This window comes from Mirounga leonina, unplaced genomic scaffold, assembly GCF_011800145.1.
Source record: "Mirounga leonina isolate KUSES-001 unplaced genomic scaffold, KU_Mleo_1.0 Mir_128, whole genome shotgun sequence".
Taxonomy (NCBI): Eukaryota; Metazoa; Chordata; class Mammalia; order Carnivora; family Phocidae; genus Mirounga; species Mirounga leonina.
The window spans coordinates 10,480,957-10,625,135 of NW_023270320.1; positions in this window are offsets into that span (position 1 = coordinate 10,480,957).

Below are 144,179 nucleotides of genomic sequence, written 5' to 3' on the forward strand. Positions count from 1 at the left end.
TATAGATATACCACATCTTCTTTATCCATTCATCTGTCAATGGACATCTGGGCTCTTTCCTTATGTTGGCTATTGTGGATGTTGCTGCTATAAACATTGGGATGCAGATGCCCCTTCAAATCATTGTTCTTGTATCCTTTGGATAAATACCTTTTAGTGTAATTTCTGGGTCATAAGGTAGTTCCATTTTTAACTTTTTGAGGAACTTCCATAAGGTTCCTCCAGAGTGGAAGGTTTTCCAGAGTGGCTGCAGCAGTTTGCATTCCCACCAACTGTATAAGAGGGTTCCATTTCTCCACATCCTCACCAACATCTGTTGTTTCCTGAGTTGTTAATTTTAGCCATTCTGACTGGTATGAGGTTTTATCTCATTGTGGTTTTGATTTGTATTTCCTTGATGCTGAGTGATGCTGAGCATTTTTTTCACATCTCTGTAGGTCATTTGTATGTCTTCTTTGCAGAAATGTCTGTTCATGTCTTCTGCCCATTTCTTGACTGGATTATTTGTTTTTTGGGGAATTGAGTTTGACAAGTTCTAAAAATTGTATCATCTAAAATGATACAGAAATTCAGCAAAGTCACAGGATATAAAATCAATGCACAAAAGTCAGTTGCATTTCTATACTCTAACAATGAAGCAACAGAAAGAAATCAAGGAATCAATCCTATTTACAATTGCACCAAAAACCATAAGATACCTAGGAATAAACCTAACCAAAAGATCTGTACTCTGAAAACTATAGAACACTTATGAAAGAAACTGAGGAAGACACCAAGAAATGGGAAAACATTCCATGCTCATTGGAAGAACAAATCTTGTTAAAATGTGGGCACTTCCCTATCCACAAACAATGAATCATGGAACACTACATCAAAAACTAATGATGTAATGTATGATGATTAACATAACATAATAAAAAATAAAAATAAAAAAATTTTTTAAAATGTCTATGCTTCCCAAAGCAATCTACACATTCAGTGTAATCCCTATCAAAATACCACTAGCATTTTTCACAGAGCTGGAACAAGCAATCCTAAAATTTGTATGGAGCCAGAAAATACCCCAAGTAGCCAAAGTAATATTGAAAAAGAAAAACAAAGCTGGAGGCATCACAATTTTGGACTTCAAGCTGTATTACAAAGCTGTAATCATGAAGACAGTAGGGTACTGGTACAAAAACAGACACATAGATCAATGGAATAGAATAGAGAGCCCAGAAATGGACCCTCAACTCTATGGTCAACTAATCTTCAACAAAGCAGGAAAGAATATCCAATAGAGAAAAGACAATCTCTTCAACAAATGGTGTTGGGAAAATCAGACAGCCACATGCAAAGAATGAAACTGGACCATTTTCTTATACCACACACAAAAATAAAATCAAAATGGATGAAAGACCTAAATGTGAGACAGGAGTCCATCAAAATCCTAAAGGAGAACAAAGGCAGCAAGCTCTTCGACCTCAGCCTCAGCAATTTCTTCCTAGAAACATCACCAAAGGCAAGGGAAGCAAGGGCATAAATGAACTATTGGGAATTCATCAAGATAAAAAGCTTTTGCACAGGGGTGCCTGGGTGGCTCTGTTGGTTAAGCAGCCGCCTTTGGCTTGGGTCATGATCCCGGGGTCCTAGGATCGAGCCCCACATCCAGCTCCCTGCTCAGAGGAGAGCCTGCTTCTCCCTCTCCCTCTGCCTGTTGCTCTGTCTATTTGTGTTTTCTCTCTCTCTGTCAAATAAATAAATAAAATCTTTAAAAAAAAGTTTTTGCACAGCAAAAGAAAACAACCAACAAAACTAAAGGCAGCCTACAGAATGGGAGAAGATATTTGCAAAAATGTCTTATCAAATAAAGGGCTAGTTCCAAAAATTTGTGAGGTCAAAACTTTAAAGAACTAAGGAGTAGCTCCTATAGACCATGATGAATAGCATGGGAAATACAGGAACTAAGCATGGAAAAGGAAGGAAAGAAAAAAGGGAGGAAGAGAGGAGGAATGAAAAAAATGATACAATCAAAATTTTAAATTCTCAGTTCAAGGCATAGTCAAAAATCTATAGCTTCTATGGCCTAAATGTATATCATGTCTTCTGGCCACAGGCCTGGCATCAACTAAAATCAACTCACATTCTGATTTCAGAGATGCTAGACACTCCATGGGTTAAATTCCAGTATCGACACATCTCTTATGTGAAAAACTTAGAAAGAGTAGAACACTGAGAATTTGAATGAAGATATTTGACAGGATTTAATAAGTTCATTTTCCCTAAATTCCAAGGGTTGATGAGACTTGTTACCAGTAAAAGCACTGATTTCTCCCTGTCTGATGAGGTTGATCATGCCTTGTTCAAATCCCCTAACACACATTACATATAGAAGTCACCTGAAAAATAGGTGAAAATGTTGCTTATTGTCCACTCCTGTCATACATATGTTTCAGTTGATTGAAATATAGACTTAGTGTAGGCTATGTGAAATAATGTTGACCTACTAGAAATTCCTGGATATGATAAGGAGGAAGGAGATAAAAGTATGGGAATGAATTTATTACAGGAAATGTGATGGTAAATTTTGTGTTTCAATTTAACTGGGCCATGGGATGCTCAGATTAGACATTATTTCTGGATGTGTCTGGAAGGGTGTTTCCAAATGAGATTACAATTTGAATCAGTGGACTCAGTAAAGTAGATCACCCTCTTCAATGTGGGCTGGCATCTTTCAACCCGTTGAGGGCCTGAATTGAACAAAAATCAGAGAAAGAAAGGATTCGTTCTTTTCTGCCTGCCTCGCTGAGCTGGGACATCAGTCTTTTCCTGCCCTTGGGCTGGGATTTACACCACCAGTTCCCTTGGTTCTCAGGCCTTTGGATTCAGCCTGGAATTATACCACCACTTTCCCTAGGTTTCTAGGTTTCAAGCAGCAGGTTGTGGGACCATTCAACTTCCATGAACCAATTGCTCATAATAAAATATCACATATTTGGAGCAAGTCTTGGTGAAATCAGAGAGACTTGACAAAAGTATATTCTTGGCAGTGGATAACTGATCATAAGGTCTCTAGAGCCAAACTCAATAGCCTACACTCTAAGGTCCTCCTGATAGGAGGCATATAGAGACCAGATTTGCAGCCTCATCTAATTCCAGAGGTGATTATTTCAGAAGAGTCTATGAGTAAAGAGAAAACTCTGTACCACTGAGGAAGGTCCTCTCAATTTTGTGACATTTATGTCTTTTAAGTAATCTGTCTGATCTTCCTCAAAGGAATCTGTCATCACTTACTACAGTGACCATGTCCAAAAGAAAAAGAAACAATCAGACCTTTCAGGGATTATTGGACACTGGCTCTGAGCTCATTTTTATAATCAAAAAATATCCTAAGATCTACCAGAGATTATGTGAGCTTGATAATAAATTTTTGCCCCAGTCTATTTTATAATGGATCCTCCTCATCCTATGGTTATTTTCCCCAGAATAAACATATAGTTGGAATAGATATGCTCAGCAACTAGCAAAACCCCTACGTTGGCTCCCTGGCCTACAGTATAAAGACTAGAGTATAGGAAGCACCTAAAAGGAGGCCCATAGAGCCCCATCTCCCTAACACCATAGTAAACAGGAACCAATACCATATCCCTGGGGAAAGATTAGTGTCACTATCAAAACCTTGAAAGATTCAGGAATGATGACTCTTAGCATCCCCATTTCACTCTCTGGTTTGGTTTGTGCAAAAGGCAGATGGGTCTTGAAGAAGGACAGTAAATTATCATAAACTGAATCACAAAATTATTCTGCTGCTCCAGATGTGGTCTCTTTACTGGAGCAAATCAACACATACTGAAACACCTGGTATACAACATTGATCTGGAAGTTCTTTACTTTCTAAAGCATGAAGTAAAAATCACTAGAAGTGGTTTACTTTCACTTTTTGGTCAGGAGAATAATTTCCCTCTCTTGTTCAACTATCCAAACTTTTGCCATTATTTTGTTCACAGAGACTTTGATTATCTCACCATTTCATATAACATCACGCTGGTCCACTTTATTGATGTCATTATATGGATAAAAATTAGTAAGCAAGAAGTAACAGTTACCCTAAATGTCTTGGTAAAACGTAGTTGTGACACTGGGTGGGCAATAAGCTCCAAGATGATTCAATTCAGTGAACTTTCTGGAAGTCCAGTGTCTAGACTGGATACCCTCCAAAGTGAAAGACAGATTTCTCTACCTTACACCTCCCACCATTGCAAAAGAGAATGAGGACTTGAATGACCTTTTGAAAACAACACGTGGCACATTGGTTGTGTTGCTCTGAGTCATTTACCAAGGATGGAACTTTTTACTGGAGTGCAGAACAAGAGAAAGTCTCTAGCTGGTCTGTGCTGTAGCAGCTCTGGCCCTGGGTCCTTTTAGCCCCAAGGATCCAACAATACTTACCCTTGGCAACTTGGAATTCTGTGAGCAATATTATTTTGTGAAAAGTTCTACAGTGATTTTTAAGCAGAAATGATGTTAATATCTCTTTGGGAGTTAAAGATATTTCATTATCATGATAGACAAAAGTCCACTTCCCTCACATCAGTAGGTTCCTTTTGTAAACTTGATCACAATATGACATTGTTTAATAGTTTTAAATTATTTCTGAACCATCTGTGATAAATCTTAATGATGCAGAGGTACCCAGCCGTTGAGAATTTAGTCTAGCTCAATTCCTAGAAATCTTGAGTAGAAAAGATGGCTTATTCGATAGCATTAAGACATACAAAACTGAGTAACACCAAAGTACATTTTTAAAAAGTAATTCAAGAGCTATCAAAAAACACATCAGAAGAGCTTTTCTTTCACTTAAACAATATTATCTAATTCTCCTTCTACGATCCCAGAGTTTTTTCTCTCACACACTGGGGAATTTGGTAATACAGACAGCCCAAAGGAAAGCCAAAAAATCTTTTAAAATTTTTAGTTGGCCTTCTAAGCAAAAGACAATGAGAAGAAATGTATTGAGAGATGTAACACCCACAGTCTGCCTGCAGTCATTCTCTGACGCAGGTGGAAATAAAATTACTTGTTTTGAGACTAAGACTTAGTAACCACAGTAAGATTTTTTCTGTATTTCAGAACACTGGTCATTGTTAAGTTCATTCCTTCCAGCTCCCTAATTCATATGTAGCTCAAATTCAAGTTTCAAATGCAGCTGATATCCATAAACACAATCTGGTGTGGTTTTTTAGAGGTGGGGAGGGGCAGTGGGAGAAGGAGACAGAGAATCTTAAGCAGACTCCATGCTCAGCACAGAGCCCAACTCGGGGCCCAATCTCACAACCATGAGATCATGACCTGAGCAGAAATCAAGAGTCAGACACTTAACCGCCTGAGCCACCCAGGCGCCCCTACAATCTGTTTTATTAAAACAACCAGAAGAGAGAATTTTCTACAGTCTTAAAAAGACATGGTTTCCATGATAATCACAACAAATCATAAGAATAAAAGAAAAAATATGATCTTATACTGGTAGTGTCTTCAATGAGATTAATCTCTGCTTCTCCAAATGCGTACAGACCATAAAGAAGCAGAGTGGGAACACCAATGCAGAGTGCAAGAGCACATTGGCTGGGCCTGATGGAATTACTGGTAATGGGGAGGGTCTTGAAATCAAACAATAAGAGGTACATGCAGCACTTAAAACTGGGAAACTGAAATCTTACTGTAACCATTACTTTGCCCTTAAGGAATTTATTTCAGGGTTTAAAGCCACATTATCAAAGGAAGGAAAAGAGAAACATCTTGTTTCTTTTAACTGGTGAGTGAGATTCATGTAAATACCAGAACTGTTCCCCTTTTTAAAAGGCTATGCTTTATCTCAGGGTGGTACCATAGCAAAAGCCTGGCTGGGCTTGAGTCCTAGCTCTGCCCTTTCTTGCTATGTAACCTGGGCAGATACCTGATGTTTCTAATCCCCAGTTTTCACTGAAATACAGTTATAAAAATAATATTAATTCACAAGGCTATTTTGCAGATTAAAAGTATGCTCTCTTTCCTTCTTGTTACATCAGTTAGATTCATAGAGTCTCATCTGGCAACTTTCAACTGCTCTTATATTCAGGAAACTTTCAAAGGTATAAATGTAGGATGGGAGAAAAAAATCTGTCTTTTTAGGTCTGTCAGGATGTTTGCCCATTCCAGAAGTATTTCTGGCAATATTGCAAAGATCATAATTTGCCCTTGGTAGTTTGGCCTCTACTTCCTTTGTCATTTCACCTTCAGTGGAACATCTATATGATGATGGAGAGCAGTGGAGGACGCAGAGCCCTGAACTCAGCAGCCAAGAAACCTGGATTTGAGTCCTAGCTCTGCCACGGTCTTGAGGTGAGGCCTTGAACAAACCTCAACTTTAACCACTAACATGTTTTAAGTCGTGTTCACTCCTTGGCAGTTGTTTTCTCTGCTCTTGGCAAAGTCACACCGGGGTTTCTGAGCACTTGGTAGGCTGCAGGTAATACCAGAACTCTGGATAAAGGTATTCCTCAGTCTTGCTCTTCTTTTTTTTTTTTTTTTAAGATTTTATTTATTTATTTGAGAGAGAGAGACACAGCGAGAGAGGGAACACAAGCAGGGGGAGTGGGAGAAGCAGGTTCCCCACTGAGCAGGGAGCCCAATGCGGGGCTCGATCCCAGGACCCTGGCATCATGACCTGAGCCGAAGGCAGACGCTTAATGACTGAGCCACCCAGGCGCCCCCTCAGTCTTGCTCTTCTTACAAACCACTTCTATCTTCTTCATCTACCAGCTATGCCCAGTGCCCATCTGGGTGACTTTCCATCTTGGTTTTCCTATTTTTTTGTTGTTGTTGTTATTTTCCAGTTTTTTTTAATATGGTAGTCTGATACCAGACTTCTTACCAAGCTTCTAACACCATATTTCATGGTAATAATAACAAACATTTATTGAGTCCTTATGATGTACTAAGTAGGCATTGTGTGAAATGCTTTACAAACCACTTCATTTCATTCCAACTGAAGCTCTATGAGGGAGGCATGTTTATTATCTCCTTTACATAGATGAACAAACTGAGGCAGAGAGAAAAGGTAAGTTTATGTTTGAGAAAATAATTCCAGTTAGCAACAGCAAAGCCGGTACTTTCATTCAGCTTTTATAATCTGCGTGTTTGAATCAGGATCCAAATGAGACTCGCTCTTTCCAATCGGCTGTTATGTCACTTGGCTCTTCAGTCTCTTTTAATTTATAAATGCCCCTTCTTTTCCTTGTTAAGGAAACCAGATCATTTGTCTTCTACTATTTCCAATAATCTAGATTCCACCAATTACAGCTCCATGGTGTTGTTAACCATGTTCCTTTGTTCTCTGAGTTTCTTATACGACTGGGTAGATCTAGAGGATGGATCAGATTCAGGTTTGATTTCTTAGCAAGAAAACTTCATGTACAGCGGCGTACTCTTCCATTAGGAAGTACATAATGCCTGGTTCTTTCTTGTTTTATAATGTTTTAATTCTAATTTTATAATTTAACAGCCACTCATGTTCAATGCCTAGATCTAGTAGTTCATCACATGTTGCCAAATGGTGATATTCTAATTGCATCATTCCTTCTTCATTTATTAGCAGGAATACTTCTGTAAGTTCCCTAGCAACTATTCAATTATGCAATCATATAGTTCATGGGAATGGCAGCCTTGATTCTCTCCCTTTATATACGAGCTTCCTAAATGATAAGTGGATTCACAAGGCTCCTTCCATGATGAACAGTTACATTTGTTTTCTCAGCATCATTATACATTCATTGTAAACTCATGGGTTTAATTATATGTACCTTTAATTTCATTGTAGTTATCCTTATTGATGTTCATTTATTCCATACTTGGCCAAACTTAAGTTGTTTCCTGAAACCTCTCAACAAAACCCTAGGGGTTTTTAATAGTTGTCTTGCTATCTGCTCAAACAAGGCTTTCCAAGTTAATCTTGTGCATTTCCTTCCCCAGATATCTTTCCAAGGGTCTCCAGCTCCTTCTGATGGGAAATGGTATTGCAGGACTTCAATCTGCACATTGCTACCAAAATGATCATTTCTTTTAGGCCTTTTCCATGGAAAGAACCCAGGAAAAAAATTTTTAAGACAGAATACATCATGAGTTTATACTCATTTCAATACCACTTCAAATTCAGACCTCAAACTTTTTACTTAGTAACTTCAAATTAACATCTGTATTTCCTCTCTCCTACATGAAGAATTACAGTTCTCAATGACACCCAGAATGATAGCAGTATACACATAATCACTTCTTTTACTTACTCGACAGTATACACAAGAATAACACAAGAGTAAAGAGTAGCCAAAATTATTACCAATAATATAAGAACTATGATCAAGTTTGTTTTTGTTTTTGAGGTGGTTTTTGGTTTTTGTTTGTTTGTTTGTTTGTTTGTTTGTTTGTTTTGGTAGTTCTTTTTGTTCCTGGAGTATATGCCACTAGAAATGTAGTTAGATGACTGTGTTTTAAAGTCCCTTGAAAGAACTAGAATTCTAACTCAGGTAGTGTGACTAAAAAGTTGGCTCCTAACCATTTGCCCCAGTCTGTAACTCATTGCTCAGGACCTGCAACTCCCCACCCATTTGGGACAGGTGATCAGAACTTTTAGGCATGACAACTTCTGGCATACCTCCCACTTCTAATGTTATACAACCTTAACACCACAAATACAGCTCCCATAAACAGTGTGTGGATGGCAGATCTATGTTGCAATTACTTTACTTACAAAATCCATTCTTAGCACCAAAGATTTTTAAGATTGATGAAATTTCACGTATTTTCCTAAGAAACAAATTGATCCATGCAAAACTGCCAAGCTTCTAAAAATCCTTTGAGAGTTCTCCCAACAAAGAATGAAGTCCAGTCTTCCTCGTCAGTACAGTGCAACTTCTAAGAGCATCTAGAGATCATGCCAGGGACCCACCACCTTCTCCACCATCTCTTTATTTCTATTTATAAGGTAAAATAATATGGCATGTTTAAGTTTATTAGGTAGTGTCATTCTGTCTGGAACCAGTTTATACTCCACCAGAACTGGATAAGAGATCCTGTCCTGTTTCTCCACATTTTCACAAATGTCTGGTAGAGAACTTTTATTAACTTTTGCCAATCTGGTAAATATGAAATGAAGTCTCATTGTGATTTCAATTTGCATTTCGCTGAATACTAATGAAGTTGAGCATCTTTTCATATGTTTATAGTTTATAGGTTGCCTCTTCTCTGAAATTTATGTTCATAACTTTTGCCTATTTTAAAATTTAGTTGTTTTCCTTTTGCTTAATGATTCATAGGAGGTCTTTATGTGTTCAGGATACTAAATCTTTGTTGGTTACATTTGTTGCAAATATCTTTTCTCAGTTTATGGTTTGTCCCTTTATGGTATCTTGGGATGAACCAAGTTCTTATTTTTTTTTAAAGATTTTATTTATTTATTTGAGAGAGAGAGTGAGAGAGAGAGCACATGAGAGGGGGGAGGGTCAGAAGGAGAAGCAGACTCCCTGCCGAGCAGGGAGCCCGATGCGGGATTCGATCCCGGGACTCCAGGATCATGACCTGAGCCGAAGGCAGTCGCTTAACCAACTGAGCCACCCAGGCGCCCCCCAAGTTCTTATTTTTAATGAATTGAATTTATCAACCTTTTCTTTTATGTTTGTGCTTTTTTATTAATCTTATAAAAGAAGTCATTCACAGCCAAAGCTGATAAAGATATTCTCTTACATTTTCTTCTCAAATGTTTATTGTTTTGACTTTCTTAACTTTCATATTCATCTTTAATTCAATAGGCATGTATTATTGCATATGATTTGAAGCAAAGATCCAATTTTATTTTTGTCCATATGGATAATGGTTTGCTAGATAGTTCATTTTTCTTCCTTGTAGCCCTCAGTGCAGCTTCTGTTATATATCAAGTTCCCATATAATCATGGGTCTATTTCTGGCCTAACTATCCTTTTCCATGGGTCTACTTGTCAATCTCTGCCCAAGTGCCACACTGTCTTAATTGCTCTGGCTTAACAATAAATTTTGATATCTGTTAGCGAAAGGCTCCCATCCCTCACACACATATCTTTTTCTACTTTCTCAGGAGTATCTGGGCTATTTTCGACTCTTTGTTACTCTGTATGAATATTAGAATCATACTTTCAAGCTCCACGGAAATACTTCCTGAGATTTTTATTGAAATTTTCTGAATCTATGTCAAATTAGTTCAATCTGGGAATCAAATTTAATTCAACCTGGAAATAATTGACATCTTTATGATATTAAATCTTACATTATATACAATTTAGAAAACACTAAAAATACCGTGTTTACTACCTATCTGTAGATATGTACTAATTAAAAGTATAAAGAAAAGAAATTGAAAGTATAAAGAATAGCCAGGGAATGATTCATTCAACATTCAGTGGTCGCCTGAAGGACCAGGCGAAGGGGAAGGAGGAATATGGGGTATGTTCAAAGGGAAAGCACAAAGAAATCTCTCAGGTAGTAGTTTATTTCTTAACCTGGATGGTAGGTGTATGGCTGTTTTTTCTAGTATCATTCTTTAAGCTAAACATATACATTTTATGGACCTTTTATATATACAGCATGTTTCACGAGACAAAATTTAAGGCATGCAATAAAGGAGATATTTGCCAAGCCAATTGATTTAGGACAAAAGTGTTAAATTTTTGAATTTTTTCTTCACATTATCTAAATCTGCAGGTAATGAATTGTTAGTCCAACATTTTCTGGAAGAGCTATGCCCCTTTATGTACCACAGGGAAAAGTCTTTGTTTTTAAAAAAAAATGATTTTTGATGTTCACAACCCCAGCATTTTAGAATTTCAGTGATTTATGAATTTCAGTGATTCTTGTTCTACATACAATCTAGTATAATTTAAATTGACCTGTGTATGCATTCATTCGTGCATTTATTTGCAAAACATATGCATGATTCATTATGCTAGTGGGCTGGAAAATACATGAAGATGAACATGAACATTCCTGAATACAAAAGGATATATGAGGTAAAATGAAATAAGTGCCCAAATAACTATCATGGCTGATTGAAGAAGTAAAAGTAATAATAATAATAACACAAAATTGCAAGGAAGTTCAAAGGAGGGTCAGTTGACATCAGATTAAAGGAGACAGGGTTGAGGGATAATCACCAATCATTACTTTTTTTTTAAAAACATTCAAGAAAATGTGTATATGTTTCAGCCCTTTTACTCACATTTCAAGTTTCTTTTTTTTTTTTTTTAAAGATTTTATTTATTTATTTGACAGAGAGAGACACAGTGAGAAAGGAGCACAGGCAGGGGGAGTAGAGGGGGGAGAGGCAGGCTTCCCGCCGAGCGGGGAGCCCAATGCGGGGCTCGATCCCAGGACCCTGGGATCATGACCTGAGCCGAAGGCAGACGCTTAACCATCTGAGCCACCCAGGCGCCCCGACATTTCAAGTTTCTGCCTAGTTGAAAGAGGGTAACAGCTGGGTTCATGATCACTGGGCCATTCTCTTTGGCTCCAAATTGTGTTGGTTTGGGGTTTTCAAACTAGAAAGAATTTCATCTCCATTCCAACCTTACCATGCCAGAGAACTGCACAGCCTTAGGCATTGCAAATATAACACATTTTGAGAGGGCAAAGAGACTGCTTTCTTGCAAAGGTTTTACCTGCCCAAAAGCCTGTAGCCAACCCTGCATAATTTATATGCACCTCTGAGAACAAGCCTGAAAAGAAGCCAGTGCTAATTGACTGAACTGACCACGTCAGCTGGCTTCATAGAAACCTGCTCACACATCCAATAAATTCACTGAGGGGAATAAATTAAAAACTGATTATTTGATATTGTATTGCCTCTTCCCTGCTGTCCACTGTCTCTCCAACCCCCCCACCCCAGATTCTAAATGGTTGTTTGACTAAATTTTTCTGTTTTCAATTCGTTTCACTGGTTCTCTGTTTACATAACCTGTTAATATCCTGTAGTCAGTGGAAGGTGTGTTCAGTTGCCAAAACAGCTTAAAATATTCCTGAGATAGGGATGTGAAGACAGAAACAGCATGCATGTTACACAGAGAGACCTACAAAGCTAATGGCATTTTTCCCACTTCGTATCCCAGAGTCAAAGTGTTCCATGGGACACACTCAGCAATCATTGACATTTCCAAAATGGCAACACTAGTGATAGGAAGAGGCCTTCTCTTCTGAAGGTGCCGGTGATCTCTAAGCCTGGGTACAGACTGAAGGCTGTATTCTTGGCCCAGTACAGCTACATTCACACTTACCGATGCAAGAGTTTATAATAATTAAATTCAGGACCAGTAGCAACTGCTGCCATGGGAAACGTGTCTCCCAAATGTGTACAGAAGGAGAGTCCAATTGCCCACTGAAAGGATTAGTAAAGCCATGGACTATCTTGAATCCTGGGCACTGTTTCAACCTTGCTCAAATTTGTGAATCTATAATAAGAAACGGTCTGAGACATTGGCAGAGTAGGGATGAGTTGGGAAAGCAGAGCAGATAAAAATTTACACTGCCTCTTTGAAACAGTTCTTTCTTTAGGTTGTTTACAAGATCACAATTTGTAGGATCACATCACCCCACTGTGCACTACGTACAGCTTTAAGAAATTATTTCCCAGGGATTTTAATAGAGACTGTAGAAGAGACCCATGGAGCTAAGGCTCTGCAGTGCTCTCATGATGGTTAATGGCATGTGTCAACTTGACTGGGTCGTGGAATGTCCAGATATTCGGCTAAACAGTATTCGGAATGTGTCTGTGAGTATGTTTCTGAATGAGAGTAACATTTGAATCAGTAGACAGTAAAGCATATTGCCCTTCCTAATGTGGGTGGGCCTCATAATGTGAAAGGCCTGAACAGAACAAAAGAGCAAAGGAAGAGGAGAGAATGCTCTCTCTTTGCCTGGTGGTCTTCAAGCTGGGACAGGGGTCTTCTCTTATCCTTGGCCTTGGACTCAGCATGGAATTTCCACCTCAGCTCTGCTGGTTCTCAGGCCCTTGGACTGGGATACAACTACTCTATCAGCTCTCCTGGGTCTCCAGCTTGCCCCTACAGATCTTGGGACTTATCAGCTTACATAATTTCATGAGCTAATTCCTCATAATAAAACACTCTACATCCTTCCTATTGGTTTTATTTCTCTCAAGAGCCCAGACTCACACAGCCCCTGTTCACACAATTTCTGAATGAGGACTCCATTTTTGATTGTGTAGGCTTCCACATGTCCGTTCAGCAACTGGAGATCACAACCGCTGCACTCTAAAAAGCTCTTGATTTCTTTTTTGTTTAAAAGAAACAGTAATTTTCTTTGAAAACTGTTACCAAATAGCATATATGTCACTCAAGTACAAAGGACCTAAAATCACCTCATTCGACTGCCCTGCCTCACAGCATCATTGGCACAAACAAAATATGTAACTCTCAAACTTATTAAATCAAATCCCTCAAGTGTTTGATTCTTTTTATTTTTCATTTTAATTTTCCTATTTAATGTGCACAAGTCTTGACCTAGTCTGGTTTGACCCATGAAGCAATTGAGACTTATTGTCACCAAGAAACAGGGGCTAAGCCTCATCACTGAGCTTTCCAGAAAGGATAGTCTGAACAGTAGTAGGTCAACATCCTCATGGACAAGAATATCATGAAACTAAAAAGGGGGGGAGTCCCGCATTGGGCTCCCTGCTAGGCGGGGAGCCTGCTTCTCCCTCTGCCTCTGCCTCTCTCTCTCTCTCTCTCTCTGACTCTCATGAATAAATAAATAAAACATTAAAAAATAATAATAATAAAATAAAATAAAAATAAAAAGGGGGGGAGCTTTAAATTCTATACAGGGAATTGCTGTTTAAATCAAAGTGATTTGATAGAATATGACTTTAAATATATAAAATTGTATTGGTAATACTTTCCTCTCTCCTCAAATGAAGATATAATATGTGGAAATAAAATACTTATGTGAATTTAAAATATGTTTGGCTACAGCAGCCTTCTAGAAATAAAATCTTTCTAAACAGGTAAAAACTGACCTACTTGATGAAGTAGGTAAGCTTTGTTCTCCAAGTTAGTTGCCTTGTCCTTCTTACCACAAATACATCCCAATGCGCTCCTGCTGTACCTGAGGGGTGGGGAGGATCGGGGATCTTTATTTGTTATACTCAAATGTCATCTCTGGAGTACATCACTGAAAGCACAAGCAACAAAGAAAAATATAGATAGATTAAACTTCACCAACATTAAAAACTCTCGTGCTACAAATGATGAAAAATCAAACTTCATAATGGGAGAAAATATTTGCAGATGTCATATAGAAAGGATTTGAGTCCCAATTATATAAAGCACTCTTAAAACTCAATAATAAAAAGATAAATGACCTAATTTTAAAAGGAACAAAGAATCTAAATAGACGTATCTCAAAAGAAGATGAACACATAGCAAATGAGCACAGGAAAAGATGCTCAATATCATTAGTTATTAGAAAAATGAAAATCAAAACCACATTGAAATATTACCTCCTCCCCCTATAATGACTACAACAAAAAAGACAGACGATAACAAGCATTAGTGAGGATATGCAGAAACTGGAACTCTCATACACTGCTAGTAAGAACATATATGGTGCAGCCACTTTGGAAAATGGGCTTGGCACTTCCTCAGTCTGGTAATTGGAGAGTCACCATATGACCCAGCAATCCCACTTCTAGGTAGGTACCCTAGAGAAATGCAAAGATGTGCCCATATGAAAAGCCGTACACAACTGTTCATAGCAGCATTACTCAGAATAGTCAAAAAGTGGAAACAACTCAAATGTCCATCAACTGGTGAATGGATAAATAAAACGTGGTCTATCGGACAATGGAATATTATTTGGCAATAAAAAGAATGAAATGGTGACACATGGTACAACATGGATAAACCTTGAAGACATTATGCTAAGTGAAAGAAGTCAGTCACAAAAGACCGCGTGTTATAGGATTCCATTTGTACGAAAAATCCAGAGGCAAATTTAGAGACAGAAAGTAGATCAGCAATTGCCAGGGATTGCCACCCAGGCACCCCAAGACAAATACTGCTAATGGATATGGGGTTTCTTTTTTGAAGAGACGGAAATATTCCAAAATTGATGTGGTGATGGTTGCCCAACTCTGTGAATATATTAAAAACCATTGAATTTTGGGCGCCTGGGTGGCTCTGTCGTTAAGCGTCTGCCTTTGGCTCAGGTCGTGATCCCAGGATCCAGGGATCGAGTCCCACGTCGGGCTCCCTGCTCGGTGGGAAGCCTGCTTCTCCCTCCCCCATTCCCCCTGCTTATGTTCCCTCTCTCGCTGTGTCTCTCTCTGTCAAATAAATAAATAAAATCTTTAAAAAAAAAATTAAAAAAAATAAATAAATAAAAACCATTGAATTTTATACTTCAGTTAGGTAAATTGTATAGTGTGTGAATTATGTCTTCATAAACCTGTGTTGTTGTTGTTGCTGTTGTTGTTGTTGTTTTTAAGTCATCTCAGGATCAAAAACTTCGTTACTCTGTGGCTACTCCTTGGAATTGGGAGTTGGGGAAATGCTGCGGGAGAGATCAGAGGGTTAAAATCAACATTTGTGGAAGTTTGGAGGAGTACATTTGTGAAGTCTCCTGATATTTCTAACCTACCTTTCTTCCTTACCGTTCACACTGAAAAGTTTTGAGTCACACAAAAGCAAATAGGGGAAGCTGTCCAAAATACCTGAAAGTCCCTTTATTTAAGACACAGCCAAACCTAGGAAGGAAGACCTCTGTACCATGTGGCTGTGATTCTCTGAATACCCCATGATTTTGACAGATGCTCTCTCTCAACAGGATGCCTCCCCCCACCCACCCACCCAGTCTGACATGCTACTATTAATACTCTCTAGTCCTCACACCAGGAAGGTTCACTGGCTAAGTCTCAGAAAATATTATGAGAGGGCGCCTGGGTGGCTCAGATGGTTAAGCGTCTGCCTTCGGCTCAGGTCATGATCTCAGGGTCCTGGGATCGAGTCCCGCATCGGACTCCCTGCTCCTTGGGAGCCTGCTTCTCACTCTGCCTCTCTCTCTCATGAATAAATAAATAAAATCTTTAAAAAATATATATATATTATGAGAGTACAGTTTCCATCGATTTACTACTCCCAATTCTCACCGAAAAGTCAGGATCAAAATTTGTCCCCATTACTTTAAGCCACCCTAAGTAGCAAGGTGAATATGTGAGGAGGCACATTAACCCCGGGCCCTTTCAAATGTCAGTGCTCTTGCCCAGAGAGTCAAGAATCCTGAGTTGCTTTGCCATTGCCCCCATAGACGCGATTTAATTTTCAATAGGCATTGCCCCACCTCTCTTGTACCTTACAAGGATTCCTACTGAGAGAATAAATTGAATTATCATTTTTATTTAGTATATTGAACACTTAACGCAGAGCAAATGAAATCATTGCAAGACTAGGTCTTTTTTTGTCTCTCTCTTTTTTTTGTAATTTATTTACTTGAGAGAGAGCGGGGGCGGGGGGGTGGGCGGAGAGCAAGAAGGAGACTCCCTGTGGAGCAGAGAACCCCACACAGGGCTCAATCCCAGGACCCTGAGATCATGACCTGAGCCCAAGGCAGATGTTTAACTGACTGAGCCACCCAGGCACCCGAAGACTAAGTCCTTCTAAAAAATGTTTAAATAGGGGGAAAGGATTTAATGTTCCTGTCCGGGTAGTGACATTCGATTTTACTGAAATTCAGGAAATATTTCTGTAGTTCTTTACTTGCTGAAATATTCACAGATAAAATAGATGATGGCTAGACAAGAGGCCCTTCCTCTCTACCGCCCTTTGCCCAGATCTGGGTAATGGTTGAAGTAAACCATCCCACAAAGACTTTGCCATCTGAAGTGTGGGTGTCCCTGCCACCCTGAGAAAGAGGAAGGCACAGGGGCCTTGGCAGAAATAGACCTTGGATAAAAAAGCAGCTTTCAAAAACGAGATGGAGCAAGGGAAGAAAACCAAGCACTGCGTGTCTTGCTGATGAATCCTGGCAAACCAGAGCAGTCACGGGCAACAACAGGCTCAAATGAGAGTTAATAAAACAGAATATACATTGCCCATTTACATTTATTGCACATTAAACTTCCTCACATACAAAAGATAATGACAGATGCAAAACAAGTGCTGAATACTGCAGGTCTGTCAGTGGGGAATTGGCAAGGCGCCAGCCCCCCAGATTAAACCTAACAGGCAACTTTGCAAGGGGGGGGGGTGTGGTCCTTGGGACTGGGGAGGGAGTGGGTCCAGGGCCTCTGGGGCTGCACTGAAATGGACATCTTCCTAAACCAGGAACTTAAACCTCCTACGCCCATCTCGGACTGTCGTGGTGAGTGGGCCAGCCCCCAGGAACAGAGTGCCGGTCACTTTGGTCTCAGGTAGACTCAAGATGGTCCGCATAGTGTGAGTTGGCATTTTTGGGGAACATCTTCTGCAAAATTTTCCATCTAGACTCAGTTGCCTATTGGATGCAAAGTTCCCTGAACCGCCAGAAAGGGCAGGAACAGAGCTGGTACTCAGGGTAAGGGCAGAGGAGAGTCCACCCCCAAGGTAAGGTTTATGCTGTGAGGCAGCCCAGCGCACTCCCCAGAGAACCCACTGGGAAGAGGGTTCTCACGCAGGTCCTCTGTGACACCTCAGTCCCCGTCTAGTGCTGTTGGCTGGAGTGACTGACTTCTTGACAGTTCAGAAGCCCTTTCTCAGACTGGCTTCCTCCAGCTGTCTCACCAGCGTCCCAACACCACCTGTTCGAACGAAACATTGATTTTTCTCAAGAGAACAAATACGTTCCAGATACATTTATGATGCTGGGCTGGCGGAAGGGTAGATGCTACTGAGCTACTCTGAGTTCTTGCCTTTTTTCTGCAACTTTAAGCCTCCCCCGTGATGTGACACCACCCAAGGTGCACATTCTGAATCAGCTGCCACAGTCCAAGGAAGGGGCAAAGCTACAAAAGCCCTCAGGCAAACCTCTCAGCGCGCGCGCTCTCTCTCTCTCTCTGCATCTGCACCGGGAAAGAGCAACGATGCAGGTATTCACATGGGGGGCCCTGTTAACTCAGTCCTGCTCAGTCGGAACCAGGAGTGCCCACTTTCCTACCCAGCTGCCGTGTCCCTGGGGCAATGACTGCCGGAGTCACGTCACCATCTCCGCGACACTCTGAGATGCTTGCAAGTTTCTGCACAGCTGGGAGCAGAGCTGCAGCCTCCTTAGCACAGCTGAACAGAACAAAAGCTTCCAGGGGCTGGGAGATAATGAGCTCCCCATCCGTCCCCCCCACCCCGGACCGCACCCGTCCCACCCCCTTTCCTCTGACAAGTGCAAAATCTCCCAGAAGCTTCTCTCACCACCCAGGGCCTTTATTTATTTATTTCCTCACGGGGGTGATGGCGTTGCTTCCCTTGCTTTTCAGAAGCTAAAATGCTTTGGCAGCTAAGAATGAAAGTGTTTGTCTTAATTCTGCCCTCTCGGCAGGAGCCGGTGCAGAAAATGTCTTGCCTGTTTCCTGCGCCCACCCGCCGCTGTTGTGGTGGCAAAGATAAACAGCCCATCAGTGCGGAGCTGAAAAGAAATATAGAAAAGGGGATGGGAGTAGTTTAATTACTTTGAATGGCTTTTTGTGTTCTGTGTGATTGCTTCCTATGATACAGTAGTTTCTCATTCTCCATGCAAGCTCCGTGTTTCTATTCATAAGAATAAGATTGAAGCAGGAAATTGGCTTTCAAGAGGAGAAGAGAGAGAGAGGGCTGAGAGGTGGGCCGTTTCCATCAGGGGAAAGCCAGCCGGTGGAGTGTTCCCACAGTGGCTGAACTCAACCAGGAGCTGGGCCAGCTCAGAAACACCTGCGTCTACTTCCTGGCCCTTGCTGGCCCTTGCTGGCCCTTCCTTGCCCTGCCCTGGGGAATGCAGATGACCTGGTCCCAGGGAGAGCTACACCCCCTGGGGCAAAGCTGGGGTCTCACGGAGCTTAGGAGAGGTCAGAGCACGGTTGAAGAAGGTCTGTGAGCAAAGCCAGGATCATCCTAAGGCTGCAGGCCAGTGTGGTCTGGGGCTTCTTCCTATCTGAAAAAAAGTAGAGATAGTGTGCATGTGTGTGTGTGTGTGTGTGTATCTCCAATTCCGTTCAAGTTACCTACCCTGGGAGAGATTTTAGGCTCTGGGCTGGAACCGGGGAGGATGCTGCTCCTTCCCTCAGTGCTACCCTTGCATACTTTCCATTTCCATAAACTGAGAGCTTGTGGTTCATAATAATAACAAGCAAAGTCACCTTTCTATATGACATAACTGTATGATCAAAAGAGATACCACCAGGCTATTAGTCACTGACTAGGAATCAAGTGCTCTTATTCCACGCAATCAAGATGACTCTTCGTCAAATTCACCTGTTTTTTTTCTGTGTAAATTAAATTGCCTTGTAAGACAAAAATAACTTAAATACACCAAAGGAGTTTGCTATTAGAGGAAGTCCTGTGATAAATCCTTTTGTAATACAAATAATATATGTTGCTGTAAATTCTAGTTTTATGCATTGGATTTTCTTAAATTACAGTAAATCTGTACTGGGGACATTTGAGTTAAGGACTGAGATTTACAAGCCCATCCAGAAAATTGAGTGCCCATTGTGTGCAGGGCATTCTTCAACAAGAGGGTGAAGTTTGGAAAGCAGGAATTAATGGCATCTCTACTCCTGAGTTTAGGATCATGAGAGGGGTAAACCATCAGGTGCTGGGAACCTTTACCCAGGCAGGCAGTTTGGATAGTTGCACAAGGCGGGCCCTGCAGATACACTTACAATCTCAAAGTAATATACACATGATAACATCCACCATTGTTATTACAAGATTCTCATAAACATAGAGATGAGAAGTTTGGGGAATAAATTCTTTGAGGCTCACATGCTTCCAATGGAAAGAGCAGATACCAAGCCCTGAAATACTATGTTATGTACTCTTGAATGCAAAAGGAGTAAATGTTTGCTTCACATTCAGAATCCCAAACAGCCCAGGCAAATGTGAGGAACATCCAAAGCCAGTTACAACCAGTGGAGAATTAAAGAGAGTTCACCAGGGGAGACCTCTCTGCAACAATGTAACACAGAAACACTGCTCACAGATTCCAGAAGAAATGCGTCCAAGAGAGCATCGCAGGAAGCAGAACAGGAGAAACACCCAAAACAGGTTACAAACTATAAAACAAAACAAAATGAGGAAGAAGTGAACCAGAAACCGTGGGAGGAGAGACGTAACACAAAATGAACAACAGGCAGCAAGGAGGTACCAGGACAAGCCACCGTCCCTGGTGCTTTCCTCCTTGCTGGTCTCCCCACTCTCCTCCCTGAGTGCTCCTGCCTTTACTTCCCCTCTGCCTGCTACCCTCGTGCTAATCCCAGTGGAAGTTCTATGTCCAGTCGCATTGATGGTCATTTTCAACCCCATGCTCTCCTTCGGGAGGAAAGGACTGAAGAGGGGGATCGATATGACAGAGTTGTAGCCTCTATGCAAAAAGCGGGTTCAGAATCATATATGGACCAGCTGCAGCCCAGGCCAACACCCAAAAGCTACAGATACTAGAAAAGGCCCCTCTGCCCAAAGTCATATTCCCCTTAGGGCAGTCAGGATTTCCACAGTTCCACAATATTCGCTTTTTCTATAACTGTCATAAGAGGAAGAGAGAGGAAAAAACACAGACTGGGGGCCCTGGGTATCTCAGCCGGAAATCGGGTTTCCGATTAGTGTTACCTTCAGGGTCCCAAGACCACAATATGGTACCAGAATGGGAAGTGTTGATGCAGGAGCCATGTAGCAAGTTGATGAACTGAGGGAAGGAGCAAGCAGCAGAAATGGGTTACAAAAGGTATAGCCCAGGGGCGCCTGGGTGGCTCAGTCGGTTTAGCGTCTGCCTTCGGCTCAGGTCATGGTCCCAGGGTCCTGGGATCGAGCCCCGCGTCGGGCTCCCTGCTCAGCAAGGAGTCTGCTTCTCCCTCTGCCTGCTGCTCCCCCTGCTTGTGCTCTCTCTCTCGCTCGCTCTCTCGCTCTCACTCTCTCTCAAATAAATAAATAAAATCTTAAAAAAAAAAAAAGTAAAGCCCATCAGAGTTACACAGATGCATCTGGCGGCCTGAGGCAGACAGGAAGTAGCACCAAGCCCCTGCCTGGGTGTTTGGCAAGCACACCCAGGAACACCTTCATCAGAATGGGAGACGTGATGGGGAATGGAAAAGTACTGAAGGAAAGAATAGCCTACTTTACAATTTTACTCTTGATATTTTTTGACCGTGAACTTTTGACCACATGTGGATAACATGAAAAAACAAGAGTTGTCCATTTGACCTTAGGCAAGACTTTGGAAAGAATGTTGGTCTGAGCATCCGGTTCTAATACAGACCTGTTACACACGTTTAAATGGTCTTTGCTCTTACTATCTTTTTTTTTTTAAGATTTTATTTATTTATTTGAGAGAGAGAATGAGATAGAGAGAGCATGAGAGGGGGGAGGGTCAGAGGGAGAAGCAGGCTCCTCGCTGAGCAGGGAGCCCAATGCGGGACTCGATCCAGGGACTCCAGGATCATGACCTGAGCCAAAGGCAGTCGCTTAACCAACTGAGCCACCCAGGCGCCCTGCTCTTACTATCTTAACTGATAGATTTTGCCAGGCATCTCTGTTAGAGCTGTATGACTTATAATGATTACATTTACCTTTGCTCCTTATAGAACCTAATGAGACCAAATTGGTGGCATGTAATCCAGGTCTCTTTAATAATGTGACCTGACTTCTTTAAGCCTGACTTTCTTCAGCCTACAGTAAGGGTGGCCTCTAATGTTCTCTGATTCCATAATTGCTTTTGCCCTTTACTATATGTTATTCTAGACCAGTTTAGTCTAATCTAGGTGAAGGAAACAAACATACAAAGACCTGAATGAATAAATAAATACCCCAAATATTGCTCTCCTAGTGGGATAGCTTGAATAGAAAATTTCATAAGCCAACTGGAGGTCCCAGGTTTTGGGGTATCAGTCGCCTGGAAATGCAAAGACTAGAGAGGGCACACTGTCTCAAACTATAAAATCTTCCATAATACAAGTAAGGTGAAAACAGATTTATTTGCCAAATCTCAAAATACTAGTATGAGGGGACACCCTTTGAAATTCTGTAGGGGAAGTTGTTCACCCAAAGGGTAATAAACTTACCAAATGCATTATACCAGCAGGTGGTACAGGAAGGAAATAAATGTATAAACCGTTTCCCACATGGTTTGGGAAGGTCTTATGAATGGCCAAGTCATTACAGAGTAGAGCATTACAAAGGACTGGGAACATGTAAGGTTGACATCTGGGAAAACAATAAAGCTGTCCCTCCTCCCTAAGGTCCTTCTGAGTCATATTAGAAAAAAATCAGAGGCGCCTGGGTGGCTCAGTTGTTAAGCATCTGCCTGCAGCTCAGGTCATGATTCCAAGGTCCTGGGATCGAGCCCCACATCGGGCTCCCTCCTCAGTGGGGAGACTGCTTCTCCCTCTCCCCCTCCCCCTGCTTGTGTTCCTTCTATTGCTGTCTCTCTCTCTGTTAAATAAATAAATAAAATCTTTTTAAAAAAATCAGTTCAGTGTTCTACTTCTAGAAGGGCAGCAAATGTTTGTCTTAATAAAATGGAAGGAACATCCTAACAAGGAAAGGAAGAAAATGATCTGGATTAAGGGCATCCCAAGAGGGTATAGACTCTCAAGACAGCACTGATGTTAGCCACTCTGGCCAGGGATGTCGTCATGTGCTTATCTGTCTTGGGGGAGGCGGGGGTATTGACACATACTAAACTCTAATTGGGTAATATTAATCCAGGTTGTATTTTGTGCTGGCTCTAAGGGGAAAATAACGATGTGAGTCCCAATTATTTATTTCAGCTGTTGAAGTGAACGAACTCATAGTTTCTCTTCATGAATGGGGGGGAGTCATCTAATCTTCGGTGCCACAGCAGTCCCCTCAGGGCGGGGGGGGGGGGGCAACCTACACTGTTGGAAAACAAAGCAAAGAACTCAGCCCTCATTCTCTGAGATGTGGGTTTCATCCCAGCTCTCTGTACGAGCTGATGCTCTTAGTTTGAAAAGATGTTAATGGGTGCTCTGCCTAGGTAAGGATCTTCGAAATGGGCCCTGAGTGCATTTACTTTTCTCCTTGCATTTGTAATCAGCCTGTCATTTCATTATCTGCATTCTGTGTTGGCTGTTTGGGATCATTAGGCAAAACCTAGCTATTGCTGCATATTACTCAGTACGTTTGCTCTAATAAGCTTTCGTAAATAAAACCCGAAGAGATGAAAAAGGCCAGTGTCTGACTACATGCAACCAATTTGGTCTCATTAGGTTCTTATAAGGAGAAAAAGTAAATACAATCGTTATAAATCATACAGCTATAACAGAGATGCTTGGCAAAATTCATTAGTTAAGATAATAAGAGTGAAGACCATTTAAACATGCGTAACAGTTTGGTTTATGAAGCTGTTAAGTACTATTTCATCCATTATAAACTTTTACAAAGCTCAAAGATGTAATCAGACAAAAGAAATCATATATTCTTACATGATTCCCTAAGGTTTGGGCTTAATAAATTGCTATTAAAACAATGATAAAAACTAATGCTTGTCTTGAATCTTTCAATTCAAAGACCCTTGTAGACTCATAAAACATTCATTTATTTTCCCTACATGTTCAAACAAAGTTTGTTCAACCTATTTTACAGAGGATACCATTGAGGCACAAACCAATTAAATGATAAGCAAAAAAACAAACACACAGCAAAACTGAAAGTGACCAGAGAATAGGTCATTGCTTCTCAAGTCAATGTAAAGTCAGAATTGTCATTTTAAAACAAACAAACAAAGGCGAGGGCTGCCTTTACTGGTTTGCCCCCCACGGGTAGTATTTTGATTTGATTCTTGGGTAGCAAGTAAGGCAAGTGTTGATCAGTTAGACTTGAATATTATTGCTTCCCAACTGAGGAATTTGTTCAGGAAAATAATAAATAAAACAACCCCTAGTTAGGAAAGACCTTGGAGTTAGACAACCGCCCTACTTTGTGACCTTGAGCAAAGTCACAGAGTGGACCCCGTATTGTCTTAGTTGAATTAGGGAAAACAACACTGTGAGGAAGAAATGAGATTATTAACATCAGGGAAGAAAAAGTCCTTACAAACTTTTTCATGCTGCACATGTTACCTATTTTCCCTATCTCTCTTCCTCCTATTCATTACACGCTATGATGTTTTAAGAATTAGCTCTTAAAAAAAAAAAAAAGAATTAGCTCTTATCTTCAGAAACTATTATTATTATTATTTTATTATTTTACAAATACTCTTAATACTGCCCTCAAGGCTTTGCCTATTGGGTCGGTAGGATGTCCCATCTCAGCACTGGGGAAACTGAGGCAATCCTAATGAGTGAGCTCTAACTAGATGTCAGAATATAATCCTCACATTTAGCCCAAACCCATCAGCCGGGGAGGAAACAGGTTTTCTAGACTGCCAGAAAGAATGGAATGGGAGAAGCAGGAACTGGCTTCCCTTCCACTCCCTTTCGAATTTCAGCCAGTTTGCCATCTTCCTGGTCCTTACAGGTCTGCCAAGCTGCTCCTTTCAGCCCCGACTCCACTCCTCACCAGTGCCTCCCAGGGTCCCAGGAACCACCGTGACCTGGCACAGTGTGAACGTCAGCAGCAGTATGGAAAGGAAAACGGGAGGATTGGGGCAGGGGTAGCAAAACGGGGAAAGGCAGGTACTATCCTGGGCAGCTAAGGTCTCAAATGAATGCTATCTGAACTTGATACGTGCCTATATAGCAAAGGAAATAAGAGAAACACTGATTTTAAGTAAATCATTTGAGGTTAAACAACGTATAGTGTCCTTGGGCAGGACGGAGGGGGTGTGCCTAGGTAAAGCAGGTTGTGATGTTAGGAGATGGGGGGGCTGGCGGAGGGGGGCGGGTATTTTATTATTTTTTTCTTTTCTTTTTTCTCCTCCATCTTAAATAGCAGGGATGTGGCCAAGTGCAGCGCCTCTTACAATAGATACAACAGTGCCACCTAGAGGCCAAGCAGCAATTGTCCTCCCAACCCGCGAGAGGCCGGGACTGAAACCCACGATCCCAGTCGCCCAGCACCGGCGAAATGAAGCTTTCCCGTCACAACACGACCGGGCTTGATGGCTGCTTCGCCCACAGACGGCACGCAAAGACTTGGAGGAACTGCTTGCAAAGCCAAGTATCCAAGGACTGTCTCTGCTGACATCAGACAGCACACGGCCGCTCCTCTTGAGTGTAGTTCCAAAACCTAAAAGGAGAAAGGACCTTCTGGATTGTAGCCTCGGAGCCTCCCCTACCCCCCAACCAAAATGCAAATTTCCTTGAGTTTTTCCTTCCTGTGTCCTATTCTTTGCATGTTAAGATAATTCATGCAAATTTTATGCATTTCGCTCAGAGGCATCTAATTAGACAGATTAGCCCGTTGACTCAGTAACCTTCTATTGTATGCTTTTGAAAGGAAGGTTATGGCAGTTAGGAACCTCTCACTCTTAATAGGCATCAGGCACAGAGTGTGTTTCTGTATGAGCTCACAGGACTCTGTGGGTGTGGAGAACATAAACACCTGCATTTTGTGTGTGTATCACCTTGTGCTTGCATTTGGGGGCTTAGTATGGCTTCACATCCCAAGTCCAGCATAGGTACATGGGCACACAAGTGCAATCAAAGTGCACCTCTCCGTGAGAAAAAGGGAAATGAAAAGTTAACTCACAGAGGTCCAAGAAGTCTGACCATCTGATTGGCATAACAGCTGAACAAAGGAAATGAAAGAGAGAAAAAAACATATATACATTTCCTCCTTTGTTCTGAAAATAGATTTCAATTCTTGTTGGCATACCACCAGTCTACATTCCAGAAGAAAAGAAAACTCACTTATCAGGGAAAGATAAACCAGAGAGGCTAACAAGCTCTCAAATTGACAAAAGCATTGTGGGTTGCCATGGAAAGCGATCTTTTAAACTGTGAGGGTCATTATCCCCTGCCTCTAAAAATCTACCAGGTGTACCAGCCTAGGATCTAATTAGATGAACCAGATTCCTCACAGCAGCTTCTGAGATGACTTCCTGACACTCTTCCTTCCGTGCAGAGTCAGCCAACTCCCAAGAGCCATCCAGATGTGTGTTTAAGTCAACCGCTGTGTAAAGCTCCCTGAAACAGACAACAGTTCTCCTAGCACGTAGCCATCAGTAAAGCTTTTGGGTCAAAGTGGGGCCACTCAAATACCTGCCTGTACCATTTGATTGGGGCCAGTTAGCCGGGGACAGTGGCAAGGCGAAGAACTCTGCTTGTCTAAAAAGAACATCCATTATTCAATTCTAGCCTTTCCTTGAGGAAAGGCAGGCACAGTCTTGCTAGGTTGTTTTCAAGAAAAGCCTGACATCTGAATGTGTATGTGAAATCTCCCAATTTTTAAATGTTGGCAGCAACTCAAAAAAATTTAAAAACCTTGTGCGAGGCCCAACAAAATGTGGCCAAAGGCCTGATTCTACCCGGAGAATAATAGTGCAACGCCTGCCACACCCAACTATTACGCCTCCGCTGCATATTTAGCCCAGAAACTTTCACACTTCTGTGTCTTTGTTTATCCTGTTTTCACTTGTCTGAGTTGGTCTTTTCCTCCAGTGTCTGCTTGTCAAAATCCAGTATCAGGGGCCAACTCAAATGTCAATTTGTTTGTGAAGTCGACCAGAATCACTGCAGTCAAAATTAATCATTACAATAACACTTGGTTTTTATCTCTGTTCTCACACTTAGTAGAGTCAGCCTCCCAGTAGGAGTCAGCGGTGTTGGTACAAGTCCCAGGTGTGGGTCCCTGAAACCTAGTAAGGTAGCCAATACATGCTCTCTCTCTGCCCAGTGCCCAGCACAGAGCCTGTGTTGACGGTTGCTTCGAATTTACATGGAGTAAGTTACTAAGTGGGAAGTAATAAGGCATGAAATTCGTTGGCTAAAATACTCCCACACTTAACTTCAGTCCCAGCCTTGTAGTAAACACGTCAGGGGATCAGATGACAATGCACAACTACTGAAATTGGGTCTACATAATGATAATTTAAACACCTATTTGAATAAGGTGCATCTCTCTGCCAGACCCCAGGGGTATGTTATAACTATCAGGCTACAGTTTGACTTCCTAGAGGGCAGGGTGCTTTTTTTTCACCCATGTTTTCATTCTATGTACCTACCACACTCTCTGCCACAGAGAAAGGATTCGATAAAATACTCGTGGAGTTTAATCATCATCAAAACAAGTCTGTAATGAACACCTATCTCATGCAAAGAACAGCATGTTCCGTGGTAGCAATGTGGTAAAATGCCCTGGGGTAGCTACAATCTGGGTTGGAAAGCAAAACATATTTAAATGGAAAAAAAAAATTAGTTGCATCATCAACACATGATAAATGCTGAGAAGTGTTTTTTGAGCTCCAGCTCTGTGGTATGTCTCCTGTTAAGTGCTGGGCATCCAAAGAGAACAAGAAGCTGCCCCCCACCCCATCTCATGGAGACCAGGTAACATATAGGGGAGTTTGAAATGGAAAGAGCACTGTGCTCTGAGCAAGTCAGAAAAAGTGCCAGGAAGCAGGAACCTACAGAAGTTCCAGATGGAAATTGATGTCCTATTGTTGTAACATTAGGATGTTAATGGGGGGGGGGGGGTTGAATAAATTGAAATGTTGCAAAAGGAAAATATTCTAAAGTGATGCTATCCCTAGATCCTGGTGGGCTTTCTGGGACCTAGGTATGTAAAATCCCCTCACTGTCAACCTTGGGATCACACCCAGTGAAGAACTACATTGAAGTTCCAAGGAAGTAGTGGGTCCTGAGCTCTGAGGGGCAGGAGAACTCTGCCCAGGGGCCACGGTGACCCCCGACTCTGACTGCCTCTGGGAACACCTGTGCTGATGGGAAGAGATACAGTGAGACAAATGGGCCACAATGATGGCCATCACAGGGCGAAAGGGACAAGCTAGCTCTCTGGGGCCTCTTCTTATCAGGCCATAAGGGGTCTGCCCTTGTGACTGAACACCTCCCAAAGGCCCCACCTCCTAACACCATCACCTTGGGGGTGACAATTTCAACATAATAATGTGGAAGGGACTCAAGCGTCAGATCCCAGCAGTGTAGAAACTCCCCACGCTATCATGGATCACCTTCGTCTTTTCGCACCCTTCACAGTCCACAGCTTCCCTGCAGTGTGTGGTGAGAGGAGAATAACCATGGCATTGTTGACCCTTTCTTTTGGCCAACTTGAATCTGGTCAGTTGGTCTGAGAAAGCAGTGACAAAAGGAGAAAGGGCACTGGTTTCAGTGTAAGCTTTCTCTTCCAAGTGGGGAACTTAATGTCACGAACTCTAGCTGTGACCCCCTAGCCCACCATGCAGAACAATCCATCCATGACACGTGAGAGTGTATACTTATGACCACCCTGTAAAATGGAGAAAGCCTGGGGAAGGAAATAAGAAAAACATGGGGAGGAGGGAGGTAGGGGAGGAGAAGAAGGAGGGGTAGGGAGGAGATCAGTATGGCAGGTGAAAATTAAAATGAGGATTTATTAAGAGAATCTGAGGTGGATCTGGAGCTTAAGATCAAGAATTGCTGGAGATAAATGTAGAAAAATGGGGAAAAGAAAAAAAACAGAATCAAATCTCTGCTTTGCAAGCTCATGCTCTGCCAATAATTTATCCTTAAAAAAAAAAAAGGCAGAAGGAGATCAGAAGATGGGAGAAAAATAATCAACACGAAAGTGGAGGTGTCAACCTGAACAGATTTCAAACTGAAACAAAGAATTTATATGATTAGCAACAATTACATGGAGATATATAAACATCTTGGGCCAAATGGTACCGAGCAACACGCTAGCGCTTCATGGTGCCTTATGTATAGTTTAGTCTTTTGATATTTATTTTGCATTCTGCCAGCAAAATTTTTGTCATATCTGATGTGTTTTGCCAAGTGTTTTATTTGGGATGCTTCCTGATTTAAATATTTTTAGCTGCAGTGGTTTTTTAATCACGAGGGTATTGTTTCAAAAAGCAATTATTTTATGTGCATCTAAAAGCAAAATTGAAGCCCAATCCAAATTCATCTGAGATCATCTTATACATGAGGGGGCACCGTGGAAAAGAGCAGAAAACTGCCCTTGAGAACTATTCTATGAAGGGATCTCAGATTTCTCTTATAAAATATGGTTAATGGGGTGACCTTTGATGTCTCCCGATGCTGTTGATTGAAAATGGCAAATTGCAATGTCATCTGTGTTCATCAGAAAATAAGGTCCATTCGCTCGTCCCACCCCCAAATCGAGCTTCTTTGCAATCAGTCAGCCTTCCCAGTGGCCTATAATTTGGATAAGAGGACCATGAATGGGTGACTTTCTAGAAAGAAACATAATGTCTTGCCATGTAATTGCTTTTCTAAGGAAGGAAGTGGCGTCGCCCTGGTTTGGAGTTCAGAGGCTTACCACGAAGCACCTGGAAGGAAAAAGAACTAAATGTCCAGGTTGATCTACTCTTGAGCCATCTCCTGGGTGGGAATCTTCCTCCAGAGCCCACTCTGCAGGGTTAGGAACAAATCCATCTGTTCCATGAGGTAGCTGCTGCTGGTTTCCCAGTGCCCCTCAGCCCCGCAGTCCTCTGCCATACAAAAATTACAGAAAAGACAGGGTCAAGCATGTCTGCTTTATGGCAAAGCAGACATATACACAACTGTCAGGGAACAGAGAAACACCCCTTAAAGCCTTGGCTACAGCGACATCTGATTTTTCAAGCCCACACATAGGCATTGGGTTGCTTCTTTCAGAAAGTGCTTTCTTCCTCGTCTATTTGAGTTGATCCAATAAAAGCACGGTTCAGAGAGGAGATGTGTAGTCCAGCCAACGCGGTCATTTTTACAGCAAATGAACTATGGGCCCGAGGAACAATGAGAAGTCTCTTTTCCAATTGTTCGTGGGAGTGTGTTCATTCCAAGCCATTACCACGTGTGTGTGTCAGGGGGAATCTCTGCATCAGGCTATAATGAGGCACATTAACTTTCTTTCCACAGCAAAGCGTTCTGTGCCCCGGCTCTATGACGGGTCCAAGATTGTGGTTCAGGGAGCCGCTTTAGACCCAGCTCTTCCTGAAAAGTCCACAGCCAGCCAGGCGACAGTTATGAGAACAGCTCTTAAAACCACAGGCAAGGAAGGAGAGAGAGAGTCAACCTAGAAAGTTCCCTCTGGGAAGGGCCCTGCTGGAAGGTGTAGACTGGGAGAGAATTTCCTGACAGTGGCAGCTGGTGCCTCGAGAAAGCACGGAACAGCGCAGAAACGGGATGGGGTGGGGAAGCCTGCGGTCTAACCCAGCACTTCTGCTAGCATCTGCTCTTTCTGCCTTACGGTCTACCTCTGACTCCAGTGCTGGTTTGCTCTCTCATTATGTCACCCTCGAGCTCAGAAGCCCTCCTGGTTCCCACTGCCTTCGGAACCAAATGCAATTCCTACACGGAGTTCTCAAGAACTGCACTGGGTACGAGCAAGCCCTTTCCTGCATCCACACCATGGTGTTTCCACTCTGAGCCAGATATCCTGTCTGCCCCTCCAGATCCACACCGCACCTTTCTCCACCAGCTCTCATCTGGGAGCATGACCTGGGGATCCCAACCAGTTCCCAAGGACCCAAGGACCCAGCTGTGGGTTGGGCTTGGCCAATAGGGAGAGGGGGGCGGGGCCAGGCAGGGGGTCCAAGGGATGGAGCGGAGAGAAGGCGTTCGCAGTGCGGGCTCCTTCGTGCTGGGGTTCCTTCTAGCTGTGCCCCTCACCTGACGGGCACTGGTCCCTGAGGCGCGGCTTCCTCTACACTGTGCCTGCTGGTTCTGTGACCGTACTTTCCCCTCAATCCCAGAGGTCTGAGGATGATATCCCTTTCCCTCCCTTAACCACCACTGCTCAGGGTTACTGCACTATTATTTGCAAAAAAAAAAAAAAAAAAAAAAAAAAATCCCCCTCCTCCTATCTATTTAGACTACTCCATCCGTTTCCTGTTGGGATCCCGACTGAACCTCTCTTTCCCTCTTTCTACCTCCTTATAGATGAGAGATTGTTAAAGCTAAAAGTAATGGGACCAGGATTTGAACCCAAGCAGTCTAGCTCCAGAAACTTCTCTCGTAGCCCCTGAGCTGTATACAGGCTCACTAACACACTGGGCTAGTACTGCATTGTCGCTTCCCTGCTCCCATCAAAATCCACCTGATCCCAGCAGGTGGGGGTCAAGCCACTCTTCGTCTATGATATTTCCCTTGTCCCTCCAGCTCCATCAGACACTCAGTTTCCAGTAGGCAGAGTGTCTGTGTCATCCCCCTGTACACATACACAATCCTTTCAGGATTCATGTGCATATTCTTGTTTCCCTGGGGGATGGAAAACTTCCAGGAAGACAGAAATTGTGGTTCCATATAATCTCCATGGTCCTTAGCCCACAGTAAATACAATGACCTCATCACTCAGTTGAATAAATGAATGGGAAGGAAGTTCTATGGCTACTTACATTGTCAAGACGAATAATTGCCCCTGTAATTTATGAGTTCTTATTAAATTTCAACTTAAAAAAAAATGAGCAGTGGAATCGAAAGGTGACAAACTCTAAATAAGTAAAAGTCATCCAGAAGCAATTCTAGCATTTCCTTTACCAGAAAGGCTTGCTTAGGACTCCTAAGTCTCATCATATACTAACTGATGCTGGAGAGTCCTCATAGCTTGGTGGCTATGAAGAAATTTCTGGAGCACTCCTGCCAAGGTTCACATCCAGGTTCTGCTGCCTGTTAGCTGTCAATTTTAGGAAACGGCAATTTAATCTCTCGGCTGCTCAGTTTTCTCATCTATAAGATGGGGCTAATAGTAGGACTGACACACTTCATGCTGTGAGGATAAAATGAATTCATACACATAAGCACCAACACTGAACCTGGATGCATTGTGTGCAGTATGTATCACTTATTATTGCTGAATATGGTTATCCTGTCCTGCCAGCACTCTGCCCAGGACTTCCTAACGCCTGGAAGTTTCCAGGGAAGGCAAGGTACTACTCTCTAGCACTTATTTACAACAACTCTACCTCAAGGAGTTAAAAGCTCCGCAGATTTCATCTCATTCTAGTGACTAACATGCTGATGAAGTATTTTCATGTAGAGCGGGAAGAAGGAATAGGGAGGCTATTTTTAGTGTATTATACTATTTTACAATAGTAAAATGAGCCATCAAAAGCACAGGGGAAACTAATTAACTTCTAAATGAGTCTTCACTTGGCACCTACAATGTACCCAGCTGTGTAGTCAAAGAGATGGAGGAGGCAAATGAATGGTACAGCACCTGTCTACAGTGACCCAGTTGGTCACCTTAGTGCAACGCAGAGCCCAGGAGTTGTGACCCAGTTTTCTGCCAGGCCGTTGGAGCACTCAGAGAGCAAGGAACAGCTCTGATTTTTGAGAACTAGCTATTAATCTCTCGAGGTAGATGAGTGGGTTTATATCCAAAAAAAAAAAAAAAAAAACCTGTGACAACATTGAGGACATTGCAGATTCATCTAATAATCCATCTGACCCTCATTTGTTCTTCTGATACATGCCTGCCAGCCAGCCAGTCCCCCGCCCCCACGGGTTGAAATGGCAGTGCAATGGGAAGAATACCAGAATCGGGGAGCCCATAAAGAGTCTTCTTCCTTGATCAGCCTCTTCTTTATAATCTTACCTTTTTATTACCTTTATTAAGCATGGCATGCACAGAGGGCCTAAAAAGAGCACGAAAGAAACAATTTGAGTGTCGGTTTTGCAGCAGTTCTCCCTCCCCAGAGAACTGAGCTTACACACATAGTTTATTACCTTCTCATGCTCCTGAACACTGCTTAAAGCCATATATCTTTTGGTGGGTAAATGAGTAGCGTGTCTCATCTGTCAATCAAGCCCATTTCCCCCTTGAATAAAGGAAGTTAACGTCTTAGCCCTCTGACAGTTGAGGGAAGTGAGCTTCCTCTTGCTGTCTGCCAGGAATTCTATGGCAGGAGGAGAGAGGGGAGGGGTGTCCTGGCAGTCCTGGGGTGCCTTGGCTGTGTGGGCCACCGGGACGGGGAAGGGTCTATACACACTCCTGTGGCAGCACTAGCCAGACCGCGGCTGCTGAATAGAAAGATCACAGCGACTCTAGTATTTCCTCCAGAGCCACAGCTTGGCCAAGGCCACACCCGTGGCATTTCATTGGGCTGATTAAGACAGAATCCAGGTGGTAATGGGTTGAAGAGGGAGAGGAGGACAGATCAAGGGGAAAAAAATCTATCTCCTTTTCTGGGCAAAGCCACCCCACCCCATGCTGATGAAATGTTTGGTTATGTTTATTTTTTTTAAGATTTTATTTATTTGAGAGAGAGAGAGAGAGACTGTGAGCAAGAGAGTGAGAGAGAACATGAGTAGGGGGGAGGGGCAGAGAGAGAAGTAGACTCCCCACTGAGCAGGGAGCCTGATTGCGGGGCTCAATCCCAGGATCCCTGGATCAAGACCTGAGCCAAAGGCAGACGTTTAATGACTGACACACCCAGGTGCCCCTGTTTGGTCATATTTAATTCAATTTATATCAAGAATGGTTTATGAAGCCACTACTCTGTATAAAGTATTGGACTAGAATTTTGGGAGGAGAGATGCAAAGGCGAACAAATGTGCTGGCCATGTCTCCATGGTGATGTTCGGGCCTCACCTCCTTCAAGCCTTGCTCAGACCTCACTTTCTCAGTGATGTCCACCCCAACCACCTTTTTAACACAACTGCCTCTCCCCCCAATACTTATGCCTCCTTTAGCCTGTTTTTACCCATAGTGCATTTCTCCTTTTGACGGCTTTTTTTTATATTTACTTACTTTATTACGTTTTTTATTAACTGTCAGTGTCCAAATACACACCCCACCCCCAGGACAGGAATCTGTGAGATTTATTTCCTGACGTACTTTAAGCGCCTAGAACAGGGCCTGGCACATAGTAAACAGGCAATAAATAGTTGTTTAATGAAAAAGAATTGTTTCTCCCAGAGCCCAGATACATTCTTAACTACTTTCTGAAGAAGTTTCTGGAATTGTCAAGAACTTATAACAAAAATGGCCATTTCCTCCAATGAATGCTCCCAGGAGTGAAAGCAGTGAAAAGGTTTTGGTGAAGGAGTGGAGGCATTCTTACAGCTCACTCATCTCGCTGTGCAGCTGACTTTACAGGAATCAATATCCCATGGTTTTCCTTCCCAGGTCATCCCTCAATCACTATATAGCTGGGTCATCCATCGGTCCGGCTCCGATGTTTCATTCTTGAGACTGATGCACTACCTTTCCTTTTTGTGTAAGTATCCTCATAGTGTGATACAGAGAATTTATTCTGCTACATGCCAACAAGCATGCATTTCAAAGATATTTAATAGCCTTCAACATATTAGACAGCTTAATCATTAACAGACTCCTACAGTCTGGCCCCATATGATGCCATAAATATCCACCGCTCCCCCAGGCCCACCAACCAAGTTCTAAACAAGAGACAGATCCCACCCCAACATAAACACACTCATTGACCAGAGTGGACTCCAAATTGCTCCTAACCAACCCCGCTCCCACAGGCACATCTCTGAACTGGCACATCCCAGCCTCATGACAAGTGGGACACCCATCCAGAAACTGTGGCAGGTAGCCAGATATTCATGTTTCATGATAAATAATCTGAAGTTCCTAGATATAAAAAGGTTCACTCAAGGTCACAAAATTGGCTCATGGCAGTGAAATGAGGTCATGTTTCCTACATTGTTGGATTTCACAAGTGACCCCTACAACTTGGTGCTACCACAGGCTTTGATTTTCAATATTTCTTCTTCTACTGGGGCCCCGCCTTTCATCTGTGAGGGAATTACTCTTGAGATGAGCAACGCCAGGGAAAATAGATGCCCACCTGGCTGATGCTCCTATTCCCTTCTATAACTTCTCAAAGATAAGAGCTCTATCATCTTTATCTCTAACTTCTTAGAAAAAAAACATAAGCAATTCTCTTGCTATTGTGATCTGCCTTGCTCAGGTCCTAAAGCCACAGAGATGCACCTGCTTTACACACATGCCTCTCTATTTCCAAAAAGAAAGAATACCAGGAGAAGTAAAAAGCACTAATTCACTGCACAGAAGAAGCCTCATTCAAGTCCAAGTGTATTTGCTCCATGGCCCAGCAGTGACAATACCCCTTGGGCTAGACCTCGGCGAGTCCCGAGTTTAGTTCAAGAGCTGTGACTCACTTTTTAAAAGAAGCTACAAAGTCACATTGCAAGGGCATGAATACAGAGAGGGAAAGAAATTGTGGCCATTTTTTGCAATGCTCCATCAAGATACGTGTGGAAGGGTGAGAGATATGTAAGTCCTGTTAGAGGAAGAAGATTGGGAACTTAGCCATCACTAAATTATCTAGTCACATCTGCTCTCCTCAAGGAACTATTGGCTTAGGGCACCTTGTACATTCATTCATTCAACAAATACTGACTGAGCACCTATTCTGTACCAGCCCCTACTCTGGGCACTTATGATAGAAACAGACAATGTCTCTGCTCATATTAAGCTTACAAACTAGTAGGGTACATTCAGCCAATAAATAAACAAACGTACAACAGATCTGACTGTAAGTGCTATAAAAAACTAATAATAGTTAAGAGTGTGAAGAGTAACAGGAATGTGCTGTTATTTTATTTAGGGTAATCATGGATGATCTCACTGATAATATCTTGAAGGAATACTTGAAGAAAGCGAGGGAACAGTTGATATGGATGGCTGGAAAGGAGCATTCCAGGCAGAGGAAGGGGTAAATGTGTAGCCCTGAGGTGAGATTATCTCTGCTTCTTGAGTAACAGCAAAGAGGTGAGTGAGGGGAGAAAGAAGATAAGGGAGAAGTGTCAGTGGGCCAAAAGGTATTTGAAGGATAAGCCACGATAAGAAGTCTGGATTTTATTCTGAGTGAGAAGGGAATCCTTGGCCGGTTTAGAACACAGATGTGCTATGACATGATCACTCTGTCAACTTGGTACCAGATACACTCTGGGGAGGCAAGGGTAGAAGCAGGAAGCCAGCTGCGATGTTGGTGTTCTGTCACACTGGGTTCCCAGGCTACACGGATCAGAGCTAATAAATATATTACTCAGTTCTGTTTCTGATCTCCTGTGTTGGATTACGGCTAAATTTGGCAAGATGGCCAGGGGAGAGAAATCCTTCAAGACCTTGCTCACAAAGGAAGATAAGAGCTTCTTTACACCCACCTGTTGGGTAGCTGAGGAGTGGAAGGGGGAGGAAGAACATGTCTATTTGGAGTCTAGCTATCCAGCCACTTAAGAATCCATCTCTCTCTCCTTCCTTCACTGAGTGGACCATGGGAAGGATGGTGGCTGATGAGCCGGTGCTGATGAGCAGAAAGGGATAGGATTGGAAAGGAGTCACCACCATGTAAATAAGGCCAAAGCAAGACAGATGGCTCAAAGTTATTGGAATTTTTCACAGGGTTGGCCTTTCAAGGCACAGGGAGCTCTGGTGAGTAAAAAAATGGTAGGACTAACCCTCAGGGGACGGACCCTTGGGAGGAGTGACCCACTGGACCAGAGGAGGGAGTTGGTGTCTATGGCCTGCTGTCTGTTTGGGACCTGGATTTCAGCAAGAGACATGACTAAGCACCAAAACATGTCTAATTTTCCAAAGTTCACATCTTCCATCGTTCCATTTCCATCTCTCCCCACATTCCAGTGCTCTCTGAATCCCTACCCCTAAGGGTTAAAATCAAGCAAAACTCCCCAGAAAACTGAGGACTTTCATTCTCTTGTCAACTGGGTCCAAGCAAATGGTATTCTCTCTACTTTCCCAGCTCCCTCACCCTCTGCTTTTTTCTCTCCTCTATTGTCTCCATTTCATTTTTTTTTTTTTTAGGATTTTATTCATTTATTCGACAGAGAGAGAGAGCACAAGCAGGGCAGTTGCAAGCAGAGGGAGAAGCAGACCCCCACTGAGCAAGGAGCCCAATGTGGGACTCGATCCCAGGACTCCAGGATCATGACCTGAGCCGAAGGCAGACGCTTAACCGACTGAGCCACCCAGGGGCCCCTATTATCTCCATTTCTAACAAAGGAGGCCCTGAAGCAGGTTGCAGTTGCCAAATATGGGAGAGATGTCACCAACAGGAGTCACCATGATGGACCCCAAGCACCAAACCCCTTGTTCCATCCCCACCCCAGGCAACGCAGGAGTGGGCAGACAGAGTTTTTGCAAGATGCAGTAGAACACACTGATCAAGAATATGGGCCTAGCAGGGGCATCTGGCTGGCTTAGTCAGTTAAGCGTCTGCCTTCAGCTCAGGCCATGATCTCAGGGTCCTGGGATCGAGCCCCACTGCAGGCTTCCTGCTCAGCAGGGAGTCTGCTTCTCTCTCTCTCTCTCCCTCTGCCCACCCCAACTCACTCTCTCTCTCTCTCCCTCTCAAATAAAAAAATAAAAATAAAATCTTTAAAAAAAAAAAAGGAATATGGGTCCAGCAGTGAGGGGGTCTTACCTTGCTTCAGGCCCTTCCTGAACCATGTACTTGCAGTGTAACCTTGGACAAATGACTTAACTTCACCAAGCCTCAGTGTTACAGTCATAACATGGTAATAATACTACTTATCTCACAGGGTTTTTGTGTGGATTAAGTGAGAAATTACATATAGCATGCCTTTGGCATAGTATCTGACACACTGTAAAAAATGGGACATATTATCATCATTAACATTTTATTAAGAAGGGAGGCTGGTATCCAGCTGCCTCTGCACAGAATGCCAATAAATGAGTGGTTACACGGCCAAGGAATATGAATTGGTGGGTGCAAGCAGTGTTTGTGTGGGTTTACTGAAAGGGGGTTAGGGAGTGAAGTTTATCTTCTCACTATTAAGTTCATTTAAAAATAGGGGCGCCTGGGTGGCTCAGTAGGTTAAGCATCTGACTCTTGATTTCGGCTCAGGTTATGATCTCAGGGTCCTGAGATGAGCCCTGTGTCGGGCTCCGCGCTGGGCATGGAGTCTGCTTAAGATTCTCTCTCTCCCTTTGCACCCCGCCCCCCAAGCACTCAAAAAAAAAAAAAAAAAAGAGGGATCTCGGGTCCCTGGGTGGCTCAGTGGTTAAGCACCTGCCTTCCATTCAGGTCATGATCCCGGAGTCCCTGGATCGAGTCCCACATCGGGCTCCCTGCTCGGCAGTGAGTTTGCTTCTCACTGGGAGAGGGAGAAGCAGAGGGAGACCCTCTGCCCTCTCATGCTCTCTCTCACTCTCTCTCTCTCTCTCAAATAAATAAGTAAAATCTTTAAAAAAAAAAAAAATGAGGGATCTCTGAGAGACACAACGGCTGGTTCTAACACCACTACCCACTTGGAGGAAGGCTCCAACAAGCTTTGTTTCTCCTCTCAGGGCGTTTGCCATCTACAAGAGGGAGATATAATGGTGAGCATAACAGTAAACGTAAGTAACATCCCAGGTGTCCTTGGCCAGAGGGAGCTCTGTCTTCCCCGTGGTTCTCTCCCAGCCAGGACCTCCCCGACCGCTCACAAAACCCGCCTAGCTCTGGCAGCCACAGTTCTTATGAAAGTCAAGTCCAGCTCTCACTGAATGCGGACCGCATGCACATACACACATGCACAAAGCAAAGGCTTATGGAGCCTTCGTCTTGGGTCAGTCTCTCACAGGTGTTACTTTATTAACCATCAACACAATCCTGTGAGGTACATACTACCTTGCCCTCATTTTAATCATGACAACACGGTAGCACGAGGTTCAGTAATGTCTGCAGGATCACCCAGCTAAAAAGGGGAGGAGCCAGGATTCGAATCCAGATAATAAGATGCCAGGGTGAGCTCTTTTACATTCCCACCCATAACTGAACCTCCGGTGCTGGAATTTTAGGCACCGTTTTATGAGAGGGTCTTAAAGGGTCACAAATCCCTACACTTCATCTGTGACATAAGGAGAATTGGATGCACAAATTTTAGCTATTTTTTTCAACCTTAAAAGTCAATTAAACTGAACAAAGTTTGGTGACCCCCATTACCCGGGCCAATGGATCTCCACGTGGCGAGGGCAATCTGGAAATGTGCAGGAATATTTTAGGTTGTCACAATGGGGACTAATAGCATGAAGAACCTGCAGCTGCTAAATGGTCTGCAGCTCTGAAGACAGGTCGGAGTAAAGAATCGCCCTCTTGGGTTCCTGGGTGGCTCAGTCAGTTAAACCTCTGCCTTCAGCTCAGGTCATGATCTCAGGGTTGTAGGATGGAGCCCTACCTCGGGCTCCCTGTTCAGCGGGGGAGTCTGCTTCTCCCTCTTCCTCTGCTCTCCCACTTCTCCCCCACTGCTCATGCTCTCTCTCTCTCTCTCTCAAACAAATAATAAAATCTTTTTAAAAAATTAAAAAGAAAAAAGAATCGCCCTCCTCCTGCAGTGACAGCACCCACTGAGGAGCTCCCATTGGCAATGGAGGTACAGTGTCCAGTTAAAGAGTTCTAACAGTGCTCCCCAAGACAGGGAGGAATACTGAGCAATCAGAGTCTCCTCAGTCCCTCTCTTACTGAGTTTCAGCAGTCTGACCATTCTTGTTACAAGATTCTGTTTCTGCAAACTTTGGCAATTTCAGACAAGGTTATCTCTATCAGAAAAAAAAATCATACTGGCATTTGGGTGTCATCCCATCATCTACCTGAATTACACTGAATGTCTTTTCGTCAATGATCTATGTGGGTAACTGGAGCATGAAAGATTGCACCAGCATAAACAAAGGCAGGATAAAAATATGCTCCTTCTTTGAGTCTGCACCCAGTAATGGTTATATTAATCACCATTATCATTATAGTTACCCTCCCCGGTATCATCAGAATCAATTCAGCAACTGCTTCTCGTGGTGACGTCTCCTTATTACAACATGGTATTAATTGTATCCAAGTTGATTTTCTGCTCCTACTGCTGAACAGCTGTGTGGGAGTAAATATCCCTCAGTGAAACACCAGCTCAGGCTGCCAGGACTCGGGAAACTGATCCAGATGTGAGCAGGATTGGGGGCAGCTGCAGAAGAAAATACCCCAGTGTCTGTGCTAAATTTAGTGACCAGTGTCCGGTTTTAGGGATTCTGGTTCTTCCTTTCAAATACAGTGAGCCATCAAAGAGTTAACAGCTTGAGTTTGGCTTTTTATTAGTTTAATCTAGGTCAGAAACATTCATCCTGAGGAACTTTGGTGCCTTCTTTATAAAAAAGGAGAAAGTACAACCACCAAGAGAATAAACACACGGATTCCCTAAACATCTGATTAAAACTGTAACTATCCCAAATTTCTACTGTGGTTATTGGGGAACAGAGCCATCTCAGCACTTTGATTTTTTTTTTTTTAAGTACTTCAAAGCACTTCACTTTGTGACTTCTGCAAATTAGAGCTCTCACCCTTTTTTCCCTGGACAGACTGAGCCAATTACACACCAGACCAACAGCAATTTTGGTCCCTTCCCTTAGAGTCTCCAACTGACCAGCAAAAGTGCCAGAAGACCTGTTGATTTGTATCTCTCTTGTTGTTTTTTATCATTTCCATTGCCTCTGGGCATCATGAACTGTGTTTATTTTACTTTATTTTGTTTTAATGATCTAACAATGAGTTAAGATTCAGCTCACTTAACTATCCCTCTTTAGTGCTTGTTTATCCATGTGACCTTTGTGAGGTTACCTGGACCACCATTTCTTCATCTATTAAAAATGGCAGCAATTTTGGGAGCCTGAGTGGCTCAGTCAGTTAAGCGCCTGACTCTTGGTTTCGGCTCAGGTCATGATCTCAGGGTCCTGGGATCGAGTCCCACATTGGGCTCCTTGCTCAGCGGGGAGTCTGCTCGAAGATTCTCTCCCTCTGCACCTCCCCAAACTTGCGCGCTTTCTCTCTCTCTAAAATAAATAAATCTTTTAAAAATAAAAAAAATTAAAATAAATAAAAATGGCCCCAATTCCACTTCTGGAAAAACACTAATTCAGAAAGATAAATGCTCTCCTATGTTCATTGTAGCATCATTTACAATAGCCAAGATATGGAAACAACTTAAGTGTCCACTGATAGGTGAATGGATAAAGATATGGTATGTATTTTTGCATATTATATATATATGGAATATATATATATATAGGAATGGAATGCTACTCAAAAGAAAAAAGAAGGAAATCTTGCCATTTACAACATGGATGGATCTTGAAGGTATTATGCTAAGTGAATAAGTCAGACAGAGATAGACAAATACCCCATGATTTCACTTATAAGTGGAATCTAAGACACAAAATAAAACAAACAAACAAAATAAAACAAGACCCAGACTCATAGATACAGGGAAGAGTGGTGGTTGCCTGAGGGAGGGGGTACAGAGGGGGAGGGAGGGGGTGCTGGCATAATGGGTGAAGGTGGTCAAAAAGTATAAACATCCAGTTATAAGATGAATAAGTCATGGGGATGTAACGTACAGCATGGGGAATATAGTCAATAATATTGTATTAACAGAATGAGAACAAATGGTAACCAGACTTATTGCGGTAATCAGTTTGCAATGTATACAAATGTCAAATCACTCTGCTGTAGGCATGAAATTAATAGAATATCATATGTCAATTATTTCTATTCAATAAAAAATTGTTCATTTTAGTTTTAAAAAATAAGAATAGCTGGTCTTTTCTCTGCTCTCTAGATGAGCAGCAGTAAGGTAGACAGGAGACACTGCAGGGCTGAGCTCAGTGCAACAAGCCCACTGGGGTTTCTGGGAAGGTATGGAAAAGCTTCTAGAAAGTCATGGACAGTACATGGCAGGAGCCTCACCCTGTTACCTTCGGCCCTACTATCCCCCTTCCAAGAAAATGTCCTAGGAAAGGCTGTAATAATGGGCTCACAAGTTTTTACATATGAATGCAATTTGCTTCAATATTTACAATAATGAACAGTTACAACCAATCTAATTATCAACAATATAAGATTAGTTAAATAAATTATGGAATATTATAATGAAATATGTAGATAATGAAATATTATATAGCCATTAAATTATGATTTTCAAAAATTTGGTAATGCCATTGGAAAAATTCAAACAACTAGGTTTTAAAAAAAGATTAAAAATCATTCATTTTTTTAAAAATTTGGCATATCCACACATATGGATAATCATAGTGCTTGTGTGTGTGTGTGTGTGTGTGTCTGAGTGTGTGTGTTTAACATGTATATTTGTATAAAAGGAGGGAAGGAGGGGAGGAAATTGAGAGAGAGAGAAATACACCAAAAATATTAATAATTGTTTATCATTTGATGGGCTCTTGTGTGATTATATTATGTTTTCAATTTTCCAAATTTTCTAATAAGAATATTTGTTACTTTTACAATCAAGAGAAGTAAGTTTTTTTTTTTTTAAAGATTTTATTTATTTATTTGACACACAGAAAGAAAGCACAAGTAGGCGAGGCAGGCAGAGAGAGAGGCAGAAGCAGGCTCTCCACTGAGCAGGGAGCCCAATGCGGGACTCGATCCTGGGACTCCAGGATCATGACCTGAGCCGAAGGCAGTCGCTTAACCAACTGAGCCACCCAGGCGCCCTGAGAAGTAAGTATTTTAAATGATTTTTTTTTAAGATTTTATTTATTTATTTGAGAAAGAGAGAGAGAGCGCATAAGCTGGGGAAGGGCAGAGGGACAAGCAGACTTCCCACTGAGTGTGGAGCCCAACGCAGGGCTTGACCCTGGAACCCTGAGATCATGATCTGAGCTGAAGTCAGACACTTAACCAACTGAGCCACCCAGGCACCCCTGTGTGAAACTATTAAAATTATATTTTAAAATAGTTTTAAGATGTGGGAAAATGCCTCTACAAAGAAATCAAGGTAAATTCTTATTTCACTGAGTGATACGCATTTAAGTTTCCTCCATGTATTTCCATGGAGAATAAATTCTTATGATTGCAACTCTATCCAAAGTTATGAATGAAAAAAAGTAAACACATTAAGATATTAACATTGGTTATTTCTGAATGACAGGATTGGGGTGATCTTAACTTTTTTCTTAATTTTTTTTAAATTAGAACACGACAAACAACAAAAATATGTTTCCAAGAGTTAAAAAAATAGGTCTGATATTGCCAAAAATTCATTTTTTGAATTTAATACTTAAGATATTAAAATATTTTATTAAATAAAGGGTTTTCTAAAGATTTTATTTATTTATTTGCCAGAGAGATAGAGGGAGAAAGAGAACACAAGCAGGGGGAGTGGGAGAGGGAGAAGCAGGCTCCCCACTGAGCAGGGAGCCCGATGCGGGGCTAGATCCCAGGACTCCAGGATCATGACCTGAACTGGCGCCCGACTGACTGAGCCACGCAGGTGTCCCTAAAAATATTTTTAAAAACTTTTGTGGACCCCATTATATGAATTCCCTCCTCTTAGATATAATATATATATATTCTGATATATGGAGTGGGAAGGGACTTTCCTTATTCTGGACCAAGTACAATGTGCCCAAACAAAATATCTCTATAGCCCAGAGAATAACCAGAACAACCATCGGCCAAACACCCATCTTGCCGTCCTGCCTGGACTTAGAGCCACTGTGCCCATCAAGGCCAGTGAAGCTGTGAACTGTTGCTCCTTACGATGCCAATACCTAGAGACGCTGGTTGAAACTGACAAGTAAGAAGTGGAGTGTTCAAATGTCTCATCTCAGGATCCCGCATCAACCATTCCAAAGCCTGTTTCTAGTAGCCTCTTAATATTGACTCATGCCAAAGATGTGGAAAATCAAGCTGTGATTAATTAAACATATAATTCTGAATGAGACAGACATCACTTCTTGGCTTTGAGAAATGCTGCAGAATAGAACAATCATTTTAAGAAACACATTTAAAAAAAAAAATTGAATCCTGAGGACAAATGAGCCATTGCCCACACTCTGTAAAACGGACCAGTCCTTCCAATCTATAATCCAAGATGCACATACATACATTTGTACCTAAGTTGCAAGTTTTAGACAAATAGGTATAAACTATTCATATTTGTCCAATATATATTTTTGGAAGGAGAGGAAAATTGCAAATCCTATTAAAATGAAAGTTGAATTTTAACTTTAATAAACATTTTTGAGATTTTTTTTTCATCTGTACAATGACACGGGGAACTTTTTTTAAGTCTTGGGGTTTGCGTCTCTGTCTTGCCTGTAACAAAGGACTTGGACTCCCTCAATCTCTATCTCTTAACCCCACTTCAGCCTTGGCTTGGCTCCTGTGGTCTTGGGTCTCCCTCTTCCTGAGCACAAAGACAACTGATCCCTCCATATGTGACTGGAGGAGCGGTCTACCCAAAGCATATGTATTTAATCAACTTTAATACCCCTGCAGTCCGGAGGAAATGAAATGCCTGGGACTGGGAATAATTATCATTTCCATTACATTAGCAAGTTTTGCTGGCGTGCCAGAGGGGCAGGGCTCTCTCCATCACTCTGTTAATGCTGGCTGGCAGCTTAGGGGAGGGCAGGCACCGACTGTCCAGTCAGTAACTGATAGGCACGCATACCCAACCTCTTCCCTCTCTTGCTCTCAGTTGTCCTCCTTCAATTTTCCCGTCTACCTTGAGGTTACAGAATCTACTATGATTAATGAAGAATGTGGCTGAGCTTTCAGGTTTTCTTCAACATGTCCTTAATATTACTCTTCATTGAAAGAGGTAAATCAAAATCTGTGGCCTTTACAGTGAAATATTAGTGGGCATATAGGCAGTCCAAATAAGAAAGTTCCAGAGAGGGCGCCTGGGTGGCTCAGTCGGTTAAGCGACTGCCTTCGGCTCAGGTCATGATCCTGGAGTCCCGGGATCGAGCCCCGCATCGGACTCCCTGCTCTGCAGGGAGCCTGCTTCTACCTCTCCCACTCCCCCTTTGTGTTCCCTCTCTCACTGTGCTTCTCTCTGTCAAATAAATAAATAAAATCTTTAAAAAAAAAAAAAAGCTCAGAAAACATAGTAGCAGGAAGTTAAAGAGGTTGGACTTAGGAGGCAAGATGAGGGCTTTCTTTTCATCTGAAGAGCTGTAGCTTTGAATTTGATTTACAATGAATATATTTGCTTTTGTATATAAGAAGCCACTTTTTAGAATACAACATAAATCAGTATGTGATTAATTATCCATATAGTGCTAAACATAACTGCCACAAGAATGCAGAAGGGAAAACCTACAAGAGTATGAGCTAGAAGAGTGGGTATGACTTAGTGGTGACAGAGAGCATGCTAGTCCAAAGGAACAGTAGAAGTTAGAGTTCAGAGCCAAAAATACTGATAGATGATAGATCAGATAGATAGATGATAGATAGATAGATAGATAGATAGATAGATAGATAGATAGACAGATATAGATAGATATCTACAACTGATACCATTGAAGAAAAATTTCTAGCAGGGAAGTTATGGACAATGACATCTGATAAGACAGAGGCAGGAGGAAGAATCTTACATTTTATCCTATCAGCAAAGAGACCCCATTGGCCATCATTGAGCCTGTATGTTCAATTTTGAAATATGCTAATTAAGAGGTAGGCACATCTATTAAGATGTTCAAGTAAGATTCCAGGGATGTAGGGATTTATGAGTAATGAACAGAAAGGACTATGGAAGCCATTTGGGCTGCTCTCAGGAAGAGATGTCAGCTATGCTCCCTATTTTCAGTCATGCTATGTATCAAACCATCCCAAAACTCAGCCTAAAACAACAATACATTATTTTTCATGATTCTGCACTCTGGGCTGGGCTCAGCTCTTCTGCTTCATGTGGTATCTGCTGGGGGCTGAAATGCCCAAGATGGTTGTCACTCAGATATCTGTTGTCTTGGTTCAGGTGGCTACAGCATCTGAACTGCATCTTCAGCTAGGGGCTGGCTGGGTGTCAAGAACCATGAAGAATCTGTGATTTACCCCGCTTGCAAGCTAACAAGTCAGAGATGCTGGCAGAAGTCCTATGTGAGCCACAGAGAGGGCCTTATTACTTATGGCACAGAAATCAGCATAAGCTTCATGTTTGCATGGGTTCCCCTGCTGTCTGTCCCCTGGCAGCACAATGGAGTGACTCAGGTAGATGTTGCTCACAGACTAGGTTTGTGCCATAGCTGAGAAATCCTGAGCTTAGGAAACTCCAAATCTTATAAGGGGGCTGCTAACAAACATGTCCAACTTTGTCCCTGAGGGAGGAAACATTATCGTTATTATCCTGGTCAGGAAGCAAATCTGCCCTTTGCCCAGGAAGAAGACCCTATCTCTGTCCTCCAAGGATCTTTGTTATACAAACATCCTTGAAAAGACAGTCCAAGACAAAAGCTGTCGAAAGACATGTAGGAACACCATGGAGAATTGAACCCCCAACGCTGGATATCACTCTTTCTCTCTATGACCTCTCCCTGGGGCAGCTTCTTCACAGCATGATGGGCTCAAGAGAGGCAAACCTTTATATGGTGGCAGGTGTCCAAAGGGCAGAGTTGGAGGCTGCCTACAGGCACAACATCACTTCTAGAGCATGCTGTTGAGTCAAAGTCCATCCCAAAGCCAGTCCAGATGCAGGAGTAGAGGAAATGGACTCCACCTCTCAACATGAGGAGAAATATATGCTCCAGGGAGGGAAAGGATTGACCGTAGTCATGGTTGGTGCCCATCTACCGAACTCCCTACCAAGTGGGAGCAGTGATATCCACATTATGGGAAGTAAGCATTTAACGTACGTAGAACATCTTAAAAAGTAACAGTTCTGGAAAAAGTGATGAATGGGAACAGAAAGGCTGGGTGGGAAATGTGATACTGTTCAAGTAGACCTTGGATAGAAAAATGTTAAGAATTACTCTTTCAAAGATACCACAAACACATAACTGCAGTGGTTACCAATCCTGACTTTCAGATACCCCTGATTTACCTACTGGAAAATATGACTAAGAGATCTTGGATGGGCACAGGTGTGTGTTTTAAAACTACTGTGCCCCAGATTAATCTATTGGCCTATTCGTGGCCCAAAACCCTCTGGCATTGATTTCTTCCTTGATAGAGACTTTGCTTCCTCCATAGAAAGTATGCTTTGTTTGTATCTCAATTTTCAATTTTGGTGGTTTCTAGTACTTCCATGACAATATAGAGCACCCCTGATAGTGTTCCCTAGCTTGGGCTCCACCCTCCAATGGGTTTTCTCCAAGAATTCTAAGAGTCTTCCTGATCCTAGAACTAAGACACTAAAACCAGTGTTGGCTAGTGGTTACCAAACCTGACTGAGCATCCAAAGCATCTGGGTGGATTTTTTAAGTGCATATCCCCATATGAACCCAGATTCACTGATCAGAGTCTAAAGATGAGGTCCAGGAATCTATAAGGTCCCAGATGATTGATTGTCATGTAGCCAGTCTGGCTTATCCGGAGCACCCAAACCCAGGGACCTGTAATTTAGCTGATTTCTGCCCAACCACTTTGTTACTGTCCCAAGGGCTCGCCTTTCTTCCCCAGAGACCCCATCCCAGCTTCGGCCTTCTCCCCTTCACTCTAAGACTCCTCAGTGAGGCGGCACCTCAGGCAGAGCTGTATTGCTTTAGGTATCAGCAAAATGAGGGAAAGCGAGGCACCACAGAATCTCAGTACTTCGATAAACAAAACAACTGCCATGATCGTTGGCACTTTGTTGGTGAAGAAAGAAAAGCAATACAAGGTTTCAGGAAGCTTCAAGCACGCCACAAGTTAAAATTTGAAAATGTGTAGCCCACCCCTGAGGCACTTTGCAATTTCTGCTCAGTCCCCCTCTGGAATTCTAGAGTTGACAGGCAGGTCTGTGGTCAAGTGAAATCATCACACAGGTCAAAAGGTAAATAAAGGTTCACTACCTGTCCTAGACCAATGCCTTACTGTCACATTTCCAACAAATAGTTTTACTTATCATCCTTTGAACAAATACATTTTAACAAATATATTTCTAAATGAAACAAGAAGGCCTTTTCAAAATATTTATATTTCACGTTTTTGTCAATGCCATAAAGAAATGACAGTCTCAGATAAAGATCACAATGGATCTCCTAGAGGCTGGCTGTAGTCCTTAGTCATGCTCTTCTTGGTCCTCATGGGTTTTCTAAAAATTGTGCCAATATCTTGAAATTCCACATAAAAATCCAGATTTCTGGCATCTCCTGAAAAGTCAGGAGACTGAAATCCCTGGGCTCACTCCTGAAGGCCAGTCATCTAAGGTGAATAGGATTTTCTCTGTCAGATGAGGCATGAGCCCTCCAATTGGCCACATTTTCCATATGGCCTGGGACAGGGCCTGTCAGCTTCTGGGCCCCTGAGGCATCTGAGTCTGCGTCCTGCGCTAGGGCCATGGGACCTCTGGAGAAATCAATACACAAGATGTTCGGGAATGTATTCTGAGAGAAACAAATGAAATAACAGTATCAAGACCAAGGAAAGTTTTAGAGCAAAGAAGAAACGGAAGTCAGCCAAACTACAGCAGGGACCAAATGTCCTGAGAGCCGTAGTCTAAAGATCTATGTCCTCATCTCAGCTCTGCCGCTCAGCCAGGAGAGTCTCCAGCCACATCACTGAATGTCTCTGTGCTTCTGAGTCCTTACCTGTGACCCAAAGGAAGGAAGAAAACTGATGTCCTAGCATCCTGTGGCTCTAAGAGAGGGTCAGCAAACTGCAGTCCAAAGGTCAAATCTGACCAGCTGCCTGTTTTTGCATGGCCCACTAGCTAAGGATGTTTTTTGTGGTTTTCCATGGTTGGGGGGGAAAAAAACCTCAAATGAAAAATAATATTTCCTGGTACAGGAAAAGTATATGAAATCCTAATTTCAGCAGACGTAAATGAAGTTGTATTGGAACACTGCCACGTTTGTTCATTTACATATTGTCCATGGCTGCTTTTAGAGTACAACAGCAGTGTTGCATTGTTGGCCCAGAGTCTGTGGCCCACCAAGCCTCAAATATTTACTATGTGGCTCTTTACAGGAGAAGTTGGCTGGCCCTGGTCTAAGATATCATTCTAAGCTGTTCCACTAAGACCTAAAACTCCCCCAGGGAGTCCCTCTCTTGTGTTTATATAAAGCATTCTTTCTAAAAGAATGTGAAGGTGCCAGGTGATTCTTTCAGTAGCAGGGTATTTTAAGTATGACCAAAGCATTTACATAGGCCTTTTTTCCATGGGAATATTAATAATAGCAGCTATCACTTATTGAACACACGCGAAGTTCCAGGCATTTCACGGGTGTTACCTCATGAAAGTCCTCCACAAACCCATGAGGTAGCTTTCTTCATCCCTCCCCCACCTGCCCCCGCTTTTTAAAGTAAGTAAACCAGGGATGCTTGAGTGACTCAGTTGGTTAAGCGTCTGCCTTCCACTCAGGTCATGATCCCAGGGTCCTGGAATCAAGCCCTGTGTCTCCCTGCTGTATAGGGAGCCTGCTTCTCCTTCTCCTTCTGCCTTTCCCCCTGCTTGTTCTCTCTCTCTCTCAAATAAAAATCTTTTAAGTATATATATATATATATATATATATATATAAGGTAAGTAAACCAAAGCTTAGGAAATTTATTTTTTTTAATTTTTATTGTTATGTTAATCACCATACATTATTACATCATTAGTTTTAGATGTAGTGTTCCATGATTCATTGTTTGCATATAACACCCAGTGCTCCATGCAGAACACGTCCTCTTTAATACCCATCACCAGGCTAACCCACCACCCCACCCTCCTCCCGTCTAGAACCCTCAAAGAAGAAGATAGCAGGAGGGAAAGAATGAAGGGGGGAAATCGGAGGGGCAGACGAACCATGAGAGACGATGGACTCTGAAAAACAAAGCTTAGGAAATTTAAATAATATTCCCAAGGCCAAACAGTTCCTGAATGGCCAAGTTCAGTCTGTCAGACCCCACAGATGAATGTCTCTGTTTACACAGCGAATGCCAATCCCCAGGGACATGAGGCCCAAAGATAAATTGGGAAGAACACCATACTCTGCTGCAACCAAAATTTCTTTTCTCATCAACCCCATCCCACCCCAATTCTAAAAGCCCTACCTATAATACATGGACCTGACTGACTTTCCTCTTCAATCTTCTCTTTTTCATCAAAAAACCATTGCCATAGAAGCTGAGGATAGCCAATGTTCTTCGACAGGATGATAGGACGCTTGGTCCTCATGAAACCGAAACCCCGTTGGCCACTGATGTGTTCAGCCAGTGGGGCGTCACCATTCCACATGAACACGGCCTCAAAATCATGCTGCCATTCTTGGCCATTCACTTTCATCCTGGCAGCATTTTTTTCACTTTTTTTCATTGAAGCAGATGTTCTGGAATGGAGGGACCCTCATCAAGCAGTGGTGCACTTGCAAAAATGAACCACAAATAATAGAAAGGGTGAAGTAACCAGAGAGTAGAGGCAGAGCGGTGGCAAAGACGGGCTGGCGGGAGGAAAAAGAGATGAGAACAGGCATCCCATGGACGAGGGAGGCAGAGAGATGGATGGGGAGAAGGAAGAAGGAAAAGAAGGAGGAGGGACAATGGACGAGACAGAAAGTAGAAAGAATATGAGAAGTATGAGAAAACAAAAGGAGAAGAAATAAAAGAGTAGATCATTTTTCCCAGAGGAGAAAGAAAACATCCAACCACCCTATGTCCCTAATCCTTTTCCCACCTGGATCCATCTGCAACAGTTCCAATTTGAATCCAAATAATGTCTGAGATTTGGGATTCATTGGTAAACTAGCTCTGATTCCCTAATCCCAGCACCGGATGTTTGGGGGTGTTGGGATTTGGAGTTAATTAATTCAGCCACCTGTAACACCCGTTCAGATGTTGCTACCTTTTCATCTTCGTGCAAAGGTATTTGCAGATGCTGAGCAAATATTTCCACAGCCCTGAAGAGCTGCGTCTCAGCCTTCCTAGGCAAACTCTTTAGCTCCATGCTCCTTTATTTCCAAGTGCAGACCTTGAACTTCATGTAGGGATCCCAGAGAGAATTTATAGCTTTCTATACTCCTTTAACTTGTTTATGTGTGACCTCTTTATTATGCTGGCTGCATGTCCATCCTGCTATGGAAAATAGAGAGAAAAACCTATAATAGGTAAAGGGTGTAATTTTAGTCTCTCAAGCATAAACGCTCATCCCTTTATGAGATAAAGCAGACTCAAAAGAATCTCACAAAGGGAATTTGGGGCCAGCCTGATGAGACTTCCCTCAGCTTACCTTCACACAGATGTAGAAGCCTGCTCTTCAAAAAAGTGACCCCTCTGGGTGTCTCCTCAGATTTTTACTGTCATATCCAAGTAGAGTGTTTATAGATACTCCCCCTGCAAACAGTGATCATAGCCATTAGAAAGTTTAAAAGTACTAAACTCCTTACCACCGAGTAGTAACTGAAAGCTTTAAGAGGCACAATATATAGGGACGCCTGGGTGGCTCAGTTGGTTAAGCATCCGACTCTCAATTTTGGCTTAGGTCATGATCTCAGGATTGTGAGATTGAGCCCCAAGTTGGCTCTGCACTGGGCATGGAGACTGCTTAAGATTCTCTGTCTTCCTCTCCCTCTTCCCCTCCCCCGCCTCTTTCTCCCTTTAAAAAAAAAAATAGGCACAACAAATAGATAGGTTTGTCTGAAAGACATCAATTAAAATCATTCCCCAGAATATTTGCCTAGCACATGCTAGGATCTACTCTGCCCAGGCTAACACATGGGGGGCTTTGTGAGCCAGGCAAGACATCAAGGGCTCTACTGTTTTGATCCAATGGAGTAGCCCCCTTCCCCCCAAACCCCTTATGGTATATGTCCTCTACCTATTCTATAGAGAATTGAGAATAAACAAACTTGTAGGAGAATTGGAATTAAAACCCTTGTCCCTGAGGGGGACCTGTTGTTTTTCCACTAGATCACATTCCTCCTACCTTTAGAAATAAAATAATTTCTTCCAAGAACACAGATCCCCCTCCTTTGTAAGGTAGGTGTTTGTCTGACCAACAAGCAGTTTAAGAATCTCGATATATCTCCTTCCATCTTTGAAAAACAAGGCTGTAATGTAAACAATCTAATCAAACATAGAATTTGTAATATCCGCTGGAAGTTGAAGGACATTGCAATTGGTAGCTTCTAATAAGCATGCTGGGATTGTTATCTGCATGGCAAAGGATCTCTTGGGGGACGGAAAAAGGTTGGTCAAGCACAATTATCTTGTATCACAGTGAAAATTTTTAACCGCTCCAATATGTTGATGGTGAGATTTAATCTTAGTGTAAAGATACCTTTATCAACCATTGGGATTTATCATGCACACAAAGCAATTTAGACATGCATGATTCTTGCCTTTAAGGATCTTTCTAAAATGGAATTCCTCTCCATGGATACTCATTTGTATTGGTGGAATTTCTTGCTAAGAAAACAAAATGTCTTTCAAAATCCCAGGTTGTTACCAACTTGTCATATTGGAAAGATAATACAATTTCAGCTGAATATTCCCTCTCCAGTCAAAAGTTAATGAGATAATGAGCTCAGTTTAATTTCCTGGTAAGGACACCATTTTCAAATCACAAAGTCCCCAGACAATTCTGGCATTTCTCACTTCCTTCATTCCTGGTGCCCTTCATTTACAAAGAAACAATAAAAGATGCAAGTTCCAATTTTTAGCACAACCTTCCCCCAATCTGATTTTCATCTTAGCCTATATTTTATCCACCTATCTGGTCCCACTGTCCATCCCCTTCATTAAAGAGAGAGAGAGAGAGAGCATGCACGCACAAGAGCAAGCCTGCAACAGAGAAGACCTTGCGCTAGAGACAAAGAACACATAACAGAGTAAGAAGAGCCTGTTCTTAGGGAATGCAGCCTAGGGTAGATAACTAACGGACGCATCCTAAGTCTTCTGTTCTGGGAGAAAGGGTGTGGCCTTGTGGGAACACCATGGAGGAGCATTTAATCCTGCTTGGAGGAATCAGAAAAGTCTTCCTAGAGAAGATATTTTGAGCCGAGCCTTCAAGGATGAATAAGAATACCCGAGGTGAAGAAAAGGAGATACAAATGCTCCCTAAATCCTTTTTTTTAAGATTTTATTTTTAAGTAACCTCTACAACCTACAACCTCAAACTCACAACGCCATGATCAAGAGCCACACCCTCTTCCAACTGAGCCAGCTAGGTGCCCTCTCCCTAAATTCTTGAAATGCACCAGGGACTTAGAATGTAGGACAGAAAAGTGAAAGAGGATGAGCATTTTGTGACCCGATGAGGAACTTAAATCCAACATGGAGACTTTGTACTTTATCCTGTGATCTAAAAAAGTTACCATGGATTTTTCAGCGAGGTAACAACAGCTTCAAATTTGTATTTGAGATATAAAACCGGCAATCATGGTTAAAATAGAAGACAGAGAAACTTGTCAAGCAAAATTTCAAAGACAGACTAGGAGGGGAGGAAACCCTAAAGCAGGATATTGGTAGTGGACAAGGGAGAACGGGGTGTGTTGGACACCCTCCTGCTTCCTAGTATCACCAGCAGATCTCCTGTGAGCATTTCTTTTTTTTTTTTCCTTTTTTTAAATTTTATTTTATTATGTTATGTTAGTCATCATACATTACATCATTAGTTTTTGATGTAGTGTTCCATGATTCATTGTTTGCGTTTAACACCTCCTTAATACCCATCACCAGGCTAACCCATCCCCCCACCCCCCTCCCCTCTAAAACCCTCAGTTTGTTTCTCAGAGTCCGGAGTCTCTCATGGTTCATCTTCCCCTCCGATTTCCCCCCCTTCATTTTTCCCTTCCTACAATATTTTTTTTAACATATAATGTATTATTTGTTTCAGAGGTATAGGTCTGTGATTCAACAGTCTTACACAATTCTCCTGTGAGCACTTCTGCTCTCAAATCATCTACACCTTAAGCCCTGAACAGTTTCCCATCCCTCATGCACACTTTGGCTGAGCGAAAAACAAGGATCCCTGCATTCATTTGAATCTTTTTTTCTGTTTTGAAAATGAAGACTGGCAGATAATAATATCTCATCAGCTCAATTCCCAAAACACCAGCTGGTGGCCTCTTCAGGGTGACCTGGAACCAGCCCCAGAGAGCGTGGTTGCCTGTGTTTGCTGCTGATTAAGGCTCACTCCAGGTTCCATGGGCTGCCACAGCCAGCTGGGATGCTCTCACCTTCCAGCAGATACTCCACGTCTATCTTCATTTGCACTAAAGGCAGAGACTCACACCTTTCATCAGAGTAATGAGCAAAGACACCCACAACAACGAAATTGGATTCTTTGTGTGATGGCATCTCTTCCTAATCCTTCCATCTGTACCAGTTCTTCATTCTGGCTCTCTATCATGTCAGAAGGAGCTCAGGGATATGAATACCTTCCCCTCCTCCCCCAATTCAGGTTCTGAATTAATTTTCTGAATTTGGTACTGCAAAGTCTTCAGGATATTTTAGGACAGGGGTCTCCAAGCAATATAATGGAATTTATTGACAGAGCTCAGGGTTTCCAAGTTACCTCTCTGCCCTATGGTTCCTGGGGGATTTTTCTAGAGAGGTAAGCAGAGCTTGATAACCAAACCACTCCTGTTCTGCCCTTTTACACCCCAAGGTCTTAACTAATTTTTTTTGTCACAGCTTTCTTGAGCTACAATTTACATACCATAAAATTCATCTTTTAAAAGTATACAGTTCAGTTCATTAGTATATTCACAGAGTCATGCAACCATCATCACCATTTAATTTTAGAACATTTTCATCACCCCACAACGAAAGCCCATACTCATCACAGTTATTCTCCATCCCTCCCTCCCTCCAGTCCCTGGCAACCACCAACCTATTCTCTGTCTCTTCACACTTACCTAGTCTGGACATTCCATATAAACAGAATCATACAATATGTGGCCATAATGTTGTCAAAGTTCCTCCATGGTATAGCATATATTGGTATTCCATTCCCTTTTATCAACAAATAATATGACATTTTATGGATACACCACATATTATCTATCCATTCATTTGACAGACATTTGGATTGTTTCCAATTTTTGGCTACTATGAATAATGTGTTAGGAGCAGTTGGGTAAAAGTTTTTGTGTGGACGTATGTTTTCATTTGCCTTTGACATATACCTCCAAGTAGAATTGCTGGTTCCTATCGTAACTCTGTGTTTCACATTTTGAAGACCTGGCAAACCATTTTCCAAAGTGGCTGCACCATCATACATCCTCACCAGCAGTGTATGAGGGTTCCAATTTCTGCACACCTTCACCAACACCTACTACTATCTGTCATCTTTCTTCTAGCCATGCCCCTTGGTGTGAAGTGGTATCTCATTGTAGGTTTGATACACATGTCTCTAATGATGAATGATGTTGAGCATCTTTTTAAGTGTTTATTGGCCATTTATATCTGTTCTCTGGAGAAATGTCTATTCAAATCCTTTGCCCACTTTTTTTTTCATTGAAGTATAGTTGACACGCAATGTTACATTAGTTTCCGGTGTACAACATAGTGATTGGACAACTCTATACCTAACACTATGCTCAACCCCAAGTGTAATTACCATCCATCACTATACAATGCTATTACAATACCATTGATTATATTCCTTATGCTGTACCTTTTACTCCCATAACTTATTCATTCCATAGTGGGAGGCCTGTATCTCCCACTCCCCTTCACTCATTTTGCCTTTCCCCACCCCTCCCTTGTGGCAACCATTAGTTTGTTCTCTCCATTTATGGGTCTGTTTCTGCCTCTTTTAGTTTTGGTTTTTTGTTCATTTGTTTTGTTTTCAGATTTCACATATGAGTGAAATCATATGGTATTTGTCTTTCTCTGACTTATTTCACTCAGCTATATGATTTGCAAATATTTTCTCCCATTCTGTGTGCTGATTTTTCATTTTCTTTTTTTAATTGTTTTGTTTTAATATTTTATTTTTTATTTTGTTTAATTTTGTTTACTTTTTTTTACATTTTCTTGATTTCATTTGCAGCCCAAAAATCTTTAATTTTGATGAAGACCAATTTATCTATTTTTCATTGTTGTTCCTTGTGCTTTGGGTACCATATCTGAGAAACCATTGCCTAATCCAAAGTTACAAAGATTTCCTATTATGTTTTCTTCTAAGAGTTTTATAGTTTTAGATTCCTTTGGAGTTACTTTTTGTATATGGTGTGAGGTGGGGGCCAAGACCTTAACAATTAATATATAAGGGCGCCTTGGTGGCTCAGTCGGTTAAGCATCTTCCTTTGGCTCAGGTCCTGATCCCAGGGTCCTGGGATCGAGCCCCACATTGGGCTCCCTGCTCAGTGGAGAGTCTGCTTCTCCCTCTCCCCCTGCTTGTGCTCTGTCTTACTCACTCTCTCTCTGTCAAATAAATAAAAACCTTTAAAAAAAAAAGGAGCCTCTTGAAAAAAAAACAATATATAAATTATTTTGCTTTCTCCCTTCCCTGTGGCCCCAACACACACACACACACACACACTCTTCCTCTCTCTCTCTCTCTCTTCAATCTTTCATGAAGGCAACATCCCTCAGTTGAAATCCCAGCTTCAATTCTTCAAAACAAGAGCATTCTGGACCTCAGTTTCTTCAGCTATAAGATGAGAATAAACAAGGGCACCTGGGGGGCTGAGTTGGTTAAGCAACCAACTCTTGGTTTTGGCTCAGGTCATGATCTCAGTGTGGTGAGATCGAGCCCTACATCAGGCTATGTGCTCTCAGAGTCTGCTTGTCTCTCTCCCTCCACCTCTGCCCCTCCCTAACTCATGTTCTCTCTCCCTCTCTCAAATAAATAAATAAAATCTTTTAAAAAAATTTTAAATGAGAATAAACATACCTGTCATGTAGGATTGCTAGAAGATAAAGTGTGAAGGCCCTTTCTATTAGTTTCCATCAAAAACGTCACTGTAGTTCCTCCTAAGAGAAATTTTGAAAGACGATTTTTCTAAGCCAGCAGTTATCAAACATGACTGTACATCACACTCAGCTGGCAAGCTTGTTAATACACAGAATGCTGATCTCTACCTACTCATTTATTACTCAGAAGATCTGGGGTGGGGCTTGAAAATTGGCATTTATAACAAGGTCCCAGGTGATGCTGATGCTATAGGTCCAGGTACCACAGGGACCTCTGAAAATCATTAGGAATATAAAATGAATGTGTGGTGGTGAAGATACCACTCCAGAGCAGGAGGAGAGCAAACACCCAGAACGACATGGACTTTACTAAAAGTCACTGTGTGAATTTGAATCATATATTTTATGTCTATTCTGATGAATGGCACCAGGAGATAAACTAAGACCATTGTATTTCACATATCCCCAGATAATATATGTAACATAATGAACTTTTGTCTTGTCTTTGTAAGTAGCAGTACAGTTCTGATGAAATTATTCTCTAAATATTGAAGGCAGATTTGGAAATCTTGACCCAAACCAAGCCCATTTCATCCCTGCCTCTTCCCTTTGGATAGGGACCTGACCCAGGTGAGAGTCTGCACATCGTTGAGCCCAGTGCTGATTAACCCACACCTTAAGGTAACTATCCAACCCAGGGTCTCCCCACTCCCTTACTTGGTCTAACCTGTACTTGCCCAAATCTCCTCTTTGAAATCTTACCTCACCTCCAAGACCCTGTCATTGCTCCTACTTCTGAGTCTCCAGCCTTGGTGTTTGTTCTTGATCTCCTTTGTGGCTGAAAAATTTCCATTTCCTTGCCTTATCCCTCTAGCTCCAAGCATCCAACGCCTCCTCAGTGTAGAACCCTTTTGATTGTAATAGTAAGATGTTCATGTTATGTTAAAAAACAGATTGCCTAATCATATTGTGACATGATACTGTATTATAAAAATAAGTGTATATGGGGGTGCCTGGGTAGCTAAGCATCCGACTCTTGATTTTGGCTCATGTCATGATCTCAGGGTGGTGAGATCAAGCCCCACATCAGGCCCCATGCTGGGTGTGGACTCTGCTTAAGATTCTCTTTCTCCCTCTCCCTCTGCCTCCCACACTCTCTCTCTCTCTCTCTCTCAAATAAATAAATAAATAATAATGTATATCTAGAGAAAGATAGGTCTAAAACTTACACATCAAAAATTCAGAGTATTGTCATTTAGGATGATTTTATATTTTGGGGTATTTTTGCATTTTCTTTTTTTTTAGTTGCATAATTAAGATAATTAAATACTTTAATGAGTACCTAAACATCAAGGCAACTGACAATCCAGATGAAAATGGCAAAGGACTTTAACAATTCACTGAAAACACAAGTGGCCCTTAAACATATGGAAATATGCTCATTTCATTCATCCTAAGAAAGCTGCAAAAAAAAAAAATTGGACAACATACCTAGTAGCAAAAGTTTTGGGGAAACACATTTCGATACCATGCTAGAGGGAATATAAATTTGTTCAACCACTGTGGAGGGCAACTGGCAAGAACCATCAAAATGACAAATGCATTTATCCTTTGACTCAGCAACTTCGTTTCTGGGAATTGCTCCTAGATACATTTGCATATGTTCTGAATGGTTTGTGTACAATTTTTTGTGTCTTAATTTTTTTCCAGAATTGTCTATAATAACAACAAGTTGGAATAACCTAGGAGTCCTTCAATGGGGGACTATTTAAGTAATTTGTGGCACATTTGTATAATAGAATACTCTGCAGTGTAATGTAGAATGAAGAAGCTCTCTTCTTCCAAAAGACTTCCAGTATACATTGTTTTGTGATAAAAACAAGGTCCAAAAGACTATATATGGTATGCTACCTTTTGTATAAAATGTCAAATGTCAGGGGGATAAAAATAGATGTTTACATTTGGAGAAGATGGAAACTAGGTAACGTGGACATTAATAGAATAGAGATTGTTCAACATGCACTTTTTATGTTTTGATTTATGTTCAATCTGCATGTATTACTCAATTACTTATATACATTAAACATATCTAATATGTATATTAGATATCTCTCTATATATCTATATATATATTATATATCTCTCTCTCTATAGAGAGAGAGAGAGAATTGGCTCACTTGCTTATGGAGACTAAGTCCCATGATCCACCATCAGCAAGCTGGAGACCCAGGAAAGCCAGTGGTATTAAATTCAAAGATCCAAAAACCAGGAGCACAGATGGTGTAAATCTCAGTCCAAGGGCAGAAAACTGATGTTTCAGATCATGCAGTCAAGCAGAATGAACTCTCCCTTCCTCCCTTTTTGTTCTATTCAGGCCTTCAATGGGTTGAACACCTACCCACACTGGGGAGGGCAATCTACTTTATTGATTCAAAGGCTAATCTCATCCAAGATACCCTCACATATACACCCAGAAATAATGTTTCATCTGGGCTCCCCATGTTCCAGTCAAGTTGGCATATAAAATTAACCATCACCATTACACATCACTGTCTATCTCAATTCTTGTGTTCTGAAAAGAAAAAGAAAACTCCATGGTTTTTTGGCGGGGGAGTGTATGAGAATGTATGTTTAATAAACTTAATAGTATAGGTAAAATTCTTGAACTTATTTAAAATAAAAATATTATGGACACCTGAGTGGCTCAGTTGGTTAAGCATCTGCCTTCAGCTCAGGTCATGATCCCAGGGTCCTGGGATCGAATCCCACATCAGGCTCCCTGCTCGGTGGGAAGCCTGCTTCTCCCTCTGCCTCTGCTGCTCCCCCTGCTTGTGTACTTTCTCTCTCTCTCTCTCTCTCTAACAAGTAAATAAAATCTTTAAAAATATAAATAAATAAAATAAAATAAAAGTATTATATTACATGATAGTAATGTTATTCCTGACCACCTTGATTCTGACATATTCTGAATTGGTTTTAAAAGGCTACACTTACTTAAAACAATAACGTTAAATTTAAAAAATCAGTCAACCAAAAAAAATCAGGTTACAAATAATATTATAGTATAATTATATCTCTATTTTTAAAGATAAATAGGTATTTTTCTGTGAATAGAGAAAGAGACTATAAGAATACAAAATAACCAAATTACTAAAATTTTAACAATTCCTACTCTGGTAGTGTGATTGTGGGAGAGACTTACTATTCCTTTTTGTTTGTCTACACTTTCTAAATTATATATAAAGAACATGTTTTAAAGAAAATAAAAGATTTTTTTAAATAGAATGTTTCAACTCCTCAATTATTTCAGGGTTTTTAAAATCTGTACCTGTATTTGTTGTCAACCTTCAGATTTTACCAAATGCAATGACCCACAAATATTTTTAATGTATCAGTTCTCATAAAATAAGATGTTCTCAGCAAGTTAGTCCAGTAGATATCCCTCAAATACATGGAATAAACCAAGAAAGAAGATGTTTTCTGGTCCAGGCAGTACTAACTCTAACCCAGGAGAGGGATGAAGGGAAGCAGGAGGTAGGAGACTGGGACGGAGCTAGATCAGGGTTGACTCCAAGAGAGCGATGTCTGATGGGGACGGAGCGGGAGGGGGGATGTCATTGAGAAATGCGTTACAAACTTTAGAATTTGAAAGCTCTTAAAAATAGGACTTGAACTCAATACCTGTGAAAATGATGGTTACAGAACAGAATGTGGATGTTTATAAACACTGACACAGTAAAAATAGTAGTTGTGAGCGGGGGTGGGTAGCAAGGGGAGAGCTGTTAGGGTGCTAATTTCCCCATCTTCATAGCAAGGCGTCCCCTCAATACTGTCAAAACTGGAAGCACAGAGCTATAAAACACACACAAGGATTTCCATTTCTTAATTTTTTCCTAGTCTTTTCTCATAACCTTGAAAAGATCTTTTAAAAACTAAAAACTCTAGAGGTAGAGAAACATTCATGTGATTTCAGCACTTCCTATAAACCCACTTGTTTTTCTGTTGACTTGATATAAAACTAAAGTTAATACATTGTGCCAAAAGCAACTTATTGATCTGATTCTATTTGATGATCTTATTCCTTTCACTCCATCTGCAAGTACAGTGCATATGAACAGAAAAATGAATTTAATGCTACTATTAAAAATGTCTGGGTGGTGGAATTGTGGTGCAGGAACTTTCATTCTCTTCTACGCCTCTATAATTTTGCAGAAAATCTTCATCAAAAGTACAAAGAAGTGTAGATATACTCAATCGATTTGATTCTTTCATTGGGGGTCAACTTAGAGCACTTGTTAAATAGTGTTCATCTAGGGAGAAGGGAAGTCTTGAGTCATGCCACCTCCTCATTGAAGAATCTTTTTACTGCAGTGAATTTGAGGTATTAAGCCTTCTTCCTGGCATGTTGCCTATCGGCTCATAGGTACAAAGTAACCAAAAAGATATGGAAGACACCAGGAGCAGTCTCTTGTCCAGTATGATTTCAGGATTTCAAACAACCTCTTGGTATGGACAGCCTCATGGAATTCAATAGTTGATTATGCTATAAATTGGACATTGGCTTAAACAATGGACAATCAGAAATAAGAAAAAATAAGCACTGGAACTTGGTTGTGTTACTGGAAGCTGGCAGGACAATTATTTTATTTTTCTGCTTACAAGAATTCCAGTTCTTAAGCTAACAACAAAGATGACTATCTTCTTTCTAAAATCTCCAGAAGAGAGGCACTTTCCATCAGTTTCTTGACAAACTATGGCCAAATTTCTAAATTCTAAAAACCTAAAAAATTTTGATTAAATGAGAATTTTCTCCTCTATGTCAGCAATTTCCTTTCATCATTTTTGCAAAAGCTTTCTTTTCCATATATCCAAATACCCAACACAGTAAGTAGCATTGACCAGTGAATAAATATTTAGCAAGCTCACTTCCTAACTTGCCAAACTGGAGGAGGCTGCAAGAGCAAATTTGGTATGTGCCTATTACCCCCAAATCTACCGATACATATCAGGGGTTGGAATTCCAAAATCGGAACCAAAACAGGGCATTCCTCAAAGTGTTTGTTTGAAAGCCACTCACCCAAGTCACTGACTTAAGCATCACTACTTACATTTCTTATATGTTCAACACTCCCACGTGAAATCAAGAGACTCTCTGTCCCTAATCTCCTAGAATAGCATATGGAAGAATAGTGAGTGTGAGTTGAAAAATTCTGTGAATAGCTTATGTGTTTGATAAATACAAGGGTCCGAACAGCTAATCATTATATACATGGAATCACCACAATGGAAATAGCCCTAAATTTAGGAGTCACGTAGCCCTGGGTTCTAATTTCCCCTCTGCCAATAACTCTTCTGTTGGCCAAATGGCTTCGTTTTTCTGAGTCTGCATTTTCACTTTTATAGAAATAAGTCCTTAATGTGCCTCCTAACTCTAACTTATAAATTCTGATCCATCGAGACCAGGCCAGTAAAGCACAAGAAGCTAATTCCGGTAGGAAGGCAGCCTGTCCTAGTGATGTCACTGGGACAGTGGGTTCAGGGAGAGACCAAGACGGTGCTGCCACTGCTTGGTGGGCTTGTCAAGGAAGAGCATCAGGACACTGAGTGCTTTCCACAGTCACAAATGCCACAGCAGGAAACCACACAGACTGTGAAGCATGTCAGTGAAATGAAGAGTCCAGATTAATATTGTGGTTCACATTAGCACTCAAAACAGTTTCCTATAAAATAGTCACCTCAGAGTTGGAAGACTGTTCTGTATTTATTCATCTGGAAAGGACTCTGTCTTCTTCAGAATAGGTTATAGAATCCTTTTGCAACTATAGCCCTGCCCCCAGTGCTCTCTGATGGAGCTGAAGGGAGGGGAAGTTCCAGTGAAATCTAGGACAACAGGGATGCCTGGGTGGCTCAGTCAGTTAAGCGTCTGTCTCCGGCTCAGGTCATGATACTAGGGTCCTGGGATCAAGCCCCACATCTGGCTCCTTGCTCAGCAGGGAGCCTGCTTCTCCCTCTGCCTACAGCTCCCCCTGCTTGTGCTCTCTCTCTCTCTGACAAATAAATAAATAAAGTACTTTTTTAAAAATCTAGAACAACAGGAGTAATTTTTTTAATTGTCCTTGTTTAGTTGAAAAGAATTGAATAATTTAAAGTAGGCATTTTACCACCTTATATCCACCATACCCATATGTTCCTCACCTCTTCCCATAAACCCACACACACAGTTGTGAGTATATACACACTGACATGCACACTGTGAAACTGGATGAAGGAAACCTTATTTTAAATGGAGTCAGGAAGCTAGAAAGGGGAGCTCTCACACACTACCACTCTTTGTCAATTGCAGACCCAATTGGAAGAGTCCTACCTTGCCTCCTCGCCCAGCAACAAGCTCAGCCAATACAAAAATACCACTACTTAACCAATGAGAAACCATCATTCCCCAGAGCTCTTGCTTTGCTCCAATGGATTTCCCTTCAAAGCAGCCCATCCTAACTTCCTTTTTTTCTATAAAGTAACAATTCTCTCCTTTGATCTCCAGACTCACTATGGTTTGCCATAGCTTTCATGTCCCTAATTGCAATTCCTCTTCTACTCCCCAATAAACCCATGTTGCTGGCAAAATAACTGGCTGTTACACTCTTAAGGTGACAACATATACAACCACCTCTCTTTTGAATCTCTTGAAGATGCATATTTACCTTCTCAAAAAAAAAAAATTATGCATAAGATTCCATTGTATAGCCCCAGAAAAATCCATTTGACTTTAAGATGACCAATGTTCTCCCATCTGCTGTTGTCATCAAGTTGACAGAAGAATAGAGAGTGGACGTGGAAATATTAGAATAAAATGATCCGGACTAGCCAGATAACCATGGTTACTCTACCCTCCAACAGAGAAACACATGTAGGAATTTGTTAGCCAATGACAAAGAGCTTACTCATGCACCAGTGGAATATCATCAACAGAATTCTGGCACTCGACTGCCAAATGTATATCTGGAATAGGTAGAGAATGAACTCCACTAGTTGAAAATTTTCAGAAAGAAAATTGCATCTCTATTCCTATCTTAAAACATATGACTTACTGAGTTCAAAATATCTGTAGTCTATATTAGATCTATTTTCAAAACTCCAAAAATAAAATAGTTCAGAGTCAAAGAAATGAGAGTGATTATATGAAACTTCACATTAGCCTGAGGCACTCCTTCTTTCCTTGTTTGTTTATTTTTACCTGGCTTCGTTCTGAAAAAGAATTCAATACTGAATGGGAAAAACTATACAGAACCAGCCAACCTTGTGTCACATGATACTATCCCCCTGCCTCTGGTTCTTTAGGTTGACCTTAATAAGCATGGCAGACACCCTCAGTAGACAGGAAACCACACAGACCTAGGGGTCTCCTCGTGTTTGCCCCAACCTCTTCTTCAATTTCTTAGATCTATAAGATCCAAGGGACTCCCTCTGGTCCTAGGATTTGGTGTTTGTCCCTGATCTTCATAGCATTCAGAACCTGACTCCTTCCAGTTCTCAGCATTTCATGGTTCTTCAGCTAGAAAGTTCCACCTACTTCCAACTCCACAGGAGCCAACATCTAACAAAGCCTTTTGGCTTCTGCCCCTTTTGAGCCAACTCTACTCAGGCAGAGAGAAGAATATTGAGGACAAAACTAGATGTGTTGGACTCATCTCTGAAATTCAGCCTCTCTCTCTCTCTAACTTTGACCCTGACCCAGGCTTCAGCTTCCTTATTTGCAAAATGAAGATGATAATATCTACTCTGCCTATACCCAAGTTTGTTATATTGATCAAATCCACTGAAATGATGAAAGTGAATTTGCTTTAAAACATTGAAAGATATAACAAATGTAAATGAATAAAATAATCCTAAAACTTCAACTTTATTTTAGTTAATTTTAAATTTGTAACACTGTAAAACAGAAAAAAATATTTTCTGCTGGAAAAAAAAAAACTGAGTTTCAATCCTTGTTCTGCTACTAATTTGCTGTGTAATTTTGGATAAGTTCCTTGACCTCTCTGAACCTCAGTGTCATCATCTGTACTCTTACTCAATGCTCTTTTCTTTGCAAGTAACAGAAGCCATCTTTGATTCGAGGAAAGGCAGAGAACACCAGGCTATTTTACAGAACCCAAGGGCAGGACGTGCAATCAGGCCTCTGTGCAAAGAGGACCAAGAAACGTGAAGTCCTCAGGAATCCAGGCATTTTGTCACTGCACCTCCTTTTACCTCATGCATTATGAGTTATCATGACTGTGTCTCTTTACAGACTGGTTTTTGGGGGGCTTAATGAGATTTCTAGAAGAAGTTCTTACCTCAGACTTTAGTGACATGGTGTAAAATTGCTCTCCAGAATTTTGTCATCATTTTGTAATCAATTTTGTAATCTAACTGCACACTGTTTCTCAATACCATTACCGATCCCAAATATTGTTATTCTTTTAAAGAGTGGTCATTCTACAAGTGAAAACTGGTATTTCAATCTAATTTCTATTCCTCTTATTACTGATAAGATTAAGAATCGTTATGTTTGTCTTTCCTTTTTGAATTTTTAATTTTTTGAGATATCATTGGCATATAACATTATCTTAGTTTCAGGTGTACAACATAATGACTCAGTATTGGTCTATATTGTGAAATGATCACCACAACAAAGCTATTAACATCTACCACCACACTTAGTTTCAAATATATTTTCTCTTGTAATGAGAACTTTTAAGATCTATTCTCTCAGCAACTTTCAAATATATACTAGTATCATTAGCTATAGTTAACATGCTGTCCAAACTGGCCTTCCCAACATCTCCATGCACATGGCATAAAATGACTGCCAGCCCTCCAACCAACTGGCACCCAGCGTGTCAGTGTCAGGAAAGAACAGCTGATGGGCCCAACTTGGGTCCAGGATCTACTCCTGGTCCACTCATCCACGGTCAGGAGAAAGGCGTCAGAGTAAATGGCACTGGGGCCTGCCAATATGAGAAGTGATTTTCACAGATGAAGGCCATGGGTTCAAGGAAGACTAGAAACGTGTTTGGGATGACCGAAGCCTTTGTTGTGACTACACAGCAACCCAGCTTATCCCTCTACCCAACGCCTGCCTCCTTCCTTTCCCCATGGGCATTAAACCTAGGAACTCATCCCAATAAATTTCCCACATGCCAGTCTCCAGCTTAGAGCCCGCTTCCTGGAGAATACCCCTGTACGAGCTGCGTACCATGTCTGCAACAGAGAGATACAATGTGTAAGGTGCTAATGGTTGTCATAGGATGTGTGTAGAAGGCATTCGGTGCATGTTAGTTTCTTTTACTTTTTCTGCTTTTCCAGAGGGCAATTCACAGCAAAACCTGTTACTCAACTCTCCAGGATCAGGGTCTTGTTTGTGTGACTCAGATCTGAGGTCAGAAATTAAGACCTAGCCCAGGATCAGCTTCTTTCCATCAGACAGCAAGATCCAAGCAGAGCATCAGCAGCTCAGCCAAAAATAGGAGCCAGGAGACATTACCTGTCCGAAATCTTGGGCGCTGTTCCTCCTCCTCCTCCAGTACCACGTACACTATCCCACCAGGCCTCAGGAGCAGACACATTGTTTTTAGGAGATTAATCATCAACAGTACATCCAGTGCCCACCATGTACCAGACTCATCCTAGGTAGATGATGAGGTTTGCATTTATAAAAATATAATCAGCAACACAAGACACAGTTATGATGAGTAAGTGCCCAAGACTGGAACAGACCATAAATAAAGGCACAAGAGAAGGACAATATCATGTCCTGCTGAGAGGGTAAAGGAGAGTTTCATGGGAACATCTGGGGCTTGAAGAATAAAATGAATTCATGAATTTAGAGCTTCGATAGGCAGAGATGATGGAGAGCATCCCCGAAACAGGCACTTAGGCCTCAAGAAAAGGACAGCATCTGGGCTGCCTGATTGTCTACTCCACGGGTCTTGAAACTCATGAAGCACAATATAGAATTGAGGCCCCTGAGGTTGTTCAGGCTGCAGGCCAGGACTAAGCATATTTGAGGAAAGGTGAACAGTGTGTGGTGCTGATGATTTAAGTAGTCGAATGGCCCTGGACTCAGAGGGAGGGAGGTGAGAGGGAGAGAGGCACTAGGGCCTCTAGACTATAGTTGGTTCTTCTTTATGGAGGCCTGAGTAGCCTGCCACCAGAATTTGAGTTCTGCAATCTAGAACTATATTAGGCCACATTATTTTCTTTAAGCATCTTAGGAAGCAGAGAAAGCGTAGTTGCCCCCGAGACCCTAGAGAGCTCACTCAAAGATCAAAGCCAGAGAAGACTTGCTCGGAAGACTGGATGAATGTTCTGAGCCATATGGAGTGGGCTGGGCACTGAGCCAAGTGCAGTAGAGACAAGGCAGAACAGGATTCATATTCACCACAGCCTGATGAAGAAGGTGCACATTATCCCCATTTGCAGATGGGGAAATCAAGGCACAATAATGTTATGTGACTTTCCCATGATCCAAAAGCTCAAACCTGCACAGTCCACCACCAAGGCCCATGCTCCTACCTCTTCATCTGACAGCAGGGTAACGTCCCACTTCAAGGTGAGAGCAGCGTGGCCTGAAGCCTAGAATAAGGCCTAATATTACGTGCCGCCGCGACTTCTGGTGACATTCTTCTGGTCAGCAAATTGCACTCCCCACTGTTTTCCTGTGGGTAAAGCCTAGCCAGATGGCTCTCCTTATGGTGGGCACCAGGCACAGTTCCTGCCTATCCCAGGGTAGCATATGTCAGTTCCCTGTCAGCCCACAGTATGATTGAAACAACACCACAAAGCTACCTCCCACAGCCCCTGGATATTCACTTTGTTCCCAAGCACAGCCACTGTGTGGCCCTACATGGCCCAGGTCCGCCTCCTCAGGGCAGGGAGCGTATGTGACTCATAAACTGCTGTTGAGCTCTGCTGGCCAATGTCAGGTTTCATGTATTTGGCCACAACCCTGGGGTGGGATCCCTCCCTCACCATTAGGGTCAATAGGAGGCAATTAAAAACACGCCAAGCCAAAAGTGAGAGGCAAATGGGCCAGTGAAATAGCACAGTGAAACGGAGCAAGAACAAAGGTAAGAACAGAGAAGACCAGATAATGGCCATGCATGACTTAGGGGCATGTGGTGGGGTGTGTGGGTGTGGGTGTGGGTGTGTGTTGGGGGGGGTGGAGGGGGTATAGAAGCAAGCACATTCGCTCCATCAGCTTGGTGAAGCTGGGATAAAGAAAAACCTTTAAGTGAGGCAGGAATGAGTAATTGATGAGCATAACTGTGATTATAAGGCATAATTACAATTAGCTGCACAAGAGTGTTAATCATGAAAATAATTACATATCAGGTTTCCTCCCAAAGAAGAGAGAATGTAATTAAGTGGCCCAAAGGGGGCGAAGAAAACATGCCTCCGGGTGCTAGAGGTATGGGGTGAAGAGCTGATGTTTTAAGGGGAAAAGTTTTGTCAGTGTTTCCAATGAATCAACTCATTCCTTCCATCAAAATACAGGGACCTGGGGGGCGCCTGGGTGGCTCAGTCGTTAAGCATCTGCCTTCGGCTCAGGTCATGATCCCAGGGTCCTGGGATCGAGCCCCACATCGGGCTCCCTGCTCAGCGGGAAGCCTGCTTCTCCCTCTCCCACTCCCCATGCTTGTGTTCCCTCTCTCGCTGTGTCTCTCTCTGTCAAATAAATAAATAAAATCTTTAAAAGAAAAAAATACAGGGACCTAGGTAAGAACAAAGCATGGCTTGAAATTGTTCTTCCAAACAAAGCAAACCTCAACTTAAGGGATGAGGCAGAACAATGCAGAGTTTAAAAGCCAGGCAGCCTTGAAGTCAACTTTTTTTTTAATTTTGCTAGTTACCAGCTGCACGATATTAAACTATTTTCTCTTTCTCCAAGTGTTAGTTTCCTCAAGAGCAAAATAATCATCGTACATCCTTCTCTGACTTGGGAGGAAGTAAAGCACATAAAGCTCTCTGTCCGTGCCTTACACACAGTAAGGTCTCCGTAAATGTCTGCTGTTATTATGTAACAGACAAAGGAGAAAAGGCAAGAAAGCTAGGAGCGTCTGTCCTAGAGAGAGGCTAGCTAAAGGTCTTGCCAAATTCCCAAGCACTGTGAGGGGAGTAAGTGACCAGCCAGGATACAGCTCTCTCTGGCTGCAAGAAGGGGACAGCTGCTAACTGTTCAACTGGGAGGTAAGGATCCTCCAGAGGACCCACCAGAGTAGCACAAGAGAGGAAGATTCTAGTTTAAATATCCGCCAAGTTTAGAGAGCTTGGAGCCAGCTTCCTACAGCGCCCATTAAATAATATTCTGCTCCCCTGGTCCTTCCCCCTGCCCTCTCGTCTCTAACCTGGAGGGGTCAGAAGTAACCCAGATAGAAGCAAGAAACAGAGGAGAAGTGGCCCACACACCTGTCTTCATGCCGGAACCCAGCTGGAGCTGGAGGTGATGGGAGAAGTCTTAACCGAGAGGCAGAATGGACTTAGGGTTACGCTGAGGCAGTACGCCTTCTACTTTCTGAAACTAGGCTGTTTGTTATTTCAAGTAATGGTTGGATTTTATACTACTGAACAGTGAACCAGAAAAGTCAGAGTTGTTATCTGGCGGCAGGAAAAGCAGCTCTTGCGAATAGGTTTAAAGGGATGAGGGGTGAGGGGTGCTGTTTTATGGTTAATTCCCATGAATCTCCATCGTTCAAAGGACCAGATACGGGGTACCTGGGTGGCTCAGTCGTTAAGCATCTGCCTTCGGCTCAGGTCATGATCCCAGGGTCCTGGGATCGAGCCCCACATCGGGCTCTCTGCTTGGCCGGGAGCCTGCTTCTCCCTCTCCCACTCCCCCTGCTTGTGTTCCCTCTCTAGCTGTCTCTCTCTGTCTCTGTCAAATAAATAAAATAAAATCTTTAAAAAAAAAAAAAAAGGACCAGATACACACGCCCCCCCATCGAATCTTTTGTCCATGCAAGATTATGTTCTAGACTCCATTTCTGGCAGACTGCATCATTTCTAGCTTATATCCAGCACTCTCTTGCAAAACAACCCCCACGGCCTCAAGACCTACACAACAGAATTACCAACAATACCAAGCACAACAAAGCTAGACTCAGGTCATTTGGGGCATTTGCTTAAGTCCTGCCAGGCCCCTCAGAATGTGCAACAGTGATGATGGGGTTTAAACTGTCAGTGGTCCTTAAGAGTGCCCCTCTTCAGTGGCACACTCCCAGCCTGTCCTGTGGGCGGTGGCTTTATTCAAATTCACCCCCCCACACACCCGCTCCTTCAACAGCATCCTTGCAGCGAGGTCAGCAGGCCACAAGTCATCAGTCAGTAAGGCAGGCCCTGTCCCCGCCTCAGGCTCCCAGGGGGCGAGTGCCATGAATCACAGAAATGTCATCCCTGGGGAACCAGGGTGGGAAGGTCCTGTAATTTATCTCACATGAAATGAGCTGGATTATTTGAATAAGCTGGAAGAAAGCAGTCCATTAATTCTCAGAGATAGCTCTCGGCTCCTGAGGGTTTTATTCTGTGCCCACACGACTGACACCCCGCCTCCATCTCCTTTACTCTACCCTCAAGGCATGCCCAGGGATCCGTGTGCACTCCCCTCCCCCATGGCTTGATGCTAAAACAAGGCATAAGACCACACTTCTTGCAGGGAAAGTAAAAGGGACGCTTTGCCTTTTAGTGTTTTGTGGTTAACCCCTATGTTCCTTCCATACCACTACCCCCAGCCAACTCCCACCATCCTGTAAAGATCATTTCATTTGACACAAAAGCATAATCCATCAAAGGAAAAACTGACAAATTGAACCTTATTAAAATTAAAAACTTTTAGGGGCGCCTGGGTGGCTCAGTCGTTAAGCGTCTGCCTTCGGCTCAGGTCATGATCCCAGGGTCCTTGGATCTCCCCCTGCTTGTGTTCCTTCTCTCACTATCTCTCTCTGTCAAATAAATAAATAAAATCTTTAAAAAAAAAATTTTAAACTTTTAGTCGGTGGGGGGGGTGCCTATAAAGAAGATGACAAGATAAGCTACGGAGTGGGAAAAAATATTTGTAAACTACATATCCAACCAAGGCTTTATATCTAAACTATTTTTAAAGAACTCTCAAAACTCAACAATAAATAATCCAACTAGACAATGAGCATAGTACATAAATAGACTGAGAAGGATATACAGATGCAAATAAGCACATGAAAACATGTCAAATATCATTAGCCATTAGGGAGATACAAATTAAAACCACAATAATAGATCACTAAAAAGCTATGAGAACTGTTAAAATGAAAAATAGTGATAATACCCAATGCTGGTGAAGATGCAGAAAAATGAGATCACTCATGCATTGCCGGTGGGACTGTAAAATGGCTCAACGACTCTGGAAAATAGTTTGGCAATTTCTTATATACTAAGCATTACTTACTCTATGGCCCAACTCTTAAGCATTTATCCCAGAGAAATGAAAACTTATATCAAAAGAAAAAAAAAAAAACTACACACAAATGTTCACAGAAGCTTTATTTGGAATAGTCAAAAACTAGAAACAACCAAAATGTTCTTAAACAGGTGAATGGTCAAACAGTGGTGTACCTTCATCATGGAAATACTACACAGCAATAAAAAAGAATGAACAATTCATATGTGTAACAACTTTAATGGATCTCAAGGGCACTATGATGAGTGAAAAAGACATCAATCTCAAAAGGCTAAATACTATATGATCAAATTTACATAACAGTCTTAAAATAACAATATTATAGAGAACAGAGAAGTGGTTGTCAGGGGTTAGGGATGATCCCTGGGAGGGTTATGGGGGTGGCTATAAAGGGTAACACCAGGGATCCTAGGGGTGATGGCACAATTTCATATCTTGATTACAGTGGTGGTTAAACAAATGTACGCATGTGATAAAACTGCATAGAACTATACAAACACACACAAATGAGTGTATGTAAAACTAGTGACATTTGCATAAACTTTGTGGACTGTACCAATGTCAATTTCCTGGTTTTGATATTATACTATTATTTTAGCTATATAAGATGTTACCCCACTGAGCATGGAGCCTGACACAGGGCTTCATCCCAGGACCCTGAGATCATGACCTGAGCCAAAGGCAGACACTTAACCAACTGAGCCCCCAGGTGTCCCAAGATCATTTCATTTCCAATCATATTAAAGACAGTTTCAAAAATAATTCCATTTGGATTTGTTTATTATTTTCAAGATATAATTTGGATTCAGTTACAGAACTTCCTTCCCTAGAAACTAATCTTCTTATTCTTTCTCTGTCTTTGAGCATCCTGGTCTCTTGGGGTAAATTATATGGGGAAGGGCCTTGTAAACCAGAAGGTAAGCATTATTAATATTATTAGTTGCTTCTTCCTTGTGCAGCATTTGAAGGATAAGCAGCCTCATCCTGTAAGAAGACACGGAAAGGTTCTCTGTGCTGAGTCACAGAGAATGAAATTATAGTTAATATAAATGTAAATTCTGCTTTCTTTCTGAAAGAAGAAAAAATAGACTGCCTCTCCCCGCCATGGCAGGCCCAGAGTCAGAAAAGCAGCAAGAATATATAAAAAGGGCCATTCAGATGACACTAGCCCTAGAGTTTACCTTAACACATTCAAACCCTGATCTACCACATTTCAGTTCTGTGATAATGAGCATGTTACTTAACATCTCTGTGCTTTTGTCTCATCATCTTTAAAATAGGAATAAGGGCGCCTGGGTGGGTCAGTCCATTGGACGTCTGCCTTCGGCTCAGGTCATGAATCTCTGGGTCCTGGGATCACCCCACATTGGGCTTCCTGCTCAGCGGAAGCCTGCTTCTCCTTCTGCCCCTCCCCCCGCTAATGCGCTTTTTCTCTCTTCTCCCCTTTCAAATAAATAAATAAAATCTTTAAAAGAAAAATAGGAATAAGGCCACCTGGGTGGTTCAGTCAGTTAAGCATCTGCCTTCGGCTCAGGTCATGATCCCAGGATCCTGGATCGAGTCCCGCATCAGGCTCCCTGCTGAGCAGGGAGCCTGCTTCTCCCTCTGCCTGCCGCTCCCCCTGCATGTGCTCCCCCCTCTCTCTCTCTGTGCAAATAAATAAATTAAATCTTTTTAAAAAATAACCCCCGTGCTCCATATGTTTGTCAAAGGGATTGATGACGTATGCTTGTAAAGACATGACCAGGGCCTAAGGCATAGTACATACCCTGTAAATGCTGGCTCAACAACAGGTAATTAAGCCTCCAACAGCAAAAAAAAAAAAAAACTGAAAAAAATAAGATATCATGTGGGAAAAGAGGCCACACCTAATGATAAATTCCTCTTACCGTGGACCCTGCCCAGATTCCCTCATCATGACCTCCCTAACGCCAAGAGTCACCTATGTTCCAGACCTTGGCCTCCTTTTCCCTTTTCAAAAATCTTCCTCTGCAAAGGACCCATTTCCTCTTAATATAAATGGATGGTAACTGGAGAAGCAGAGTCTTGGGCAGGTGTGGGCAGGACCATGGGGGTGGGGTAACCAAAGAGGGAAACTAAAACATGGTCTCAGGTCTGACTCTCCCAGATATGGCTGAATGGCCTGGGGCAGGTCACTTTCCCTCCCAGGTTCATTCCCTCATTGAACAATACAATGAGCGTGTCTGAGTTCTAATAAATTTTTATTTACAAAGACTAGTTTGGCCTGCCCTCTATTGTTTGTTGACCCCTGGTCTAGATCAGCTGTTCCAAATGATTTCTCCACTAGAAATTCCTTTTATTAGGCATCGCCTTATGGATGCCATACTTAGAAGATTTTTACAGATAGAATTAGTTCTCCGGCTTTATTATAAATATACCATATAATATATATTACATATTTATGCAATAAGCTCTGATTTTATATATAACATATATGAAATGTCAATCAGAGCTTTCCAGTGATATGCAATAACCAGTGTTAACTCACCAGGCTAATATATATCTAACAAAAATAATAAAACCCGACATTTTAGTTAACCTATTTGACTTTAACGTGGGTAAATACAGGTAACAGAAAACCCCTCACAAATCTAATAAAACCTTCGAGGCACCCTAGAGGTCTGGAGGTCCCACTGACCCAGACCTTTTATCTTAACCTTCTTTAATGTCAGAACATTGATTTATGACTGACGGTATGGCTTTGGATAGGTCTCATCTAATTTCTGGCTCTCGCTTTCTGCCTCACAGAGAGGAGGTGGTTGGTGATCTCTACATCATTATTGGCCCTGTCATTTTATGATTCTAAGATCCAAATCTTTCAAATACGTTTGCTGGTTTAGGAGACAGCTCCCCCCCCCCCCCCCCCCCCCCACGTAACAGGGTATTATAAATGCCATCAAATCATGGGTCTCCTTCCTAAGGACCCTTCAGGCTGATCCTGAAATTTGTGACTATCAACTCTCAGGCTTCAGCCCCTGACAGGGAATAGGATGTTTGGGGTAAAGTTGGTTTATATGAATTCTTCCAATTATACCACAAATACCTGTCCTGTCCCTTGAGGCTTCAGAGTCAAAGCATTTTCTGAGCATTCCCCTGAGTGAGCCCAAGTCTGTGATCGGCAGAAATTACACTGATTTTTAGGAGGCTGCAGATTCCCTTCTGCATGAGGGGTGTTCATGGAAACATGCTAACTCAAACACAATAAATAAAAATCCCCTCACATCGAACAAAATTGCAATTCCATCTCTCCTGCTCTGGCATCTCCCTCCCTGCCATCCTGCTTGGGAAGATCCCAACGTACAACTGTTTTCCATGATCAGGGAAAGACAGGGAGGAAGGCTGAGGACAACACGGAAGGCCTCGAGCAGTCCACACACTTGCCCAGCAAAGAGAGCCTGGTGCTCTGACCGACAGGCAGCATAACTCTGCACCAGCTGTAGGCTGCAGTGGAGAAAACACAGCAGGGCTGCGTTCTTACTACAACAGACCCATGAGCTTAGAAAAAATGAGGGCTGTGTGTCAAACCCCACCACCGCACTTATGTCCCCCGGTCTTCTTATCTGCCAACTATAAGAGACGGCAAATTCCCTTTCTCATTTGTTTAGTGGCCTTGTCCCTCCTGATTTGTATGCCCCTAACAGAGGTCAGGAAAACGGCTTTGTAAAGAGCCAGAGAATAAATACGTTAGCCTTTGTGGGATACAAGGTGTCCGTCACAATTCCTCAGCTCTGCCATTGTGTAGTGAAAGCAGCCACAGACAATATGAAATGAATGGGTATGGCTGAGTTCCAATAAAACTTTATTTACAAAAACAGGTGGCAGGCTGGATTTGGCCCACAAGCTCTAGTGTGTGGACACCTGCTCTATGATAATACTTAATGTTGTTATTTTGTTCCCCCCCAGAAAAAGCCCATGTAGGAGGAGCCCTTATCATCCCCACTTGACAGGTAAAGAATTCAAGGCCCGAAAACATGAATTACGTGTCCAAGTCACACAGCTAGTGAGTGCCGGAGCGAGCCCATCCACCCTCTAAACCCATAACCACGATCCTACAACCATCTCCCTGGGCAGTTCTCATGGCTGCCTATTAGTCCATCCCAAGAGCTCTCCAACCTCTTCCAGGGAGCTGTAGCCACAGGGGTAGAGCCATTCTTCTGCCTCTGTGCAGAGCTGTCCCTCTAACCTCTCCCAGCCTCTGGGGGCGCTCCATTGGCAAGAAGAATAAATTGATGATTTTCCCCTCTGTAACTGGAGCTTCATGGCCAATGCCCTCACCTTCAGTGACTCAGGTTAGCAAACAATCCAGAAACCAAGAAACCACAACCTGGTATATCTTGTGGATGTGGAGCCCGTTGAGCCTGGACTGGAGAAACCACTCTTCCATCTCCAGAATTGATTTAAATCATTTGATAGGAATCATTTTCTCTATTAATGATAGGACCACTTACTTCAAAATCTTTCATATTCATTTATCTTGAGAGAATCAGAAACTTGTTCATTCTTAAAGGTACCATTCTGTATAATACTCCTCTCTATGGCCAGTTATGATCTAGCACCATGACTTTCTCTGGGTACCAATAACTATCAGCACCTGATGGACTGCTGTTTGAAAGATCTCCCTCCTGAGCTATCACTTGAAGATCTCTGGCTTGAGGCTGGCTCACAGGGGTTTCTTTTAACTGCTGACACCACCTGTGTGAATCTTTTAAGGGTACTGTCTGTCTCCTGGTATGACTCTGATGCATTTCCCTGAGGCTCCAGCTTTCTCTTCCCCCGGCACTAACCACACATCAACACTGTGATTTTTTTAATTAGCTCTGTGAAACATACACTTAAAATCAAATCCCAAAAATAAACTGGGACTCATGGAAGAAAGGAACCCAGATGTTTTTCTGGAGATATGGACTAAATCCTGAATTCCGGCATGAGGACAGACAGGCAGCCAAGACCACCTTTGGCCACCAGCAGCTGCCTCCATTTCCACAGGTCCTTCTACACTACCCTATGGAAGGTGGTCTTTTCATTCCCAGTTTGCTACTTTCTTCTTGAATGAAGGGGAGCAAAAAGGGCACCACCTGACCAAGCCCTGCAGAGATGATCAGACCTTTGCGGATAAGTGTGCCAGGCGTGTGGCTCCAGAAATCCCATTAGGGATTTCCAAGGCCTTCTCAAGATTCAGAATCAACATCTCCTGGGGGGTTCTGAGTCCCTATGCCAGGGCTAAATACATCCATACACCTCGAGTTTAACCCAAGGCCACAGACAGCCTCTGCCACTACTCACTCTTGAAGGAAGAATCACTTTACGGTCTGATTCTACTCTCTACTCCACCCATAGTCCCCTCTTAGGAGAAACTCCATGGAAGTCTTGATTGACAGTGAGTCAGGAAACACCCCCTCCCCCACATCCCTAAAAGGTGCCAAGTAATGCAAAAATTAAGAAGACACCAATGGAGGTCTTATCCCAAGGATACTGTCCAGTTTCTACAAAGCAGTCCATTGCAGGAGAGACAGCCATATTTTTAGACTAGATAGATGATTGATAGATAGATAGATAGATAGATAGATAGATAGATAGATAGATAGATAGATAATCTTTATGAATCACCTGAAGGCAATGTACAAATGTTTTCAGCTCAAACAGAAAGATGGAAAAATATAGCATTAACTCTTAGCTCCTGAGGAAACAGAAAAAAAGGAAATAGTGCCTTCTCTGTGTCTTAAGGCAAAATTACAACAAAATGCAACACAGCCCGCATCAATTAAGCTTCTTGCATATACCTGGCACCATGCTAAGAGATGAATGAGCATGTGTCTACCTGACAGAGCTCCCAATCTAGCACAGAAGGAAAAAAACACCAACAAATAACTATAATATAAGGCAGACTAGAATAAGTGCTATAATAAAGACAAAAGTGCAGAAAAAATAATAGGGTTGTTTGCTTTGTTTTTTCAAGGACCACGAATTTTAAAAATGTACCGAGGCATCCAGTGAGGGCAAGGGCTAATTGGCAATCTTCAGAGCTTAGCAACAACAAATGAAATGAAAACAGGATTTCTCATTCCCCAAAACAAAACATACTGAATTATGACCATAGATATCTTCTCAGTCCTCCTAGAAATGATCTAAATGTCTCTTCTTCATTCATGACCTGAAAAATTCTGCAATAATAGGTCAAAGCCTAGAGAAGAAACCAGAATAAAATCTCACCATTTTATCATCATCCTTTGTCTCTACCTCAGCCTCCCTAGGTCATTAAAGGCTTCATTTTTAGGTTTCTACAGGAGAAAGCCTTTTGCCTATGGGCCAACCTGAAATGACTCAGGATAATACCTTCTGAAAACACCTAAAAGTGTTTACTTCTTACATCTATTCACTCTGCAGATGCATATAAAAGGCTTACTCGGTGCCTTACATGGTACCAGACTCTGAGATCAAGAGAGACACAAGACAGGGGCTCCCAGCCTCCATGAATTCACAGGGTAGCAATGCAGAGAAGGGAGGAGGGAACAAAGGACATTTGAAAGTGATAAATGCTCTAATGGTTCTATGTCCAAAGTATTGTAATTATATGAGCACCCAAATACAATTTCTTATGCTCAAGGCTAAAGAAAGAAGCCAGAAAATCATCGGATATTTTAGAAAGAGTCAAGTAGCCTAGTACTTGAGGTTTGGCTTCCTAACTGGCCTCTTACCTCGAATCTCCTTTCGAAATCATCTTTCATCCTGCCAATAGCTCACACTCCCAAAGTTTCGTTCTAACTGGGTTCGTCCTGGGCTCAAAGACATGCAGTGCCTCTCCTCTGGATTATTGAGTCAAGTCTAGACTCCGTAGCATGGCACCCAAGCACACCAAAACCTAGCCTCACCCTGCTGTTCTAGCCTTGCTTATGTGGTCCATAACTAGCTTTGAAGTGTCAGGCACTGCTCTAGGCATAGGAGATACTGGGAAAACAAGACAATCCAGATTCCTAATTTTATAGAATAGTAGAAGGGAGACAAATTAAGTGGGCAAACCAAAATTTCAAATGGTGATGAGTGCTTTGAAGGAAAAGGAAACCGAGTCACAGAGAATGGCAGGGGAGATGCCTTCGGATGGGTGGTCAGGAAGGGGTTCTGAGCAAGTGACTTTGAAGCTGAGACCTGAATAGCAAGCAGCAAGCCATGTGACCCTCTAGGGGTTGACTGTGTCAAACAAAGGAACTGGCCAAGACAAAGTCCTGGTAGAACTATAAAGAAGGCCAGGAAGGGTAGAGCTTCAAGTACATGGGGGAGACAGTGATGGGGGCGGGGGGGACAGGGACAGTGCTTGGACCACATCACCTTGTAGGCAAAGTGGGAAATTTGGATTTTTACTCCATGTCTGATGAGAAGCCATTCGTGGATTTTAAGCAAAGAAGCAAACTAATGTGATATTCAGTTTAAATGGGTCAGGTCGGCTACTCTGAGAACAGGGATTGAACTGAAGCAAAAGACTGAGCAGGGAGAGCCTGCATCACAGTTTAATTGACTTCACTTTTTCTTTTTTAGTGTTCCATAAAATAATATTGGGTCTTCGAATGGGCATTTTTTAGGCTTGACCAAAAAGGATACTGTGCAGGCTTGTTGTATGGATCTAAAGCGGAAAGCTCTGTAATCCATGTGGCTCTCTCTAACATTGTTAGGCTCTGAGGACATGAATTCTAATTCTGACACCCTGTGTCAATGAGACAAGTTATTCAAACTGGACTCTCTCATCTGGAAAATGGGTTAATCCCCCCGATCTCCTTAAGAATTATAACGAAGTCTGGGACCGAGCAACCAAGTGAGGAACAGACGTCAGTATTAACGACAGCATCTCTACCTTCTTCAACAGGGAGAGCCCTTTTAGTAGCTTTTGTGGAGTCGAAGTGGAAGATGGTTTGGACCCGAGTGGGAGCGAGAGAGACAGAGAGAGGTGAATCGAGTCCTGATACGCGGGGACATACACTGACAAAAGGTATTCTTGGGTCACACAAGGGAGGCAGAAGCAAAAGAAGATGGAAAGCCATCAGAGCTGACTTCAAAGTGCTGGGCTTGAGCAAATGGGCAGGAAGTGCTGCCATCTGAGCAGTCCCCAGGTCTCCCTTTCTTTGCCCCTCAAGGCCCCAAACACTCTGGAGTCAAACTGGAGAGATGTCACCTCTTGAGCACAACCTACTCTTTGCTAACGTGTTCCATTGACCATTTCCTTCATTTCTGCATTTTTGAAACCATAACTCAAGACTCCAAACCAATGTTGTATTTCCCACACTTGTCTGCTGAAATGGTCTCTTCTTCTATTAACGATGCTTTTTATACCTCAATTACCACATCTATCCCATTCCACCTCCAATTATTAATATTAATATTAGTGTGTTAATAGTATGTATTATCTATAATTCATGCATAACGGTGCATTATATGCATATATGTATACTATAATTGTATTAATATTATTGTGACCATGGATGCCACCTCCACCCACAAACCATAAACTGCCTCTGTGACCAGTTTTTCTTCACCTTTGTATCCTTCCGTGAATCATTGCATCCACAAACATCTGTTGAAGAAAGTAGAGATGCTGTCGTTAATACTGACGTCTGTTCCTCACTTGGTTGCTCGGTCCCAGACTTCGTTATAATTCTTAAGGAGATCGGGGGGATTAACCCATTTTCCAGATGAGAGAGTCCAGTTTGAATAACTTGTCTCAGTGACACAGGGTGCCAGAATTAGAATTCATGTCCTCAGAGCCTAACAATGTTAGAGAGAGCCACATGGATTACAGAGCTTTCCGCTTTAGATCCTTACAACAAGCCTGCACAGTATCCTTTTTGGTCAAGCCTAAAAAATGCCCATTCGAAGACCCAATATTATTTTATGGAACACTAAAAAAGAAAAAGTGAAGTCAATTAAACTGTGACACAGGCTCAAACACCATCCATTAGAGGCACATCCTGATTTCAGAGATGCGAGAAAATGGGAGGAAAAAAAAAATGTACCTTAGAAGTCTCCACTGTATAAGTGAGGGAACTAGAGCTGAGAGACAGTGAGCACTCTGGCCCAATACTCAGACACCAGACCGAGGAGGCAAACTCTTTGGCTGCGAGAACAGTAGTCTTTCTATGTTAGCAGTGAAACTCCCTCTGAGCGTCTTGGATTTTTCAAAAGAGGCACGATCATAACAGGTGAACATAAAGAAATAGAGATCAAATGGGGAGGCCAGGCTGAATCTGGGTTCTACACTAATGTACTCACCAAAAGCCCACAACTTACTGGCCTTTATTGAAGTTGTGGAGGGGGGGGCGTCTGCTGAGTGCCTTCTCTGTGGGTGGCACTGTCCAGAATTGTCAGGGATAATGGTAATTTATGTTTTCGTCCACACCTGCTCTCTTCCCTGCTTTAGTCAACTGCTAACACAGCTTCTCTCCAGGGGAAGACGAGGGAGGGGCTGGAATGCGCAAAGGAAAACAGCTCTTGTCTTGTTCACCACAGCTCAGCTAAATTGCATTTGCTCTCTTTTGCATAGAGCTATAAAGTGTTATAGAAAATGCAGCATGGATTTTTAATTTTCTCCTTGTCACTGGGTGCTGTAATCACATAATTAACCAAGTGGTAGAGATAGTCATTTATAGCAAATGGGCAAAACAATCACAGAGGTTAGCCACCCAGGGACCGAAAAGGTTACATCTGCCTCTCTAAAAGGCATGTGCGGACAGACAGCTTCCCTATCCCTTGGCTGTTTGGGAACCGACACCCAGAGAACACAGCATCAGAGTAAAGGAAGGGCATTGAGTTTGTCCTTCAAGACAAATGAATTGCTACCGGCTCAGTGGCTTGGAAGGCCCTGAAAAATATGGGGTGGGAATGGGAACCTGGGGCCAGCGGTCAGCGGCTCCGTACATGTCCCCACACTCCCCTCCATCCCCCAAGGCGCGTGCTATTCTGATAAGTGCCTTCGCTCAGGCCCCTCCCTCTGCCCGAAATGCCCTTCCTGCCTGCTTCCATTCTCTTTCGAGAGCCTTTCCTTCCTTCCATGGCCAACCACCTCCCCTGTGGCCCATAGTTCCTCATGTCTACCACTAGGGTAGCATTTCTCATAGCCTGTCCTGGAGACAAATAGCAGCAACAAATATGAAACATATGTACACAAACATAAATAATATAGAATATAGATAATTATACACACACCACCACCACCACCAGATTGTGGGCAGAAACGAATAGAACCCTGCTGAAGCCCGGAAACCATCTTGCTTACCTGCCTTCTCTGGTAGAGAAGACCCTCCCTCACTGAACATGGCAATTGCAAAGATGGTACAAGGACCCACTCTCTGGGATCCAGGGATGAGAACCAGATAAGTGACTTTGAGGGGAGGTTTGACCAACACCAGAAAGCTCTCCTGCATGCCATTACCTCAAATTAGTTTTGTCATGGCAGCCTAAAATTCCACCATGGGTATCAAGCTTCACCTTCTCCACAAAATGCTCCTTTTTAAAATGTAACACCCAGGGGCGTCTGGGTGGCTCAGTGGGTTAAGCATCCAACTCTTGGTTTCGGCTCAGGTCATGATCTCAAGGTCACAGAGTCTCAGAATCATGGGATTGAGCCCCACATCAGGCTCTATGCTCAGCAAGGGATCTGCTCCTCTCTCTCTCTCTCTGCCCCTCCCCCTGCTCACACGCGCTCTCTCTCTCTTTCAAATAAATAAATAAATCTTTAAAGATTAATTAATTAATTAAAATGCAACACCCACCGCATAGGTAGCATTTTGACTTAATGCTAATTTACATTGAGGTTTGGGGCACAATATCTTGTCTTTCTTCCCTAAAACATGAAGCCCAGACAGCAGAAAACACTTCTCCCAACAGACACACGAAAAAATTCTCCACATCACTTGGCATCAGGGAAATACAAATCAAAACCACAATGAGATACCACCTTACACCAGTTAGAATGGCTAAAATTAACAAAACAGGAAACAACAAATGTTGGCGAGGATGTGGAGAAAGAGGAACCCTCTTACACTGTTGGTGGGAATGCAAGCTGGTACAACCGCTCTGGAAAACAGTATGGAGTTTCCTCAAGACATCAAAAATAGAGCTACCCTATGACCCAGCAATTGTACTACTGGGTATTTACCCCAAAGATACAGATGTAGTGAAAAGAAGGGGCCATGCACCCCAATGTTCATAGCAGCAATGTCCACAATAGCCAAACTGTGAAAGGAGCTGAGATGCCCTTCAACAGATGAATGGATAAAGAAGATGTGGTTCGTATATACAATGGAATATTAGTCACCCATCAGAAAGGATGAATACCTACCATTTGCATCGACATGGATGGAACTGGAGGGTATTATCCTAAGTGAAATAAGTCAGTCAGAGAAATACAATTATCCTATGGTTTCACTCATATGAGGAATATAAGGAATAGCATGGAGAACCACAGGGGAAGGGAGGGAAAACTGAATGGGAAGAAATCAGAGAGCAAACCATGAGAGACTTTTGACTCCCGGAAACAAACTGAGGGTTACAGAAGGGGAGGTGTGGGGCGGGGGAGGGGTAGCTCGGTGACGGGCTTTAAGGAGGGCATGTAATGTGATGAGCACTGGATGTTATACACAACTAATGAATCATTGAACACTACATCAAAAACTAATGACATAATATACGTTGGCTAATTGAATTTAAATTAAAAAAAGAAAAAAACACTTCTCACCTAAATAGGCAGGTCAACAGGGAGGGAACTGGAAGAAGGAGGTTCTATGTGACATGCTAAGTAGTAGGTACTTACGGAGCAGATATTTCAGACCAGGGACTATCCACCCTCCTCCTCCAGCCTTGGAAACAGGTATTCTTATTATTATTAGTTTTCATTTCACAGATGACAAAGGAAGTTTAAGTAATTTGTCCAAAGTGGAAGTGGAGGTACTGGAATTCAACCTTGGGCCCGTCTGAAGCCAAACCCATGCCCTTGCCCTACACCAAGGACACACAGTACAGGACTGCTTTCCCTTTTCCCCCTCCCCCACCCATCCCACTAAAGGGCCTCAACTGGCCCTTAGGCTTTTGCCTTTCTCTCCAACAAAACTTGCTCTAAGGAAAGAGTCTAATTCCGTGTCACTTATGCCTTAGAAACAAGATGAGATTCAGACAACCCACGGAAAGAAGACAAACCCATTAAATTAAAATCATATGAAATACGGTAAAATAGTCTTAAGTCTCTTCCAAAAGAGTGTCAGACACTGGAAAGGGATGGGAGGTTTAAGGTCCTATGTGAGCCTGCAGGATGCTGAGGAAGGGGTGGGGAAGGGCAGGGAGGGGCGGGGCCCAAGGCAGAGAGGGCTACCTGGATACCCGAAATTACCCCCGCCTCAGTGGCCAAGCTGAGAACACTTCAGTGGCAGAGTATTTGAATCCTCAGAACCAGCAATAAAAAGTTTCTAAGAGGCATCCAGTCATCTTACTCAATCTTCTTAACTTCATGTAAGAGAGGAAAATATCTTTTTCTTCTACTCTTCTAAGTTCTGGGCTGGGGGCCTTGGAACAAAAGACAGATTAACAAGAGAAAAGCATACCAATGTATTTAACATACACTTTACATGACATGGAAGCCTTCATAAGGAAATGAAGACCCAAAGAAGTGTTAAACCTGAGCATTTTTTTTTTGCTAGGTTTGAGGAAGAGTGGAGAGTCGTGGAAAAAATGTGATAGGACAAAGGGTATGAACTGAGAGTACTAAACTGGGGGAAACTTAGCAAGAGCTGTCCCTTCCGATTCCTGTCAGCATACCTCCATCTTCAGAGAGAAGGATGCTCCTTTCCTCCTGCTATAGGAGGGCATCCCTTACGTGAGGGTCTCATGACCAGCTGCAGGAGAAGATAAGGAAATCCTTCCCGCGCCTGCCATTTCTAAAATTCCCTCACCTTAAAATATTCAGTATGCCAAGGTTCCACATTTTGGGGTAGTGTGTCCTGACCCTTTCACCTGCAACCCTTTCTGATAGACACACAATCTCACAGCCCTTAAAGTGAAGAAACATAGAGCCTCCCTGTTGAGTATTCCCATGAGCCAAGAAGTTTTAGTGGAGTTCCAAATGATAGGTATAGTTGTGTCTTCCCATCAGAAATTATTATGCCTCTTCACCCCCTTCCAAATCTGATTTGCCCCATTTGTTCTAAGATACTCTTCCCTCTTTCAACAATTTCACCCTCTGGGGAAGACAGAGTTCGGGGCCCCAAGCACCCCAACTCGGCTCATGTTTGGAGTGAAGGGAGTGGCCTTGTACAATGAGAAGCAAGATAGAAAAATCCCCAAATTCATGTGTACTTATGGTTCATGGAGCTCGAGATCCCCAGATGAGTATTAAGCTAAGCACAGAGGGCTAGTGCCCTTCCACTAACATGGAAGCTTCTCCCACATGGAGGAGCCTGCCCTGTGAGTCTGATAGATACTACAAAGACTTCGCCTGAGAACTGGCTATGATCTGGTCAGCATCTGCTCCCATTCTTCAGAGCAAAAGCAAAAGCCTTTAACGTTGACTGTAGCCCACCTGCATGTCAGGCCCTTTACATCAATCATCATATTTCAACCACAAAGCACTTCACTCAAAAAGCCTTGTTTCCCCATTTTATTTTATTGTTCATATCATTAGCTGACGTGACAATGCTTATTTACTGGCTTACTTGTGTATAGTCTGCCCCCCCCCCACCCACTGGAATATAAATTCCATGAGACACAGGTGGTGTCCTCTCCCCCACCGTGTTCCCAGAAGCTAGAAAGATAGTCTGTGCTTAATAAATATTTGTTGAATAAGGAAATCGTGCAGGTAGGAAAGTGAAGTTCAGATAAGTTAAATAACATGTTCCAAGTCAATCAACTACAAGAGAAGAGCTAAGAATTGAATAGACCCAGGCTTGGCAAATTCTAAAGCCACGCATGCTTTTTCCATGATACCATGTGGCCTTCCTAAAAAGAAGGAAGTTCAACCCCCACCTCCTTCCCGCCTAACTTTGTTTAAAAGGAGCTTAACCCCCTCGGCCAGGGCCTTTCGGACAGACTTATCTCTTCCCACTGACGGCGGCATCGTGTTAGCTCAGAATGCCCAGAGCTGGAAACCTTACCTCTCATGCTCTCATTACCTCTCACGCTTCAGCTCCATAGACTGTGGGATAATGCAAATCAGAAAAATACAAGAATCACGACTGCGAAGGCCTGTATGTGAGAAAGTTTGAGGACAGCTGGTTGAGAGCAATGATTCTCAAAGTGTGGTCCCCCAGACAGCAGTGTCAGCATCACTGGGGGACTTGGCAGAAACGCACATTCTTGGGCCCCACCCTGGTTCTACTGAATCAGAAACTCTGGGGTGGGGCCCAGCCATCTGTGTTTTAAGAAGCCCTCTAGGTGATTCTGATATTCACCAAAATTTGAGAATCACCTGTGTAGTAAACAGAAGAAAGGAGGGAAATGGCAAATGCCATCAAATTTTTTTTTTTTTTTTTTTTTTTTTTTTTGAGAAAGAGAAAGCAGGAGGGAAGGGCAGAGGGAGGGAGAGAGAATGTGAGCACAGAGCCTGATGCAGGGCTCGATCCCACGACCCTGAGAACATGACCTGAGCCAAAATCAAGAGTCAGTTGCTTAACCGACTAAGCCACCCAGGCGCCCCCAAATGCCATCAATCTTTAACAGCTGTGTCCTCCAGTTGAGACTCCAGTAAGAATTAAGGCAAGGAGAGATTCATGCAGATTGAGAACATCAGCCTGACAAAGGCCAACTTTTCCTTCTTTGAGGCTCCCTTTCTTAGCATCGTCCAGAGGCCCGGGAGAAATGGAACGCAGTAAATTCAAATGATGCCTTTGACTACCCTGGATTTTAATTTTCCAGGCATGTCCCTCAGGCCAGCTTTACCGAGAACAAGTCAGAGTCTCCCTAAAAAGAAAATAGAAAGCTATTACTTGCTCCCTACCCCACCCCCTTGCCTTGAAATTGTCTTCTTCCATCCTAGCCCGCTGGCTTTAATTAGGAGGAGTAAAGCAGCGTGCAGACTGGAGACGGCAGGAGGTCTTAGCACAAAAATGTGTTCAATAAACAGCTTTGGATAATCAGAGGTCACAATGTCTCCATGTCTGCATTCTCCTCCTTCTTTCTGGCTTCTCCTTCCCCATCTTGGTTGTCTTACCATTGGCACCTCATTAGTCAAAAGGAAGCCACCAGCTCCAAGTCCTGTGCTATGAGCTTAGGAGGGTGTCCATCTTCACAAGAAGTGGAGGGCTGGGAGGAGGAAAGTCAGAATAAATGAAATCATATTGCATGTGAACAATCAGCTATAATTAGGCATCTTATAAATACTTATTATACAAATGCATTACAGTGACAAAGTTAGGCATGTTTAAATGCATTCAGACTCTGGGCAACAGAGGGTAATTTTTTTGGACCCAAGAGGAATCTGCTATATTAAAAAGAGCATTAAACGCATATTACTAAGCAAAAGAAGCCAACCTGAAAAGGCTACATACTGTATGACTCCAACTCCACAGCTCTCTTTTCTCGAAAAGGCAAAACAATGGAGACAGTAAAAAGATCAGTGGCTCTCAGTGGAGAGGGGGTAGGGAGTGATGACTAGGCAGAACTCAGAGGATATTTAGGGCAGTGAAACTATTCTATAGGATATTGTAATGGTGGGTATCTGCCATTAATACTTTTGTCCGAACCCATGGAATGTACAACCCCGAGAGTGAACTCTCAACTATGGACTTCGGGTGATAATAATGTGTCATTGCAGGTTCATCAATTTGTAACAAATGTACCACTGTGGGTGGAGGTGGTTGTGGGTGTGTGAGGTCAGGGAATCCTGTATTTTCTGCTCAGTTCTACTGTAAACCTAAAACTTCTCAAAAAAAAATAATAATAATAACAAAGCTTACTTTTTTTTTTTAAGATTCTATTTATTTATTTGACACAGAGCAAGAGAGCACAAGCAAGGGGAGTAGCAGAGGGAAAGGGAGAAGCAGGCTCCCCTCTGAGCAGGGAGCCCGATGTGGGGCTCAATCCCAGGACCCCGAGATCATGACCTGAGCTGAAGGCAGACGCCTACCATCTGAGCCCCCCAGGCACCCTTATTATTATGTTTTTAGAAGCACTAATACTTGGTCTCAAAAGATATGGACTCTAACTCCATCATGGTCTCGGTCACGTGCTGGCTGTGCAAACTTTGGTAAGTTACTTGGCTTCTCTGAACCTCAGTGACATCATCTATAAAATAAGAATAATAATATCTTCTATTTTTTTTAAAGATTTTATTTATTTATTTGAGAGAGTGAGAGAGAGCACCCAAGCCCGGGCAGTGGGAGAGAGAGAAGCAGACTCCCCGCTAAGCAGGGAGCCCGAGGTGGAGCTCGATCCCAGGACCCCGGGATCATGACCTGAGCCAAAGGCAGACGCTTAATGACTAAGCCACGCAGGCACCCTAGAATAATATCTTCTAGATAGAAATGTTTCAAAGGTTAAAATGAAGATATATGGATAGACATATGGCCAATGTTTGTTTAGTTAAAAATAATAGGAAAATACTATGTAGAATTTGGGGCACAGACTGGGGCTAGGATTCTAGATGCCTTCTTAGAAGTAGACAGGGCTAGCCTAGTCAGCACTACCTATATTATAACCTGACTGGGGATACAAATGTCTTCCTCTACCACTGAAAAATTGTCTACCCCACTGGCCTGCTAGAAACCCAAGTGGTGACTCCCAGGGGCAGCACATTTGGCTTTTAGAACCAAACTGTACTGTTTTGTAAACACCTCAAAGGGAAGAAAAATGAGTAACATCTTAGCATTGATTAGTGAGTTATATTATCGACTTAAAAGCAACGTCCTAAGAGAACAGAACACAGAATATGTAAGTTTTGATAAAGGGGGTTGACAGAAAATCTGAAAATCACCAGAAGCTCGAGGCACTACCTGGGAAGGTATATTTAGTTTCGAAGGTCAGAATGAGCAGTCAGAGGAGAGTTTTTAAGGCAAGCCACCAAACTAAGAGAGGAAATCAATCAAAAAACCAGCAACAAAGATACTGAGCCCCTACACTGAGCTGGCCATTGTTCTGATCAAAACAGGAATTCATGGATTATTTTTTTTAAGATTTTATTTATTTATTTGACACAGAGAGAGAGAGCACAAGCAGGCGGAGCAGCAGACAGAGGGGAAAGGACAAGCAGGCTCCCTGCTGAGCAAGGAGCCAGATGCAGGGCTCAACCCTGGGATCATGACCTGAGCTGAAAAGGCAGATGCTGAACCGACTAAGCCACCCAGGTGCTCAGGAATTCACGAATTTATGTTCTGGTGAAAGGGACAGACAAGAAACAAGTAAATAAATAAGCATAATAGCTAATTTTATATATTATATTAAAGGGTAATTCATTCTAGAAAAAAGAAAAGATAAAGCACGGTAGGGAGAATAAAGAGTGGGAGATCCCATTTTAAATAGGGCAGCCAGGAAAACACTCATTGAGAAGATGACATTTGAGCGAAAAGTTGAAGGAGTTGAGAGCCAAGCAGGTCTCAGCAGGGGATTTCTCCAGGCAAAAGGGACATCTCAAGCAAAGGCCCAAGGCAGCCATGTTCCAGGCTATTACAGGAATAATTTAAGACCAGGATGGCTGGAGCTGAGTAAGCAAGGAGAAGAACAGAGGAAAAGAGGTGAGAGATTTTAAGGGGTCCAATGCCATAGGGCCTTGGGGCTACCATAAGGATGTTCGTTTCTCTCTTGAAATGGGGAACTATTACCAGGTTTTGAGCCAAAAGAGCGGCATGATCTAGATTATGTTGTAGATGGATCACCCTGGCTGTTGTGCTAAGACTCCAATCTATGGGGACAAAGGTAGAAACAAGTGAGCTTCCAGGAGGCCCTTGCAGGTGAACTTGCCAAGTAAGCATTGACAGTAGTTGAACCAGGATGACAGCAGGGGAGGTGTGAAGAGTCTCAGATCCTGGCTGCATTCGAGGGCAGACCACCAGGATCCCCTGAAGGAGTGGATGGGCAAGGCTTTGGCCCTGAGCTACTGGAAGGACGGAGCCGCCATCAACTGATGTAGGGAAGGCCTCCCTGGCGTAAGTTTGAGGGGCAATCAGGAGTTTGGAGGAAAGTGGCAAGAGAGGAGTAGATGTAGCTCACGGTTCTCTGTATCTTGGCCTAGGTATGAGAGGGAACACAGCATTCATCGATAAGCCAATGCCATGTGACTACATTCAGCAGGAATCATTCAGAAGCATTTCCTAAGCCCTCAGTTTCCCCAATGCAATGGAACAAACAAATCTAAAGAAACAGATGGAAGGACACATTAGTGTATTTGCTTACCCTCTATATGAGCATTCTCCCATCCCATGCCTACCCCAACCACCTTTGCGACCACACCAAGAGGACAGCCAAGTCCCCAGGAGTCACATTCAATGAGATTGTGAATTATTTCATCAATCCCCCTAGAGAACAATGCCAGTTATCTCCTAAAGAGTCTGCGCCCACCACCCCCACTTGTTTGCCCCCCTCAAAACATGTTCACAGGAGAAGATCTATCTAATAAACCAATTTGCAGTCGGAGATAAGTGATTAAAAAGAAAAAAAGCTGAAAATACTGGGGATATTTTAAAGTAGACGACACCCTAAGCCAAGGGACAGAGTTATAAAATATCTGCCATCCCATTAAGGGAACTTAAGGGTCAGTGGCCTTGGACTCATATCACACTGGAGCTACGTCCTGGGATAATACTAGGGCCCCAGCCAGAAGTCAAAGCAGCTTCCTTGACTCTTACGGTCCCACTCATCCCAAACGGAGGAAGTAAGCTCATCTGGGGGCAAACACACTCACGCTTGCCCACATGTCCTTCCCTCTGTGTGGAACGTCCTTCCCTCTGTTCTGTGACTCTGATCCAAGAAATAGAGAGCAAACAACAGCCTCATTCTCCCTGCCCTTCACTGCGAGACCCCGCTAGATAGGATGTGTGTGTGTGATGCGCGCATACACGTGTGTGTGTGTGTGCCGTGCGGGCGCATTCACGTCCAGAGATCTTAAACTCTCCGGTCACCGAGGGGTCTGCTAAGCAACAGCGGGACCAGGGAAGCAAGCAGGGGGCCCTTTGGCTCTGAGCCAGCGGAAGCCCCTCTAGGGGTGTCTCGGGCGCGAGTCACTCACTCGGCGTGAAGCTGCCAGCCACCTCCAGCCACAATCACAGCTGCTCCACATTCGTCCAAGGCTGTAATGTTAAATCAATCAGTCAGGTGTGCCACCCACAGAAGCCCGGCCTGCCACTCACTTCGGGGACGCAAGGGAAGCAGTCACCGCGCAAGCTCCTTCCTGCAGTTTTATTCGAGCCCAGCGCACTTGGTGAAGCCCTTCGGGAGCCGTCCTGAGTAACGTTTTCCCTCCGGCCGTGGCTTTAGGCTGCGCTTGGCAAATCAGTTACCCCTGGCCGAGCCACACATATTCGGAAAGGCCTCCACACAGACGCACGCTGCCCAGAGAGGGGGTGTCCTCCAGCAGACACACAGAAAGACGTGGACACCCCAGGGCTGGACCACCGCCATCCACACCACCTTTTGGCTCAGACCCCAGATGGAAACCGGACGAAACACCACATCGGAGGAGAAAAAAGGATGGATCGGCAATGCCCCCTCGTGCTGGCCACAATAAATAAAAGGACAATGGTTTTATTTGTTTTCGTTTTTTTATTAAAAAAAAAAAAAAAGAAACCACAATAGTCCAGAGTGCCACTGTTTCAGGCTGCGCTGCTATCCACTGGGTGACTTTCATCTTACCCCTAGCTCTTTTTATGTCTTTTTAGAGATAACTCATCTTCAGTCTTATGTTTTCTCCTTCCAAGCCCATCTTAATTTCCTGTTCTCATCACCTAACTGTCCACTCCAACCACCCACTACACACAGACTTAAAACAAGTTCAACATCCTTCTGGAAGAGACCAGACTACTGGACCTTGTAAAATTCCCTTGATTAATTCCACGGAGGCACTGTAATAAAAATTAATGATAAAGAAAAAGAGGGAAAATTAGCCTTTTAGTAACTGATTAAAAAAAAAAAAATGCACAGCCAGACAGAAGTCAGACACAAAGGCACAGATCTATGGAAACTCCACACATACAAATAGGCTATATGCACGCAATTATGCCTCAAAATAAAAAAAAAATTTAAAAAAATTAAAAAACGCACTCCATGCAACGAGCTCCACCCCGCGCCTGAAAACAGGCAAATGGCATGTTCCACATACCAGCCTCCGTATTTAATTTGTTAACACGCAAGACATCAGAGGCATCACTTTGAACTGCAGACATCAATATGATTTAAACGGCTGCCACTTAATGTGGTAAGGAGGAATCAATTGTGCCCTGAAAACAGAAGACGAGGAGGAGCGTCATCCTGTCGGTTTCCCGGGAAATAATGAGCCCTCTTAATAGTTGTTAACATGAATCAACGAATCACTCCTTTGTCAGCGGCTGTGGCTGGGCCCCAAGTCAATCAGCAAAAAGGAAGAAAACTGACGACTCAGGGAAAGTCTCAGCAAGGGAAGAGGGCAGGGCACTGGCTTCTCTCGCAGACTGGCCCCAGCCCCAGCGGAAGGAGAGGAGGACTTAGCATAGCAGTGTGACCCCAGAGACACCAGTTAGAGACCAGTTAGAGACAGAAAGGTCAACCAGAAAGCCTGATGAGACCCAGACAGGGACATCAAGGGCAGGGCTCCTCTCCCCTATAAACCAAGAATTTAAAGCTGCTTAGGAAATCAGTGTGGAGGTTCCTCAAAAAATTAAAAATAGAGCTACCCTATGACCCAGCAATTGCACTCCTGGGTATTTACCCCAAAGGCACAGATGTAGTGAAAAGAAGGGCCATATGCACCCCAATGTTCATAGCAGCAATGTCCACAATAGCCAAACTGTGGAAAGAGTCGAGATGCCCTTCAACAGATGAATAGATAAAGAAGATGTGGTTCATATATACAATGGAATATTACTCAGCCATCGGAAAGGATGAATACCCAACTTTTACATCAGCATGGGTGGGACTGGAGGAGATTATGCTAAGTGAAATAAGTCAAGCAGAGAAAGTCAATTATCGTATGGTTTCACTTATTTGTGGAACATAAGGAATAGCATGGAGGACATTAGGAGAAGGAAGGGAAAAATGAAGGGGGGCAAATCGGAGGGGGAGACGAACCATGAGAGACTATGGACTCCGAGAAACAAACTGAGGGTTTTAGAGGGGAGGGGGGTGGGGGGATGGGTTAGCCCGGTGATGGGTATTAAGGAGGGCAAGTATTGCATGGAGTACTGGGTGTTATACACAAATAATGAATCATGGAACATTACATCAAAAACTAATGATGTAATCTATGGTGACTAACATAACAATTAAATTAAATTAAAAAAAGAATTTAAAGCTGCTAATATCATGCTAATGGAAGGGTCTGTAAGGTAGGATTGAGCAAGACTAACAGGTTGTTTGGAGAAGGGCAAAGTGAAGATGGTGTGTCATTGCCCACCCGCACCCCCCACCCCCACCCCCACCTCCCCTCCCCCCTCCTCCCACATACACCCCGCCAGGTACATGACTGTACAGGTGTGTTTTCTTCTCCATTTCCCTCCATTTAAAATAGACCCACACAAAATATTTTGCAACATATATGTCAAAGGATAAATAGCCTTAATAATTAAAAAGCTTATGAGTTCTTGCAAACCAAAAAGAATAAGCAAGAGATCTCATTAATAATAACTGATAGCTGCAAAACACTTCACTACATGCCAGGCACAAAGAGTTTTACCTAAATTATCTCCTTTAACTCTCTCAGAAACTCAGAGGTAAATAATGTTATACCCATTTGACAGGCAAAAAAACTGAGGCTTGGAGTGTACTTTAAGTAACTTGCTTAAGATTGCTTTATTAGCAGATGACCAAAGACTGATTCAGAACCAGGTATGTCTGTTGAAAATCTACACTTTTACAGGATGCCATATCAATTTCTCACAGGCAGCCCAAAAGGGAGAAATACAAGTGACCAATAAAGATTTTAAAATGTATATTTAAGTATGATAGTAAAACAAAAAGTCAAAACCAAAAAAATTATGATCTATTTACTTTTTGCTTATCAGGTAGACAAAAATTAAGAAGATTAACAAAGCCTAGTGTTAATGAGCTTTTGGAAACACTGACTTGCTTTTGCAGTGTTGCTGAGAATTCAAGTTGTAAAACCATCCTGGAGGGTAGTTTTTTCAAAATATATAAAAATGTAATTTATATAGGGGTGCCTGGGTGGCTCAGTCACTAAGCGTCTGCCTTCGGCTTAGGTCATAATCCCAGGGTCCTGGGATCGAGCCCCATGTTGGGCTCCCTGCTCCATGGGGAGCCTGCTTCTCCCTCTCCCTTTGCCTCTCCCCCTGCTTGTGCTCTCTCTCGCTATCTCTGTCACTGTCTCTCTCTATCAAATAAATAAAATCTTTAAAAAAATGTAATTTATGTATACCTGAAAATTTCTACTCCCAGGAATTACATTTATGGGATATTTAAATGAGTAAGATAAGATAAAAAGGCATTAATCACAGTATTGTTTTGAAGAACTAAAATACTGTAAATAATGTAAGTGTCCATTTATAAGAATTGCTTAAGTAAATTATGAAACATCCATACAATAGAATATTACTCAGCCACCTAAAATGATAGTGTTGATCTACATTTACTGACACAAAGATATCTATGAAAAATTGTCCAGTCAAAAAAGCAATTACAGAAACATATAAAAAGATATAAATATTTATCATATATACATGTAAAGCAAATTTTCTGGAAGGATGTTTGTGGAAATGATGTTAGTGCTGATTTTTAGGTTATGGAATTTATGGGCCCTTTTACTTTCTTCTGTGTATTTGTATGTATTATTTGACTCTCTTTGATTAAGATCTATTGTTTTTACAATAATAAGGTTATCTCCAAAAGTAAAAAAATCCACATCTTCTATTTTCCAATTTAACTTTGTGTAGGATTGCACTGGACTGGGGAACATTTTAAGATGATGAAACATAATGGAGAGAACGTGGGCTTTCAGATATGACCTCAGGTACGATTTCAGCTTTTACTAGCTTTGTGACTATGTTAGCTTTCTATTGCTGTCGTAACAAATTATCACAAACTTAGCAGTGTAAACAACACAAATGTATTATCTTACCATTCTGTAGGCCATACCTACAGACTCACTGGGTTAAAATGATGGTGTTGACAAGGCTGTGTTCCTTTCTAGGAAGTTGTAGGGGAGGATCCATTTCCTTGCTCATTCCAGTTGCTGGTGGATTTTGGTTCCTTGTGGTTATAAGATGCAGATCCCTGTTTTCTCGTTGGCTATGGCTAAGGGCTGTTTACAGTTTCTAGAGGCCAGTACATTTCTTAACTCCTGGTTCCCTTTCCCCATCTTCACAGCCAGCAAGATGGAGTCAAGTCCTCACTCATACCTGACCCACCTTCTGCTTTGCTCTTCCACTTTAAGGACTCATGTGATGAGACTGGGACCACTCAGATAATCCAGAATCATCCTCCCTTTCAACACAGTACAAATTCTCTTGTGCCATGTAAAGTAACCTATTCACAATGCCCAAGGATTAGGGCATGGGCATCTTTAGAGAGTCATTATTCTGCCCTACCACAGTGACTTTGGCAAATTCCGTAAGTAACACATTTTTAACTCTAAAACGGATGTGGCGGGATACCTTACTGAATTACTACTATTTTGTTTTCTTTGGTCATTGTTGCATTTTTACCTCCCCATTCTTTTTTTTTTTATTATTCTTATGTTAATCCCCATACATTACATCATTAGTTTTAGGTGTAGTGTTCCATGATTCATTGTTTGTGCATAACACCCAGTGCTCCATGCAGAGCGTGCCCTCTTTAATACCCATCCTTCCACCCCCCTCCCCTCTAGAACCCTCAGTTTGTTTTTCAGAGTCCATCGTCTCTCATGGTTCGTCTCCCCCTCTGATTCCCCCCTTCATTCTTCCCCTCCTGCTACCTTCTTCTTCTTCTTCTTCTTTTTTTTTCTTAACATATATTGCATTGTTTCAGAGGTACAGATCTGAGATTCAACAGTCTTGCACAATTCACAGCGCTTACCAGAGCACATACCCTCCCCAGTGTCTATCACCCAGTCACCCCATCCCTCCCACCCCACCCCCACTCCAGCAACCCTCAGTTTGTTTCCTGAGATTAAGAATTCCTCATATCAGTGAGGTCATATGATCCATGTCTTTCTCTGATTGACTTATTTCACTCAACATAATACCCTCCAGTTCTATCCACGTCGTTGCAAATGGCAAGATCTCATTCCTTTTGATGGCTGCATAATATTCCATTGTATATATATACCACTTCTTCTTTATCCATTCAACTGTCGATGGACATCTTGGCTCTTTCCACAGTTTGGCTATTGTGGACATTGCTGCTATAAACATCGGGGTGCACATACCCCTTCGTATCCCTACATTTGTATCTTTGGGGTAAATACCCAGTAGTGCAATTGCTGGATCATATGGTAGCTCTATTTTCAACTTTTTGAGGAACCTCCATACTGTTTTCCAGAGTGGCTGCACCAGCTTGCATTCCCACCAACAGTGTAGGAGGGTTCCCCTTTCTCTGCATCCCCGCTAACATCTGTCATTTCCTGACCTGTTAATTTTAGCCATTCTGACTGGTGTGAGGTGGTATCTCATTGAGGTTTTGATTTGGATTTCCCTGATGCCGAGCGATATTGAGCACTTTTTCATGTGCTGTTGGCCATTTGGATGTCTTCTTTGGAAAAATGTCTGTTCATGTCTCCTGCCCATTTCTTGATTGGATCGTTTGCTCTTTGGGTGTTGAGTTTGATGAGTTCTTTATAGATTTTGGATACTAGCCCTTTATCTGATATGTCATTTGCAAATATCTTCTCCCATTCTGTCGGTTGTCTTTTGGTTTTGTTGACTGTTGCCTTTGCTTTGCAAAAGCTTTTTATCTTGATGAAGTCCCAATAGTTCATTTTTGCCCTTGCTTCCCTTGCCTTTGGCGATGTTTCTAGGAAGAAGTTGCTTCGGCTGAGGTCAAAGAGGTTGCTGCCTGTGTTCTCCTTGAGGATTTTGATTGACTCCTGTCTCACATTGAGGTCTTTCAACCATTTGGAGTCTATTTTTGTGTGTGGTGTAAGGAAATGGTCCAGTTTCATTCTTCTGCATGTGGCTATCCCATTTTCCCAACACCATTTGTTGAAGAGACTGTCTTTTTTCCACTGGACATTCTTTCCTGCTTTGTCAAAGACGAGTTGACCATAGAGTTGAGGGTCCATTTCTGGGCTCTCTATTCTGTTCCATTGATCTATGTGTCTGTTTTTGTGCCAGTACCATGCTGTCTTGATGATGACAGCTTTGTAATAGAGCTGGAAGTCCGGAATTGTGATGCCGCCAGCTTTGCTTTTCTTTTTCAACATTCCTCTCATTATTCGGGGTCTTTTCTAGTTCCATACAAATTTTAGGATTATTTGTTCCATTTCTTTGAAAAAAGTGGATGGTATTTTGATGGGGATTGCATTGAATGTGTAGATTGCTCTAGGTAGCATTGACATCTTCACAATATTTGTTCTTCCAATCCATGAGCATGGAACGTTTTTCCATTTCTTTGTGTCCTCCTCAATTTCTTTCATGAGTATTTTATAGTTTTCTGAGTACAGATCCTTTGCCTCTTTGGTTAGATTTATTCCTAGGTATCTTATGGTTTTGGGTGCAATTGTAAATGGGATCGACTCCTTAATTTCTCTTTCTTCTCTCTTGCTGTTGGTGTATAGGAATGCCACTGATTTCTGTGCGTTGATTTTATATCCTACCACTTTACTGAATTCCTGTATGAGTTCTAGCAGTTTTGGGGTGGAATCTTATATAATTGGCTGCTCCCATGTTAGAGGCATAGATATTTACAATTGTTAGATCTTCTTGTTGGATAGACCCTTTAAGTAGGATATAATGTCCTTCCTCATCTCTTATTACAGTCTTTGGTTTAAAATCTAATTTGTCTGATATAAGGATTGCCACCCTAGCTTTCTTTTGGTGTCCATTAGCATGGTAAATGGTTTTCCACCCCCTCACTTTCAATCTGGGGGTGTCTTTGGTTCTAAATGAGTCTCTTGCAGACAGCATATCGATGGGTCTTGTTTTTTAATCCAGTCTGATAGCCTGTGTCTTTTGATTGGGGCATTGAGCCCATTTACATTCAGGGTAACTATTGAAAGATAGGAATTTAGTGCCATTGTATTGCCTGTAAGGTGACTGTTACCGTATATTGTCTGTGTTCCTTTCTGGTCTATGTTGCTTTTAGGCTCTCTCTTTGCTTAGAGGACCCCTTTCAAGATTTCTTGTAGGGCTGGTTTTGTGTTTGCAAATTCCTTTAGTTTTTGTTTGTCCTGGAAGCTTTTTATCTCTCCTTCAATTTTCAATGACAGCCTAGCTGGATAGAGTATTCTTGGCTGCATATTTTTCTCATTTAGTGCTCTGAATATATCCTGCCAGTCCTTTCTGGCCTGCCAGGTCTCTGTGGATAGGTCTATTGCCAATCTAATGTTTCTACCATTGTAGATTACAGATCTCTTCTCCCGAGCTGCTTTCAGGATTTTCTCTTTGTCTATGAGACTCGTAAGTTTTACTATTAGATGTTGGGGTGTTGACCTATTTTTATCGATTTTGAGAGGGGTTCTCTGTGCCTCCTGGAATTTGATGCCTGTTTCCTTCCCCAAATTAGGGAAGTTCTCTGCTATAATTTGCTCCAGTATACCTTCTGCCCCTCTCTCTCTTTCTTCTTCTTCTGGGATCCCAATTATTCTAATGTTGTTTCATCTTATGATATCGCTTATCTCTCGAATTCTGCCCTCGTGATCCAGTAGTTGTTTATCTCTCTTTTTCTCAGCTTATTTATTTTCCATCATTTGGTCTTCTATATTACTGATTCTCTCTTCTGCCTCATTTATCCTAGCAATTAGCACCCCCATTTTTTATTGCACCTCATTAATAGCCTTTTTGATTTCTACTTGGTTAGATTTTAGTTCTTTTACTTCTCCAGAAAGGGTTTCTCTAATAACTTCCATATTTTTTTCAAGTCCAGCTAGTATCTTTAAAGTGATGATTCTGAACTCTAGATCTGATATCGTACTAATGTCCGTATTGAGTAGGTCCCTGGCAGTCGGTACTACCTCTTGTTCTTTTTGTTGAGGTGATTTTTTCCATCTTGTCATTTTGTGCAGAGGAGAATAGATTAATGAGAGAACAAAATGCTAGCAGAGTAACAACGTCCCCAGAAAATATACTCTAAACAAATCAGAAAAGACCTGAAGCAGTGGGAAAAGAAAGGGAAAGAGAGAAAAAAGAAAAAGAAAAAAAAGAAAAAGATAAAGATAAAAACAAACAAAACAACAACAACAAAAAAAAACCAGAATGTGATCAAATATGATCAGGCTGGTATATAGATCAGTGCCACACACTAGATTTGGTCTTTTAGAAGAAAGTGCCTCCCAAAATTTTAAAGAAAGAAAAACTTATATATGTACAAAAATAAGGGTTGATATGATGAAGGGATGGAATATGACTGTAAAGATGGAAATTATAAAAAATTTTATAAAAGGAATTGATAAGAAGTTGTTTGAAAAAAGAAAGAAGAGGATTTTAAAAAAGAAAAAAGAAAAAGAGAAAAAAAAAAGGGAGAGGATGTGATCAGGAAGGGAATAGAAAGCACCATATACTAGAGATTTAGGGTATATTTTAATCTGTTAGAAGAAACTATCTCAAAATTTTAAAGAGAGAACAACTTATATGTATAAGCCAAAAATACGGGTAACTACTATGAAGGGATAGAATATGACTCTAAAAATGAAAAATAAAAAAAATTTTTTTTAAAAAGGGATTGATAAGATGTTGGTTGAAAAAGGGAAAAAGAAAAATTCAAAAAGAAAAAAAGACAGTTAAAAAAAATTAACTTTGAAAGACTAAAGAATCATGGTAAAAAAGCCGTGAATTCTATGTGCAGTAGTCCCCTAGCGCTGGAGTTCTCCCGTTCTCATTGATCGGTAAACTTGGTCTTGGCCGGCTGTTCTCGCTGATCTTCTGGGGAGGGGCCTGTTGCCGTGGTTTCCAAATGTCTCTGCCGGAGGCGGAAGTGCCCCGCCCTTGCCCCCTCCCGGCTAAGTAATCTGCTCGGGTTTGCTCTCCGGGGCTTTTGTTCCCTGCGAGCTTCCCGTACAGCTTTGGAGGCGGAGAGTGAAAATGGCGGCCTCCCAATCTCCGCCCCGGAGGAGCCGAGAACTCGGGGTCCCGCTCCTCAGTGAGCCCCCAGAGAAAAGCCGCCAGTCACTCCCGTCTCCTCGGTCTCCGGCCGCACTCCGTGCTCACCCGGCCTGTGACCGCGCGTTTCTGTCTCTGGCACCCGACCCCGGGTGGAGTCTCCAAACCCAGCAGATCCCTGCAGAGCACTCCCGCGCGGCTCCTCCCGGGGGAGGAAGGGGAGTCTCCCCGGATCTGCCGCTTGTTGGGTCCCTGCTGGAGGAGCAGGGGCCCGACTGTGCCGCGGATCCCGGTTTATGGCGACCCCGAGCTGAGAGCCCGCGCCTGGGCTCCGCCTCTGCAGCCGGCTTCCCTGCTCCGTTACCTGGGAGCTCTGCCACACTCAGGCACCCCCCGGTCTTTCTGTGACCCCGAGGGTCCTGAGACCACACTGTCCCGGAGGGTTCCACCCCCCGCTTAGCCACCAGAGTGACGTCCCTCGGCGGAGCAGACTTCTAAAAGTTCCGATTCTGTGCTCCGCGGCTCTATCACTTGCCAGAAGCGGCGGACGGAGGCCCCTCCCCCGCCGTCTATCCTCCCGAATATCGCCTCGGATTCACTTCTCCGCACGTCCTACCTTCCAGAAAGTGGTCGCTTTTCTGATGAGAGAGTTGTTGCTCTTCTTTTCTTCGATCTCCTGTTGAGTTTGTAGGTGTTCAGAATGGTTTGATCCCTATCCAGCTGAATTCCTGAGAGGAGACGAAATCCAGGTCTCCTACTCCTCCGCCATCTTGCTCTGCCCCCCCCTTTACTTCCCCATTCTTTTTTTTTTTTTTTAAAGATTTTTATTTATTTATTTGAGAGAGAGAGCACATGAGAGGGGGTAGGGTCGGGAGGGTCAGAGGGAGAAGCAGGCTCCTCACCGAGCAGGGAGCCCGACGCGGGACTCGATCCAGGGACCCCAGGATCACGACCCAAGCCGAAGGCAGTCGCCCAACCAACTGAGCCACCCAGGCGCCCCACCTCCCCATTCTAAGAAGGTAATCAGGCCCTCCTCATCCCAGGGGGAATTTATGATGACTGAAGACGGCTTTACTCCTTGGTTTCCATTTCCAAAACCTAAAGTGACAGGACCTCTAAGAGAATGCAGAACATAAAAGGGGGTAGCTTGATGGTCTGGCATAAAGGTAGGATCCTAAGCACCTCTGAGCCCACTGTTGACAAAGATGCCTTTTAAATTCCACATGGCCAGGGCACCTGGGTGGCTCAGTCAGTCCAGTGTCTGCCTTCAGTTCAGGTCATGATCTCAGGGTCCTGGGATCAAGCCCTGCATCGGGCTCCCTGCTCACTGGGGAGCCTCCTTCTCCCTCTCCCTCTCCCTCTGCTTCTCCCCTCCACTTATTCTCTCTCTCTCCTCTCTCTCTCTTTTCTCTCTCAAATAAATAAATAAAATCTTAAAAATAATAAAATAAAATCATACGTGGCCTTGAGCGGTCAGCAAATGAGCTTCCCCGTGGGTCTCCCTGTCTTCTCCCTCAGCCCCCTCCAACCTACCCTTCAGTGAGTTCCCTTTGGCTTCTAGTCTGGCCCCATCTTTCATTCCTCCAAGATGCCCATTCTCACCTCCCTCCCTGACTTTGCACAGGCTGCTTCTTCTCTCTGGGATCACTCCCCCCTTTCCTTCTCCACCTACTCACACTTCAAGAGACAAATCAAAAATTACCTCCTTTGTTAGAGCATCCCGGCTCTCCCACACCATCAGCCCCAGCTTCCTCAGTCTTGTCAGAGTATAGAATACAATACCTTCCTCACACTGTCTTATCACTCTGTTTATATATATTTCCTCCAATAAGCCAAGAACTCCATGTGTGCAGACACTGTGTCGTGGTCAATTTTGAATCCTTAGCACCAACCCATTGTCTATCATACAAGAGGTACTCTCAAGCATTTCACTAGATAAATACCAGGGAAGTTGCTGTTAAGTTGTAAGGTTCTTGGTAGCTGTGATGAAATGGAAAGGCCAAATGATGCCTAGCATGGTTCATTATTCCATACAGACTCCTCAGGAGACAAATACTCTTTTTATCTTCATCTCTCACTCATACGCCAAAAAACAAAAGGGCACTTTTGAAAAATAAATGGCAGTCAGTGAGTGAAGCAAAATAAGGAAATAGTGAGCTGGCAGAATTGAGCTCAGCAAGCCTTCCCTGAGCGCCTATGCCCTTCCAGGAACTGTACTAGGGACTGAGGGTATACAGTCCTTATCTTCAAACACCTCAAGGTCCATCGTAAGACTCAGGCACATAAACCACACGAGATGGTACAGGGGGGGTGGAGTGGGCAGTAGAGTCATGTTTAGTAGATGTTTAAAGGCGGGAAAGGGGCACCTGGATGGCTCAGTTGGTTGAGCATCTGACTCTTGATTTTGGCTCAGGTCATGATCTCAGGGTTGTGGGATCAAGCCCCGTGTGGGGCTCCACACTCAGTGGGGAGTCTGCTTGAGATGCTCTCTCTCCCTCTTCCTCTTCCCCTCCCCTCACTCTTTCTCTAAAATAAATAAATAAATCTTAAAAAAAAAAAAAAAGGCAATGAAGGTACTACTCCACACCCATTAGGATGGCTCTTCTCTAAAATAACTGTTGGTGGGTCACCTGGACAGCTCAGTCGGTTAAGCATCTGCCTTTGGCTCAGGTCCTGATCTCAGGGTCCTGGGATCAAGCCCCACATCGGGAGTCCCCGCTCAGCGAGGAGTCTGCTTCTCCCTCTGCCTCTCCCCTCTGCTCATGCTTTCTCTCTCTCTCAAACAAATAAACAAAATCTTTAAAATAAAATAAAATAAAACAACTGCTGGTGAGAAATAGGAACTCTTGTGCATTGCCAGTGGGAATGTGAAAAGTGCAGCCGCTATGGAAAGCAGTTCCATGGCCCCTTTTTAAATGTGTATCGCCTGTCTTCTTTGCGGACTATGCGCCCCCATCCTTTCCCCCACCAGCTTCCAAGAAGCTCGGGGGCCCTGTACCTTTAAGCCCTGGGGGCCTAGAGGGTAGCATTTGCATCTAGCAATGACAGAAGCTTGCAGAGAACAACTGGAAGATGCTCCAAGGCCCCTTCAGGGTAAAGAGTGGTTGCCTTCTATAGATTTGTGACTCCGGGCTCCAGGGGACACGGAGGGCACAGGAAGAGCCATTAAATTGTGTTTGGCCTTGGGCTCTGATTCAAAGGCCACAGCTTCCAAGGCTCTCACCCTTCCCATTCTGAAAGAAAAGGGACTGACCCCAGATGCTCATGGCCCTGCTTTGGATTTGCTCAGATGCAGGCGGAATTAGCGCAAGCGTGGTATTTCTCAAAGCAGACTTGCCTGTCCTGGCAGGAGCGGGCCATCAACCATGCCGGCGGCTCAAGCTCATAACTAGATCAAGCAGAGAAAGTAGGAATGGCAGGTTGATTTTATGCCCTTGCACTATCTCTCCAGTCCATCGACCTGTAGAACCAACAAGTATTAGCACCCCTGACATACATCAGAAGCCGTAGCCTATAAACAGGAGAAAGGGAATCAGAGAGACATCTCAATTTCGCTCCGCAGGTAGCAGACCACTCTCACGGAGAGAGGAAAATTAACCCTGTAGCTCCACGGACTGCTCCCCTTATCTGAAGTGTTAGATTCTTCCAGGGTCATGGCCTTGGTTCCCATGGTTGTTCAGGTGGCTGGAGCACACGGATGCTTGACGAAGCAGGAGAGAGGGGCTCACACTCACCCCCAGTCATGCCCCTGGCCCAGGGACAGGGGCTGGAAGGAGGCGTGTATTCCTCACAAACACATGATCTGCGCCCAAGCCACACTGCCAACGAGCAGTTTCACGGACACGGGTTTGGTTGTGTTTTGTTGATTCTGATTCACACAAAGCCCTGGATGTGCTAGGATGGGGTCCCCCCTGAGCAAAAGGAGAAAGCCATCCTGCATGTGTCCGTGTGTCCTATCTCTGAACAGCACAGAAAACGGCCTAAAAACTGTACATTTGCAATTGTGCAGGTAGAAAAGCCTCACATTTCATTTTATTCTCTTACAAAGGTCTTTATTTAGGCTTCATTTAGCCAGATTTTCCTTTTAGGTCCCACAGTCAACAGTTCCTCCCTTTGCAAGATATTTGGTAGTTTCTCCCAGTTCCAATGTGTTTGACTCTTGACAAATGCCAGCCCCTATTTCTTTGTCCCTGACTATCCCTTTCTGATCCTTCTTCACTGGCCACCCTCTCTCAAAGCTTCATTTCACCCTGCCTAGCACCTTCCTCCATCCCTAGTGACCCTTTGAGAATAATGTCATAGGTTCTAACCAGGCTCTCTGTCTGAATTCACAATTTTAGGACTGTGTTATAGAGGTCTGAAACTATATGATAATTCAGGAATGCACCTAACGTGATTTTTTTGAGGTTTTCTTTATTTATTTGAAAGAGAGCACAGGGTAGAGGGGGGCAGAGGGAGAGGGAGACACAGGCTCCCCTTTGAGCACAGAGCCCAACACAGGGCTCCATCCCAGGTCCCTGAGATCATGACCTGAGCTGAAGGCAGATGCTTAACAGACTGAGCCACCCAGGCACCCCATGCCTAACGTGATTAATTGCATAGAAGTAAAAAATCCAGTTTCTGGAAGAAGTCATAGCCTTCATCAATGCAATTTTTTTTTTAGAGAGAGAGAAAATGAAGGAACTAAGGCTAGAATGTTAAGTGACTTACTCAAAATCACACATGTGTTTGTGGCAAAAATAGGAATAGAGTAGAGCCCTTGCAATCTGCCGCTCCCCAAGACTTGCATTTATCCATCTACCAAAGAGAGACCGAGCTTCTGTAGAGAGAAATTGTCTCTGATATTCTCAAGACAGGCAACACCCCCCGGACTGTGATAATGAAGGTGTTGTGCTTTCATGCGTGACTGGTAGTGCAGGGCCCTCCAGGGCCCTCGCTGGAAAACACAGCAAGGAAGGAGCCATTGAAGGTGGACTTAAGAATCCACTGGCTGGGTTCAAATCCCCTCCTCTGCCATTTTCAAGCTTTGTGACATTGGGTAAGTGCTTCAGTTTCCTGATCTGTAAAATGGGAACAATCATAGTCCGACCCCAGTGTTGAGACGAGGATTAAATGAGACAACCTATGGAAGAAGGGTTTAACACAGTACTTGCACATACCTTAAATGAGGTCCTGTGTCTTTAACAAATAACCTCCCAAGACCTATCTACTTTCTACACCTGCCATGCCCAGGTGGGTGATGCTAATGTGAGAGTCTAAGATTTCGTCTGATTTTCATGACTGCTGGTATCATGTAGCACATTCACAAATGCTCCAGGAGGAAAACATGCACTGGGCACAGCCAATAAATACAAAAATTGCTAGGGATGCCTGCGTGGCTCAGTCGGTTAAGCGTCTGCCTTCATCTCAGGTCATGATCTCCAGTCCTGGGATCCAGCCCCACATCAGGCTTCCTGCTCAGCAGGGAGTCTGCTTCCCTCTGTCTCTCCCTCTGCCCCTCCCCACGGCTTGTTCTCTCTCTCTCTCTAATAAATAAATAAAGCCCTTTTAAAAAATACAAAAATTGCTTAGTCAAGTAAATTTTAAAACCACAAGGTAATTCCCTAGTAATTCTGGGTTAATTGCATATTAATTACCATCTTGTTATAGCATCAATGAGCCATACATTTGATGTGGAAACCTACAGCAGACATCAAAGGCTAAAATGGACTTTCTCTGCTGCAGGAAATGATCTCTGATCACTCTGTATCACTGAGGCTTTTCAAAAAAACCTTCTACGTTCCTGCTTCTTTAGAGAGCTCAGTAATAATCCAAAGTATCCTCCAACTAAAGTTTCCTCTAGTGTAGGTATATAAAAGTACCCAGTAACATCTACCACCAGTGAGCGACTGCTCCCCTCGCTCCCCCTAAGTCCCCTGGATCAAAGTCTTTTGAGAGGACAAGCTCCAGCCTACTGACCTCTTCTGGGGTGATGGTTTAATCGGCTATAGGTGTCTTGGGATGTTCCTAAGGTCCTTGCCTCCACCTCCTTGCTGGGCCTTTAGAAGCTGACTTCTCCACATTTCCTGCATTGAAATATGATCCCCCAAAATAAGTCATATGAGCCCAGCTGAATTTCTCGGTAGAGGAATTATGTATAACAAGACAGTTGGCAAGGTTATATCACTTCATGAAAGCTGAAATTTCCTTGCAATTGATTTCCTAAAGATAACTCACTGTTTGCGTGCAGTGAAAGCTAATTTAACAAGAACGATGAGTCTCTTCAGAACACCTTGATTGGCAATTGTGATAAATTCCTATGATTACTATTGACTCAGAAGCGGATTCTCATTTGTTCAGATGTTGCTGTAACGACAGGCCGGTGATGGTTTTAGAAAAAGGAAATAGGGACACCACATGCTGCTCCCATCTTCACAAAATAACTGGAGGGACCAACACAGTTGCAGATATTTCAGAGAGTCCGTGAAGATCCCCACTGAATCTCAGAGAGACCTCTACATCCTCCTTGGCGTGTCCGTGTTGACTAAAAATTCCCAGAGGAACCACAGATCAGAGTCCCAGGGAGTCAGGCTCATTCTTCTAACAAAGAAAGTTGGGTCTTTGTCAATAGTTCCACAGCGGAAGCAACAAAATCCTGTTTTGTTTTGTCTTTTTAAAGATTTTATTTATTTATTTGAGACAGAGAGAGAGCACAGAGGGACAGTGAGAGGGAGAAGACGACTCCCCACTGAGCAGGGAGCCCGACGAGGGGCTCAGTCCCAGGACCCTGAGATAATGATCTGAGCCGAAGGCAGATGCTTAACCGACTGAGCCACTCAGGTGTCCCAAAATCCTAGTATTAATGTTAATATTGAATAATACTAAAAGTCCCACATTAGGAAATTGGTTAAATCAAATAGCATAAATCCAAATGATAAAATATTATGTATCCATTAATATGACTTTTTGGGGAGTCAAAGACACAGGAAAATGACGGCAATATGTTTTTAAGTATAAAAGGTAGGAGGCAAAATTATACATGCAGTTTGGGATCAGTGGTGTAAGCAATATGCATTTAAAAAAACAGGAAGGAATGTGTCCCTAGAATGTTGGCAGTGATAGGTGCTACATCTCTAGGTGGTGGGATAAACAAAATAATAATGAAAGAAAAAAAGAAACTCTACTTTTTAAAAAGTCCACATTTGGGGTACCTGATGGCTCAGTCAGTTAAGTGACCAACTCCTATTGGTCATATTTTTATAATTATCATCATTAGTACTCCTGAGTTCTCTCTTGTCATTAACTCATTCAATCCATTTAATAATTCTAGGGGACACAAAGGATTATTATCCTCACAAAGGTGATGAAATGATGGCTCAGAGATATGGAGTCATTTGCATGAGGTCACCAAGCAAAATAATTATTTAAATCCAACTCTTCTGTCTCAAAGTCTAAGACTCTTCCTACTATACCATATTTATGGTAAAATTTTACAAATGAGGAATACTAAATAAATTAGAAACTGTTTACTAAATGTCCATACTACCCAAAGCAATCTATAGATTCAATGCAATCCCTATCAGAATCCCAATAGGGCTTTTTTTTTTTTCTCCAGAAATAGAACCATCCTAAAATTCATAAGAAATCTCAAATGACCCTGAAAAGCCAAAACAATCTTCATAAAGAAGAACTAAATTGGAGGGCCTCCCACTTTCTGATTTCAAAACATACTATAAAGCTACAACAATTAAGATGAAATGGGGGCGCCTGGGTGGCTCAGTTGGTTGAGTGACTGCCTCCGGCTCAGGTCATGATCCTGGAGTCCCTGGATCGAGCCCCACATCGGGCTCCCTGCTCGGCGGGGAGTCTGCTTCTCCTTCTGACCCTCCCCCCTCTCATGTGCTTGCTGTCTCTCATTCTCTCTCTAATAAAATCTGTAAAAAAAAAAAAAAAGAAATACAAATCAAAACCACAATGAGAGGGGCGCCTGGGTAGCTCAGTTGGTTAAGGGTCCAACTTTTGATTTTGGCTCAGGTCATGATTTCAGGGTCATGAGATTGAGCCCCACATCATGCCCAGCATGGAGACTGCTTGAGATTCTCTCTCTCCCTCTCCCTCTGTCCCTCCCTACCACCTCACTCTCTCAAAAAATATTTTTTTTTAAAAAACCACAATGAGATATCACCTCACACCCATTAGAATGATTACTATCAAAGGAACACAAAATAAGAAGTGTTGACAAGAGTGCAGAAAAATTGGAAAACTTGTGTGCTGTTGGTAGGAATGTAAAATGGCGCAGCCATTCTGGAAAGTAGTATAGAGGCTCCTCAAAAAATTAAAATTAAATTAGCATATGATCATCCAGCAATCCCACTCCTGGATATACATCCAAACATACTCAAAGCAGGATTTCAAAGAGATATCTACACACCCATGTTAATCTCAGCATTATTCACAATAGGCAAGAGGTAGAAGCAACCCAAATCAATAGATGAATGGATAGAGAAAATGCAGTATATACATATGATGCAATATTTCACAGCCTTGAAAAAGAAAGGAATCCTATTGCATGCTACACTATGAATGAACTTCTAGGACATTGTGTTAAGCAAAACGAGCCAGTCACAGTAGTACAACTACTATATGATTCCACTCATATGAAGAATCTAATGTAGTCAGAATCATAGAAACAGAAAGTAGAAAGTTGCCTAAGCCTGAGGCAGGGCAAAGGAGTAGAATTAGTGTTTAATGCGTAAAGAGTTTCCACGTCACAGAGTGAAAGGGTTATAGAGATTTGTTGCAATATGATGTGAATACATTTAACTCCACTGAACGTACACTTACAAACGGTTACAATGGGTAAATTTTATGTAGTTTCTGCCACAATAAAAAAATGTTTGTGGGCGCCTGGGTGGCTCAGTTGGTTAAGCGACTGCCTTCGGCTCAGGTCATGATCCTGGAGTCCCGGGATCGAGTCCCGCATCGGGCTCCCTGCTCGTCAGGGAGCCTGCTTCTCCCTCTGACCCTACCCCCTCTCAGGTGTTCTCTCTCTCTCATTCTCTCTCTCTCAAATAAATAAATAAAATCTTTAAAAAAAAAATGTTTGCATATCATTAACTCTCTTAATCAAGGGCTTTTGGCACTTCAAATGGATTTTTTTAAATTCATTGTTAGAAACATAAAAAAATACAAGCAAACGCTACTTTGCTTCCTGGTCCAACGAATATGATTTCAATTTGTTAAGAGCCTCAAATAAAATTTTAATTAACTACAAACTGAATTCACTGCATAATGATGAAATACAATTTTTTGTTTGTTTGTCTTGGACAAGTTTTTTTTCTTAATTTTTAATTGTGGTCCAAAGAGTAACACAAAATTTATCATCTTATCCATTTTTGAGTGTACAGTTATGTGGTGTTAATATATTCACATTGATGTGCCACAAATCTCCAGAAATTTTTCATCTTATAAAACTAAAATTCCATACCCTTTAAACAACTCCCCATTTCTTCCCTCCCTCAGCCCTGGGCAACCATCATTCTACTTTCCACCTCTGTGAATTTGGTGGCTCTAGATTCCTCATAGAGGTGGCATCAGACAATATTTGCATAAATGACACAATACATTTTTTTAAATATGTGAAACGCTGCCTTGCCTCAACTTTGAAGGACCTCACACAGTTAGCATTCTGAGGAATAGAACCAAACCACCATTCAGAAACCAAAAAGTGACCAAGATTATCATATCCTAAAAACTTTCCAGAGGTTACTTAATCTCTCTGCCTCAGTCAGCTTCCTCATCTCTATAATCAAGATAATAGTAGTATCTTCCTTAGAGCATTGTGATGAGAATGAGATGTGTTAATACATGTAAAGAATTTGGAACAGTGGCTGGCATAGAGTAAGCCCTCAATAAATATTAACTATCATTATTTTTATCTATCCTATCGGTATTGGGAATACACCATAATTAAGAAGCAACAGCTCCTCTCAGGAGCTCACAATCTAAGAATTTATATGTCCCACAGAAACTCAGAGCATGGTAGAAATTTGTCAATTATTATCATTTAATAGGCATTATTCACTAGAGAGACTCAAGAAAATAACAGATACAAGAATAACTTCTCTGGCTGGAAACTAAGAGCATGGGACATTAACCGACGCAATGAATATTTTCAGACTGTAATCTCACCAAGACGTAGCCACTAATATTATTTTGTAAATACAATTAAAAGCAGGAGGTCTGTTTTCACCGTCGGCAAGAATTAAACAAATTCTTATCTCCGGTTTTGCATTAACCATGCAGTAACTTATAACACTGCTACCTTATTTGTCTGTTCTAGAGACATATGTAAAATGGAAAATGATCGTAATGGCAATAAGAGTAGTCTTTCTCTTAATGAAATTCTAAAGAGCTACAGTCTCGAGTAATGCAAACAAGCGTTTCTGCCTTAGCCGATTCATCACACAGACTCAGCCAAGCGTGGCTGAGCGAGGATCGTGGCCAGCAATGCTGCCACCTGCTGTAGAGAAGTGAACTTGCTTTCCTCCGGGAGAATTTAAAAATCCACACCAGGACAAGTATGGGAGCTCTTGGTAAGTAGCTCTATTACTCCAGCAGCTCAGCAAATTACTGAAATAGGTTACTCTTCTACCTATCCAAACTCACCTGGCTCTTTTGCTAACTTACCCCCTCACTTATGTTATTTAACTAAATTGGCCCCATTATACAGCAATTTTGCTTTCTTGCATTCACTCAAGATGAATTACTTAAGGTTGAAACACTGTAGCATCAGAATTTTTAATGATGATCCCCATGTCTCAGGATAGCCTGTGTGCAAGAGAGCACACCAGCAAGTGCATAGCAAATCTCCCTTTCTTCTGGGAACATAAATAAGCACACACCACATGGCTCTTCTCAAGTGTTATATATGTACATACCTAGCCATACTATTATTTTTTATACTATTTTTTTTAAGATTTATTTATTTGAGAAAGAGAGAGAGAGTAGGGAAAGGAGCAGAGGGAGACAGAAAGAGAGAATCTCGAGGAGACTTGGTGCTGAGCACAAAGCCCCACGCAGGGCTCAATATCACAACCTGAGCCAAAACCAAGAATCAGACACTTAACCGACTGAGCCATCCAGGCGCCCCTAGGAGATTATTTTTTAAAAATATGTAGACATAAAAAATATTTAACTGAATATAGACCTGTCCAGGTTCTCTATTGTACCTGAAATATACACACACCGACCTAAGTGCAATTAAGGGAAAGAGAGGTGGAGCAGATTTCAGAAAATTTATGACATAAGCAAAGTTGATCTTCAGCATTTTGTTCACCTTTTGGAGATGTATTTTCCCTTTTCTCCTGCTTTCCGTGCCCACAACCTTTTGGTAAGCCTTAGCTGTCCACATTATCCTTTGAGATCCTCAGACCTCTCAGACTCAGGACGTTTCCTGATTCCTCCTCAACCATCACCCCACCAAATCTTCCAGTTTCCACTCCTGAGTGATCTGTTTATTTCTGCCAAATCACCTAAACTGAGAGTTTAGGTGGTTACTGTGGGTAATTATTTAATACATTGACTACCCACTCGGGGCGCCTGGGTGGCTCAGTCTTTAAGCATCTGCCTTCCGCTCAGGTTGTGATCCTGGGGTCCTGGGATCGAGCCCCGCGTGGGGCTCCCTGCTCAGCGGGAAGCCTGCTTCTCCCCCTCCCACTCCCCCTGCTTGTGTTCCCTCTCTTGTTGTCTCTTTCTCTCTCTCTCTGTCAAATAGATAAATAAAAACTTCAAAAAAAAATACACTGACTACCCTCAAATGGTTTGTTCACTTAACTAAAAGCCATGAATAACTAGCAGAATTTTAGCACCATAAATATGGACGGAGCCAGTAGGCGGCGGATAGGTAGATGGATGAGACGAGTGAAACTTCCAGTGACAGGCTTTAAGTCATAGTATATTGGTAGCATCTAGCTGTTCTAACTAGGTCTAGGAAATCCTAAACACACACACATAGACACACATCTCCTGATGCTATACACTCATACACATATACACCCACACGTCTACACACGCAAAGACTCCCCCAAGGAGAGGAAATGCCATCTACCTGTAAACACAAACATCCTAAGTGTTTCCAGACACCATTCACGCAAGAGAAGAGAAGCAGCAGTTCACATGTTCCTTCCATGACACCATAGCCACCTTACACCCACCCAGTGGCTCAGGTAACAGCCTGGGCAGACTTTAGGGAAAACATAAATCATTCTTGGCATGCAACATCAGGTGAGTGCCTTCATCATCCCAGGTTAATGTTCCAGAACTTTTTCTCTGACGTTCCACACTGAAAGCAAGAGGTTGTCCCTAGCTGTCAACATGCCCCTTTTAAAAGACTTGTCCCATCTGGCGGAAGTAACCCCTATAAGAAAAGAAATCCAAACTTTAATGGAAAGCTATGTAGCAGGACCACTGGCCAGGTGATTTTTTTCTTACAGCTCTGGCAGAAGTCAATTAAAAGGTATCTCTTATCAATATCATATTATAGTGTGTATTTTTATTTTTTAATTTTTTTTAAAGATTTTATTTATTTGTCAGAGAGAGAGGGCACACACAAGCAGGGAGAGTAGGAGAGGGAAAAGCAGGCTCCCCGTTGAGCAGGGAACCCGACTCGGGTCTTGATCCCAGGACTCTAGAATCATGACCTGAGCTGAAGGCGGATGCTTAACTGACTGAGCGACCCAGGCACCCCTATAGTGTGTAATTTTAGAATTTGCTTTCCTAAACTCAGAGACTAATGTTATTGGCATATTAGTGTTTAATATTTTCCCCTGTAAGTAACCATTTGCTCACCAACTTGCAATAGGTAAGAATAGGATTCCTATAAGGTTGGTTATGCAGTTAAAATAAAATCATGTGCTCTGAGCTTTAACCATGGAGTCTCCCAGAAGAAAGCATCACTCTGCATACAGAAATACTTCTGATAACAACAGCATGAACAAGGAAAATGGAAAATCCAAGGTGCAGATCTAGGCAATAATCTGTAACATTATTTACTCGCTATTCACATTCTCTGGTTTTGCTGCTGAGTTCAATGAGAGCAGGAGAATCAATTTCAATATGTATGTCGCATTTATTATAATCTGCATTTCATGTGGGGAAACACAAAGAAAAGGGAACGGGATTCTTGACTTCAAAACACTTAGGCTTGGGGCACCTGGGTGGCTCAGTCATTAAGCGTCTGCCTTGGGCTCTGGTCATGGTCCCAGGGTCCCGGGATCGAGCCCCACATCGGACTCCCCGCTCAGCGGAAAGCCTGCTTCTCCCTTTCCCACTCCCCCTGCTTGTGTTCCCTCTCTCACTGTGTCTCTCTCTGTTAAATAAATAAATAAAATCTTAAGAAAAAAAAAAAAAACTTTAGTGTGGTAACTTCTTTCCCCAGTTCCCATCAGGCTAAAATGTAAAATTCCAGATTCATACCTCCAGTCGCGGTAAAGGTTGACTCATAGTGCCCACCAGAGAAATCACAGCCCTCTGATAACATTTCTCCTCCTGGGTGCCCTATATTTTTAAATTCAGTCTTGACTAGAAATGTCACTGAAGCCAAAGGCTACAAAACCTAATTAACAGTATAATGAGAGTCCTTGAAGAGAATTGGAAGACTGAATAGGAGCTTTGGGAAGACAAAGTATCCAACCAGACATTCCATCTTGTTGGATTTGAGGAAACACGGAGCGAACATTCACACACAACATAGAAAATTTAAGTTCACTGTAGACTTCATCTGTATTTTGTCAGCATAAAGTTGAGTCCTGTCTAAGAACATTTACTGAGAACGGCAAAGAACTTCCTTTTAACGTTGAGAGTTTTAACAGTCCCAAGGACCGTTGACTTACAATTCTGATCCTATAAATATTTGTTACAGAAAACTACGTTTGTTAAAACATTTGCTATAGTAGGGCGCCTGGGTGGCTCAGTTGGTTGAGCGACTGCCTTCGGCTCAGGTCATGATCCTGGAGTCCCGGGATCGAGTCCCACATCGGGCTCCCTGCTCGGCGGGGGGTCTGCTTCTCCCTCTGACCCTCTTCCCTCTCGTGCTCTCTGTCTCTCATTCTCTCTCTCTCAAATAAATAAATAAAATCTTTAAAAAAAAAAAAAAAACATTTGCTATAGTAAACTGTTAGATCGCGAAGGTTGTACACTGTGTCACAGAGGGCTTATTTTTTACCACCTACCTTCCAACACTGCGCTCAGTTCTATGACCTCACTGTCTTATGACTTCGTTTGCAAATAAGTGAATCAGCATGCCTTGTTACTCAAAAAGCACTGCCTTATTTTTTTCTAAACTTTTTCACTTGCAATCCTTCTTGAGCAAATCTTTGTGTTCTAAAAGTTTCATCTCTAGAATGGAATTTAAATTATTTATATATTTTTATTTTTATTACTGTTTTCATCATGGACTATATTGCTGCCTTGGTGTTTTTTCCTTTAGTTCTTAAAGTAATGAAAAGATATCACTCATCCAGGGGTGTCTGGGTGGCTCAGTCATTAAGCGTCTGCCTTCGGCTCAGGTCATGGTCTCAGGGTTCTGGGATCGAGCCCCGCATTGGGCTCCCTGCTCAGTGGGAAGCCTGCTTCTCCCTCTCCCACTCCCCCTGCTTGTGTTCCCTCACTCACTGTGTCTCTCTGTCAAATAAAGAAATAAAAATAAAAATAAATATTAAAAAAAAAGATATCACTCATCCAAAAAGACTAAGTAAATCAAAAAGTACTTGCTGAGCACTGAGAATATATTGTCTGAACATTTATAATGATAAAAATAAATATTTTTTTAATTTTTGACTTATGTGCCAAGAGTTAAATTTAACCCTACTCTTCTGTTCATGGCACACTCTCATAGTCTTTAAAAGGCCCCCCTTTTTAGTTTTTATTTACTTTTATTTACATCCCCCACATAGCAAACATTCTAAAGTACTTTCTATGTGAATGAAATCTAGCAAAAAATATGTTGTTGTTTTGTGTGCGTGTATTTACAAAGACAGTGCTGTGTTCTAAGTCTCATTAGGTCTGTTCCTTTCTTCACTCAGCACCTGGCTTTAAATTCTATCCATGTTGATTTATACATATATAGTCTTTTGCTTCTAAACACTATATAGTACTTGGTTTAAAGCCCAAGAAAAAACTTTAAAGTGAGGGTTTAGCCCTTCTCCATGGTGATGTGCTTAGACCCTCCTAGACTGGTGGGTAGTGAGGTGAAGATGGGGCACGGTTGTGTTGTGGGTTTGAATTCACACTGAGGAACAGCTGAGTCTCCCTCTCTCCGCTGATCCGCTTCTCCATGGGATGTTTCTCATCTGGGAAGATTGGTTCGTTAAGCCCCTAACTGACTTCGAAGTGGTAGTCTCTGGCAATGGGCAGGGGAAGATCTACTGAAGTTGAAGGTCAGCAGGAAAAAAAAAAATCTCTTTTTTATAGTTCCTGCATAAATCCTGGGATTAACTATGATTGGATTAATGTGAGATTACCAAACCAATCACCGTGGCATGGAAATGAAGTTTGCCAATTGGCCAAATGTTGGTCATATGTACTCATTGACCAGTCACTAGACTAAGGAATTTGGGGGTATGGTGGGGCTCATCCAGCCTGGGCTACATAATCTACTCCTGATCTAGAGGGGATCCCACCCAAACCATGTGTCCTGAGAATAGAGAAGGTCTGTATTCCTGAGAATAGAGAAGGAAATGTGGGATACTATTGCATTAAAAAAATTAAAAAAAAAAAAAGAGGAATGGATTCAAGGCAACCAAACCAAGCAATTATTCACAAAAACTGGGCAGTGGGTAGAAAGATGAAATTTCTCATAAGTAGAATAATGTCATTCAAAGCCACAGTTAGACAATCACCATGAGGTCTCTCTGCTTAATGCTTTATTCTAATACTCCAATAATTACCATAATCAGCATTTTAGTAATTACCATAATGATATGGAATAGATTATTTTGTGATACATTGTCTCATTTTATGTATATTAGTCTTAATTCATTTACTTTAAACTTTTTTGTAACTACTTTTTGGTCCCTCACAAAGGCTGACAGCCATATTCTTTCCTTTAAAATATTAATTTTTTGGCTCAAGAATTTGAAAAAAATACATGAATCACTTCTAACACCATAAACAAAAGTATATTTTGGGTATTTAAAACCCAACTATAAAACTATATGTCTGAGGAGGATACGTGACAGAATATTTTGGGATGAAAAGAACATTTAAACAAACCTTTTTAATTACAACAAAAAGAGGATTTATTTTCAATAAAATATGTCACGGGCAAAGTTTGCAGATGAGGAAGGACTGAAGGAAGATATTTGCAATGTCAAAAACTGACAAGGGAATGTTTTCCAGAATATACAAAGAACTTCTACAGTTCAACAAGAAAACATCATAAACACTGATGAAAGAGACAGGCAAAGCATAGGGAAGGGCAGTTCATAGAAGAGTAAACTGAAAGCGACATTAATAAACAGAGACATGCAATTTAGAAAAATAATGTACCAGGGCACCTGGGTGGCTCAGTCGTTAAGCGTCTGCCTTCGGCTCAGATCATGATCCCAGGGTCCTGGGATCAAGCCCCGCATTGGGCTCCCTGCTCTGCGGGAAGCCTGCTCCCTCTCCCACTCCCCCTGCTTATGTTCCCTCTCTCACTGTCTCTCTCTCTGTCAAATAAGTAAAATATTTTTTAAAAGAAGAGGAAGAAGAAGAAAGAAAAATAACGTACCACCTCACCATCGCGAAACAAGCAAAAGCTTGAAAGCTGAGTTTTCAAATCTTGGTGGTCAGGTGGGATACGAGTAAAGTATCCCCTACCAGTGAAGGTGCAGACAGGCAGACCTACTCCAAAGAGCAGGCAGGAAGTACCTAATAAATCATACGTTTCCCCTGTGATCTAGCAAGGCTGTTTTGGGGTATGGATGCCCAAATAAAATTTCCAGTCCATCAGGGAATATATGTGAGAATGTTTTTGCACTCTTGTTTGGGGAGGTGGTATATCAATTAGGGTCTCATCAGGAGAGAGAAACCTCATAATAATTTGAGTGGGAAAACCGACTATAAAGAACGATTAGTGGGCGCCTGGGTGGCTCAGTCAGTTAAGCGTGTGCCTTCAGCTCAGGTCATGATCTCAGGGTCCTGGAATCAAGTCCCACATCGGGATCCTTGCTCCATGGGGAGCCTGCTTCTCCCTCTGCCTCTGCCTTCCCCCCCCCATGAAAAAATAAATAAAATCTTTTTAAAAAAGAATGATTAGGGGGCACCTGGGTTCCTCAGTCATTAAGCATCTGCCTTCGACTCAGTCATGATCCCGGGTCCTGGGATTGAGCCCCGCATTGGGCTTCCTGCTCCACAGGAAGCCTGCTTCTCCCTCTCCCACTCCCCCTGCTTGTGTTCCCTCTCTCGCTGTGTCTCTCTCTGTCAAATAAATAAAAAATCTTAAAAAAAAAAAAAAGAATGATTGGTTATGAGAGGGTGTGGGAGTAATATGGTATTGGTTAGTGAACTTCGACTTGAGTAGAACTTCCCCTGCCATTGCAAGAAACTACCACACGAAGCCTGCCAAGGAAGCCGACTGTAAAGCCGAGAGATGGAGAGGAACTTATTTCCGAGGACATGTCCTACGGCCAGCTTCACCCTGGCAGTTTCCAGCTCGATGAGCAAACAAAGGGTCCCTTCTGCTTTGTTAGAGAAGGGCTTCATGTTATCGACAGCCTAACTTACCACTTCGAAGTCAGTTAGAGGCCTACTGGACCAATCTTCCCAGATGAGACACATCCCATGGAGAAGCGGGTCAGCAGAGAGAGGGGACTCAGCCGTCCCTTGGTGTGAATTCTAACCCACAGCATAACCATGCCCCATCTTCTCCTCACTACCCATCAGGCTGGGGCAGAGTTTTCCCAGAATCGGATTTGGGAGGGTTAAGCACGTCACCATGGAGAAGGGCTAACCCCTCATTTTATTAAAGTTTCTCTTGGTTTTTAAACTCCGCTTCCTCTTCCCTATCTCCTCTCCCTTTTTGCAAATAGTGAAAGAGCCACTGCCAAGAAGAACATTAAATAAAAGGAAGCAGAAAAAGGCAAAGAGAGGGAAGTCAAAGGGAGAAATTTAGCCCAACTAGCAAAGGCTTCATTAGGCTCACAACCAAGACAAGCTCAATTTCTTTCTTATTGACATTAACGAATTTGATGTGAGTCCAACATAAAAGCCAGGCAAATCTGCTTGCTCTTACTGGGGTCCCAGTATATCTGCAGCTGCTTGCAAATTGCTTAACTCCACAAAAGGTCATCTTTCTTGATTGGTTTTCATTCCTTTCTATGTCCAACCAATCAAGTGCAGGCCAAGCAGATGGCTCCGAGCCCGTCCTGATAACCCAGGTCAGCAGCTGCAGCCCAACCCCAGAATTCCCCCGCCCTCCCCATCACAGACATCCTTCTTCTAGCAACAGCTCTCTAACTAGCAACCATAGGGGCCCAATGGATATTTCCTGAATGGATAAAGGTTACTCAATAAACTCTGTGCACAGCCCTATGGCAAAGGCTGGGAGTGAGACAAAGAAATGTAACTCAAAAGAATAAAATGAAAAGAGCTTACACAATTTTACAAAATAACAAACACGGTCGGTAGCAGGGCTGAGGCTCAAACTCCCATTTTTATATCCAGAGTCCTTTATGTCAGTAACATGATGTCAGTCTGGCATGGCAAAGGGACAGGAAAAGAGGAATCTAGCAAAGAGACAGAGAAAGAAAGACAGCAGGGGGCGGGGCACAATTAAACATAGGATTACTTGTTGGTTTTCTGCCAGGTGGCAAGCATTATATCAGAGCTCCCATGTTATAGTTTATCTTACTCAGTCCTTACCATCAGAAAGGTAGCCGTTATTAGCTCTACTTTTACTGATAAGATTCCAAAATTCAAAAAGGCTAAACAATTGTCTGAAGGTTATAAAAGTCGGAATATCAGACCTAGAATTAAAACACAATCCCATCCAATTTCAAAACCCAGACACCTTGGAGAGCCCTGGGTGGTTCAGTTGGTGAAGTGTCTGCCTTCGGCTCGGGTCATGATCTTGGGGTCCTGGGATCAAGCCCCATATCGGGCTTCTTGCTCAGCTGGGAGTCTGCTTCTCCCTCTCCCCCTGCTTGTGCTCACTCTCTCTCTCTCTCTCTCTCTCTTTCTCTCTCAAATAAGTAGATAAAATCTTTAAAACAAAACAAAAAAACCCATACACCTTTAATGCCAGGCTAGACCATCCCTTCCCACTCAAGTGGGAAGACACCTAAGTGTTATATATGTTATGATAAAGGCCTGACATTGTGCCCATTCTGTACTACATTTTTTTTAATTGTAGAAATGTCAATGTCAATATGATTTAATCATAGAGAAATAGATATTTATTTAGAATCTACTTTATTCTGGACATGCATTCAGTAATTCCACAAACACTTATTCGAAGCCAGGCACTCTGGGACATCCTAGAGAAGCAAAGACAGTTAAGACCTGGTCCAGGCCCTCAAGGAGCTTGCAGACTACTGGGGAAAAACAGACAGAAAAACAGATAATTACAAAATCATGTGCTTACTGCCCTTTGGCTTTCTTAACCACTTAAGTCTCTGTTTTATAATCTGGCATATTGATATAATAATAGTACCCACCAAATTGAGCTGTTGTGAGGATACAACAAGAAAATGCACATTAAGCACTTTGCATAGTGACATATGGTAGGAGTTCAATAAATATTATGGTTAATATCAATATCAGCAGCGGCTTAAAATGAGGAAATTATGAATTAAGGGAAGTGAGAATGAAGAAAGATGAATCTACAGAAGCTGAAGACATTGCCTATGAAGAATAAGAAAGGAATTAAAGACGACCCCAAGTCTCTGGGTTTGGCAGTCAGGGCTGTGGAAGAATGGTGATTGCAGAGGTTGCTAATTGGCTACATAATATCCATTCTCCCAATCTTGCATGGTAACAGAATTTCATTTTTATCCAGAGTGACAATATACAATGTTCATATAGCTCAGTCTCCCATACAGCCTGAGCTGACCTTCATTTCTTCCTTCCTGCTACCTAGACTCCCATGCACTGGCAGGATCTCTGGAAGCTGGTTTGGACCATGAGGTAATCCTGAGGACAGACACTATGTTGTTCTGCAATACTGGGGGCAGAAACAGAAGTCACCTGGGTGTGCAGTAGCTAAGAAGTTACCATAACATCCTTGATTGGCCTAGCTCTGGATTTCTTCCGCGTGAGACCCCAATGTCTATTTTAATCCACTGTTATTTGGGGGTTTCTGTTATTCAATCCTAATCTAATACAGGGTGGACACTAATATAGGGTGGATAGTGATGCTGTTCCCAAATAGACACTGTAAGAGGAGAGACTTTGGTCTGGTAAAGGTGAGAGAAAAGATGACTTCAGTTTAAGACAAGTTCTTCTTAAGGTGTCTGTGGTACCAAGTGGAGGACAAATGTTCATTAAGCACCGATAGTCAAAGAACTCTAGATAAAGACTTCGAATGGGTATCAGGATACGCCACTCTAAAATGTGCCACTTTGGCATCAGGAGTATTTTGAGCTGAAGGCAACTGAAAAGCAAAAGACACAGGAAGAGTTCTCTACCCTCCCTTCTCTGCCTGAAGGCAGGACATACATTTCCCTTGCGAAGGTGTCCCTCTCTCCCATACCAAGAAAAGGAGGAGATGGAGAGGAGTTTGCACAAATGAACCTTACTACAATTATCCTTATCTTCCAATAGTCGCCCCCACCCCCGGGTATTTCCTAGCCACTTCCCCTTGATTTATCATCCCCTGAAACCCAAACCCCCCTCCTTCATTAAAAATGGTATATAAGCCCCCAAGTCTAACCATGTTTGAGTTTCACTTTTTTCTATGAACCCCCATGCAAAAAATTTTTAATTTTTTTACATGTGGCATTTCTATATCTAGTAATAGTACATTAAAATATGGAACACCATTGCTAACATAAATGAGTTAAGCCTTAGCAGCTCCAGTAGATAATACGTTCTAAGGTTAATTAATGAATATACATTTAGTTTGCCACAAGACACGAGACAATCAGCCTTTTTCTGACAAATTCTAACTACATCAAGTTAATTAAACTTATAATTAGCTGGAATTCAGATTTAAGTCCAGGGCATCCCACATTTGCCACCTCCAGGAAAATGATATTTTCACTGTGATAGTGTTAAAAGGTTTTTAAAGAAACTATTGGTTTTGAGGTTTCATTTTTTTAATTAAAAAAATCAGCCAAAGATTTTTGTATTTCTAATTCCTGTTTTAATTTTGAATTTTGATCACTTGGAGACTGTAAATATACAGTCTAGTCAAATAATATTAATGGTATCATACAAGTATCTGGTTAAATTTGGAGGAGCAAATTTATTATACATGAGCAACTACTCCTGCCCATGGTAGGTAGGACTGATCTTGGCTCTATTTCTCACTTATCCAGGAAACAGTATATCAAATATTTTGCTCCAAACAGTTACTCTCAATAAAATAGAGCTCATTTATGAAAGGAAGCTTACTAATTATTGAGGCCCTAGAGGAACCACAAGAAGGATGAAAAGGAAAATACTTGTAAAAGTAGTGAGAGAAAAAGAGCAGCAAAACAAACAGCAATTTTAAGGGGAAAATGGAAATATCAATATAACTTAAGTTGGCAAATAGGGCTGGTAGTCTCAAACTACTTTCAATTAAATTCTACCATTAGATACTCATTCTTTTGTTTTGTTTTTTAAAGATTTTATTTATTTATTTGACAGAGAGAGACACAGCAAGAGAGGGAACACAAGCAGGGGGAGTGGGAGAGGGAGAAGCAGGTTTCCCGCGGAGCAGGGAGCCCAATGCGGGGCTCAATCCCAGGACCCTGGGATCATGACCTGAGCCAAAGGCAGACGCTTAACGACTGAGGCACCCAGGTGCCCCAATACTCATTCTTTTGAAAGCAATTCCTCTTACTCAACAGTAAATAACACAGAAAGATCAAAAACATAATACCATACCAGTCATTAACAATTTTATCATTTGTTTTATTTTATTGAGGGATAATTGACATACATTATATCGGTCTCTGGTGTGCAATATTTGTATATATTGTAAAATGATTACCCACATAAGTTTAATTAACATGTCACCATACATAGTTATAGAATTTCTTTTCTTGTGATAAGAACTTTTAAGATATACTTAGTAACTTTTAAATATGCAATACTGGATTATTATAGTCATTGTGCCATACATTACTTCCCAGTTATATAAAATAAATAAGTCATCATTTTATAATTGGAAGTTTGTACCTTATGACTCCGTTCATTCATTTTTATGAGCTTGGGGTTTGGTTTGGTTTTAGATTCCACATATAAGTGAGATCACATTACATTTGTCTTGGTCTGTCTGACTTGCTAGCATCATGCCCCCAGGGTCCATCCATATTGTCACAATTGGCGAGATTTCATTTTTTATGGCTGAATAATATTCATGTGTGTGTGTGTGTGTGTGTGTGTGTATACACGCCACATTCTCTTCCTTGATCCACTGATGGACACTTAGGTTGTCTCCATATCTTGATTATTGTAAATAATGCTGTAATGAACATGGGGCTCATGTATCATTTCAAGTTAGCGTTTTCATTTTTTTCAGATGTGGAATTGATGGATCATAGGGTAGTCCTATTTTTAATTTTCTGAAGAAACTCCAGTTTTCCACAGTGACTGCACCAATTTACATTCCCACCAACAGTGCACAGGGTTCCCTATTCTCGACAATTTTCTTCACCAACACTCGCTACTTCTTGTCTTTTTTATAACAGCTATTCTAATAGGTGTGAGGGATTACCTCACTGTGGTGAAGTGAGATTTCAATATTTTTTTATTCTTGTATTGTCATCCCTTAATATTTCCCTATCAATGCCCCAGCCTCCTGTTAATAAAATTATGTGCCTTTTCTCCTGTGTATCTGTCTTTTGTTAGTTTAATCCACAGGCTCCTTGACCCTAAATCCTTCCTGACTTCTTTCCTTCCTGACTTCTTTCAGGTTTCCTTCCTGACTTCTTTCATCACAATGCAGTAGAAGTCTTGAAAAAAGAATGAGGAATCAAGAAAAGGTCATAAAATAAAAATAGAACTCTGGGGAATTCAGTATTTCCATGACAGCAAAGGAAGAGAAGTCACTGAAAGGACATGAAGAGTGACAGAGAAAGGACAGGAAAATGTGGAGAGTGGGCTCATGGAAGTCAAAGGAGGTGAGGGGTACAGTAAGTAGCATCAGATGCTACAGAGATCTCGAGTTCGATGCCCCTGAAAAGCATCCATAGGATTTAACAACAAAATACAACTGAAAACATCATCCTAATTGTTTCAGCAGTGATGGGAGAGCTGAAAACAAGCTGCGGAGAGACAAATGAAGGGAAGATGAGGAAGAGGTATATTGCTCCCTACTGCTGTTGTAACAAATTACCATAAGTTTAGTGACTTGAACCAACCTAAGCTTATTCTCCCATGGTTCCTAAGTCAAAAGCCAAGAAAGCTGCTTCAGGTCTCACCAGGCTAAAACAAAGTGTGGGCTGGCTGGGCTCCTCTGGAGGATCCCAGGAAAAGTCAACTCTTTCAGGTTATTGGCAGAATTTGGTTCCATGTGGTTGGTGGACTGAGTTTCCCACTTCCTTGCTGGCTGCCAGCCGGGGATTGGCCTCAGCTCCTAGGGGCTGCCTACATTCCCTGGCTCCGTCTTCAAAGCCAAGAATCACTAGTTGAATCTCGATCACACTTTGAATCTCCCTGACCTCTCCTCCTGATTCATCCCTCCTCCCTGGCCTTTCTGCTTTTAAGGGCTCCAGTGATCACACTGGATCCACCCAGATAATCAAGGGTAATCTCTCTATGTTAAATTCAACTGATTGGTAACCTAATTCTATCTGCAAAGTCCCTTCACAGAAGTATCTAGATTACTGTTTGATTAAGAAGCCAAGGGACAGGAATCTTGGGGGAAATATCATTAAAATTCTGGCTCCCAACCAAAAGATTGGGTTCATTCCCTGCACATTTTCAGACCACAATGCTTTGAAACTAGAACTCAATCACAAGAGGAAAGTCAGAAAGAACTCAAATACATGGAGGCTAAAGAGCATCCTACTAAAGAATGAATGGGTCAACCAGGAAATTAAAGAAGAATTTTAAAATTCATGGAAACAAATGAAAATGAAAACACAACTCTTCAGAATCTTTGGGATGCAGCAAAGGCAGTCCTAAGAGGAAGCTATATAGCAATACAAGCCTTTCCCAAGAAACAAGAAAGGTCTCAAATACACACCTAACCCTACACCTAAAAGAGCTGGAGAAAGAACAGCAAATAAAGCCTAAACCCAGCAGGGGAAGAGTAATAATGAAGATCAGAGCAGAAATCAGTGAAATAGAAACCAAAACAATGGCAGAACAGATCAACGAAACTAGGAGCTGGTTCTCTGAAAGAATTAATAAGATTGATAAACCCCTGGCCAGACTTACCAAAAAGAAAAATGACCCAAATAAATAAAATCATGAATGAAAGAGGAGAGATCACAACCAACACCAAAGAAATACAAACAATTATAAGAACATATTATGAGCAACTATATGCCAGTAAATTAGATAATCTGGAAGAAATGGATGCATTCCTAGAGATGTATCAACTACCAAAACTGAACCAGGAAGAAATAGAAAACCTGAACAGACCTATAACCACTAAGGAAATGGAAGCAGTCATCAAAAATCTCCCAACAAACAAGAGCCCAGGGCCAGATGGCTTCCCAGGGGAATTCTACCAAACATTTAAAGAAGAATCAATACCTATTCTTCTGAAACTGTTCCAAAAAATAGAAATGGGAGGAAAACTTCCAAACTCATTTTATGAGGCCACCATTACCTTGAGACCCAAACCAGACAAAGACCCCACCAAAAAGGAGAATTACAGACCAATATCCCTGATGAACATGGATGCAAAAATTCTCACCAAAATACTAGCCAATAGGATCCAACAGTACATTAAAGGGATTATTCACCACGACCAAGTGGGATTTATTCCTGGGCTGCAAGGTTGGTTCAACATCTGCAAATCAATCAATGTGATACAATACATTAATAAAAGAACAAGAACCATATGATCCTCTCAATAGATGCAGAAAAAGCATGACAAAGTACAGCATCCTTTCTTGATCAAAACTCTTCAGAGTATAGCGATAGAGGGTACATATGTCAATATCATAAAAGCCATCTATGAAAAACCCATGGTGAATATCATTCTCAATGGGGAAAAACTAAGAGCTTTCGCAAGGTCAGGAACATGGCAGGGATGTCCACTATCACCACTGCTATTCAACACAGTACTAGAAGTCCTAGCCACAGCAATCAGACAACAAAAAGAAATAAAAGGCATCCAAATTGGCAAAGAAGAAGTCAAACTCTCACTCTTTGCAGATGATATGATACTTTATGTGGAAACCCCAAAGGACTCCACCCCAAAACTGCTAGAACTCATACAGGAATTCAGTAAAGTGGCAGGATATAAAATCAATGCACAGAAATCAGTGGCATTCCTATACACCAATAACAAGAGAGAAGAAAGAGAAATTAAGGAGTCGATCCCATTTACAATTGCACCCAAAACCATAAGATACCTAGGAATAAATCTAACCAAAGAGGCAAAGGATCTGTACTCAGAAAACTATAAAATACTCATGAAAGAAATTGAGGAAGACACAAAGAAATGGAAAAACGTTCCATGCTCATGGATTGGAAGAACAAATATTGTGAAGATGTCAATGCTACCTAGAGCAATCTACAACTTTAATGCAATCCCTATCAAAATACCATCCACTTTTTTCAAAGAAATGGAACAAATAATCCTAAAATTTGTATGGAACCAGAAAAGACCCCAAATAACGAGAGGAATGTTGAAAAAAAGCAAAGCTGGCGGCATCACAATTCTGGACTTCAAGCTCTATTACAAAGCTGTCATCATCAATACAGTATGGTACTGGCACAAAAACAGACACATAGATCAATGGAACAGAATAAAGAGCCCAGAAATGGACCCTCAACTCTATGGTCAACTAACCTTCGACAAAGCAGGAAAGAATGTCCAATGGAAAAAAGACAGTCTCTTCAACAAATGGTGTTGGGAAAATTGGACAGCCACATGCAGAAGAATGAAACTGGACCATTTTATCACACCACACACAAAAATAGACTCAAAGTGGTTGAAAGACCTAAATGTGAGACAGGAGTCCATCAAAATCCTAGAGGAGAACACAGGCAGCAACCTCTTTGACCTCAGCCACAGCAACTTCTTCCTAGAAACATCGCCAAAGGCAAGGGAAGCAAGGGCAAAAATGAACTACTGGGACTTCATCAAGCTAAAAAGCTTTTGCACAGCCAAGGAAAGAGTCAACAAAACCAAAAGACAACTGACAGAATGGGAGAAGATATTTGCAAATGACATATCAGATAAAGGGCTAGTCTCCAAAATCTATAAAGAACTTATCAAACTCAACACCCAAAGAACAAATAATCCAATCAAGAAATGGGCAGAAGACATGAACAGACATTCCTGCAAAGAAGACATCCAAATGGCCAACAGATACATGAAAAAGTGCTCAACATCGCTCAGCATCAGGGAAATCCACATCAAAACCTCAATGAGATACCACCTCACACCAGTCAGAATGGCTAAAATTAACAAGTCAGGAAACGACAGATGTTGGCGGGGATGCGGAGAAAGGGGAGCCCTCCTACACTGTTGGTGGGAATGCAAGCTGGTGCAGCCACTCTGGAAAACAGTATGGAAGTTCCTCAAAAAGTTGAAAATAGAGCTACCCTATGATCCAACAATTGCACTACTGGGTATTTACCCCAAAGGTACAAATGTAGTGATCTGAAGGGGCACATGCACCCCATTGTTTATAGCAGCAATGTCCACAATAGCCAAACTATGGAAAGAGCCAAGATGTCCATCAACAGATGAATGGATAAAGAAGAAGTGGTGTGTATATATATATATATATATATATATACACATATATATACACACACACACACACACACAATGAATATTATGCAGCCATCAAAAAAACCGAAATCCTGCCATTTGCAACAACATGGATGGAACTGGAGGGTATTATGCTAAGTGAAATAAGTCAGTCAGAGAAGGACATGTATCATCCCACTGATATGAGGAATTCTTAATCTCAGGAAATAAACTGAGGGTTGCTGGAGTGGTGGGGGGTGGGAGGGATGGGGTGGCTGGTGATAGGCATTGGGGAGGGTATGTGCTATGGTGAGCGCTGTGAATTGTGTAAGATGGTTGAATCACAGATCTGTACCTCTGAAACAAATAATACATTATATGTTAAAAAAAAAAAAAAAGAAATAGCAGGAGGGGAAGAATGAAGGGGGGGACTCAGAGGGGGAGACGAACCATGACAGACTGTGAACTCTGAGAAACAAACTGAGGGTTCTAGAGGGGAGGGGGTGGGGGGATGGGTTAGCCTGGTGATGGGTATTAAAGAGGGCACGTACTGCATGGAGCACTGGGTGTTATACGCAAACAGTGAATCATGGAACACTACATCAAAAACTGATGATGTAATGTATGGTGATTAACATAACATAATAAAATAAAATTTAAAAAAAAAAATTCTGGCTCCCACAAGTGGTAACAACGAGCATAGCCACTCTTTCAAGAAATTGGGCTATACATATTCAGGAGGTAGCGTGGTATCCATGAGAAATTGTTTTGGTTTTGTATAAAATGAGAAAGATTCAGACATAATGCATATTCAGAAGGGAAAGACAATAGAGAAGAACATTTCGAAAATAAAGGAGAGAAAAAAGTGAAAAATTGACCGAACCACCTCTGAGTAGGTAGACAGAATTAGGACCCAGATCAGGGCCCTACCCCAGGGAAGGGTAGGAAATTTGTGTCAAGAAGTGTCAATAGGGGGCGCCTGGGTGGCTCAGTGATTGTCGGCCTTCCGCTCAGGTCATGATCCTAGGGTCCTGGGATTGAGCCCCTCATCAGGCTCCCTGCTCAGCGGGAAGCCTGCTTCTCCCTCTCCCACTCCCCCTGCCTCTGTTCCCCCTCTCGCTGTGTCTCTCTCTATCAAATAAATAAATAAAATCTTAAAAAAAAAAAAAAAGTGTCAATAGTAGCAAGTCATTAAGGAAGTTCTATCAACCACTATGGTTTTCTCTAAAGCAGCTCTCAAAGTGTTGCCCTGGACCAACAGCATCAACATCACCAGAGAACTTACTAGAAAAATAAATTCTGGGGGCACCTGGGTGGCTCAGTCGTTAAGCGTCTGCCTTCAGCTCAGGTCATGATCCCAGGGTCCTGGGATTGAGCCCAGCATTGGGCTCCCTGCTCGGCGGGAAGCCTGCTTCTCCCTCTCCCACTCCCCCTGCTTGTGTTTCCTCTCTCGCTGTGTCTCTCTCTGTCAAATAAATAAATAAAATAAAATAAAATAAAATAAAAAATAAATTCTAAGGTCCTATCCCAGAACTACTTAATCAAAATCTCAGGGAGTGGGGCCCAGAAATCTGTGTTTCACAAGCCCTCCAGGTGATGAGGATACAGCTCAAATTTGAGAATCACTCTTACGGCAAGACAGATCTTGCTTAAGACTGAGGAGGAAGGGGTGCCATCAAAGTCTTAAAGAGAACGTAAAGGCTAGAAAGAGCTATGGGAAGAAAAAGAAGACTGAGTGAGAACATACGGAGACCACTATCCTGAGAAACTCCAGGAACCAAATTCCAGTCCTGGGTGTAAAGACAGAGTGGGAGATCCAAAAGACTTTTGACCAAAAAAAAAGGGGGGGGGTCATATAACCACTTGCAATAGGAATTATTGGCAATATATATGGACGATGGAAATAACTGGTGAACAGGGAGGCATCCTGGCATTGCTCTCAGAGTCAACATTATCTGGATTCGTGTCCTAGCCCTGCCACTAAAAGCCTAGGGAGTTCAAGAAATTGGCTTAATCTCTCTGAGCCTATTTCCTCAACATGGGGACAGAAATCCAACAGAGGAGTGGAAATCCCACCTGTGTGAAATATAACACACGGAAATTCTTAGCACCTAACCTGACACACAGGTGAGAACGATTATTGTTCACTGGGGTGTTCACCAGATTCTGTCATATTAATAGATGAATGCTCTATCAGGTTTCTCAGCCCTGTTACTCTGCTCGGTTTCCTCCAGTGAGGCTGGACTCCACATGCCTTCTCATTGCAGGACCTAAATCAACGGAGAAGCTCTGCACACGTGCTAGATGTTCATGACAGAGAGCAGGGTGCAAAAATGTGATCACAAGCACAGCAGCGGCATCCAAAGCTTCTGTCTGGTACAGCGTGTGACATCCACCCACAATCCTCCAGCCAACTCCGGTCATAAGGCCAAGACCAAAGCCAGTCAAGTGGGCACGTGAACTCCGCTCAGGGAAACATGGCAAGGGTAGAGAAAGACTAAATAATGTGAACAAACATGTTCTATTATCTATTATAATGACTCTGAGTAACACAAACTGGGCAAGGCTGGACTGTTTGGAATAAAGCTCTAATTAAAGGAAAACCCAGGGGACGCTCAGAAGGCAACCCAACCCTCACCAAAATAGGAAAGGCTTTTTCAGATTCTGGAAACTGCATTACTTTTGCAACATGCATGTTTGTTATCTCTGACCACGCGGTCAGTGTAGGAGTTTGCTAGGGCTACCATAACACCATCCCGCAAACCAGGTGGCTTAAACAGAAATGTAGTCTCTGTAGTTGTGGACAGTATTGAGGGGTTAGGGCCTCCTTGGGGCTTCTAGGCTTTGCTCCTTGCCTTACAGGTGCCCATCTTCATTTTCACATGGCATTTTCCCCATATGCATGACTGTGTCCACACTCCCTTTTTATTAAGGGACTCCCCCTACTCCAGTAGGACTGCATCTCAACTAATGATATCTGCAACAACCCCATTTCCAAAAAAGGTTACATTCTGAGGTAGTGGGGGCTGGACTTCAATATATGAATTTGGAAGAACACAGTTCAACCCATAAGAGGCAACATTCGAACTTTTTAAGAGACCTGCCTTGTTTTCAAATAACAGCAAACAATTGGATTGCTGCTCTCCTATTCCATAGCCTTTTTGCTTTTTAGGATCCACACCCAACGTGGAACCCAGTGCAGGGCTGGAACTCACAACCCTGAGATCAAGACCTGAGCTGAGATGAAGACTCAGACACTTAACCTACTGAGCCACCCAGGTGCCCCTCCACTGTCTTTCATGTTGAGAAAGGAACACCAAGTAGTGACTTTTAACCTCTTACAAAAGAGAACCATGAACTGGGTCCCCTTAGCATACTAAACAGGGAACAGACTTTCCTAGTCAAAGAGACAAGTTCTGTAGAGACACAAATAGCTCTGAGGATTCTGGGTCAAGTCCAATTCGTTGCCTAAGCTGAATACTGGTCATTTACCCCAACTCCTTCACACTGAGACCAAACAGATTCTGTGTTGCCTATTTCTGACAACACACGTACCCGGCGGGTTCTCTCCATCACAAAGAGGCCAGGTGGAGAAGGCCAGCTGGTTGCAGGGCTGTGCAGTCTGCTCCCACTCAGGGTGGTTGCAGGAGTTCGCAGCCAACAGGTAAGGAAAGCCTCTGCATGGGGCGCCTGGGTGGCTCAGTTGGTTGTCTGACTCTTTGTTTCAGCTCAGGTCATGATCTCAGAGTCGTGGGGTCGAGCCCCGCGTCGGGCTCAGCGCAGTCTGCTTCTCCCTCTCCCTCTGCTCCTCCCCCTCGCTCATGTTCTGTGCTCTCTCTCTCTCAAATAAATAAAATCTTTTAAATTAAAAAAAAAAAAAAGGAAGGCCTCTGCTTCCAGGCACCACGCAGGATCTCCCCAGAACAATGCCTGCTCCCAACACCTGTCTTCCTTTGACCTTTCTTAACGTTAGTAAAAGCCACATTCTACCTGGCACTGCAAAGAACAAAGCCTCCTCTGCCTCTTCCCTGCGTGCATCTCCCGCTCTCTAGAAAGGTTACCCCTTTCATAGGCAGACAATGTGAGATGTCGGCCGGCGCTGGCTGTCCTTTCCTCAAGTAAATGAGCTTTGTTCACTTAGATAGGATTGACTGTCTCCCTAGCTCTTGCTCTGTCCCTCTCCCACCCTGTGATTCTTTTCCTTTTCTTTAGAAATTCTTGCCCTTCTCCCGTGCCCACCCCCTCCACCGCGTTGCCTCCTTCCCACCCCAACACCCACACCCACATTTACCCATCTCTTACTTACAAAGGCTCAGTCCGGCAGCTCAGAGAAGGAGGCGTTGCTGTGTGCACACCCGTGTTCCCGTCAAAAGTCATAAGCTGGTGGTGACAGACACCATGTAACGTGCCCAGCCCTGGCTCAAAGCAGAGCCGAGTACAGACACCTCTCTGTCTCGCTTTCTTTAGCATCGCAAGGCCCCGTGACTCAGCCACGGTCACGGGCACAGGCAGAATCTCAGACTGGGTCAGCACCGGAAGCGGTTAACTAGGGAATGGCCACAGGTTCTGTTCAAGTTCCTGGCAGCAGAGCTCAGCCCCTGGCCCAGTGATGTTCATCCGGACCCACCACCTAGTGCAATATTAAGATAGCACCTCTAACCAATCCCCCAAGACTAGGCTGGGTTGTGGAGACAGCAAAGCCTGGAAAGGGCCTCTCACACTGGCCCGAAAGGCATGTTAAATTTAATATGGGGGCTGGGGCGTGGGGAGACTTTGATGGGCCCACCTGCACTTCCGGGGCCCTCATCTGAATCCTCTTCCAGGTGAACCTCAGTCAAGCCAGCAAGGTTCCTCTGTCGGAAGAACATATCTGGAAGGAGGTCAGCATGGCCTTGGGTGCTTCTGCCACACCATTTGCTCAAAATCCTCCTAGGAGCCCAGACAACGCTCCCGAACTCCAGGCAGACATGAACAACTGCCCCCTGGACCCGTCTAGGTCAGCGCCAGCTGTCCAAAACCAAACTGACTCCCATCCCCCACAACCATCACACCAGCTTCCCCACATCTCACACTCACGCCCAGTGGACCCCCTCCTAAAAGCTTTGGACTCTGGCCCTTCTCCACCCACCACCTCTGCCAGGTTTTCCTCGTTGCCCATTTAGATAGGATCGTGAGGCAGCGGGGCAGGCATCTGAACTAGGGAGACCTGTGCTCAGATCTGAAACCTTCCACTCACCTGCCCAATGGTTCAGAGCAAGGCAATGAACTTGTTAGCCTCAGCCTCCTCGCATTTAAAGAAGGATCGAATACTACCTTTTGCAGAGGGTGGGAGGATTTAACGAGGCAATCTATGTAAAAAAATGTTTATCAATCTCCTTGACTTCTGAATTCCATTCCAGTGCCCTTGACATTATACTCCATGTGAATAGTGTCCCGGGGGGGGGGGGACAGACACCTTGTGGCCCTGCCCCTTAAACAATAAAATGGAACCTCAATCTTTAAGAATTATTTCACCATTTTACTTAATCTGTGGTATTTAAGTGATTTTATGTACAAAGAATATTATTTTAACTCTATGTCTTGAAAGATTATATAATAAAGTTTATTTAAAAACAGTCTTAAGGGATGCCTGGGTGTCTCCGACAGTTAAGCATCTGCCTTTGGCTCAGTCATGATCCCAGGGTCCTGGGATCGAGCCCCACATCAGGCTCCTTGCTCAGCAGGGAGCCTGCTTCTCCCTCTGCCACTCCCCCTGCTGTGCTCCCACTCTCTGGAATCTAAACAAATAAAATCTTTAATAAAATAAAATAAAAAGTTTTAATATATATTCATTTACTCAATAAATATGGGTTGAGGTTATAACATGTGCTAGGTATTATTCTAATTCATAAAGACACATCTGAACTTATTCTCATTTCATCAGTGATTTTTTTTTAATTATTTATATATAAAAAACACTTGACAAATCCCAAACTGGCACCACATCACATGATTTGAATGTATTCAAATCAACCTTATATTAAGCCATCACAATTAGGCAAAACTGCCTTCACCATCTCTAAACTTCTGAATTCAGTCATTTTGCATTAAAATATGAAAGGGTTTAATATTTGTATGTTTTATTTGTAATTGACAAGATGAGAGAAGGTGATATTTGCAAGTACTTTGCAAATAACACACTTTGGATATGGATAGCATTTACTCCCATTTAATGAAGAGGAAAACTAGGATTTAAGCGCCACTATATTTTCTCCTCTTAACCTATATTTTAGGCCAAAGACATTCAATGGGTCACAAACATTTGATCAGCAGAAGATAACTCAAACTGATGATAAAGATCTACTTGAAGGGAATTGGCAGAAACGTTTTCAGTTTCCACTCCTAATTTGCTCTATTTTAAAATCTAACTGCCTTACACTTCCTTGCTCCAACCAATGACACGTTATACTAATAAACAATAAGTGACTGAGAGTAAAAATCACAAGCATATAAAGCTCACCAGAGTAGCTACTGGTATTCAGCTGAGTGTAACCCATCTGCCATGTGGGGGCATCACAATGCACCTAGAAGATTTCATGTCATTCTGTTTCTAAAATACACACAAATACGATTATGTGTACTTGTTCATAGACCTCGGAACCCACTACTGCTGTCTTCAGCGACGTGGCCACCCTCCAACACTTTTGCAAACCACGCACCTGGGAGCACTTAGCAGGTGGTAGCTGTCACCGTGGCTTAAGAAATCATCCCTTCCATCCATCCTAAAAATCTAAATGTGATACTAGTGTTCCTGCTTAAAACCTTTTATTAGCTAGCGGCGCCTGGGTGGCTCAGTCGGCTAAACACCTGCCTTCGGCTCAGGTCAGGATCCCAGAGTCCCAGGATTGAACCCCACATCAGGCTCCCAGCTCAGTGGGGAGTCTGCTTCTCTCTCTGCCCCACCCCTGCTCATGCTCTCTCTCTCAAATAAAATCTTTAAAAATAATAATAATAAACTTTTATTAGCTCCCCAGACATTTGGGGATGAAATCCAAGTCCCTTTGCAAGAAATACATACCACCAGATACAACCCAGTGTCGCCATTCCATCCATGCTTTCGTAGACCCCATCCTATGGTGCATTTCTCTACTTTTGTGGGGTGTGTCTCCCGCTCTCTGCTGGGAAGTGTTCCCACTGGGCTAACACCTGCATATTCCTCTAAAAGTTCAAGCTTCACTCTTACCAGGAATCTCCCTTGACCGGAATGGCTGTCTTTCCTCTTCCATATCCCTCTCCCCTGCCCCCACACACACTTCATGTTCTGCAGTCATTCACAACACCACTAGAATTCTTGACTTAACATTTAGGGTAACTGAGATGTCCTGAGAGATGCCTCTCTTCTCACCTGAGTTGGAAAGCTGGGAGGGCACAGCCAATGCCAGAATCCCAAAGGCTAAGTAAGAATCACATGTGTCCCACCGCTCAGCATCTGGGCTCTAAGTCGAAGGAACAGTCCCCATCTGGGATGTACTTAACCCTTGGCAGAAGGAGAGGAGCAGGAGAGCTGGAGAAACATTCCGATGGTTCCTGAAGATTCTAACGGGAATTGGCAGTAGACACAGCCCTTTCCAATCATAAAGCAAACCATATGGCTAAGTGTGATACAGGTGAGATGGAGAAGTATACTCCTCCCAAGGCAGGCACAGTATATCTCATGACAATAGGCAGAAATGTATACTCCTCTTAACAGGGAAAGAGAAAATAATCCAGAACAAAATTGCCATCTGCTATAGGCCAATAGCTTTCCTCCTCCATGTCCACTAGTAGAAATTAAGTCCGTGTATGATTTGTGCCTTGCTGGTGAGGCGGGGCCCATCGACACCCAGCTGACTAAGCAGTAGCTCCAGATTTCCCATTTTCTTCTGTTGGGCCCCCAAGGACTTGGATCTTGTTTCTCCAGTCCCTCTTCAAAACTGCCAGTTTGTTTTTATTTCATAGGATCCTGTTCCCTACTCCCAAGATTAAATGTGCAAAAGAATCCATCGTTGCCTTCTAGCTCCTTCTTTGCAGTTTATACCAGAATGACACACAAGCCTTTCTCCCATTCTTGCTAAGTAAGGAAGTAAACAGAGTAATAACAAAATGGCCAGAGTGAGAAACGGATGGGGTTCACTGTCCCCAAAGGCATCACAGTCATAACCCGACCACTTCCTCAGCAGACGTTCGGAAGCACCAAATACTTTCTGAAGATGGACTCCCCCACCCTCTTCAATCGCTCGCTCCACCTGCCTCCAGCCCAAAGGCCTAAAACAAAAGCAGTTGGGTTGGGTGTGAAGCTAATAAAACTTAAGCTTCAGGGTTGTACTGTTTTTCTAAGCCATTGTAACAAATTACCACAAATTTGGTAGCTTAAGATAATACTTGAATACGTATTCTTTCACGGTGCTAGAGGCCACAGTCTGCAATCAGTATGGGTGGGCCCAAATCACTGTCAGCAGGGCCACACTCCTTCCAGAGGCTCTCCGGGACATGCGCTCCTTGCCCCTCCCAGTTTCTGGCGACCCCCAGCGCTCTGTGACTTGTGGCCACGGCACTCCAGTCTCTTCCCCCGTGGTCACACTGCCTCATCTCCTTCTGTCAACTCTCCCTCTGCCTCCCTCTTAAGAAGATGCATGTGAGGGCATCTAGGGCCCATCCAGAGAATCCAGGATAATCTCCCTATTTTGAGATCCTTAATTTAATCACATCTGCAAAGATCCTTTTTCCCTATAAGGTAACATTCACAGGTGCCAGGGATTCAATGCGAAATCATGGGAGGGGGGACCATTTTCCTTCTTATGTGGGGGAAAAACTGAAATTCTAAAACTTGTGTTTATTTGCGTGTGCACAAAATAAAATTATGAAGAGAAAAAAAATGGTCAGCCATCAAGAACTCACTGGGACCACCTGTGCCAGAGGAAACACTGAATTCATTTTCTATCCCTACTGTAGAAAAGATGGCATCACTCTTGCCATATAAAGAGGTGATTAACCGAGCAAGAGCCAAACTGATGAAAACAGTTTGAGTCTGTTGCTTAAATTCATAAGCATGTTATCTAGATTTTGGATCTGTGAGTTGTTTCCGTGACAGCTTGGTGATAATCTGGGCTTTGCCGAGATTCTTATTCTCAGGATGGCCCACAGCATACCAGCTCCCGGTAACCCAACCAAACCCCAGCCAAGATGCAGCTGTGAAGGGATGCCGCTGCTGTAAACCTAAGTTTCAAATCCTTGAGTTAATCCAGAGTCAATCAAGCGGAAACCCTTTATAAAGCCCGTGGTTATTCGCAGAGGGTCCGGAACTGCGGGCACCAGAGGGAAGAAGGTTCGGAAGACGGGCTTCTACATTCTCTGACCCTCTGCTCAATGCAAGCAGCCTACCTGTGAAAAAGGACAAGAATCCGGAACATTCCCCTGGCGGCTGGGAGCTGATTGAGCCAACACTGGGTAATTTGGATCAGAAAATGAAGGAAGTTGAGACAGAACCTCATGAAGAAAGGCGACAAGCGGAATCTCTCCAGCCACCTACATCGTCAGGAAGCCGGCTACATCCACTCTGTTTCAAAAGCAGAAAGCCGTCAGCAGAGAGCTGCGTGAATACTGCCTGAAAGGAGGCCACGCAGATTCAAGCCTGAGGGCTAAGTGGAGAACAAAGGCTCATGAGAACATGAGTTGCCTGTGGTGTACTCGGGTTCTGGGATGCCCACCCCAGAAGCAATTGCATGTCCTGCGTTCGCCCAAGTGGGCAGGAAGGAGGCAGGATGGTGGAGTGTGTGCTTTGTGTGGTGCAGGGGCTGGGCTCTTCTGGATGTCACGTAGTCGGATACCTGCTCCGCCCTGGACTTTGAACGTTGATCATGGCCAGGGCCACACAAAGGCTCCACTCTCCTGAAAGTGATCTACGGTGAGGACGTCAGGATCTGTCATGGGCGCTCTGTACCCTGAGCCCTGCGTGGTCCTCTCTCTGCCCTTTGCCTGGGTTTCTCCCAACACACACACCTGGCCCTTCCCGGCAGCAGCAGTGGACCTCTGCTGCCTCTGAGCCAGATCCAGAACTTCAAAACAGTTGGAACCTTGATCTCCATTCCACCTAAAAGACAGAAGGACATCAGTCCCATATACTCGAGACTCCTTCCTTTCTGCAAACCAATGTCATAAACAAAAAAATTGAAAAAAATAAACGAATAAACAGTCACCAGAAAGCTCATGCTGACTCCTGCCACCTTAGCATACTTCATATGCAGGAAGACAGAAATCATGGGACTTCGAGCAAATGTCAAGTTGAAGGGAGGAAAACTGTAGCCTGTGCTTTCAGATTCTTTCCACTAGGTGGCGTGTGCCGAGCCTTTGAAAAAATAAAAATGAAAGATTTTGCATAAGGGACTCTTATTTCCTTCCAAGTACAAATAGGAATTTTGCTTTCTAGGAATGGGAGGCTAAGCTCAGGAAAGAGGAAACTGAATTCAGGTCCAAGATTATGGAAGTTTTGTTTTTTTCCTGCCAGACTTCTGCCTTCTATTTTCTCTCTGGGAACTGTCACTGATGAATGAGAAGCAGAGATTCTCCCTGAACCTTCATGCTTAATAAATGGTTAAGGTTTTCAGTGACAGTCACCTGTGTTCTTCATGCCCGTAAGTGTGGGTGGAGGGAACTACCATCCACTCTTAAAAAGTAAAAGGTTAACTGCTTTTCATGAGCCATGCAAAAATATCGTAAAGATTGACTTGTACTGTAAGGTGCTTAACAACCGACAAAGTAAGAAGGGACACTGGAGTCAGAAGTTCTGAATCTCCTTGGGACATCTGGCTGGCTCAGTCGGTATAGCATCTGACTCTTGATCTCAGGCTCCACACTGGGTGTAGAGGTTACTCAAAAACATAACTAAATAAGCAAAGCTGAGGCTTTAATCCATATTTATTTTTTTAAAGTCCTGAACTTCGGGGCGCCTGGGTGGCTCAGTTGGTTAAGCAACTGCCTTTGGCTCAGGTCATGATCCTGCTCGGCGGGGAGTCTGCTTCTCCCTCTGATCCTCCCCTTCTCATGCTCTCTGTCTCCCATTCTCTCTCTCAGATAAATAAATAAAAAATCTTTTAAAAAATAAATAAATAAATAAAGTCCTGAACTTCCATGCTGGCTCCAACTTTTTAAACTGTGAAACTGGTCAAGTCACAATATGTAAGAGCCTCAGTTTCAATATCCATAAAATGGTGGGTTTTGTTTGGAAAACCAAGTGATCAAAGGTGTGCAAAATCTTAAGGGCTGAAATGCCCAACATCACTAGTCATTAGGAAAATACAAATCAAAATCACAATAAGGGGGTCACCTGGGTGGCTCAGTAGGTTAAGCCTCTGCCTTCAACTCAGGTCATGATCCCAGGGTCCTGGGATCGAGCCCCATGGAGGGCTCCCTGCTCAGCGGGAAGCCTGCTTCTCCCTCTCCCTGTGCACCAACCCCCCAGTCATCTCTCTCTCTCTCAAATAAATAAATAAATAAAATCTTTTTTTAAAAAATCACAATAAGGGGACGCCTGGGTGTCTCAGTCAGTTAAGCGTCTGCCTTTGGCTCAGGTGGTGATCCCAAGGTCCTGGGACCCGCATCGGGCTCCTTGCTTGGCAGGGAGCTTGCTTCTCTGCCTGCCCCTCCGCCTGCTTGTGCTCACTCTCTCTCTCTCTCTCTGGAAAATAAATAAATAAAATCTATTTTAAAAAACTAAAAAAAAAAAAAATCACAATAAGGTACTACTCAATACCCATCAGAATAGCGATTATCAAAAAAATAATAAATGTTGGTGAGGATATGGAGAAATTGGAACCTTTGTGCATTGCTGATAGGAACCTAAAATCGTGCAGCTGCTGTGTAAAACACTCCAGCAGTTCCTCAAAAGCTAAACATAGAATTTTCATGTGATCCAGCATTTCATGGGATCCTAGGTATAGACTCAAAGGAATTGAAAGCAGGAATTCAAACGGATACTTGTACACTAATGTTCACAGCAGCGTTATTCACAATCACCAAAAGGCGGAAACAACCCCTAGGGTCCATCAACAGACGAATGGATACACAATATGGGGTGTGTGAAATATTATTCAGCCATTAAGAGAAATGTAGTGCTGACACATTACAACATAAATGAACCTTGAAAGCATTTCGCTACCAGACACAAAAGGACGGATACTGTATTGTTCCATTACATGAGGTGCCGAGAATAGGCAATTTCATAGAGACAGAAGTGGATTAGAAGTTACCACCAGCTGGAGGAAAAGGAGGTTGAAAGTCATTGTTTTATTGGTCACAGAGTTTCTGTTTGGGGTAACAAACAAGATCTGGAAATAGATACTGGTGAGGGTTGCACAATGTGGTGAATGTAATTAATGCCACTGAGTTTTACATCTAAAAGATAGTTAAAATGGTAAATTTTATGTTATGTATATTTTGCCAAAATAAGGAAATACAAAATAATAATAGGCAGATTTAGACCAATTTAGCATTCAAAATCAAGAACAGATTTGGGGATGGTATTTTTCTAAGTGGCTATATGTGGTGATTAAATTTCCCTTTCCACAAAAAAACAAAAACGTCCTAAGGCCTGGCACATAACTCGTTCAAATCACATTTGCATTCAGCTCGCATGTGTCGAGTTTCTTCTGGCCTGTTTCATCCTCCCGGCAAGCCTGCGAGGCACCCAAGAACCACAGCCCAAAAACCTGCTGTCCCTCCACAGTATTCTTCTAGAGTCCCCTCAGGTACAGACTATTGCTTAGTCTTAAGGCACAGAGGACAGGAGCAAAACATGACATAGTGAAGGCAAAGACATAACACCCAGTGAGTGAGTGCTGTGTATGGCAAGTATTTCACATGCATTCTTCATCTCTTCTCAAAGCCCACATTCTACCTCTGCATTTTCCCAGATCCCCCATTCAGAATTAAATTCTCTAGATCTGATATTTTCAAGCCTCGTTAAGACATTTCCACAATCTGCTCTAAAGGAGTGGTTATATTTGCGCATGTCTCGTTTAGCATATCATAAGAACCTCAAAGGCAGGAGGAGCCTTTCTTTTTCCCCCCACCTCCCTCCTGCCATTCCACCTGCTCTCCCACCCATCTGCAATAGTCGGGGGCAATACTGGCCATTCCCCCACCACCCGCCCAAGCTCTCTCCAATCTGACAGCCGAGCGGATTTACCAAGTATTTCTGTCTACAGACAATTGCTTTTCATCTGTTTCATTTACTGTCATCTCAGCTGCTATCAACTCCCCGAGACATGCACACATCGCCACCACAAAACCCCAAGCCTGGGCGCCTGGGTGGCTCAGTTGGTTAAGCGACTGCCTTCGGCTCAGGTCATGATCCTGGAGTCCCGGGATCGAGTCCCGCATCGGGCTCCCTGCTCAGCGGGGAGCCTGCTTCTCCCTCTGACCCTCCCCCCTTTCATGTGCTCTCTCTCTCCTCTCATTCTCTCTCTCAAATAAATAAATAAAATCTTAAAAAAAAAAAAAAAAACCCAAGCCTAAGCACACACTAACAATTCCTAAAAAAGATAAGAAGTAAATGGCATCAGCGGAGAGACTACCTGAAGGAAGGCACTCTGAAAACAGCCTGGAGTCAGGCTTCAACTCAACACAGCACCAGACTTTGATGGACATATAAAAAAAGATGAATGTCACCTAGTCCTTGTTCCTCAAGGAGCTGGCAATTGTCTTTGCACAAGAATCCTTCTCTGAAAACGGCTTCTAAACTACAGAATATCTTCTCCCCATTGCACAAGGTAAATCCAGAACAAGCTACTCTTGATATACTTTTCACACAGTATCTCATTTAAATGTTACCTCAACCTAGCAAAGCGCTTCCCAGTCTGACATCTGTTACCTTGCTAGTCCTCCTCACTAATCTCTACCCAGCACTCTGTTCCCCATCCAGGCAGGACTAGCTTCAGTCTGTCACCCGAAGGTCCTAGTTATCTCTCTTCTATAAGCTCTCTGTAAACGGTGTTCTTCTGCCTGGACCCTCTGCCCCTGTCCACCACCGCCCACCCCAATGTTCTTCTAACTAATGTCTACTCCTCTTTGAGGTCTTATCTCAGAAATCTCTTCCTCCTGAAAACATCCCATGCCTCTTCCACACTCCCAAGACCTAGTTAGTTACCTATCTTTCAAGATCCCATGGGACCCACTTACTATCTCTAAGGGGGCACTAAGCAGACTCTTAAAATGAAAGTTTGTGCTCTGCCAGTTTCCTCCCCTAAGCTGAGAGGTCCATAGGAATAGGGGCATTTGAATACTCAGAGCCACACTCATAATCTGGCACATGATAATCATGATACATGACATGCACTCAACAAATATCTGTTCAATGGCTATTGTAGGTATTATTTTCCTATATTTTAGAGATGAGGAAGCTGGAGCGAAGGAAGTTTAAAAATGTGTCCGGAGACACAGAGCTGGCAAGCAAAGCACCTAGATTTGAGCCCTAGGCCTTCCAGTGCAGTAGCCGTACCAAAAGCAAATCGATTTCCTCCACCAAAGTGCGTGAGAATTTGAATTCATCAAGGACTGTTCAAAATGCCCCACTGGAGTCCTCAGTTCTTTTTTTACCGTAATGGTCCATCAGAACTCCCCCTCTCTACCCTGTGAAAATTCTTACAACTCATATTTACAAACATAAACCAAAGGCAGGTGCCTTATTGATGGGGGGCGGGCAGGCAAGGGAAGTTGAAAAAAAAAATGGCATCTCCTTTTCCTAGAGTTTTTTTTTTCCCCTTTCAATTGAATATGTTTTGAGGGCCCTGATGTCAAATACTAAGGCTGAGAAATTTGCTGAAAACCTTTCCTTTTAGCGGATACAGAACAGCCAATACAATGGCCTGGTTGGGTTGCCCATGTAATTACTCTACACCTGGAGCTCTTTAGGAACTTTGGGGTACCTGTCGAAGCCACAGTTCCATTTCAGGATTAGGGCCTGTTCCTAAGAACTGGAAGACTTGTCAGGCTTTGCACATGCTCAGTAGCCCTGCCAGAAAGCAGCCATGCTTCCGCGTAAGGAGGCTGAGGTGATCTCAACCGTGCCCATTAGGCTATCTATTGCTGTGTAACAAACTACTCCCAAATTAAAAGCTTAAAAAAGTGAAATTTTATGATCTCTGTGGGTCAGGAATTCAAGTGACCGAGCCGGATGGCTCTGGCACAGGGTATCTCAAGAGGTTGCAGGCAGGATGCTGGCCGGTGCCAGAGGGTCTACTCCTCAGATGGTTCACTCACCTGAGCTCCTTGCTGGCTTTTGGCAGGAGGCCTCAGAAGCTTGCCATTTGGGTACCTCCACTGGGTTGCTGGAGTATCCTATGATTCTGACACCAATGTGGGTTCTTTCCCAGGCAATTCTCCAAGGCAAGCTGAATGTCCCACAATTCGGTTTACTTTTGAGACTACCTACCTTCAGATTGTGTCAGATCCCACAGGTTGAGGGCTCAGGCTCACAAGACCGCCCCACTTTAGACACCAGTCAGAAGTCCAGGATGTCACCTCTGTTTCTGACTGATGGGCTGTAAATTAGAGGTTCCCGCCTCCCCCTCCTTGGGTTCAGTTAATTTGCTAGAACAGCTCACAGAACTCAGGAAACTGTTCACACTCACTAGATTACTGGTTTATTACAAAGGACATTAAAGGAGGCAAACCAAGAGCCTACTGAAGAGATTCTAGGACTGGGTATGTGGAAAGGGGAGCAGCGGTCCGTGTGCTCTCTGGGTGTGTCGCTCTCTTAGCATCTTCATGGGTCCAACAACCTGGAGGCTCTCCAAGCCCTGTATTTATATACTTACAAGTTTTTAGGGAGAATTCATTACATAGGTATGATTGACCAAATCATTGGCCATTGGTGATTGAACTCAATCTCCAGCCCCCCTGTCCTCCCCAAAGGGCAAGGGAGTGGGACTCAAAGTTCCAACCCCCCAATTACAGGATTGGTTTCCCCCCAACCAATCCCCATTCTTAAGTGACCTAAGGGCTTTCCAAGTCACCTTTTTAACATAACAAGACACCTTTAATCACCTTTTATCACCCTCATCAAGCAAGAAATCACAAAGGTTTTAGGCGTGCTGTGTGAGGAACAGGGATGAAAAACAAATATGCATTTCTTATTTATAAAGCACAATATCACACTTACAACTTGGCAGCTGGTTTCCCTAAAGCAAGTTATCCAAGAGACTGCACAAGGAGGAAGACACAGTGCATTTTATGATCTAGTCTCTGAAGTCACCTACCATCACTTCCACAACATTCGATCCATCAAAAATCAGTAAGGACAGCCCACACTCAAGGAGAGGAGAATTAGGCTCCACTTTTTAAAAGGAGAAATATTGGGGCACCTGGCTGGCTCAGTCGGTGGAGCATGCAACTCTCGATCTCGGGGTGGTGAGTTCGAGCACCATGTTGGGTGTAAAAATTGCTTAAAAATTAAAAAAAAAAACTTTAAAAATAAATAAAAGGAAAAATAACCAAAACAAGTAATGGACGTGTTTTATGACACCACCCCTGTCAACTTAAGAAAGCATTCATTTAAAAACACAAACCTCTTCCTTCCTCTCAGGAGAACTTACCTCCCTCCCAGTTAAGTGACCCAAGCTGTCCCAGGTCCTGAGAAGTTCCCACACATCAGCAGTTAATTATTGTCTTGACTCTAACACCCATTTATGAATGGTGTGAGCCCTTGTTCAGTCCGAAGTGTCAGTCACTCACTAATGAGTAAAATATTTACCAAACACCCTCTACGCCCCAAGTACTGAGCAGCTCGAGGCGAATGCAGAGATAAAAGACGGTGTCCCTGGCTCAAAGGGCTCCAAGTTGAAGGTAGGTGAGAAATAAGTAGCCACTTATTATTTCCCTTAGAAATAAGGGAAAGTATTATGACAGAATTATGTTTCTGGGAGCTGTAAGAAAGCACATGAAAGGGGGCGCCTGGGTGGCTCAGTCGTTAAGCGTCTGCCTTCGGCTCAGGCCCTGGTCCCAGGGTCCTGGGATCGAGCCCCACATCGGGCTCCCTGCTCGGCGGGAAGCCTGCTTCTCCCTCTCCCACTCCCCCTGCTTGTGTTCCCTCTCTCGCTGTGTCTCTCTCTGTCAAATAAATAAATAAAATCTTTAAAAAAAAAAAAGAAAAGAAAAGAAAAGAAAGCACATGAAGGAAATAACTATATTAGACTTGACAGTGAGAAGAGGAAAAGAAACACGCCAGATAACCTTTAAATGATGAGTA